This window comes from Leptonotus elevatus, chromosome 1, assembly GCF_054856555.1.
Source record: "Leptonotus elevatus isolate MCC_2025b chromosome 1, RoL_Lele_1.0, whole genome shotgun sequence".
NCBI classification, from domain to species: domain Eukaryota; kingdom Metazoa; phylum Chordata; class Actinopteri; order Syngnathiformes; family Syngnathidae; genus Leptonotus; species Leptonotus elevatus.
The window spans coordinates 46,098,803-46,242,981 of NC_141239.1; the positions used below are offsets into that span (position 1 = coordinate 46,098,803).

The 144,179-nt window shown below is 39.4% G+C and overlaps 8 protein-coding genes and 1 long non-coding RNA gene across 12 annotated transcripts in view; 5 read left to right on the plus strand and 4 right to left on the minus strand.

Moving 5' to 3' along the window:
• Positions 1 to 329: 329 nt before the first annotated feature.
• Positions 330 to 8,360, minus strand: csf2rb (colony stimulating factor 2 receptor subunit beta). Of its 2 annotated transcripts, none has more exons than XM_086081642.1 (15): positions 8,214 to 8,360; positions 6,459 to 6,632; positions 5,408 to 5,525; positions 5,159 to 5,334; positions 4,909 to 5,063; positions 3,845 to 3,989; positions 3,593 to 3,725; positions 3,358 to 3,512; positions 3,074 to 3,207; positions 2,614 to 2,797; positions 2,411 to 2,507; positions 2,130 to 2,196; positions 1,975 to 2,039; positions 1,699 to 1,861; positions 330 to 1,566 (listed from the first exon to the last, which is right to left on the minus strand). In XM_086081642.1, the coding sequence occupies exons 2-15, from the start codon at positions 6,580 to 6,582 to the stop codon at positions 1,210 to 1,212; spliced, it is 2,073 nt and encodes a 690-aa protein (XP_085937768.1). In that variant the 5' UTR covers positions 6,583 to 6,632; positions 8,214 to 8,360; the 3' UTR covers positions 330 to 1,209. The 2 variants fall into 2 exon arrangements, with proteins under 2 accessions (XP_085937768.1, XP_085937767.1); XM_086081641.1 differs by having other exon boundaries at positions 6,459 to 6,635; positions 8,214 to 8,251.
• Positions 8,361 to 16,037: 7,677 nt separating this feature from the next.
• On the plus strand, positions 16,038 to 53,566 carry pvalb6 (parvalbumin 6). The gene is made up of 5 exons (XM_086097525.1): positions 16,038 to 16,275; positions 50,368 to 50,433; positions 51,465 to 51,597; positions 51,683 to 51,792; positions 53,083 to 53,566. The coding sequence occupies exons 2-5, from the start codon at positions 50,373 to 50,375 to the stop codon at positions 53,106 to 53,108; spliced, it is 330 nt and encodes a 109-aa protein (XP_085953651.1). The 5' UTR covers positions 16,038 to 16,275; positions 50,368 to 50,372; the 3' UTR covers positions 53,109 to 53,566.
• Positions 53,567 to 54,005: 439 nt separating this feature from the next.
• baiap2l2a (BAR/IMD domain containing adaptor protein 2 like 2a) lies at positions 54,006 to 65,838 on the minus strand. 2 transcript variants are annotated; one of them, XM_086097780.1, is made up of 14 exons: positions 64,816 to 65,838; positions 64,569 to 64,644; positions 61,516 to 61,602; positions 61,253 to 61,314; positions 61,066 to 61,137; positions 60,853 to 60,933; positions 60,508 to 60,639; positions 59,545 to 59,643; positions 59,127 to 59,208; positions 58,469 to 58,673; positions 57,269 to 57,334; positions 56,452 to 56,623; positions 54,966 to 55,006; positions 54,006 to 54,752 (listed from the first exon to the last, which is right to left on the minus strand). In XM_086097780.1, exons 1-14 carry the CDS (start codon positions 64,915 to 64,917, stop codon positions 54,674 to 54,676), a joined length of 1,356 nt encoding a protein of 451 aa, XP_085953906.1. In that variant the 5' UTR covers positions 64,918 to 65,838; the 3' UTR covers positions 54,006 to 54,673. The 2 variants fall into 2 exon arrangements, with proteins under 2 accessions (XP_085953906.1, XP_085953894.1); XM_086097768.1 differs by having other exon boundaries at positions 56,452 to 56,626; positions 64,816 to 65,835.
• A 2,235-nt stretch (positions 65,839 to 68,073) lies between these two features.
• On the plus strand, positions 68,074 to 78,641 carry nptxra (neuronal pentraxin receptor a). The gene is made up of 5 exons (XM_086097651.1): positions 68,074 to 69,092; positions 73,363 to 73,639; positions 73,958 to 74,190; positions 75,352 to 75,531; positions 75,744 to 78,641. Exons 1-5 carry the CDS (start codon positions 68,391 to 68,393, stop codon positions 75,972 to 75,974), a joined length of 1,623 nt encoding a protein of 540 aa, XP_085953777.1. The 5' UTR covers positions 68,074 to 68,390; the 3' UTR covers positions 75,975 to 78,641.
• Positions 78,642 to 96,006: 17,365 nt separating this feature from the next.
• LOC147182505 (extracellular serine/threonine protein kinase FAM20C-like) lies at positions 96,007 to 105,592 on the plus strand. Its single transcript, XM_086098251.1, has 11 exons — positions 96,007 to 96,136; positions 96,843 to 97,316; positions 99,576 to 99,754; positions 101,825 to 101,903; positions 101,980 to 102,072; positions 102,872 to 102,987; positions 103,084 to 103,264; positions 103,770 to 103,879; positions 104,090 to 104,171; positions 104,771 to 104,830; positions 105,108 to 105,592. The coding sequence occupies exons 2-11, from the start codon at positions 96,844 to 96,846 to the stop codon at positions 105,361 to 105,363; spliced, it is 1,629 nt and encodes a 542-aa protein (XP_085954377.1). The 5' UTR covers positions 96,007 to 96,136; position 96,843; the 3' UTR covers positions 105,364 to 105,592.
• A 225-nt stretch (positions 105,593 to 105,817) lies between these two features.
• On the plus strand, positions 105,818 to 116,925 carry LOC147182506 (uncharacterized). The gene is made up of 15 exons (XM_086098119.1): positions 105,818 to 106,285; positions 111,244 to 111,418; positions 111,486 to 111,884; positions 112,008 to 112,124; positions 112,199 to 112,332; positions 113,557 to 113,601; positions 113,681 to 113,723; positions 113,799 to 113,939; positions 114,033 to 114,172; positions 114,442 to 114,510; positions 114,622 to 114,749; positions 115,551 to 115,668; positions 115,751 to 115,825; positions 115,914 to 116,057; positions 116,132 to 116,925. The coding sequence occupies exons 1-15, from the start codon at positions 106,151 to 106,153 to the stop codon at positions 116,204 to 116,206; spliced, it is 1,938 nt and encodes a 645-aa protein (XP_085954245.1). The 5' UTR covers positions 105,818 to 106,150; the 3' UTR covers positions 116,207 to 116,925.
• An 859-nt stretch (positions 116,926 to 117,784) lies between these two features.
• LOC147182507 (uncharacterized) lies at positions 117,785 to 121,769 on the plus strand. Of its 2 annotated transcripts, none has more exons than XM_086098383.1 (4): positions 117,785 to 118,293; positions 118,940 to 119,217; positions 119,349 to 120,139; positions 121,697 to 121,769. In XM_086098383.1, exons 1-4 carry the CDS (start codon positions 118,059 to 118,061, stop codon positions 121,713 to 121,715), a joined length of 1,323 nt encoding a protein of 440 aa, XP_085954509.1. In that variant the 5' UTR covers positions 117,785 to 118,058; the 3' UTR covers positions 121,716 to 121,769. The 2 variants fall into 2 exon arrangements, with proteins under 2 accessions (XP_085954509.1, XP_085954592.1); XM_086098466.1 differs by having other exon boundaries at positions 119,349 to 120,161; positions 121,697 to 121,754.
• On the minus strand, positions 120,858 to 125,008 carry ccdc97 (coiled-coil domain containing 97). Its single transcript, XM_086098588.1, has 7 exons — positions 124,647 to 125,008; positions 124,162 to 124,335; positions 122,467 to 122,626; positions 122,307 to 122,395; positions 121,917 to 122,106; positions 121,665 to 121,788; positions 120,858 to 121,000 (listed from the first exon to the last, which is right to left on the minus strand). Exons 1-7 carry the CDS (start codon positions 124,806 to 124,808, stop codon positions 120,886 to 120,888), a joined length of 1,014 nt encoding a protein of 337 aa, XP_085954714.1. The 5' UTR covers positions 124,809 to 125,008; the 3' UTR covers positions 120,858 to 120,885.
• A 16,432-nt stretch (positions 125,009 to 141,440) lies between these two features.
• LOC147182509 (uncharacterized) overlaps positions 141,441 to 144,179 on the minus strand; it is a 2,858-nt gene continuing 119 nt past the window's right edge. The window contains exons 1-4 of the long non-coding RNA XR_015095762.1: positions 143,287 to 144,179; positions 143,033 to 143,195; positions 142,582 to 142,642; positions 141,441 to 141,508 (exon numbers count right to left, since the gene is read on the minus strand). The exon at positions 143,287 to 144,179 is cut by the window's right edge and continues 119 nt beyond it. This is a non-coding gene — a long non-coding RNA (uncharacterized LOC147182509). The remainder of the gene's footprint in view (positions 141,509 to 142,581; positions 142,643 to 143,032; positions 143,196 to 143,286) is intronic.

Below are 144,179 nucleotides of genomic sequence, written 5' to 3' on the forward strand. Positions count from 1 at the left end.
CCTCATTAGTGGTAACTGGTCTTCCAGCTGTTTTTTTTTAAAGTGCAATTGACCTTTCCAGCCTCTTATTGCTACCTGTCCCATTTTTTAAATAGATTTGTTGACACCATGAAATTTACAATCAACATAAAATGATACATTTTCTCAGTTTAAACTTTTGACCTGTCATCTATGTTCTATTCTGAACAAAATATTGAAATTTGTCACTTCCACATAATTGCATTCAGTTTTTATGAATATGCATATATATATATATATATATATATATATATATATATATATATATATATATATATATATATATATATATGCATTTTTAGGTAATATATTCTTTAAATGATTAATTAAATAAATAATGAATAATTAAGTATTACAAACATGTCAGAGTCCAATTTTTTAAGTTGTCCAAAAAAAAAAGAGATGAAATGAAGATGAAAAAGTGCCTAAACATGTTCCAAAAGTGACCATAAAATGTCCCAAAAGAAAGAGGAAAAGCAGAAAATTACCAAAGAATGTCCATGAATTTGTCAAAAATGTCAGAGAATTAAATAAGAAAGGCAGAAAGGAAAATGTTCAAAAACTAACCTTTATGTCCAAAAACAAAAAGGCAAAAAAAAGTCTGAAAATTGTTTTTTTGTTTTGTTTTGTTTTTTTAAAGGCAGAAAATACTTTTTGGGGTGGACATTTATAGTTAAATTTTGAACATTTTAAAATGTAACTATAATTGTTCAAAAACAAAAGAAGAAATCCCGAAAATTACCATAAAATGTTGACAAAATTGCCAAAAAGGCAGAATTTTTTTCAAAAATAGCCATAAAATGTCCAAAAAGGAAGAGAGGCAGAAAATATGTCCATAAAATTGCCAAAAAGATCAGAAATTTTACAGAAAGCCATAAAAGTCTAAAAATGTATGAAAAATTGCAAAAAGGTAGATGAAAATGAATTGGATGCTGCATTTTTTGTGGTGTGGTGCAGCTCCAATTAGAGCTGTCTTGGACCCTCTAACACTAACACACTGTTTCCTTCATCACAATCTTCAAATGTTTTTCGGCTTCAGACAGATATTTTATTTATTTGACCTAAAATGGCTCTTTTGACAGTAAAGGTTGCTGACCCCTGAACTAGTTGCTGAATTGCCTGACTACTGAGAATAAACAATGTACAATATTGAATAAATGTTGAAAAGACTTGTGATGAGTCCGCTTGTTTTTAAGAGGGAGGAGGCAAAAGGCAGTACCCTGAGGCCCTTACGATGGGGCAGGGAGGCTCTGAGCTGTATGCTGGAGGCGGGTCACCGCTATCGGGCCTGATGTGGACCATCTTATCGGCCCACGCTGTGTTATCTTCACTCTGCTGGTTCTGCTCCCACTTTTGCGTGTTTGCATTGGCGCCCCAGTGCGACACCAGCTCCGATGTGGAAGCGGAGACGCTGCCGTGGGGAAGGGACACGTAACCTTCTCCGTTCAGGGAGAAGGCCCCCGACGAAGGACCGCCAGATGAAGTTATTTCGTTCTCCTTTGTTTCTTCACACATGCACGTAGAATGTAAGGGCTGACATGCAGACACCTAAAAGTCAGTATTGCATGTCAGCAAATGTTTTCAGAAAGGCTGTAAAATGCGCCCATAACATTTTTATGTTTAAAATTTTTGATTTATGTGCTTGCTTAGCTGACGGATGGTTGTGAGTGAGCAGCTGACCTGGCACAGGATATATGGGCCGCTGAAGTGCACTGGAAGGTCACAGCCATTAACCTTCTCAGCAGGGAGGGGCAGGCTAATACATTTGTAGTCCTCTCGGTCCTGCTCCAAATCTTTATTTTTTGCACCCTCAGGTGGCAACGGTGAGGAGCTTGGGGAGATGCTGGGAGTGGAAGACTATATTCAGTCATCTCACGGATGAATTCAGGCATTATGACTCGGGTTTGACTACAATGCTTTAAGTAGTAAAAGTGGTCAAAAAGTGAGAAATATTACCATGTAGGCTGCACTTTACACATGTAAGTGTCCTCGTTCTCTATCAGGGCCTGGCAGGTGGCAGACTGGATTACAGAAATATTTTTTGTCACCATGAAAGGGAAAAACTTCGCTCTTAATAAATCATTTTCCATGTAATGATCTTATATTCCCACCTTGATCTCTGACAGGATTTTGCTTTTGCCAGGAGAAGGAACAGAGTCCACCCAAAGAATCACTTTTCTATTTGATGATATTTTGGAATGACAGAAAATACATATCACAAAACAATAAAATACTAAACATCAAAACAAAGGAATTTTGGTGTGGTTGTAAAATATGAAATAGTACAATTATTCGTACAGCTAATCCGGAACAATTAGGCTGCGCTAACCACACCATAAAAAATATATTTAAGAAACAATATATTTTAATAAAGTGAATGCAAATAAAGTACCTTTGACAAGCTAAAACGGTCCGGAAGAGTATGATGAAGACTACGACCATAGTCACAGCGACGCAGAAGTAGACAATGGTGGTGATGGGCAGCGTGGCTACCCGGGATGCAAAACCGAATCATAATATTAAAATCCATGGTGATCATTTATGGAACAAAGCACATTAATGGAAAATAACATTCCTCATACTACATTTGCATACCTGCATGTGAGGTCCAGTCTTCTGGCTGGGTCCATTCTGAAGGACTTCCTTCATAGAGTGAACCCTCTCCAGGGATGACTACAGATCTGACTTGGACCTGGTGAGGCTGGGATGCGCTCAGAGATGCACTCAGGATGCGCACTGATGTGGAACCTTCCGAAATGTTCAGCAGGGTCGAGGAACCCTACGAAAGGAACGCACATCAAAACGGATTTGTTCAACTGTGAATGAAAATCTAACTACAAGTATGACATCATGTCGTCTGCAAAACAATGCAGACTCCGTTTGTAAATCAGCTTCGGTAAAAACATCTCATGTCGAAGCATGCTGTCATAAAAGCAGAACAAGAGAAGTTAATAAGAATGAAAATAGACGGAGAGCATAAAACACATTTATGAGTGTGAGCTTTCCCAGTGGTTATAACTTTAAAGGACTCATTTCAAGGTTTATTGTTTATTACCTTATCGTGCGTCCTGTAATAGCGCACTTGATAATATAGCCTGATTTTTGAAGCCGTGCTGGGTTCGATCCATTCCACAAGCCAGTTGTTGCCGTCCTCTCTCACGCTCACCTGCTGTGGTGGCCTGGGACAAACTGAACATGTTGATGTTTATTGACATTCATCACACAGATTTTTATTGAGCCCTTTAATGCCTGAAGTTATGCCATTGAACACTAGGGGGAGACACTCAATCACTTCACCACTGTGGTCTGAGCATGACCAGTTGGACCTCAATCACTCACTGTGTTCATTGGCCCGGAACGTCTTTGTGCTGCGAATGGGCTGAAGTTCCAGAAGCAGATGTGCAGGCATTGACACAATCAGCGAGCAGCTGTATCGCACCAGCGGCCTACTGGGGTCAAAGGTCACCGTGGGGTTCATACAGCAGCTCTCAGACCTTAGAAAAGGCGGGGCATCAACATATGGAGGTGAGTTCCCGCAGGGTTCTCTCTATAAGCACGCACACACTTGACTCACGGTGCAGTGTGGTTGCGTTGACAGGCCAGCTGGTAAGTAATTACGTGATCCAGTTCTCTGCTCACCTCCCAGCTACAAATCACCTTCTTCTCGCCATCAAGCACACAATACAAGCTGGGAAACTGTCCGCTGTCTAAGAACAGAGAGCGAGAGAAATTCAACTGACTTTCCGACCTTTTTTTTCATTTTAAAACTGCATATTTTGGATATTTTATCGCAATTTAATCGTAAACTAATGTTCAGATAGCCGACCTTCTCTAGTCCTCCAAGTCACCACAGGACTCCAGTGACTCCACTGGCCCACGCTGGCCCGGCCCCTCACCCTGGCCTCGTACCTGTGACCTGGAAGCAGAAGTCGTGTCTCCAGTTTGACATCTGTGTTTGTCACATTCTTAATCTGGAGACACAATCACAGAAACGAAGGGAGTCTTTTGCCCACAGTGCAAATAGCAGAACCGCCTCTGATATGGATGGATGGACTACTCTCACTACACTCTAAAAGCAGCTGGGTCAAAAATAACCCAAATTGGGTCATGAATGGACTGACGCAACTTTTTGAGTTATTTAACCCAAAAAGTTGGGTCAGATGAATAACCCACAAACATCTATTTTGTGAGTTATCCAACTTTTTGGGTTAAGCAAATAACAAAATTTAATTGGGTCAAAAATGAACCCACCCAACTTTGTGCGTTATTTAACACAATAACCACAAAGCAACCACATCTTTTTGGGTTGTTTTGTGTGGGTTATTCATTTGACCCAATTATTTGGATTAATTGCCACCCCAATGTTTTGAGTTATTAAACTAAAAAAAGTTGGGTCAAACTAAACTTAATAGCACACAAAGCAACTCACTTCTTGGGTCACTTGAATAACCCAAAAAGTTGAGTCAGACCCTTTTTGATCTAATTTGCTTGTATTTTTGAGCCAACTGTTTTTAGAGTGCACATTCTTAAAACTGCTGGGTCAAGAACAACCCAATTTGGATAATAATTTGGGTGACCTGTTAACTTGGATCAATTTGACCCAACTTTCTGAATCGTTTTGTATAGAACAACCCAGTTTAATGTTGGGTCAAATGGATCCAAGGTCATTTCTGAATTGAACTTTCTGAACTGTTTTGTATAAAACAACCCAGTTTTTGAGTTGTTTTGACAAAACAACCCGAAGTTGGGTCAAATTGACCCAAGTTAGTGGGTCAACTATTTTTAGAGTGCATGACACATCACAACAATGAATATGGATCATTATAGCTCTTGTATTGATTCTATTTGAGTGTGCAGTAGAGTGTAAAGCAGAGATTGTCTTGTGCTTACAGTCCACATGTCCTGTCTTTCTGCCTTGTAGCCAAGTTGGTAGACGATGTTTTTGTTCAGGGAAGAGGATGTGGGATAAGGACTGGACCATTTAATCCCCAGCTGTCCATTGGCAATGTCATATTTGGACAAATCCACTGGCGTGCGTGCTCTGACTGTGCAACACACAAACACAATCCAATCACAGCCATACGATCGTTTTCTCCCTAGCATGTATTTATTGTCATGAATACGTCGCATGTAAAGTCACCATGATGAGAAAGCTTCACGGGTTTTCGTGGGGCAGATGAGCAGAGTGCGTCGTCCTTGATAAAGAAGACGGTGTGTTGGATGCCGATGGAAAAAGAGCGCGTTTCATATCTACACCGGACGTTCCTGTGCCCATCTGCATTTCGGACCTCGTCACCAAAGGGCTCACATCGCTCCCTACGAGCACAAACACCATCTCTACAGTCACATTTTTCCTTCTCCTCTTTTCTGACTTTGAAGTTGTCTTTACCTGCTCCGTTCTGTTTGGAACCACAGCTGCAGTGGTGCATGTATGTCTGGACACTCGCTCCACTTGCAGTAGACGAACGATTCGTAGTCGTTATCACACTGTAATGACTTCATCAAGGCTGCGTGACACACAGACACGGGTTACTTAATTCTGTTGTTCCCAACAACTGTGCTACGAGATCATCAAGGCTGCAGCAGGAAACGAGCCAGTTTCACTATCAGATCTGTGCGTGTGTGTGCGTGCGTGTGCGTGTGTGTCACTCTTCAATTCATACAAGTCAATCAACCAGCTTTATGTTCAAATAAACAGGTCCAGAATTCACACTGGGTAAGAAAATTAGTGAGTACTTTGAGACAAGATTGTCATCATTTCCGTTTTTATTTGGTGGGGTGTGCCATGACATTTCACTTATGTAAAAAAAAACTAATTAAAAATAAATAAATAAATAAATAAAATCGCCTTGTCTTAATAAAGGTTGGGAAATTCCAACAGGTATACATTAATTAATGCTGTTTAACCTACCCTACACATATTGGAAGAGAAATTGAAATTTTCATATTAAAACATTCTGCACTATTATTAGTGCAAACATTTTTGATTACTCAGTCATTTTCTTTGCATAAACTCGTCTATTTTATTTACTGTATATGTTTTATGTTTGTAGCAAATTACCCACGTAAAGAATTTGATTCCAGAATTATCAAATTAATTAATTAAAGATCACATATCGCAAACGATGTCAATGCAATTTATTTTGTTGTTGTTAGTAAGAAAATTGTTTGCTATTGCTATATATTCGATGTTTTTTTTCTTGTCTTTTTTCTTTCCACCTGCCCCTCCCTAGCGTCTTCCTTTCTTATCTAAGATCTTGTGACACTTTTCATACTTCTTGGACGGGTTGTGCCTGTTAAGTCAATTTGGTTGCCCTCTACTCGTGCATGTGCAATGACAAAAATGTGATTTAAATACTATCATTATTGACAGTACAGCCCAATTTGAAGTCTGAATTAGTGCTTAATTTTGCCACATTTTATGAGAATACATGGCTTACCGTCATGTGAGCTGTAGGTGATGCATCCGTCTGGATGAGCGAGGAGAGCCAGACGGGGGTGTAGCAACCAAAACAGCACCCAGAAAAGAGGCACCATTCTTGGGTAAAGGCTCGTACCCCTCATGCCTTTGGGCTGCTCTCAGTAAAATTTGTGTTCTGACATCACTCTGAAGTCTGCTAATCAGAAGGAAGGCATAAAGAGTCAATTTACGCGAAATCATGAAGAAAATAGTCACAACCGCATTATCGCCCGCACTTCTCCTTTTAGGTGGTCTGCATGTTTTGTTTATTTCACCACGTCCGTTTGCCTGTTCTCTGCCACATGTGTTCAGTCATGATAAACAAAATGATTCCTTTGGGATTACAGAAACAAAAGTACCGACAGAGGCTAGAAATTAGGGCTGAATATACAATTCAAAGCTGCACACTTCCCTCATGTTACAGATTAGGCATGTCTTGAAAATAATATTCATTCTTAGAAATTCCATATAGTGTCAAGGAATTTTCTTACCCTATTTTTCTTTTTTTCAGTTCCAATGCAGTGTTGGATTGGTAATTATGTACATATTGACTGATTTGCCACATTGATTTGTTCATTTGAATTGCACTCTTATCCCCCTTTCTGTTGAGTGGTGAAAGTGGTGGCTCCAATGCAGTTCACTGTGTTTTGCACCAACCCCCCCCCCACACACACACAAATGTAATAGTAAACTTTTGATGGGATCGGGGCTGTTTCCCCTTAAGTGGCCAACTTGAACGCTCAGTCTCCTGGAACAAACTAATTCACTTTATTTCCTATATGTGAAAATTGGTTTTGGAATTACAACAACCTGAAAGTCAAAGAGCTTCTCTGAGCAGATTGTATTCTCCCCCGATGATAAATATAAAGTAAAAGTACCCAATCTGTCACATAGTGTATGTGAACTCTGACCAGCAGAGGGCAGCAACCGTGTCACGCCCGCAGACCAAATCCACATCGTGTGTCAGTGCGTTGATGAAGGAACTAACAGGAAATTGACCTTCCATATCTGTGGATGTGGAGAAAACCAGAGCAACTATAGAAAGTGCCAAAGCCAGATGTTAAGAGTGGCCAAAGCTGGAAACAAACCCGGGACTTTTTATCTGTGTGACAGAAGTGCCAATCAATCTTCCAATAAGGTTCCACTGTTTTAAATTTTAAATTGCCATGCCCAAACTTTGCTGAGGCATATAATAATAATAAAAACAAAAAAACTGCGTTTGACAAGGCCCGCAAGGCTATTCAAAAAAGGGTGGGGGAATGTCCAAAAAGTTGGCTAAAGAGTGATGAGGACTACCACAGGCTACTACTATTAATAAAGCTTTTCTTGATATGCAAACTCGCAAATAAATTGACAGTTAAAACTAAAACAGCATTTCCTAACCTTTTACAAAAAAATGTGTAATATCTTGGTTTACTGATAAGCTAAAATAATAAAAAATAATAATAAACTGATCCTTCCTTGTATTTTTCTGTACGCGGCCCTCGGATGAAAATGTTTGGACACGTATAAGTATAATCCTGACAACCAAAATATCCAATCATTTATCAGTCCTAAATTACAGGAAAACATCCCAGATGAAATTAGAAATATTTTACACAAATTAACTAAGAATAAGATTAAAATGTTCCCGATTCCAGAGTTGTTCTTTGCTGTATGTATTACTAAGACGAAGAGGATAATAATGACAATTGTGAATGTAGACAAATATGTCAAAGTTATGTGAGAGACTTACCTCACTTCACGGAGGCTTCTGGATTCGCACAGTTTTACTTTCTTGCTTTGTTTGCTGGGGGAGTTTCCTTTTGCTGTCTCTAAGATCCTCTTTTCTGCCTTGGTGTAAAGTATTCAAATGCTTAATCAGCTATTTCCAAAGGGATTGCAACTTGTTTCATGTTTCTCACTAACTTGTAAGACATATTTCCTCCAAATAGCTAAAGCCACAATGGCGCTTTTGAGATTATGACGGTTGAATCGCTTGACTGACTAATCATCACAATATACTTCAGTCCAGATACATGACAGACAATACAAGAGATAAAACATTAAAAATGGAGAACAACAAGGCAGAACAAGTGTAGAACGAGCTGAGGCATTTGTATGTATGTATGTGAGAGGCAAAATATTCAAAATATGACTCAGTATGACGCAATTTGTAAGAGCTACAGTCACTAAACATTATGGTTGTGACTGTATGAATTCATATCCTCTATCACACAAGCTCAGTTGCGTTTTTCACATTTTCATCTTGTTTTTCTCCAACTCTGACAAATAAATATCTCCAGCTTGATCACCATTTCCTTATTTCTCTTTGTCATATGTATAACATGACTTTGTAGTGAACGTCGTCCGGTTGCTAATGTTTGCAACTGCATCAAGGACAAAATAACTCCCTTTTTGTCCTGTGTCCCCCAAAGAGACTGGTTCACCTCCACGGACGACCACCCCCCATCTCTGGAATCTATAATCCTCCAGAAGACCCCAAAGATAATAAAAAAAATATATATATATATATATTTTGTTTTTACCCCCCAGAACATGCCTGTGTGCCTTCTTTTGCAACAGACCAATGAAATATGAAACTTTATGTTCTAAAATGTTAACACTATGAATTATTGTGAATATGTAACAGTTTGAGTTACTTTCTGGTAATATTAGTCGTGTTCGGGATGATTGAACTTTGACCTCAAGGGTTTAGTACAGTCAAAATATTTTATCAGAGATGGGATCAAAGTTTAATCTGAACATTCATCCATCCATTCATCCATTATCTACCGCTGGGTCGGGTCGCGGGGGCAGCAGCTTTAGCAGGGAAGCCCAGAATTCCCTCTCCCCAGCCACTTCAACCAGCTCCTCCGGCGGGATCCCAAGGCGTTCCCAGGCCAGACAAGAGACTTAGTCTCTCCAGCGTGTCCTGTATCGTCCCCGGGACCTCCCGTCCAGGAGGCATCGGAACCAGATGCCCGAGCCACTTCAAATTGCTCCTCTCAACGTGGAGGAGTAGCGGCTTGACCCTGAGTCCCTCCCGGATGACCGAGCTTCTCACCCTATCTCTAAGAGAGAGCCCGGATACTCTGCGGAGGAAACTTATTTTGGCCGCTTGTATCCGGGATCTTGTTCTTTCGGTCACGACGCACAGCTCGTGGCCATAGGTGAGGGTAGGAATGTCGATCGACCGGCAAATCGAGAGCCACCCTTTTCCGACTGAGGACCATGGTCTCGGATTTGGAGGTGCTGATCCTCATTCCAACCGCTTCACACTCGGCTGCGGACCGTTCCAGTGAGAGTTTCTCCTCTGGGCTCTACCAAGCTGGACGTAACTTGTGTACCAGTGTCTTTCCGCCATTTTTTTTCTTCCTTCCCTTTTTGGGTGTTGGGAATATTAGAAACATCACTTTTTCTCTCTTTTTCCTTGTTTTTCTTGGTTGCATGACCCAACACGCTCCCTCGCATCCTTAGCCATCGCAACGCAACAGGCGAGCGTGGACAACACTTTCTCGTCTCTGTCAGGCTGAAGGCCAACCAAGGTTTGGCCTCCCAGGTGTGCTCCGAGACCGGACAAAGCACACCTTGAAAGCCAGTAGATTAGACTCCGGGAGGATTGCAAACTGTAATCCTGAAGGGCCGCCAGGACAATTTTTGGTTTGATAAACTCTTTCCCTGATTGTTTACTGTGTGTGTTTTAACAATTCATATTAAACTCTAAGCGGGAAAAAATTAACTCATAAACCATTTAAATGTAGCATCCTTCACTTTAATGACTGACTTACTGAGCTTATCACCTGTTATCCTGATAATATTATCTAAAAAACGATGTTCTCCAAAAGGCAAGCTTGAGTTTGATTGAAATATTAAACTCGAGTCTTCTCCATTTAATTAATCAATCAATTATATAATTGAATAATTAATTGAAGTGAATTGAATGAATTTACACTATAACTCCAATTTGAAAACGCTACAAAAAATACTAACATCCTATAGCACTTCTTGTCATTAAGCTTTTTAGTGAGCTGGATGCTACATGGATGGACAGGTCGCAAGCCAGGGCATATTTAGACAAACAACCAGCCATAATCAAATTCACACCTATGGACAATTGACACATTTTCATAAAGCAGTCATGCGTGTTTTTATACCATGCTGTCACAACAACTGCACTACAGTAAGCACTACAGTAGCTTTGGCATTGGCCCAGACAGGCCGGGAAAACTAGAAAAATGTGTTTCTCTAGAGAGCTTGAGAAAAAAATAAGTTCTTTCCTCTGAGTGGTTCTCGGAAACAATGGGGAACTCTCACAAAAAAAAAAAAATTACATATATACGATAAAACCACGAGAGGCTGGTTTGTGGATTTTGGGTCTTTCACCTCAGTTTCTGTTGCTATTGTTTGCGCCTATTGCCTTATTTCAAACTTTTTTGTCTTATTTCAAACTTTTGGTGGTGATATACTGTTTTCATTCTGTGTTTTCCTGCAAATGTTTATAGTTTTGCCTTTCCTGGGGTCTATTTCACAAAGCAGGTTTAGTGAGAACCCTGAGTCAATAAACCCTGAAATGTGGGAAACTCTGCGTTTTCTGTTTCAGAAATGGAGGTAAATGAAAGCAGAGAAAAATAGGTAACTCTAGCATGTTTCATAAAAAGAGGTCATTTAAGTTACCGTAGCAACATGCTGCATGAACCAAACCTGTCGTGCTTTGGGGTTACTTCCCGCTCCAAAAATTGCATGGGAAGTCAGTGAGTAAACCGAATCTCATAAAAGTTATGCAAAGGAGAAAATGACTTCAAATATAAACATATCCCAACCCTAATTTCTTGAGAAGGGTACTCTTTTTGATACAACAGCTCCTCAACATACGCATTGACAGTATGTACATTTCTGGAGTAAACCAGATCCCCACAGTTTACAGTGAGAATGAACAAAAATGGACCTTGGACTTGTTTTTGAAATGTTCTTCTAAATGAAACACACAACATATAAAATATGTTACCAGACATTAACTTCATACAGAATGATTGTTTTTTGACTATACTTGTCTGTACTGTTATAAAAAAAACATACATTACATACACATCAAAAACAGAAATGTGCTTGAATCTACAAAATAATAATAATGCACCTACTCCATGAGGCTAGTTTTTTTCTGTGCAGACACACACACCACGCACGCACGGCACACACGTTATAGTAAGCTAGCCAATAACAGCACAACAGAGACATTAATATTAACAATTGTTTCCCTCATTAGCGCGTAGCAACATGATTGAAGAGCAAAAAAGAAGACTAGTAATGAAAATATTGTGTTGGTGTTGAGTGGTAGAAGGTAAGAACCTTTTCACATATTCTGGTAAAAGGAAGGAACACTTTCACTCAACTAGAAAGACGTACCCTGTGACTGGACTGATCCTTAACGTTGGTGGGTTGGGGGTTGGGGGGAGGTATTATACACAAGGTCTGAGAAGAAACACATTTTTAAGGGTGATTTTGGGTGGGTGTATTATACACGGGTGTGTGTTATTCAAGGGATTTGACATCAACTCCAAATGTGTCCACTTGTAGACATTTTGGCTTAACAAGATGGCAGCAGGTGATGACACAGCATTTTGAGTTTTGGCACCATATCAAAGGCAAATGCAAGTCTTCATTAAAACTACATCTAATCTTTGTAATGTTTGTATTTAAAAGTACAGTTGTGGTATCAAGAGTAAACGGCAGTTAGTTATTTCCTGGTATTACACAATGTCAACAACAGATAAATGTGTGTACAATTCAACTTGGGAATGGAATTCTATTTGTTACCGCCGGCGTAATTTCTACTAACAGGAGATGGATGCCCTAAATGTGGAATAATAACCAAAGCGCCATGCAGTCATATATATCAAACACCGCTCAGCTGTTAAAGTCAACAGTCGGAAATAGATGAACAACATTTCAATGACTGCATCAATCCGCTGTTTTTTGACTGATAGCGTTGCTTTCGCGATGCATGGCAATATTCTTTGAGGCTGATGAGAGTGTAATCTAAATGAATACAATCAATTCTCTGTGTAACAGAGAGAGAGAGAGAGAGAGAGAGAGAGAGAGAGAGAGAGAGAGAGAGAGAGAGAGAGAGAGAGAGAGAGAGAGAGAGAGAGAGAGAGAGCCTGGGGGCTTGCGCAAGAAGAGAGTCAATTATCGGACACATTATTAAGTAAGGCATACTTATTATGGCGGAGATAAAGTATGTGCAGAGAGTGCTGCAAGCTGATAAACAGCTGGAGGAGACACATCTAACTCTCTTTATCCCGTCTCATTCATTTCGACGTTCTTTCTATCACCGCACACACACACACACACACACCCCCACACACACACACACACACACACACACACACACACACACACACACACACACACACACACACACACACACACACACACACACACACACACACACACACACCCCCACACCCCCACACACACACACACACACACACACACACACACACACACCCACACCCACACACCCACACACCCCCCCCCCCCCCCCACACACACACACACACACACACACACACACCCACACTACACATTCACACTCTCGACAACATTGCCGTCACAGCACAATTGCATTCTATTACAGCCCAATTTCACTTGAGAAGAATACATGGAATGGAAATAGCGTCGTGTCAGCTGTGGAGCATGCAGCCATTTAAATGACGCGCACACTCCAATAGAACTCTAGAGCTCACCTACAAAGCATTAAGACAAGTCGAGATGTCTCGGGAATGATTTTAAATAAATTCTGTGCTTTTACTTGAGAGAATGCGATCAGAGATTTATGGATGAGGATACTTGGGCATGCACAGGTTTTAAAGCTGACACAATTGCCTATATTTCTCGTGGCCCATCTACTACAAAAGTGTTTGCGATGCATAGAATAGACTTCAATTAGCTTAAATCAGAGTACACGCACCCTTTAGGCCTCATAGTAAGACATAAAGACAAATACGCACTCTGCCAAGGCCTTTTAAAGTTGTGTATACATATATATTATATACACATTCTCCTTTGGGATTCAGTAGTTCAATAGTAAACGGACAGCAGCTTGTGGCACGAATAAAGAGACCAGTTTGGTGCTACACAGTTAGCTCTACTTGATGCTATATTTGCTTTACATTGAAAGACACCTCCACTTTCATAGCCTTGACACCAATATCTTGGGAAATAGTTGTAAAATGGTCGAAAAATCGTATTTGCATTAAGGAAGGCAGAGCTGTCAACACTGAGGCTTGAGCGTGAGACTCGCACATTTCTGTCTTCTCTCACACTGTCATGCTTCACTTTAATTTCTCACACGAAGAAAAAGTACCGATGAAGAAAATAGTTTGTCAATGTTCTGATTGGACGTTGCAACTGTCAGTTAAACAAAGGCCAATTTGTCGCTTGCCCAACCCCCGCTTCCAATCTTGTGCACGCGCTCTGCTGTTTTCTTTTTTTCTTTCTTTGTGTGTCACATTTATGGACTTCGGCTATTTTCTACAAAGCTTGTAAAGCAGGCTTCTTTCTAGTTATATTTGTCTCAAAAAGGATTCTCAAAACTTCTCTCTGAGAGTTTTAGTTTTTAATAAACCACTTTGAACTATTTCTATTAGTTTAACATTTTTTTCCACTTTTGTTAACAAGAGTATGAAAACCTAGAATTTGTTTTATTGTACTATTAGAACAGATATAAAATGTGTGATTAAGCGTGAGTTAACTATTGAAGTCATGCGATTAATTACAATAAAAAATTTAAATCGCCTGACGCGACTTTAAGATTATTAAAAATTTAGGCGATTAAATATTTAATCGTAATTAATAGCGTGACTTCACTAGTTAACTCACAATTAATCACAAATGTTATATCTGTTCTAAATGTACAAAAAAAAAAAAAGGTTTTTATACTCTTGTTAACAAAAGTAGAAAAAACGTTAAACTAAGAAATAGTTCAAATGATTTTTTGATGTCCATAGCCGTCAATGGCAGTGAATGAGTTAACTCATCGAGCTCATCCCAGCTAACTTCACACACATCCTTGACTGGTGGAAACCCATTTGCAGGGCACATATAGACATGACTGGACTGGCACCATTTTTTTTGACTTCACCTAGCCCGGCCCAACTGCTTTGACTGATGTTGGCTCAGTTTGCTTTCTATATTTGAAATGGATTAATGGACTGGTCCCTCTAGATTGTGGGCCAGTCTCTTGGGGTAAAATGGAGGAAAATACTAATTAAAAAGCACTGCATCGGCCCCAAGAAATGTCGGCCCACTGGGCATCTGCCTTGTGTGCCAGATGGCCAGTCAGGCCTGCATATAGACAAACAACCATTCACACGGCAGGACAATTTCGATTTTTGAATGAACCTAACATGCACGCTTTTGGAATGTGGGAGGAGATTCGAATACCTGCAGAAGAAATACAAATAAAAAGAAAAGAAAAAGTCAACAGTATGCTCTGCTTTTGAAATTTTTTGAAAGCGTTATGTTTTTGGAAGAAAAGAGGTGTTTGTTTTTTTACATTCGCTCAACCAATGTGACCTTGCGGGGGAGGGGGGGGGGATCTGCACCTACAGGAATTAAATCTACACCAGCGAATAAATCTACGCCAGCAGTTTTGGAGCCAAGTCAGACTTTTGAAAGCTTCCCTGCTTTAAAATGTGAAAATGCACCACGTGTGTAACATAAGAACCCCCCCCCCCCCCCCCCCCCCCCCCCCCCCCCCCCCCCCCCCCCGTTCCCGGTGTCTTAGCGTGAAGGAGACCTGACCCGTAATTTGATATCATTGACATTTGTAACCTGGAGCCGTTTTTCATGGCTGCACATTTTCTGTGCATTCGGCCTTAGAGATCCATTGCAAATGTCAAACATGGCCCAGGAGACTGGAGCAAGAAAAGAAAAAAAACACTTCCAGGTCACATGCACATCAACTTAAAGTTTGAAAAGAAAAGATGGATGAGTGGATTTTCATAATAGCATAGTTCATCGTTCAGTCTTTTCCCCCCTGTCTTATACTTTTCAGTTCAACACCCTTTCATTGTTGAGTACGTCTTTGCTTTCTTTGCTCTCCTTTGGACTCATCACTCCATCTTTTCGCTATATATTTCTTACACCGCAATGATCCATGGATTTCATTTTTGGATCCAAACTATCTTTAGCTCTCCTCACCTCTTCCTGCTTTTTTTTTTTTTTTTTTTCCCTCCCACGGTGCTATTACTCCACACTGAAACACATTATTGGATTACAGCGTGATTGAATGGACAGCTTTGTCTCCAGAGACGGGATGCATCTGATGAGTTTCATTTATATTTTTGGACAGGATGTTCCACTTGTTAAACGTTTTTAACAAACCATTTTTATGCATTTTTTTCCCTTTCTCTTCTTCTCTCCCTTATTTAGCACTTATCCCTTTCTTCCTACCTTTCACCATTTCTTCTCCTCTGCCTTCATCCACCTCTCTCCTCCTCCTGTCCAACATCACACAATCCCCTCCTATCCCAATCCAGCGCTCCCTCCCTCTACTCCTCCATCCCCCTTTATCTCTCCCTCCCTCCCTTTCTCCCCTTCATCTCACCTCCAGCCAGCCTCCTTCTCCTCCTCCTCCTCGATCGCACAGCATCCACTTTCTCTTTATACCTCTCTTCACTTGTCTTGCAGTCTCTTTCTCCTTCTCTCTGTCCTCCACTTGGCTCGCCCGTCAGCTGCTTTGCAGGCTCGCTGCTTTCCATCCAATCGCTGAGGACTCAGAGGCACTCAGGACTAAGTCTCTGTCATTGCAGGTAAGTGTGACTATTGATCTTTTTTTTTTTTTTTTTTAAATAAAAGAGAGACGTTATGTTGGTGTGTGTATACGGTATATGAATGAATAATGTCGAAAAAGACTTAAAAGACACGAGAGTGATGATGAGGCAATGAGTTAGTAAAAAGTCAAAATGAACGTATATCACCACTAAAGGGAGTCAAAAGCAGTTAAAGAAGTGATATAGTAGTAGCATAATTAGAACATGAAATTCAAACAGACAACCCTTATTGCAGAAATGTAAACTACAAATATGATAGCAGGATTCTAGCATGTTTCCATTTGAAATTACTGCATGCTTCCAACGGAGCTCAAATCCCATTCACAAACCGCAGCGGAAAACTGGCGATGGTGATTGGTTCTCTCAAAGCTGTGAGTCACTCTGTGTGTGTTTGTGTGCATGTGTGTGTAAAAGGGGGAATCCATTACATTCCTTTACGAGTGCTGGTGAGTCTTCAGAGCAGACACTTGGATGAAACATTTGTTCTCATTACAAGGCCTACATTGCACAGTCTATTCTTGATGATGACGAGTGTGTGGCACATTAAAGGACATTTTGCTATCATTGGTGCAGCTCAATATAACATCTAGTGGCTGTGACGATTTTGCACCAGATTTAAGCTCTTTTTGTCCCCTTAAATCTTTCTCACTAGTCGCGTCCGTCGGCGGAGCGCTACATTGTCGTATTCATCAGCCAGTCCTCTGACAAAATCTGTCCTTCAGGATGAACAGCTGTGTCCTGAAGGGCAATGAGACTTTAGAAATGTTCTCAGGTGGATTATAATGACTATCCAGAGAGAGGATGAGAGTGATGCACGGGCTTTAGTTTGAAGTTGCAGCACACTCTGATAAAAATAAATTAACAAATTATGGGTTTGAAGTTATTTCTACAGTTTTGCAGTGCAAACACTGGCCATATTTATGATTTCTAAAAAAAATTGTAGTACAAATGCATGATTGTAAAGCTCAATTGAATGGTGGCAAGTTTGGATATGAAGAGGACAAAGGATCGATGCTTGTGGAACACCCTATACTCTCCAGGGCAAAAATCATGAGTATGAACTCCAAGGTTCCTATTTTCGTGCTCAGAGCAAGTCTAGTGCAAAGTGCATGGTGTAAGCATAAGCCCTTTTTCCAAAAAGTCCTTGTGCAGTTTTCCTGGTTTTACATATTTTTATGAAATCAACAAATGTTTTGTTTTTGTTTTTCACACATTTTATATTAAAAATATGTTCTTACTCTTTCACATCTTCATGCATTAAGACAAATATTTTATTTATTTTTTAATATACAAATGTATTTTTTCTTCAGTTTTTTTTTACATTTACACTTCAAAAAAGATGCCCACCAACATTTACCATCTAAACAAATTTTTTTGTACTTAAATAGTTTTCCTATTATTTCATAATTTTATGAAAGCTTTTTTTCTCTTTTTTAATTTTTTAAATGCATTGAAAAAACATGTTCTTATTCTTTCATATTTTCATGCAGTTAGAAAATATGTAAAACAAATTCTCACAAATATGCTCTATATATATATATATATATATATATTTTTTTTTTATTCTTTTATTTTTCACACATGACCTATATTATAAATATTTCATAATGTTTTTCACATCTTTCTTTCACATCTTTCTGCATTTAAGCACCTTTGGACTTTTTTCACATTTCCATGCATTTCTTAATTTTTTTCTTAAAAGTACGCGCTTGAAAATGTGTGTTGAAAATTGTCATTTTTGCAGTTTTTGAATGCTGAACAAATAAATGTATTTGGATTTTTTTCCACAATTTTAAGTGTATTTTGCGTAATTTTTGTATGTGCTTAACATTTTTTGTATTAATATTATTTTTATTTATCTATTTTTGCCACATACACAATACGACCACATTGGTCTTTGTACCATGCACCAAAATGCAACCAAGTGTTATGTATTGTAGTTTAGCGACCTCTATCGGCCACATAAATAACTAAATGAACCATATGTGGCGTTAATGGGACCCGAACCCGAATCAACAGGGTCAGACGACGAACATCTATCTTACTGAGCTAACAGACCTGTAATTATTTCCGTGTTTTTTTTAGCGTAGATATGTATGGCAATTTGTCACCGGGACTAATAGTTGGGCTTAATATTAGACTTTCAGTGAGGTTTTACACGACACGTTACGTCTTCACATGGGACACTAATGGTGGAGGTTAGAAAGAGGCTCAGGTTGTAGTATGATTCACGTTACAAAACACATAGTCAACACAAAAATAATTACCAACCAGATAACCCGTGTTCAAGTCCCACTAACTACACTTGGTTCACTTGACTATTTTTTCGCTATTTACATGGTCGATAGGGGTCGCTAAACTACAATACGTGAAATTGCGTTAAATCACCTGCGCCACATTTTAGACCTGCTCTTAGTTGGTCTAAGGTCTAGTCTACTATCTGTCACCAAATTGTCAGGTGCGCCGGGGACGGGGTGTGTAAAAGAAATGCTCTCTGTCCGATGGAACACTTAGCACGGTGCGACACGGTGTGTCAAATTCTCAAACACATGAATTTCTTTATTCATTCTTGAATATTTACCGCCATATTAAAATGAACTACAACAGCTGTTGCCATACTTTCACGATAGATGAGATCCCAATCCACCACTGCCTTGCCTATAACTATCCACACACTGTTTTTGCCCCCCACCCTTCCTTGCCATTGTCATCATTGTCTTCTCAAGTCACACAGCCTAAAGCTTATCACCATTTTGCCATTCGATCGCAGTGAGGTGGAATAGATGTTAGCATGTCCACACTTGATTTCCTGGGGATTTCTGTAATTTAACAAGCTTTGTGGAGTGTGAAATGCCATGTGTGATGTAAGGCTCCTGGGGAGGAGTGCTCATTTTGCGACAGGAAGACATAAAGAGGTCCAGGAAAGTGGAGAGAGTTGAAAACAGGTGCGAATGGTGCCATGCAGGTGCGACTGCTGCTGTTCTCGTTGTCCCTGAGGTGGCAAGTGTCAGTGGTCCAGCTGTTTATATTTCCACCAAAGTTATTTTGACTATATGTGCCCGACCTGATCCAATTAAAGGCTGTGACTGACAGCAGAGAGCTGACAGGGGGAGCGTTGTTAGATTGTGATTTGATATCGGACCTGTCACATGTTTGCCCCTGACATCACTTGTATTTCATACATTGCATTGCAACATGTTGTGAATGGGCCAAGGGCAAACAATGGCAACGATGCAAATTGGAAGAATGCATTGAGACGAGGACTTGACATTGACACCTGCGATGTTCTTGTGCTAATTCGTTCATCTTTATGCGTGACATCTTAGCTACACGTTGGTACGTATGCTCATATCACCACCACCACCCCCGCACGCAATTTTTCTTTGCCCTCTGTTCAAAACTAGTAATCCATTATACAAAACTAAACAAAATGCGCAAATATAAGATGCTAATGTTTCATTTCAAATAAAAAAAAACATGAAATCATATTGCTGAATAGCATCAACCAAAAGCGAACATTATCTTCTCAATACTCTTTCTTGTTGTAGATCTCTTTGCATTGCGCAACAGTGCAAGTGGTCATAGGATTAAGCAGAAATGCAAAGGAAATGACAAAATGGAGAAGTTGAGTTCATTGGTTCAAATCCACCCACAAGATGTCTTGGTCTTGACTTATAATATCAACCATGGTCACCTGATTTGTGTTTTACTACTATTTTAATACAGTATTGAATAATACTGAATACTAAAGTGGGCAGTACGGAGACATAATAATTGTTCTACCAGCCTGCATTCTGGTTCTGTGTTCAGATCTCTGGGTCCTTCCAGTTTGGAGTTTGCATGGTATTCTTCAGATTCCTACCACATTCCAAAAACATGCATGCTAAGTAATTTAAGTCTTGAAATTGTCCATTGGTGGACTGGGAATGTGACTGACAGGCGACCAAAAATTGTACTTACTTAGCTTACTGTACATCTGTATGGTCTAACGCAACATGGTCTTACTTTTAAAATATGTTTTTTTTCCCAGTTAATGAAATATTCCTCAATACTCAATAGTATATATATATATATATATATATATATAATTTATTTTTTTTCGCTGCCATTTTGCCGGAATAATTAAAACGTTCCCAAACACGGCACAGAGGTCGCCCGGAGAGAATTTGCATTTGCACTGATTTTGTCATGAAAAGTACAATTAACCTCACGTTCGGGGCACTCGTAGGACGTTAATTAAAACGAGATGATAATAGAATAAAGTGGAAGGCAATGTATTTTTTGCTGAGCTGACAGAAACTGAATTTGGCGCATGACGCTGTCTTATAATTACATTTGGACGCTTTGCTGTCACTTTTAGGGTGAACAGCTGGTCACAAACATAAATGGACAGTCACCATAAACTGCTGATCTCTAACTGTAATATAACTGGCATGACACTGGACGATTTTGCACTCACAGCACTCCAAACATTGATATTTTGCTCTGTGTTGTCTTTGCCAAGGTCAAAGACAGCTATTGTCTGAGGCAGATAGCATGTGGAAAAGCTTTGACAGGCTTGCTGATATGCAACTTAATCAGTAATAATTGTGTGTGTCGCCTACTGATGCTGGTAGAACAAGTCATTGTCGGCCACACGGTGTGTGAACGGCACCCGTGCCGCAAGGGTGCCACCCACTAATAAGGAATTATGAGGGGGATGCAAGAGCATATATAGAAATCAGCTGGACTTTGCCATGTACGGATTGGAATGTGAGGTCGCAGGTGGTTTCACCAAATTGTACCGCCTGCGTTGCTTCATGTCCTTTTGTCATACAGGTACAATGTATATCCAGCAGATGGCACTGTTTTTTATTTTAAAATCTGTATTTTATTTCTAACAGAGTGCTGTCGGTATCTAGTTTGCTAATTAAACAGCACATGTCAATTTTGCTCATTGGTCTATAGCAGTGACTGCCAAGCTTTTTACTGACAAGCATCCTGCCAAAAGAGATCGTTGCGCCACCATTCCCTATTTCAAATCACACCAGGACATCTTATAGCTCATGCTGTGGGGAGATTGACAAGAGGTGTCGTTTTAACGGAGATAGTCCGAGTTTTAAACCTTGTTTTCATTTTTTTTTGTCCAGTCAGCAAGCCAATTGTTTGGGCCATGTGTATGTCAGTCACACAACTGTCATAGTGATTCTTCATACAATAAACCAATTAAAAAGGAATTTAAGTGTTAAATGATTTCCTATTTACGTTCACGTTGCCATCATGTCAGAACTAGAACTACTTCCTGCTTCATATTGTAAGGAAATGGAAGGGTTTGGAAGGACATTGAAGAGGGTTAAGACGAAGCAAGCCTTGTCGGTATTTAATAATTAAAAAAAAATCCTGTTTGATTAGACCTTTTGGTTTGTTTTGTTTTTGTTTTGTTTGTTTTGAGTGCTTTTTTTCTTGTGTCTTGTTTGACAGCACCGTTCTGGTTTGTGTGCTCAGTTTTAATTGGATGTTGGAGTTTGAATTAATAAAGAAAGCAAAAAAATAAAAAATAAAATTAGTTCCTGCTTCCTGGTCTACGAATCATCGGAAATGTAGTCGAAAGTGAGCTAAGAGTTTACAATGTGTAAATTTTTTGACGCACCAAAACCAGAACATGTAAATATATATATATATATATATATATAGATTTTTTTTTTTATCTAGTCACCCTAGTTGCGAGACAAAAAAAATCTATACTGTGATATATCAAAATGTTAACTCTCAGTAATCAGAATTTCATCATTTTGTTCAAACTAACCTGACTCACCAGATGTTTGGTTTCACAAACCTTTTTGTGTTTTTTTTTATCAACTAAGATGGATTTGTGAGATTACAAAGCTTGTTTTCTTTCTTCTTTGCAAGGTCACATATAAACACAAACAAAGAAACTTCCAATAGTATCCAAACACTTCACTTTATTTCCTTGAGGCAGTAGGCTACTTGTTGGGTTTATTCTGGAAGGTGTTTTCATTCAACAACAGCAGTGACAAGAGTTGATGTTAACTTTAGAGTGACACTAGGTTTAGCTTGGCACAAAGAGACTCCACACATTTCTAATTAGAAAAGCCATGACCTCCTAAATGAGATCATTAGCAAAGCCACGGTCAGATGGGAACAGAGCGAGAGTGAAAATGGATTGAGACTTTGCTTAATTTAGAGCCTGCTCTTCTTTTCTTTTCTTTTTTTTAAGGAAAGAAAAATGAAAGAAGATGAGGATGTGACCTAATTTGTTAAGGCCACTTAAAGCCTTTATCACTTGGGAAAACAGGCATTATATTTATAGAATTAAGCAATTATTTAAAGGTAAAAAACGATAAATAATAGGTTAAACGGTTAGTTGGCCAACAAATCTAAATCAGCATTGGTTGGTCCGAGTCTGCATATTCTTTCAATGGAGATGACACAACACCATAATTGGTAGCCTACTATAAAAAGTATACAACTAATAATAAAAGGGGTCTTCAAAAACAAACAGGAACTTCAGGTACTTCCAAATGGCAACATATGAATAACATCATATTATTTTGACAGTGCATTCCCTTTATAAACCAAAAAGACAAAGTCAAAGTCACGGAACTCGGACGTCACGGGAAAAGGCTTAACTAACATGAAGAAACCAACTGTCAAGCGTCAAACGGAATTGCATATTCAAGTGTGAATGACAGCTAATCTCAAGAACTGAGATTATGCTCAAACGCGGACCAGCGAAACAAGCATTTGGCGTGAACAATTTCCATCCATCCTCCCTCCGGCTTCATAACCTCGGCCACATCCTGCTCCTCATGTCCGTACAGCGTCGTCCTTTCTCTGCTTTCATCTGACCTTCATTCCTTCACTTCATTTCATTTAATCCATAATCCATATCAAATCAAGCGGCACCTCCCAGAATTGCCAGCTCATCGACTTGCTGCTGCCGATCGTAGAAAGACTGTTCATCAAAGTTGAAATTTAAACTGGAGTTTTTTACCCATTGCATAATGGGAAACTAACCATTTTGGAATTGTTCTCCATACACATCGAATGCACCTGAAATCAATCACAAACATTTTGTGACACTGATAAAACTTGATTATGACAACCAAGTTTTCCATTTTAGTGAATTATATTTGGAATATCGTAATTTGTCCCAGAATCCCAACTGTCGGCATCAAAACACTCATAATTAACTGTTATGGAGTCAGTTGGCTGCACTGAGCGAAAAGGGGGTGAATATTTCCATATGTCCTACTTTTAATTTTTTGATTTGTAAAAAATGTTTAATGAAGCATTACATTTCATTGCACTTCACGATTGTTGGTTTGATTTGTTTGATTGATGTTTGAAGCCTGAAATATGGCAAAACGTGGCTATGTAAGAAGTTAACCAGTGCACTATGAAGCCATAAAAAAACACACTTTTTAAACACGGATCTAACAAATACTGATGCACTTACTTATGCAGCTCATTTTTTAACATTGTCATACAACTTAAAATTACACCAAACACTAATATAATGACAATAATAATAAAGTGACAAGCATATGGCGGCTTGAGCGAGAAGCTAAGGTAAAGGTCTCCATCTTCACTCAATGATCCTTCATCACAAACCGATGGACTCGGATGCATGACATTGGTCTCAAAAGAAGATCCAAACCAAAGTATTTTGTTTTATCAAAAGTCCTATAGATTCATATCAAGCCAACAGCTATGGAACACAAACAGGAAGTAGCCCCCCCCCCCCCCACACCAAAAAAAAAACCCCAGTAACAACCATAAACTAAACTTTGCTGAACAGAAACTGCTCACTTATCCACTGGTAATCATCTTTGACTGTGACATGGAAAGTACTTGGAGTTGTTCTGCTGAATATGATATGTTTTCTTCTTCTTTAAAAGCCACAAAAAGCAAAAAAAGAGTTAATAATTTGGTGGTGGTTCAAATGAGGTCTCATGACGCCTGTTTAAACATTTTTACACAACAATTTTGGTTGCACTCCAAATAAACAACTTTTTGGGCATTCCAACTTCAAGGTGTCACTCTATTTGACTTCATTTTTCAACTCACCCTTCATCATCTCTGCTGGAATTCTGGTCATGACTGAACACTAAAAGTGATGTGCTGCAAAAAAAAAAAAAAATGTTTGTATGATGTGTCCAAACAGTTGAGATGAAAAGGAATGCTTTGATCCTGCGGAATTATGATCAGTGATCAAAGCCGGTTGGATCAAAGAAAGCAGAAGTTTCAGATGTCGATGGCTCTAATATGCATTTGCATTCCTTTACCTTCACTTTCTTTGCTAACCTTTAAAAAAGCAGTCAAAGTTCTGATACAAACACAATCCGTTTTTAAACTTTTTGTCGTCGTTGTTTTTGACATTTCTGCAAGTTTTAAGTTTTGCTGAATTGAGTGCAAATATGAAACCTCTACTGTAAGAAATTCAGATCAGTGGCAACATTATGTCCCCTGATGGCCTAAACACGGTCAGAAGCTTTGCCCTCAACTTAGAAGCAAATTCTCATAGTTGTATGTCAATTCGCCGCCGGACTAATGGTTGGGGTTAGGATGACGTTTCAGTGAGGTTGTACAGTACATGTTACATGGGACACAAATGGTTGATGTAAGGGAAAGGCACAGTGAGACCGCTAGAAAACATGTAGTCAACACTAACAAATTAAAAATAGTTCCATGTCCCCAGAGCTAGCTTCAGTAGCCAGGGGTCGGACCGCCAAGGCCCCCGCCTTTGGCTGCCACCCAGCTCACTGCGCACCCGACCCCTTTGGCCCCTCCCACAGGTGGTGTGACCATGGGAAGGGGGACCCACGTTGCCTTTTTGGGCTGTGCGAGGCCGGGCCCCGTAGGTATAGGCCCGGCCACCAGACGCTCGCCTTCGAGCCCCGCCTCCAGGCCTGGCTCCAAGGGGGGGCCCCAGTGGCCCGCGTCCAGGCAAGGGAAACCGCGATCCAAAATTGACATTCATCATAGGGGTCTTTTGAGCCATGCTTTGTCTGGTCCCTCACCTAGGACCTGTTTGCCATGGGTGACCCTACCAGGGGCATGAAGACCCAGACAACATAGCTCAGAGGCTCATTGGGAGTGAGGGTAGGTCGGAGCAGGAGATCGACAGGCGGATCGGTGCAGCGTCTGCAGTGATGCGGACTCTGTATCGGTCCGTTGTGGTAAAAAAGATTTACCGGTCGATCTACGTTCCTACCCTCACCTCACCGAAAGAACAAGATCCCGGACACAAGCGACCGAAATGAGCTACCTCCGCAGGGTGTCTGGGCTCTGCCTTAGAGATTGGGTGAGAAGCTCGGTCATCCGGGAGGGACTCGAAGTCGAGCCGCTGCTCCTCTACGTTGAGAGGAACCAGTTGAGGTGGCTGGGGCATCTGGTTCGGATGCCTCCTAGAAGGCCTCCCTAGAGAGGTGTTCCGGGCATGTCCCACAGGCGGGAGGCCCTGGAACCGCTGGAGAGACCATGTCTCTCGGCTGGCCTGGGAATGCCTTGGGATCCCGCTGGAGAAGCTGGTTGAAGTGGCTGGGGAGAGGGAAGTCTGGGCTTCCCTGCTAAAGCTGCTGCCCCCGCGACCCGACCCCGGATAAGCGGTAGATGATGGATGGATGGATGGATGGATGGATGGATGGATGGATGGATGGATGGATGGACACTAAAATAATTACTGGCCGAATAGCTCATTCAGATAAACACTCGTCTTTGGACCGGACATACTGGGTTCAAATTTCGCTTTTGGATTTTTGCGCTCTTTATTTAGAGGTCGCTAAACTAAAATACATAACACTTGGTCGTAATTTGGCACTTTTTCAAAACGACCTATGTGGTCGTATTTATTGGAGGATTGTCGCGTCTAAAGCGATATGCACTCATGAATACGTTTAATTACACTGGGGAACATTTTGTAGAAAAAATAATCTGTGGAGTTAGATTTATATGCTGATTAAAACTATATTGGCATGCTGATTCCAAAATCAATTCCATTTTTTTTCCAAATCTTACTCTCCAAAATTAGCTGTAGTAAGACTGTAGTAAGAAGAGCTGATAGCAATTGGACTGATCTAGAGCTATGTGGCAACTTGTTTATGCAGTCACAATTGAGACAGTGTGGTGAGAGGTGTTTGCAGCTCCCAAATAAGTCAGTACTATCAATATCTGCAAACTATTGCTGGCTTTTCTCTTAACCTTGTAAGCATGGGCATACCGTTGTAAGCTCTATTTTGTTTTATGCATTTTATTTTATTTTTAAAAGATTATAACTATACAATATTAGTGTTTTATTAACACACATTTATATCATTTGGGGGGGGGGGGTCCTATAGTTAAAAAAAGCTGTCAGACCAAACCCAACAAAAATTGTGTTCCCCAGTGTTATCAGCTATGATCTATTTTATATAAATTGTTTGTTTTGCTCCAGAAGATGTACATGGCGCAGTTTCTTGTTATTACATTGCATTGATGGTTTCTATAATTGTGATGTGGTAGTATTGGTATGGAAGTGGATGAAGTTGGATAAGGCCTTACAAAGACACAGGTACAAAATGTCCGGCCACACTGATACAGTTATCCGGCTACTTAAATGAGACTTTGTGCGTGTGTATATGGACGCCTCCATTCGGCGTTTACCCCAGAGCTAGAAGTCACTTCCACTGTCTGCGTCTTTTGTAGCTTTATGAACGGCCACGCAACTAAGTGAATGTGACTATGGCGCTCCTGACCCCCTTGCTGCCGCCCACTTTCGCTCGCTTTGTAAGAAAGCCGCTCGCCGCCAGCAGGCCCGGGGGGGGGGGCGAGTCCTGAGCGCCAGTGCGGGTCGAGTGTGTGGTGATTGCCCTTGTCGGAGTGCGTGTCTTTGTGTATGAGCATTGGAGAGTGCGCCTCCACGGCTCTAACTGTTTTCTGCTGCAAGGTCAGCGCCCTAGCACCACACACATTCACACACATTCAGGCACACTGGCAGCGCTGCGGGAGGAGATGGGTGCAGAGAGGGTGTCATCTGCTGCTGCTGACCAGGCATCACTGGTGGGGTTAGAGATACAAGGAAACACACACTTTGTACATCCAGTTGCACCGATGTGAGGGTTGGCTGTGTTCATTCATGTGGATACAGATGCACACGAGCAAACAGCATACCACTATAAATGTTAATGGAGCAAAGTGCACATTGCAGTCACGGTAAGTAAACACTTGCTGTCCTACTCCACGTCTACAGACTGTCCTAAGCAATCATTTATCAATACTTGCAGTACTTGTGTAGTGATGCATGAAATTGTACAAACTTGAATGGAACTGAACGCTGACCTCCGCCATGGTTAAACAGTTGTGAAGTACCATAATGCAAGTTAACATCCCACGCATAGGGATTATGTTCAGTAATGGGTTTGTTCAACTTTTTGATCCTATAACAATAAGATCATGTTCTGGTGTATTTCATGTTGGTTTATGGCAGGGTTGGGAAATTTAAATGCATTGTGGAGGGGGCCACATAGGTACATGCATGTCCTAACCCAGTGGTGGGTAAACTCGTCCTGCAGGTTTTGGAGGTTTCCCTGCTGCAACGCAGCTGAATCCAACCAACAGGATCGTTACCAAGCTTATGTAGAGCCCTCGAGGACCGAGTGTGCCCAACCCTGGACTAACCAGTTGTATGACAAAAATGGCACTTTAGACAGGACAGTATAAGACCTGGTTTAAGCGCAACTAAGCCATGTCTAGTGGTGAATGATGATATTACAGCTTAAAATTGCAGTAGATGTATATTCACAGTTTGGCACAAGCAAATTTGCATATTTGCAAATTTTGGTTTCCCATTTTTTAAAAACTTAAAAAAAAATGTTTTTATTTTTTTTCCCCTATTACCACCCCAAGCATATAGTCAAAATTTTTCATAGATAACATGTACTGAATGTTTTAACAGATTTTTAAAAAAATGTTATTTATTCATTTTTTGTGGGAGATTCTTTTGGGTTAGGGGTAAATAAAGGCCAAAACAGACAACAAAAATATCCCAGTTGCCAATCCCTGTGTTCGGAGGAGACAAACAGGAGTTCATTTCCATTTTGGTTTAAGGGGAATGGTTCCATTACAACTCAAATGCCAAAAAATCGATCATATCAACATTTTATCCATGTAGCAGAAAAACAGAACAGGTTCTATCTCCGAGTGCGTGACAGGTGCAGTTACTGTCTGTAAAATACCAAACAAACACACAACAATATTAAATATTAATAAATCTGACAATATTTACACAGTGCTCCTCACTGTGTCTCTTAGTTAATGCAAGCTGTGTGATTAATCTGTGAGTATGTACATTAGGCTCTGACTTCATGATGTTTTAAATACTAAAGAGAAAAAAAATAATAAATACATTGAAACTCATTTTAAATTGGCAAATACAATTGGCAATAAAATCCCAGCTCTGCCAAACGTAATCAAATTACCTTTTTTATGTGTACAAGATGACGGGTGATGTGACAAAGCCATAGAACTAAAAATCGGGGCTCTTCTTCTTCTGATAATCCTAAATGTCTTCAGTTTGACTTCCTCATTCATTGTTCAGTAATTGCTGCAGGTTTTTTTTTTTTTTTTTAATAAGAAAGCCACTGGTGAAATCAAGTTTCATCTGGATCAAGATAATGTTGTATTCATTGTATTTTTCTGAACAGCTCTGATTAGCTGATTTAAGAATGGGGCATATTCCACTGTATGAGTAGGGGAGACCGGGGCTAGTTGTATTACGGGTAAGTTGTCACATTGCAATTTTCTTCTCCACCAGAGGGTGCAACGAAAAAATTTTTTTTTTCGTATAAATGGTCAGGGGTTGTGTCCTGTCTGAGAAGAGAATAAAACATTGTGAGCTGAGATGAGTGGCAATTATCTGTTTTGCACAACCCAAAGTAAAACATTTTAAACTTCATATATTTTGAAACAGGTGTTGTACATAGACAAATTCTGTGGACTCGTTAGAGGAGAGATTTAGGCATCTTGTCATGCCTCAGTCATTGCATTTTAAGCTAACTTTAAACTAGAGCAAGCATATAGTCAACATGATACTTTGGGGCAACTTGTCACAGTCATTTTGGGGATTGTTGTCACATGTAAAGAATGGGTCAATGAAAAATGCATCTCTGGAAACTCGGTTTACATATGCCAGAATTGCCCTTCAGATGATGAGTCGGAAGAGTGAGGAAATTAGTTTACTAGGCTTTGTTTCATTGGTTAAAAATGTATTTTCCAGTTGTTGTTAGAACTACAGTATGCCCACATGTCAGGACTGGTTTAAGTTTCATGATCAACCATCCAAACATCCATTAACCGAAATGCTTTATTATTATTTTTTAATTCAATTTAATCTCAAATTTCCAGTTTAAGGGAAGCAAAACAGGCATTTGTGGCTGAGAGCTACTGAACCTACATGCCAGCAGCTCCTAAGGACTTAAATCTATTTCATAATATTTTACGTTAAAGTTTGCTCAATGACTATAGTAAATTTTCAAGATCAATGACTATTTCTCTAGCTGTAAAAAAAAGGAAAAAAAGGAGAAAAGTGATAATTTTGTCCTTGTTTTATTAGTTGCAAAATCCAGTGTGACATCTTACTCCATATAGTGTGACAACTTACCCATTGGTGAGGCAACATGTCACATGTTCACTCCCTCTATTTGATGGCTTATAACTCTGCACTGACACAAAGTATGAAAATGACATGAATGTAAAAAATATATCTAAGACTTTGGTCTTTCGTCTGGTATACATTTTGTTTATATATGATGCATTGATTCAAATAAATATATGAAAATATAAAAATTATACAATTAGCCCTGGTCTATTCTACATTTAGCTTTTTGCCATGTTTGTGGTTTATAGAATTGACCTGAATGACTCCAAGCTTTCAAAAGCCTCTCCGGCCCAGCTTTATGTCCTAAACCTCCTTCTAAACTGTGGCTTTAACAACCCCTCCCTCTTTCCTCTCCTACTCAATATCTCGCCTCTCCCGTCCCAGACGTGGCCCAGAATACAAATAGAGTTTTTCTTTCTTTATTTGGGCGAGCGGTAATGCCGGAGGCCTGATGGGCGAATGTTGTCGGTCGAGTAGAAAGGGAAGGTGTAATAAGGTGATGAAACTGCTGCATTCACAAAAAGACGAGAGGACAAATTGGCTGAAATGGAAATATGTTGGAAAATGGAGAGTGCATTGGATGGTGAATGGGACAATTGTGAAGAGGAAAGGACAAACGAATAAAAGGGACAGAAAATAACAAAATAATGTCATTTACAGTCATGTTCTTTTGAAAAGACTCACAAGGGATTTATTTAGAAAATGTGGTGCTTTCTTTGCTAAAAACAACAAAGGTGGAAAGTAGCTGATTAGGAAAAGAAAATATAATAAATTAAATAATATTCATAATGAAATAATATATATGAAAAAAATAAGCAAATCCTCAATGTCTCTTCAACATGGACTATGCGAAACACTTAAGACAATTCCGGAATGTCGACATCTCATGTATGTCACTCGATTTAAATTGACTGAGGACTTTTTTTGAGTTGCTTTTATTCCCCCTGCAGCAAATATATTATACCGCAAGCATAACCGGTCTCCATCATTGAGGAGGGAAAAAACAAAACAAAAAACAAGGCCCTGGCATCACACTGCAAGGCAGGGAGGCATGACGAAGACTGCAGCATTTTCAGATTAGGGAGGCGCACACACACTTACACGCACACACACACTGCACTGCAGTTTAAGCAACAATTACATTACAACATATTTGCCTAAGGATTAAACATAGTCCTGATATTGCATTTGAAGGTTAAAGTTACAATAATCCACCTTGTTAATTTTGCCATTACATAGTATTAGATTTTCTTTCAATGCTGATATGTCTACTTTAAAAGTTGCCTCAGTATTATTATTTTTTTTTTAAGTTGAGAATGATTGTATTTATGGTGCCAAACAGTCCAACTTTGCGTGCCGTGTTAATAGTTTGTGTTGTTAGTTGCATCATTTGCACTATAAGGGCGCATCCATGCATTGTGAAAATGTTGGCTTTTTAACCTTATTGTTGGTGAGTATTTTGTCAGAAAAATGGCCTCGCGGCTGTCTTTGTCTTGCAAAGTTAAGGACTCCAACATGAGAATCAGCTCGCCCGCCTGCCCGCCCACTGATGGCAGAGAAGAGGTCAAAGTCAAGCGCATCATTTAGATTACCTCCTTTCTGTTGATGCAGCAAAGAACACTGCAGAAGAGCGGGGACACCCTTTGCAGTCGTCACTTGCTGGGCTTGCTCAGATCAAATTCAACTGGACTTGCTAAGGGATGCTAGGTGGTAGCTAGCCTTGCACATTGATACAGCAGCGCCTGCACACAGCACATTCTAAACATAGCGTCCTTTTTGCTTGCTAGCCTGCACGTTGTGTGCTGCATACTGAGCCCAGAGTGAGTCCAGAGGTCATCCTGAAGGTCAGTGGTTGTATAGTCCATGTATTCAGATTTTGTTTCCTCACTGCCCTTTAGGCTGCGCTACGGTAATCACACCTATGGTTTGCTGAATCAGCGCATGGGTTTGGATATTTGGTCTCTTTACTGATTCACAAGACTTGTGAGTGTCGTTTCAGAAATGTCCCACTTGGACGCCGGACATCAATATGTTGCAGTCAAACATAATCAAATACATATGGCTGATTACCTATCGTATTTTACAGAAATATTTTTATGTGTGACAAACCTAGTATTTTGCAACTTTTAATTTTTATATATAAAGTATTTAGGGGAGACTAGGGCTAGTTGTTACATTTAATAGTTACTTTTTGTACATTTATATATTTCTTGGAATCAATATATCATATCTAAACAAACTGTGTAACCAGATGACCAATAAGTATATATTTTTTATTCATTCATGTCATTTTCATACTTTGAGTCATTGCAGAGTTATAAGCCATCAAATAGAGGTAGTGAACATGTGACAGATTGTCCCACCAACGGGTAAGTTGTCACACTACATGGGATATGATGTCACTCTGGATTTTGGAACTAATAAAACAAGGACATAATCCTTGTTCTCCAGTTTTTTTTTGTTTTTACAGCCATATAAATTGTTTATCATTGATCTTGAAAATTTACCATAGCAAACTTTAACATAAAATATTAGGAAAGGGATTAAAGTCCTAAGGAACGGCTAGCATCAAGGTCAAAGCTCACAGCCTCAAAAGCCTGTTTTACTTCCCCTAAACTAGAAATTTGAGATTAAATTGAATTTCAAAAATTAAAGCATTTCGGTTATTAATGGATGGATGGGTGGTTGATCATGAAACTTAAACCAGTCCTGTTATGTGGGCATACTGTAGTTCCAACAAAAACAGTAAAAATCCCTTTTAAACAATGAAACAAAACCTAGCAAACTCAAAATGATCTGTAGGGCAATTCTGGTATACTTAAACCGAGTTGCTAGAGGTGCATTTTTCATTAGACCATTCTTTTGCATATGTGACAACAAACCCCAAAATTACTGAGAGAAGTTTGTGTTTGTTGGCACTCATCTCAGCTCTATTCTCTTCTCAGACAGGACACAACACCTGACCATTTATATGAAGAAAACTAGTATTTCACTTTTTAGTTGCGCCCTCTGGTGGACAAGAAAATTGCAACGTGACAACTAGCCCTGATCTCCCAATGCTTCGATGTTGACATGACAAATGTTTTTTGGGTTATTAATTAAAAAATAATATACCTGGCTTACAGAGGCAGCACAGTGAATTTGAGGTGCAGGGCTGTTTTGACGCATGACAGATTGACAGAACATTTCAAACTGTCGATCGTGGCAATGGCGTTTTGTCCATATGCATGTATTTATAGTTCGATTCTCCTTTGTAGTTCAATAAGGTAACCACAATCTGAGCAGCAGTATGGTGCAGTGCAGCTGCAAACCCAAAAGCGTGAAAACCTCTCTGACTGTGTGTGTACATCTCATTTGGCGATGCACATAAACATGGAAACGACATCAGTGAAGTGAAACCCGCTCTCTACTATCAAACATTGTACGCCTCATAAAGTCTCGGGGCAGAATTATGACACCTTAGAAACTATTCATGTTGATGCCTGTTTAGTGCTTAATGTGAATGTAATCATTTGGAGGGAAACAGGAGACAGCGCAGCAGAGGGTGGAAGTGCAGCCAGCGGGTGAGGTGCGAATTTAAATATTTGTGAGTGTGTGTGCATTAATGTGAACATTCTCACTGCATATTTCCATGTCGGTAGCTTAGTGGACTTGATATGGATTGTCTACTTTGTGAGAACCCGCATTAGACTGAGAACACGATTATCTGACAAAGTGACCACAGATGAACCTTCGTCGACAAAACATGACAGATTGTTTCCCTGGAAAAGGAGAGAAAAAAATGGTATCCTCCTGCGGGCATCATTCAATGTACTGCACCTGGGTTATAAGAGCCTGTCTGCTACTGCCAAATGATTCTATTCAAGGGTGGAGGGAAGCCGCAATGGAGAGAGGAAAATAAAAGGGCAGAAAGAGAGAGAGAGAATAAAAAAAATATTGAATCAAGGATTTACAGGCGAGGGAATATGGGATCTAAAATGTGCCAGGGAGAGGGCAATGATGAGATCACATAAATGTGTTTTGCTAACAATAAATGAGTGTGTGAAATTAACGGATGGAGAGCTGGAGACAAAGAGTGGGCTGTTTTGGAGCCAGGGAGTAGATGGATGCGGAGGCAGCGAGATAGATGAGGGTATTCATTTGGGTTGGGGGGGGGGGGGGGCTTCAATGGGATGGAGACGAGCTCCGGGAACAAATGGGTGAAAAGAAATTACAAAGAAAAACAATTACAGGCAACGGAGACTGGGAAAGAGGATGATGACTAACTGTAATTAAAACAGGACTAAACAAGACTCTCACAAATGAAAACTTCCTCAAACAGGTCAAAAGTGATGACACACTGCGTATCACCGCAATTTGGGTTATCACACTCCATTTGTTTGTTTTTTACTGAGTGTATATATATGTAGGTGTCTCATTACTTTTTAACATTTTTTTTTTTTTACATTTGAATGGGTTACACTTTATGAGATGCATAACAATTAGGAGTGTAACAAAAACGGACTTGAATCAGAGAATTGGCCTTGATTTGAAAGATGTGAGTGCATCAAATCAAACCAGATCAAACTGTGCCACTTCAAATATATACGTACTGAATTGTCTTTCACTGACGAGATGCACACCCCTAATATATGTATATACTGTACGTGTCAAATCGTCTTTCATTGGAGAAATGTACACCACTAATGTACGTATCGATTTGGCCTTTAATGGCGAAATGCACACCCCCAATCAGAATGTTTGCAAAATCGATTTCAAGACATCGTAATTAAGGCTAATGTGCAAGAAAAGAAGAATATGCTAATGATAGCAACAGTTTGACCCTGGAACAGATTATCATTTATATTTCCGGAAAGGCAAAATATGTCAATCCATAATATCTTTAAAAGAAATGATCCAAGAAAATCTTTTTTTAGGGATTGAAAATGCTGTTTGGTTTATATGTATTCAAGCAGAAGCTGCTTGAGATGCAAAGACGCACTGGCCACACGTGGTGGGGTCCAATTTTGTCTCATCTCACCTGAATGGAGAGTGGCAAGTTGACAAAATGAAGAGAGAAAACAAGCGGGACCTTGATGAAAGAAAAAAGAAAGCCAGCTAAGAGAAATCAAGATCTGCCTTTCTCTTGGCAAGAAAAAAGGAAACACAGTTATCACCTTGACAGGGGAAGAAGAGATGGAAAGAAGAAGGAGAAGATGAGATGATGTGGAGGAAAGGAATGATGGAGGACAAAATGAGAACGTGAATAAAGCAAAGAAAAGGAAATGCTCGCTTCCATCTGTCAGAAAGAAAATGGAAAAGTCCTGCTCATAGGAAGGCAGCCTCTGGCTTGTTTGTGCTTGGCTGCAAACATGTTTTCACTCCTGTCGCATTAATACTGTACTTGTGGGAATTGAGCATTTCTGCTATCTGAAATGAGGCTCCAGAGCTGGGATTAAAAATGGCCCACAAGCTTGAATTGACTGCAAATCACATATGGATCACCATATGGACTCCGTGTGGAGCTGGCATGTTCTCCTCGGGCTGCTCTGCTTTCTTTCCACATCCACAAAGACTTGTTAGTACTGTACGTGCGCGAGGACATTTTTCCTCACCAAACTCATCCATGTTTTTATTTTAATTTTTTTAATTTTTTTAAATATCATCACATTCTCATCATCAGCAATTTATCGCTCTCATTACTATTCTTTCCAGCTCACTTCCTCCTCTCCAGCATCACTTGCCTTTCCCAATTACCCTCAATGTCCGTCTACCTCCCGCTTCTCAACTCATCTGTCACCTCTGATTCCACATCAGGACCTTTCATCTGTACGCTCCTACGAGCCTCAAAAGTGTTGCTTCAGCCACAGTGGGGTGTGAGATGTGATTTCAAAGTGATTTCCAATAAGTGCGTCCCAACTCCCATTAATGTTATCCAACTTCCGTTGAAGGGGCGGGGCATGATTACATGTTTTGAACGAGTGAGCAACCAAAACAAGAGTCACAGAGCCAACTTTTGAATGCACATGTTCAATTATTTAATGTTTCGGCAACTTTTTGCACCAAATACTGTTCTCTAAAAAGGACATAAACTGCTAAATTTACAGATTCAGACTCCGATGACTTCTGTTAAACAACAATTGTCGCGTTTCCACCGAAGGAACTTCAGGGTAAATTTTCGGGGCCAGCCCCGTATGAACGTGTCTCCACGGCAACCGGGCCTCATTTAAAGGAACTTACGGGGACGAGCAGAGGTCCTACTCGAGGGTAGGCCTGATAAACTCCCGATCGAGCTTACGTGCTGATTGGTTAAAAATTATTTAGTATAAGAAATGATCTTACCTTCATGCGCGGCAATGCTGCATTCTCGGCTTAAGTCTCTTCCACCAAAACAATTCTCTTAATAATCCATTGCCTATTTTCGTTCCACTTTACTGTTAGCCTTTTCAAATTCTTCATCTAGACGCCGTCTCCTCTCACTCAAACGCTAATTTTATTTTATTTTTTAAAGCAGAAAATAACAGCAACCGCCACGAGTTTTTCTCTTTCCTCGTTATTGTTCTGATTTTTGCGGCGATTACGTGTGGATCGAAACTCGTGACTTGCGTGTCAGCCTTTTCAAATTCTTCATCTAAACGCCGTCTCCTCTCACTCAAACCATCCATCCACGGCAAGTACATAAAATCAAAAACTGAGAAAAACAGCGACCACCTAAAGTTTTTCTCTTTCCTCGTGAGAAACCGTCGCACGCCGTTCACGTGTCGATTGAAACTCGTGAAATGGGTCGTACTCCGCAGTGGAGACACAGCCACAAGCAGGCCGGCTGAGAGGACGGTGGAAACGCGGCTAATGGCCAACAAGAGAAGACAGAACTGGAAGCCTGGCGGATCGCCTTTCAGCGCCCCAAGTTTCAACACTTACATCAATTCTACATAAATATTACATCCTTATAATATATTGCCTCACTGGTAGTTACTTAACATTGCAAATGATAAGGACCAAGTAGGGGTGTCACTCGAGTGTTTGTGTGCTAGAGAAGACCACCGAGGTCTAAGTAATGAATAGTTGTAATCTCCTGGTTACAATTACTGTCGCAGTGAATGAGCGTGGGTTGCGTGTACCGTCTATGGGTAAGTGCGCAAAGCGATGCCCGAAGCTGATCGAGCCACATTTACACGGCACAGTTCTATCCAAACTAAGCCAAGCGTGAGAGAGAGAGAGCAATGAAGTGAAATTAAAACCCAGCGGTGGTTTGATGCTTGCCTCAAAGGAGCCCTGACAAATTCTCGCCTTTCTCTTGACAATAAACCAGAAAACTAGTTGCAATGCAATGATAACATAAATGGCAACTTCTAAAAGGAATTTAAATAAGTCTTTTCTGGAAGTTTTTTGACATGTGTGGAGTGAAAACACTGTTACAATTTTTATGTGAACCTGACCAAATACTGTACATAATAAGACTAGAGAAAGCTAATTTGGTAGTTATCAGGCTAGCAATAAAGGTCTCATATTATTCAACTTTTCAACATATTAAAATGGTTCTCAAATGTGTAAAAGACATGTCTGTGACATGCATTTGTCAAAATCGTCTTTGGATCAAATATTTTTGCTGTCCCTAAAACTACCGTGTAGAAAGCTAAAGAAGTCGCGGACTGACTTTTTTCATACCTGCTTGGATTGTAGACAGGCCAGGGATGCATATTATTGAAAGAAAGTGCATTTTCATACTATGGGACCTTTAAAGTACTTTGAAAATATTTAGTGATCTGAAAAAAAATAGAGGCACTGCCCATTTCAAATGAAATGTTTTGTGTTCCAATCAGGACCTGGTGGCTAGCTTACACTGTAACGAATTGACTGTAGAATTTATAAGAAATAACTGGCAAAAAAGTTACCGGCTTGTAAAATCTCAGTACATTACTGTATTATTATTTTTTTTTACAAGTATTTACTGTATATAAATTATAGTTACTTACTGTATTTACATTTACAGCAATTCACTGTAATCTAGTTTACAACCATTTCTTGTATTCCACGTAATTTACAGGAATTTACTGGCAACTTTAGTTACACACATACAGTATGTAGTATGTAAAATCCATCCATTCATATTCTTAATCCTCAAAAGGGTCACTGGAGCCTATCCCAGCTGGCTTTGGGCAGTAGGCGGGGTACACCCTGAACTGGTTGCCAGCCAATCGCAGGGCACACAGAGACGAACAACCATCCACACCGAGGGACAATTTGGAGTGTTCAATTAACCTGCCATGAATTTCTTTGGAAATGTGGGAGGAAACCGGAATACCCTGAGAAAACCCACGCAGGTACGTGGAGAACATGCAAACTCCACCCATAAAGGCCAAAGACTTGATCTCACATTCTCAGCAGTGGGAGGCAGGCGTGCTAACCAGTCAGCCACCGTGCCGCCCTTCTTGTAAAATCAATCATCATTCTGCAGCCGAATGCATAAATTAATGTTAGCTGTAATGTTGCCTGTTTATCGGAGAAATCCGATGTGAAGACGATGGAGACTGCCCTCGCGCTAAAATATTACTCTCTGCTTCTTCTCCTATAGAGATACCCAACAATCTGTAATCCACATATATACGTGCCAAAACATAGTTGCTGTAAAATTGACAGTATTTTACCGCTAATTGAAAGCAAAATACTGTACTGAGGTTTTACCCATAATGCATTGCTCTATACAGTTAAATACTGTAAAATTAAATAAATAAATACTAGATTTTACAGAAATTTGTTACAGTGTACTTAAATAACTTATTTGGCCAAGCATTATTATAAATAAATAAATAAACAAACAAAAAAATTAATAAATAATTGGAAATGGAAATTAAAACGAGTTTTTTTTAAAATACAATACATCACGACTTTGACAAAAAAATTGACCCTCTAATTAATTATTAAAAATAATCGTTGGTTGCAGAATTAATGAGAAGTGAAGTGATGATGGTTTTAAGGACCTCTAACTAACAGGTGGCATTAAAGTGTGTTATTTTTCGTCAAACCCCGCAATGCTATTAACCACCCAAAGCACGAGCACACCGAAATGCTCTAACATAGCCTGCCGCTACAATATCATTGTTTCTTGTGTATTTTATATTTGCATGGATCAATTGTGTTTCATCAAACATTGCCGCTGCATGAACGCACTAGGCTTGTTCTCACTGTCATAAAAGATAAAACACCATTTTTTGAATGTGTCAAAATAAATTCTTCCTACAAGTAACAAACTGTTCCTCTGCGAGACTGTCGAATGTCTGCATCTTAATCTAAATCTCATAGTCATGCAGGCGAACCGCGACAGGAAACTGTTCTCCCAAAGACGCGTTTCTTCAGGAGGTCATGAATGATGCAGCGTTTGTTAAGGCACACTTTATTCAGTCCTCTTCCTGAGAACTATTCTAGCGTCGCCATCAAGTGCTCTGCTGCCACTTGTGAGTGAACACAGCAGGATTTCAAGGCAACTCTTTTCTTCCTTCCTTCCACGGGAAACAATTTTGATTGAGTTCATCTTTGCAGTCCGTGCGGATGCGCACGCGGTCCCTGAGCCTTCTGTAATGTAATAACGACCTGCCGCAAGCCACAAGCGAGCACCTAATAAGACTAACAAGTCATGTTAGCATGAGACATTAGCGGCAAGGGGATCGATGCGCACTGAATTCCAGTGTATTAAGCCCACTTAATTATAGGCTCCCTTGTGTCAAACAGCACCAACCGTCACTATTGCTATAACTGAATGTTATTACATTAGACTGATCCAAATGTATCAAAGTTGTGTTGCTTCTGAACTCAAAAGTAGCAAAATATTGCATGTTAAAGTTAAACCGATTTTAAGATGCCAGCCCACGTCTGTGATAATAAGTAGTATGCAGTGCGCAGCGTGCGGCAGTATGTGCTTCAGAAAGCTGCCACAGTGTCTTTAAAAAGAGAGCCGAGCCTAAAAAAAAAAAATCCATTTAACAATGGGGAACTGAAAAAAACAACTGGGAAAAACATTCCCTTTCAAAGCTAGTTTTCAGTTACTGCTGCAACCTTGCAAGCTAATGAAAAAAAACATCTTAAAGGCAGAATTGCTGATTTTGGCTCAATATGCTCTAAATGACAATTCAGTGTCCCACAGACAAATACGGATTTGATCCAGGATTTTAATCTACTCCCTGAGAATGCTCGTGATTGGCTTGCTGATGAAGCCAATACGCAGCAGTTTTTTTTATTTTTTATTATTGCTTTGCATCCTACAGTTCACCATCAGTGCCCCGAGTCAAAATGAGATTAGCCCACAGAGGTGCCCAAAAAAATCATTATCCGAGTGCACACAGAACATATATAAAAAACAACAACAATTTCAACACTTCTGAAAGCGATTAAATAAAAGCGAATATGATCATCTTTTCTGCGGGGCTGCTGTTAGTTGTCTATAAAACTGTTAAAGCAGAGCGCACAAGCACACGCCTTATTTCATTTTAATTAATGTAATTGATTGATGATATCTGCCGTTCCTTTCGAGAATCCTTCCCCTGGCTGAGTTGTGGAATAAAGCGTAAATTACATGAAGCTGTAATGCAGCCGGCAAACTGGTGGGCTGCTTAATATGTGTTAATGAAGCAATCAATAAACGGGAAAAATAAACTGTGCATAAAGGGCACATTTGCGAGACGAGAGTGCACAAGGTGCTCTCGCCTTTACTTTGTTATTGCGCTAATGCATTTGTAATGTGCTGCGTCTTGTTTGAGGTCACGTAACAATTTGGCCTTTGATTAATAAACGTATGACAACAAGTCACTGTGGCCTCTGACTCACTGCATGGAGGTCATCAAGCTAATGTGCAATTTTGCGCTTGCATATGCTGCCATGTCATCAAGGTCTGAACAAGGGTGAGTTAATCTTCCGGGGTTGTTTACACACACGTAAACACTCAAACTGTGCGTGCGTTGAGAGAGTGTGTATAGGTTGCAATATGCCAAGTTGTCCACCAGGGACACTAGTGGTCGTAAATACAACGTGAAGAGCGTCATTCACTGAAAGAAATATATCAGGAATGACAACAGAATATTGAATGTTTTTCAATATTTCTAAATGCTCGTGTTGTTATATAATATATTATTTATTATTAGGTGTGTTCCAGCCACATTTTAGTGCCATCATAAAATGTTTGCAAACCCGCAATCGCTCCATCGACAACTATGTGGAAAATAAAGTGATGACGTTTAATCGGGTTTGAGATTGAGTGCTGAGGACACAACAGATGACACCACTAGAAAGTTCGATAACTGACCCGAGTAACCCTGTCAGCGCATCTTCCTCTGTTCACCTGCGCAGCCTCTCAGCAAACTGTCAAGACATCATCACTCCGTGTGCACTAAGGTCACTCAGCGTATCTGTATTCACAATGTCTGAAAGACCCAGGAAAGTGAATTCAGACATTTGTTTTTAAATACATTACACATTTTTCAAGATAATTGCTCAAAATGTGTGCGAAGATTGAGAACTATGTAGTACTTAATTGTGGAAATGGATTAGGGTTTGGGTAAAAAATTATCCAAGCCAGACTTAATGGCCAGCATGTGGACGGGGGGCTTCAGGTTGGCAAGGCTACTTTAAAGTGCCTCGTTGTCACACTGTGCACTCTAAAGATGGATTGGTTAAAAAACTACTAATCTAGTAGGTTAAAGTCAGATTGGCTTGATTAACCAATAGATTGGTCAGACACTGACCATTCCAGGTGGTTACAAGCGTACCAATTTTTTGGGCTAGCCAAACAACCAACGACATTGGTTACAATAGAAAGTAAGTCTTGATAGAGCACTTGGAAATATATTTATTGTATCAATTTATTTGTATTCTAAATGTATTTTAATGATTAATGTAATTATTATTATTACAATTTAGTGTTTAAAAATGGAGATGATCAAATGATTCCTTGAGCGCGGCCCCTGCTGCTGCTCACTGCTCCCTCAAGGGATGGGTCAAATGCGGAGATTGAATTTTGCCCCACTTAGGTGGGCGTGGCAATTAGTGTTACTTATTTTTGGGAATCCTGTGACCCGTGGGATTCCTGAAAAAATGTCAGCCTCTAACACAAATTAACCGATAACTTGGTTTATAACCAAGTTTGAATCAAGAAATGGGTCTTTAAGTGTAAAACAACTCAGAAATATTGGTCAGATCCTTTACTTGGGTCAACAAATTAGTTCATTTTGTATAAAACAACCCATAACATTTGATCAAATTGACCCATAATGTCGATCGGTCCGATTTTGATCCATAATTGGGTTACTTTTGACCCAACTGTTTTTAGAGTGTACATGCCGAATTTTTTGAACAATTAATTTGTGGCAGGATTATTATTAGCGCTATTCTCTGAGGTGTGTAAAATTTAGAAGACATCTATTTTCAATTTATTGGACGTTAAGTCCGAAAATGAAAGGCATTTTTACTGTGAAATTATATACAATATGCATTATGAAAACTTCTGCACATAAATTACAGTAGTTTCCCTCTGTGATTAACTTGCATTAGTGCTCATACTGACAAGAAAAAGAAAACGCTTGATAGATCTAAACATCATATTTGCATGGCTTTGCAATCAGGAGCTGTTTGTCAAAAATGGTCCAAATCTATCTTTCCATCTGCTCATACATTCGTCTGTCCATCCAATTTTTTTTAAGTCACCACAAGTGATACCATGGTACTCGATACCTCATTCTTTGTAATGCTGTTACATGCCATTTTCCACCTCCACATCTTACTCACTGGCGTGTACCACACTTTGATCAGTATTCTCTGTAGTTTGCAAATAAAAACATGAACAAGTCAATATTGTACAAAATTAACTGAAATGAGGTCGACTGCGCATGCCTGCTTGTTGGTGCGACTAAAAATAGCCGCAGTGATAAATGGTCTGACCACTACGCAAACCCCAGCAGACAACGGGCGCACATTGTCACCGAGTGTTTGTGAATCTCACATTAGTATGCCACTCAGCCCCAGAATGAGCACCCATATTCATTTGAAACAACCTGCATGGGAGTCCCACAAGTAATCACACCAAGCATAACCTTTACAATGATGGAGACGCAGACATAATCAAACAATGTGGAGCAAGAGGACAACTGGGGCTCAAATTAGGATGTTGTTTAGCTACAAAGCGATTGTGTTGATTAAGTATGTGATGTTGCCATTGATGTGGAAATAGAAAGAGGCCATGAAAGGCGTCCTCTTGTCTTCACTTGTCAACTCTTGTCCAACGACAGTCTCCCAAGCTTTGAGCAAGAGCAAAACCTCATTGCTTATGTAGATTTGTCAACGTAGCTGCCTTATTTTCCCTCGTTTATCCTCGTCATCCTTCCTGTCCTCGTGCCCGCGCCTCATCTCGCATTCCATGGCGGAATCGAACGTTGATCTCTGTTGGCCTCATCTCTCCTTTTCTACTTTCCTCCTCTGCGTCAACTCCCCCTGCTTTTAATCTATTCTCTGTCATTTATTTTTCATATTCCGTCTTTCATTATCATCATGGCAGGATTACCTGTCAGTACTTCATCCTGCTGTCACCTTGTCAGAAGGCTGAGCAAGGCACACCTCTGGCGGCCTTTTTGCTGCTATGATGAGATGGCGCCGGCGTTTCATTTGGATGAATGTGCCAATGAAATGCTTGGACATTTGAAAGAACATCTTAACTAGAGGCAGCAGATGGTCGAGGGACAGGTGGGGTGATAGCAATATAATACGGTTGAAATGATTTCATTGTCAATTTATCCAGATGGACGTTGCACAGGAGGGGCCAATGTTTTTAATACACCATACAAGTCGGGCCGAAATCTCATAAGTCACAATTTGGTGAATTTCATATAAAAAATTTAATTTAAAAAAATCGTATCTAAAAATCTTATGTATACTATTGGTGGGTGTTATTATTATTATTATTACTCATTTTTATTATTTAATTCATTTTTTATTCATTTTTTCTTAATTATTGAACCAATCTAAAAACATGCCATTTTTGGCGTCTCCTGAAAAGGGATGATTTTGGATGTACAAGGTTTTGGCTCAACACCGGCAAGCTATAATGACCATTCTGCATCAAAAATGTATATCTAGTCTCTCTGGATGTGCTATCACCACTGCAAACACTGCTGAAACGCAATCATCCTAAATCTGTACCTCACGTGACAACCAGTTGTGAAATGCACCCGCTAACTCCCTCCCTCCGTCCTGATTGTATTTTGAGAAAGTTGAGGGTTGACAGTGGTTATGATTAACTCAAATCTCATCTCGCCTGCTATCACACAACTTGCTAATATCTATAACAATTCACAACATGCACACTACCATTTGAGTGCATACAGATTCCTTCCTGTCAATAAAATGTGTTTCCGACTTTCATGTATCTGCACACGTAGTCACCTTTAAGCCTTGTATTGGCCTTTCGAGCAAAAGGTCAAGCGAAAAATCTTATGTTAGTACTAAAAAGACCTTATATCTTTGAGTAAACTGACCTTTAAAGTACAGATTCTCACCCTCTCATGATATAAACATTCATACTCCTCCACAAATAACAATTGTTTCCAACAGATTGAATTAGTGATACTCTGATTCACTGCACTTTTCAATGGGCTAGTCAATCACAGTGCATAAAAAACTGCCATTCACATTCAACAACTTTGATTTCATTTTAAGTCTTCAATTGAATGTGGGAGGAGCATGCAAACGCTACACACACATATACATTAACTGAGTTTCAAACCTCCAGATTGTGAGACAGACAAACCAACCTATGCTGTTTTTTTTTTTAACTAATCTGTTTACCACATATACTGTAAAGCCAAGCCAGTGCAATCAACGGATGTATGGAAAGCTGCTCCTTTGTTTTCCTCAAAAATAAAAATAAATAAAAAAAGTAAAAAGTATTTTTTTCAAGGAGAGTTTTGAGTACATTTTACCAGTTTATTTATAATAATAATAATAATAATAATAATAATAATAATAATAATAATAATAATAATAATAATAATAATAATAATAATAATAATAATAATTTATTATTAGTTTGGGAGTCAGGCATTCTACTACGTGAGCCATGCCACTCCAGTCAGTAAATTGGTGGCAGGTGGAATCCCTACTTCCAAAAGACCCGTTTTTGGTCTCACCAGCAATGCAGTATAAGGTCATGAGTTTGTTCCTCAACAATTAAGCAACTTTTTTTTTAAATAAATGAATAAAATGTACTTAAAACTCTCCTTGTAAAATGTACTTAGAATTTATGAGCAAAAAAACTTTACTAGGTTTTTCAAGTAAATATTTTTTCTTTACAGTGCACAAAGTTGATCACTTATTAGCCTAGCAATATATACCCCCCTCCCACCACCACCCAAAAAAATAAATCAGGCTTAGCTAAAAATGTTAATAAAATGTGACAGGAAAAGGGATTTCTTTTTCATGAGCCGAGGTGGGAACTGAAAAGAAAAATGTGACAGCTGTGTTGGTTGCAAGAGCTGTAGAGCTTTCACAGCCCCAAACATTACTTTTGGAGTTCATTTGTGGCAATAATTTGCAAGAAGGAGTGATAAGCAGCATTTCTAATGGATGGGAACAAAAGAGAAAACACACCAACAGGGTTTAATCTGTCACTGGAGATGCTAAATGCTTTGAAGCGCCGTTAAATGAAAAAAGAAAGCTTCAATTAAAAGTGTAAAGAAATGAGACAGTCAAAGGGCTGTGAAAGAGAGATGTGTGGTGGGGTGGTGGCATGGGGGAGGGGGGGGGGGTAATCATCTCAGAGGGGGATTAGAGGACAGAGAGGTCCCTGGGGTGGGCGAAGTGAGAAAATTAGGTGAAGAAATCGAATAGCTGCAAAGAGGAAGGGCGAAACAAGGATGGGCATAACAAAACAAGACTGGCTGATGAGAGAAGTGCACACGTTTGATGATCATTAATAGCGAGGCTTAATTAGCCTGGGTGGAGACATGAACACCATACAATTAGGCTGAGCAACAAAAGTGACGCACCTTAAAACGGGCTGACATGGAAAATCCCTAAAATCCCTGAATGCTTTGTAATTCTGGTCAGTTTTAATGCCTAAATCCAATTTAGCTTTTTATATCAATCAATCAAATCAAATCGCTGACATTTTGTCAACAAATAACTCCAGGTTACAGTTCCATATTGGAGTATTGCAATTTGCAAGGGTGAGTTTTTGCATCCGTTTTTTGACTCCAAGTCATATTATATGTGCTATAAAGAGACCCCTCCCACATACATTAAACACATTAAAACACACATTGTTTAAACTAACTTTTAAATTGTTCCTTATAAGGCCTGTTCACTCTCTTGCTCACAACAATGTTAACTAGCATGCACATGTTACGGGAACTGCTGTTGGTATCGCTAGCTTGCTAACTGCTCGTCGCAGTCACGCCAAATGACCACTGACGCAAATGGAGGCTCTCCAGTTCGTTTATATATGGAATGCTGATTCACATCAGGTGTGCTAAAATGCAGTGATCGGAGAAAAAAATGAGACAAATGTAGGTAAATAGATGAGCCAAAATAAAAGAGCAATGGCGACCAGGTAATTACTTTCCGATAGCAGCGGTTTGCTTGCAAAATGAGAAGCAGTGATGTCCCAGGGCTGACTTGTGATTTATTTCAAGGTCACATTTTAATTACACCTCATGAGATTGACTGCGCTCTAACAGCTGTGCTCCGGGGTAACCAAACTTTGTCAAAACGCTGATCAAATCAAACTTGTTGATCCGCCCATGAGAATGGTTCTATGAGTTTATGAATGAATACGGGTTTAATAAATAAAAGTAGACGGAAATGAAAATGCTCCTGCACGTATTCCCACATAAATATTCACGAACAGAAGAATACTTAAATAATTAAAGTTAATGAGATGGACACTCATAACGAAATATTTATGACTTTTTACACGGCTTACAATGAGTGATTCAAATAATCTGCATCTTTAATTTGTTTGTTAATATTACATGCAAATATGTCAAGTGATCTCGGCACTCGCGTTGCTTTCATTATGTTTGTTTTGCAAATTAATCTCATGAATGTTGAACTTTATTAGACCGTAAATCATAGGAGTAGGAGAATGGGTGTCACATGGGAGGACTGCACAGTTGGTTCTAAAGTAATAAATATTTTGTTATCTATTGCGGGGTCAAAAACAAACACCTTTTTGTTTTATTACTTTTGCTTCTGCCAAATCTGGGTTCATGGGTTTTTGTTACATCGATTACATTTCACTAAATGTACTTACTGAACAATGTTTGTCATTTTTTTTCATGGTGTATTTTTGTGCACGTGCCTGTGTGTACTTTTGTGTGTTCTCCCTATCAGCGTCAGTAGGAATTACTGTTAGCCTTCACTGCGTTTGATCAAGTCATTTGAGCAACAATTATGCAGACATTATGCAATTCAGAGGAGCTTCACGGGAAAATAAATTATCTCTTGGGTTCAAGAAAATAATAGCCTGCTGTATCTATTGATCGTCTACAGATACGCATCCTGGCTCCTTATCGTTTCTTAATATAAAAAACATTTTCGACTCATCGTAACATCACTATTTCAAATGTCAGATAATGCATAAATGCAAACCTACCGTAGTTGATGCCATCATTTACATGCAAAAACACTCAACAGCTGGACCATAATGGGTCTTTATGCAGTCCTATTTCTGTAAATATATATCAATTGACTTTACCCAGTTCCGCTGAGAGCTCACTGGCTTAGGCTATCTCACTAAGTCAATCTTACCCTCTTCATTTTAGAGTGAATTGTTTCTTTTCCCCGAGACACCTTTTGCGCTACAGGTCACAAAAGGAGGTCGTGCTGGTAATAATAAAAGATTGAACGCGTGCCACACAAGTTAAGTACTGTTCACTATTGATCCATGTGTGCAGGCCTGTGTCACTGAAGTAGATAACACTACGGACCTCAAGAAGCTCATATATCACCCGCTGTGATAAAAATGGAGGAAACCCACAAAGCACATCCGACGGAGGTCACCTTCATAATACAAGTGCTTAGAAGATCTTGCGTGAGCAAATGCTACTATTAACTTTAGACAAATACATGATCTACTTTCTAAGTTTCTACACTGTCTTAATTGTGTAGGAATTAGATTCTACTCTTAACTCCTATCACTAAGTCACCATGGAAGTTGTAATAAGGGAAAAGGTCACTTATATATATGCTGTCAAAGTTAAAGCGTTAACTGATTAATTAATCACAAAAAATGTGTGCATTAATCATGAATTAACGCAGATTAATCACACTATTAATTTTGACCAAAGATTATCTTTGAGCGTGACAGCGGATGGTTTAAGGTAGCACAGGTTGTGTTTGAGCAATAAACGTAATTACATGCATTAAAGTAAAGCATTTAATAAATGTTTTTGTATCACATTTAGAATATTTGTTCATGTCAAAATATTGGGGTCATTTTTATTCCAATTTAAATTATGCAAGTAATTAACTGATTAGAAAAAAGAGGAGGATGAGCGTGTGCAGTGGGTCAAAAAATGTTGAATACGTCCTTATAACATTAAATGTCAAAATAATAATTATTAATTAACACATATCCTGGTGCTCTTCAAATTTGGCGGGATTTTTTTTGGGGAAAAAAAGCCTTTTTTGTCAAGTGATTAATCAAAATTCTAAAATGTGATTAATCTCTCTCTCTCTCTCTCTCTCTCTCTCTCTCTCCCTCTCCCTCTCTCTCTCTCCCTCTCTATATATATATACGACACAGCTTGAAAGGCAGTTAATAGGTCTAGAGATTTTCTAAATATGCAAAGATGCAAATAAATTATTTATGACTAAAATAACAGAATTTCTCTTCATGTATGTACAGTATATACTTACTGAGCAAGTTCAGTATGGCAATGTTTATTCTAGTGCCACCAGTCCACCACAGTTGCATTGATTTGTGTTTGTGTCCAGAAAAAAGAGGAAAACTGCAAGCCACTGACAGCCTAGTGAAGGCTGAAGGCATTTGTGTGTACGTCTTGTATATACAGAGTGTCTTTGTGTTCAAGCTTATTAAGAAAGAGAGGGCATCAGTCAGTCCTAAGAAGGTGACACCTTCATAAGGGGGCGATAAAGTCTTGTCAAGCGGAGTAAAAAGCCAAAGCACTGTCGCAGTGATTTTACAGGGTATACAGTGCGTATATATATATATATATATATATATATATATATATATATATATATATATATATATATATATATATATATATATATATATATATATATATATATATATATATATATATATGTATATGTATATATAAAAATTCTTTACTCAACTGCTCAAATTGCAGGTTTTTGTGATCTAAAAATGACACTAACATAGATCATTTCTGAACTTTTCCCACCATTAATGTGACCTATAAGCTGCACAATTTAATTGAAAAAAAAAAAGCGATAACGTTTAAAGAGGGCAAGTACGTAAAAAAAAAAGGAGATAATGTGGTTGCACAAGTGTGCACACCCTCATAACTGGGGACGAGGCTGCACTCAGAATTATGGTAACATTATCACATTCAAGCTTATGTTAACTGGGAGTCAGCACATGCTACCATTTAAAATGCCTCTGTTTAACCCCAAAAACAGTTCAATTATTCTAGTGTGCTTTTCCTGAATGTTTTATGCTTTCTATCAGAAGCCTGCTGGTTTAATTTTTTTTGCATAAGCCTACTTGAAATTTTCAGCAAAAATTGTTCGATGAAACCAAGCTTGTACATGTTGGCCATAATTCCAAAAGGTATGTTTGGTGTAAGCCTGAGGGTGTGCACACTTGTGAAAACACATTATCTATCTGTTTATTTTTACTTCTCCTCTTTTTTTATTGACTTAGCTGTACAGGTAAGACAGTAGTAGGTCATATTAATAGCGGGAAAAGTTTTACAATTATTTGTCATGATCTAATTTTTTTGTGTAAACATTTGATACACATTGTAGTAAAGAGGCATTTCTGTCATCCGAAGTGGGATAATGACATCTCATTTGGTATTTCAAAGACAGCTGAAGACTCAGATGGTGTGCTCAATCCCTGCTGACTTGGCCTCGGGCCATCCGTCCCGCCTTCATCTGCAGCAGCTCCACGATAATGCACAAATAAAATGTTATACTCGTATATACGGTGCGAGCTGCCATCTGTTCTTCTTCCTTCATTCGACTTGACATTTTCATGCTTTTACTCGATAGACCACAACTCAAAACCATTCCTGATTTACTTGTGTTCATCTATATTTATCACTCCAACTGTCACTAATTCATTTCATTACTCATCACCTCTTGTCTCACATTTACTGCTCTGCTCCGTTCCGACAGCGTCGCAAGTGCAATGCAGTACGCCACCCCTCGCTCTTTGGTGACCTTGATTTTAACCCTATCCTGTCCCTTTCTTTTTTCTCCAACAGCCACAATGGCGATGAACAGCATCCTCAACGCCGACAACATCAAGAAAGCACTAGATGCATTTGCAGGTAAATCACAGAGACGATAGCAATTCAATAACAACACTGTTTTGTGGAAAACACTACTTCACCTTTATATTTTTATGCAGGATCGTGAGTGGTCGGCAGCAACAATGAATACACAGAGACTTGATATGCTTTTGCTAGAATAACTGTGTCTTTTATTCCCCGCATATAGCAATCAACATTTATACTGTGCTAGGATAATCGTACGTTTTATCCCCCGCAAACAGTAATCAACACCTGCGCTGTGCTAGAATGATTATACCTTTCATTCCCCGCAAACAGCAACAATCACGACTCGATTTGCTAGAATGGTTATACCTTTCATTCCCCGCAAACAGTCGATTTGCTAGAATGATTATACCTTTCATTCCCCGCAAACAGCAACAATCACGACTCGATTTGCTAGAATTATTGTACCTTTTATGCCCCGCAAACAGCAATCAATACACTACAACGTTAAGCAGCATAATATGATCATCATCAGCGCTTACCTTGACACTAGACCGGGGAGCCCACGGTCCGGGTGAAGCGAGCTGCAACAACGGCTGGGCAATCATACGTGTTCCACAGCTGACTCCGTCCGGACCGTGTGCCGCTCTGTCTTTTATTCGTTAGCAAAAAGTTGTGAGCGTGAGAAACCGGGCTGTCCAAGCCCTCTCCCAGACACTCTCGAAAACATGTTTGCGAAGCAGGGAAGGCTGTAGTATAAACAAGGAAGAGTTCCCAGGCTGATCCCGCCCTTTATTTACAAATTGTTGGGCACCTGGATTCCTACAACAGTTCAGGACAACAACATATCCTTATATAAGAGGTTAAATGAGGACATATCAAACCATGGTTTTTTTTCCCCTTCAAATACAAATTGGTTAATAGGAGGATTTAATTGCATTTTGAAGTGAATTCAAATTAAACTCCGAGGAGAAAGTACCACTTTATGTAGCTGCTACATTGATATAAAAATGCCGAACTATTCCTATTTGGTAATGACATGAAATTTTTGTGCGGTCTGTGCATCAATGTGTTTGTGTGTGCAGTGGCCGACTCGTTTGACCATAAGAGTTTTTTTGACATGATTGGCCTGAAGAACAAGTCTTCTGATGATGTAAAGAAGGTCTTCACAGCGCTGGATGCCGACAACAGCGGCTATATAGAAGAGGAGGAGCTCAAGTAAGAGAAACATCAACAACGAAGCCTAAATAACGTCACACCACCAATATAAACACGCCCACTGTCTTATTTTGAATCTGGTCAGATTCGTCTTGAAGGGATTTGCCAAAGATGGGAGGGACCTGACAGATAAGGAAACCAAAACATTTTTACATGCGGCCGACAAGGATGGAGACGGCAAGATTGGAGTTGAAGGTAAACGAGGTCATACAAAAACATATCGTAAACACAATTGGACTCACCGCACAATCTGTTTTAGAAACACTGATTGACGCTGGAGTTCTTTGGATTTTGGAGAGAAAAAAAAAATCGAATTAGTTAATGGAAATTCAAAATAATCTTTTCCAGTGTCATCAAAACTGTCATACGTGTCTGCTAATCCTCCAATATGCTGAGGTCTCGTGCTATGTCATGCATAGATATAGTAGTAGTGGTTTGGAGAGATTTGGTGTTGAATTTCCAATTTGTAGGATCTTAGTTTAAGGCAGTAGTCCTGTACCTGGGTTCGATTGAACCCCATGTGCTCAGTGAGTCAGTCTCAGGGGTTCGGCGGAGATACCTTCATACTAACTATTAGTGTTGTTCCGATACCGTTTTTTGGCCCCAGATACCGATTCCGATGCCCAGTTTTGCAGTATCGGCCGATGCCGATACCATACCGATACCTAAGGTTTTTTTTTCTCAACATGAAAAAGCTGTCTTGCCATTGGTTCAGAGCATTCAAGGGCCAATAGGATATCTTAGCTCGGCAAGCAGTGAACATGTCACACATCAGTCAAATGTCGTGTAAGACACAAGATGCTGCATCCAAAGTCCTGAATTAATGGTATCGGCATGTTACTTGCTAGTACTCCCAAATACCGATACCGCTGATTTAATGCAGTATCGGGGCCTCTGCCGATACCAGTAACGGTATCGGAACAACACTACTAACTATGTCGAGCAAAAAAAGAAAGTGGTCGGATGAATATGTGCAATATGAATTCACATGCATAACGGAACGTATGGTGTTCCACAGGGTTCAATTCTGGGGCCTCTGCTGTTTTCAGTGTATCTGCTGGCCCTGTGTTCCATCTTAAGAAAACAGCAGTGATTGTTTTATATGTGTTCTATAAGTATAGAGTTGATTTGAATGATGTGAGTCAGCATCCTAACTGCGTGCTTTGCATTGCCACGTTGAGCAATTGCAGTCCATCACAACGATCTTTCTAGCAAAACTAAAGGGACACTTCCTTCAGTTGCATGGAGATGTTGAATACAAGAACACAACGCTGTCTGAAAGAGACAGATTTGATGGAAAGGCTACTCTACATTTTGTTCACCAATAAACCCTATTTCTGTTTTGAATTAAACAAAAAAAAATTATAAGGTTTAGAACCACTGCCTACGGGACATTTCAATTGAAAGGCTGTACTGTAGAATGCATTTTTAGAACATGTTGGTGCAATAGCACATTATCTGACTACTTTTCTCCTTCTCTTATAGAGTTTACCGCCCTTGTGAAAGAATAGGCACCTGCGGAGACTAACCCTAAAAGACCTCCTGACCATGACTGCATCCTAACCCCTTGGCCGCTCATCCTTTTGACTGCACAACACACCTCCAACACACACGCACGCCCCCCCCCTCCCACCCCCACACACGCATTCATCCTTTTTCTACAAACTCTTCTTGTTTGCGCTTATGTATAGATAATAAAAACATTTCCGCAGGACTAGACCTTGCATCATAAAGCAAAGTAGAAATGTGAAAAGATAATAAGCAAGATATTTTCCCTCTGTGCTTCATCCCCTTATTTATATTTTTGGTCATTTTTATTTTGTCAGCCCGGCTCCTTCGTCTCTCCCACATCAACATTCGATTCATGTATCCATCCAAGCACTAATGAGATGTATTATTGTCATGCCATAAGAAGAAAGCGGTTAAGCTGTGAATGAAAATAAATATGAATAAAATGAAGACGATGTGACTTCTCTGTTTGCCTTATCAATGGGTGTGATTTCACCCCGCTTTGGTCTTTGAACTTTTTCTCTCAAACAGACCAAGTGAAAAACAACTTGACAGCAACCTCATCAAGTGCAAAGCCACACACTTCAAAGAGCTCGAGAAGGGCACCACATAAAAACAAACTCGTAATGTTATCAAATGTACCAGAGGTGCTGGGCTAATTTAACACAACCATACTTTGAAGCCATTAACACAATTGGATTCACACTGAGGTTCAATTTGGGTTAAGTATCCCCAACGGGACAGCCAAATAGGCATTGTGGGATCTTCTTTTGTAGGCCAATTTACTGCCTGAGCAAATAAATGCAGAGTCCAGTCGTGAGGCGACCAGCACACAAACGCTTTGATCCGCATCACCAGAGGAAGATCAGACAAAATGATACAACATACAAATGTTCAAATGGCCCTTCAATGAACACCATTTATTGGGGAATAGTAACATTTAATTTATGCAATGACTAATTAACTGTTGTCAATACAGTCAGTTGTACAATTATAATGTCATTAACGCACTTTCAAATTTGGAGCTATTTGAGACGGTGAATGATGTCTCAGGTGTCATTAACTCTTAGCTCAGCGTTGATGTTCTAATTACGATTTGCTCGAGAACATGAGACTGGTGCAGAAAGAAAGAGCAGAGCCATCGTGCAATGATAATGAAACACAAAATAGAACACTGACAAGCTACTTGGCATCAAGCGTAGAGACTACTTAAAAGAAATACAATTTCAAGCCTTGATATTGTTTACAACGTAAAGATAATGCTAAACATAAAAAATACTCAAATTTGCAACTTAGCTCAAAATTGGAAATATTTAGTCTACATTTATTGTTGAGACGGTGATATTGCCCCCTGCTGGCAATCAGAGATGATGCAGTTTTCACGCACTGCATTGGGTCAAATAATAAAATAATTCACTCAACACAACTAGAGTGCAAACATAAACATTTGAAGAGATTGTACATGGAAGAATGTGGCAAAAAAAAAAGTATTAAAAGGTGTAAAATAAATGACATCAAGAGTGGACAACTGTCAACCATAGTTAATTATTTTGTAAACTAAATGGCATTACCGATGAAGATGAGGCGCTGACCTGTCATTGGTGGATGTAGGCTTCAACTTAACGGTTGCAAATGGGTTTGTGCCCCTTCCAAATCAAGAGCAGAAAAGAGGAGAGTTAAAGAAGCAGAACTGGAGATCTTAATATAATTCATGTTTTAACTGAAGCAATATAGTTATGTTACCTTAACTAAATACATTTTGGACTACAGATTTATGTATGATTAATTTCTCTGATGAAGATAATTCACAACCACCTTTGTTACATCCCATAACATGTGCGGCTTTTTTTTTTCCTTACCTCGGGAAGAGTTCCAGTCTTGATCCATGCTGCTGGGATCGCTGCAGGCAGAAAAACAAGAAAAGGTCTGAATGAATGAAGACATAATTATTGACCTCTTGACCCAGTTCACTCAATCCTCCTCCGCACTGACGGTTCTGTATCGAGCACGTGAACTCACAGACCAAAAAAAACCACATGCACATTCCCATATAACTCAGAATGGTTGAGTAAAATCACATTACAAAAGTATGGATACTGCAAACCATGCACCGATAACAATGCAAGTATACCAACTTTGCGTTACAAAAACACAACAGTTGGTACAGCGGTTTGGTACGCTGATACTTGTACTATCTTAGGAAGATGATAATACAGTAGACTTAACATGAATTAAACACACATTTCTGACAAATAATGAAAGATACCTTCAAAATGATGTAACAATATATATGTACACACACACCCCCACACACACACAAATTCATGTAATTATGGTTTACAAGGACATTGGCTAAAACTTTGGATTTAAGCCTTCTACAGCCCTAGAAGCACTTCTGCATTGAATGAATTATGAGGACATGGGCTGTGTCCTCATAATTCAAAATGTCCTCGCAGTGCTGCGTGTATTCAGGTAAAATGTCCTCATAATACACAAAGGCAAACGCCCCCCACCCCACACACACCCCAACATCCTCCCTCATACACTGTCAGCAGCTGGAGCTTCCACCCTGCATCCACCAGAAAGATGGATGAGGCGACATGGAGAACAGCACCTTGCCACAGTGCCCCTGCTGGACAGAACAATACATTGCAACAAAGGCTTTCCGAAGCAGTTGTTTCTAATCTTTACAACTATATGGCCACCAGGGCCAGCAAGGCCTTCTCTGCTGGGCTCAACACTATCAAATGGGCTGACCTATATTTACAACAACTTCTAATACATGCACCATTCAATTGTACTCAGTTAGTCCAAAAAGTCTATTCTCTTCATTTTGTAGCATTAACTTTGCTGCACTTCTTCCAGTATATGTATGTTAGATTTTCATTTGTATTATTTATTTATTTTGCCCGACCAGATTTTTTGCTGCCATATCAGCCTAATTGTGCCCAGGATCTTCAGAATCAGTATTACAGACCAATGTAACGTAAACGATATTAGCATTGTGACTGTTTTGTTAACCGTTCAGATTTCAAATTCACCTCACAGGGTCAGATGGCATATATTCAAGTCATTTTGTCTTTTTTAAACCTTGCTATGATTAGATAAAAAAAAAAAGCTGGGAGTAAAACGATGTGATATTCCGTTGAAAGGATTGTGTTCATTTTAAAGGATTCAAAACAGACTGCTAAGGATTGCCAGGTAGTGATTTTTAAAAAAATGTACAAGTAAAGCTACAAGCCTTCTTCTGAGAAGGAAACAAACTGCAAAAATATTGCATGTCATGTCAAGCCATCAAAGATGATTCATACAGACTGTTCAATAGAAACTGTTAAATAGTGCTACCTTTTTTTCTGGATTAGACTCTGCCCTCTTGTCAGATGAGCCCGTCGGACTCTGAGAGTATTTATCTGAAGATTGTGATAGCAGAGGTGGAGGCGGCGGAGGTGGCTTGTTTGTTCCTGACACGTCCACGTGGCCACTCACACTGCTGTTGCTTCTTCCCCAGGAAGCGGAACTACTGAAAAGACATGTTGAATAAAAACATACTTAGGAGGCTAAGCGCTCGTAATGCGGTGTTCCTCAAGGCGCTGGGTCACCCAAATATCTTAAATGGCTCATGTTATTACTCAAGCCCTGATTTTTGAAAAAGAAAAAAACACAAAAAAAACGGGACGGCCTACAGGAAAGCGGTACAATTAGTTTGTGTGAGAAGGAACTCATGAGTCAGAGAGGCGTGGCTAAAGATTTTCATAATTCATAACATTATACATTCATCAACTACTACATAACGTAGATTAACTATAGATGGAATATACTAAAAAGAGTTCCAGGGGCCGGCTCTATGGAGGAACAATAACTTCAGCACTTATTGATGCCCTTGATTATCCTCAAAGCATTATTATATCTAGTCACGTTTCACGACTTGTAATGGATTGATTTGGACAGATCAAAGTTGTGCTACATCTGAGACTCTCCAAGTCATTAAAAAAAAGATTCCCTTTTGACTGAGGCTAATGAGGCTGAAGTTCCCTGCAGATGAGGAGGATGTAACATGAATTCTAAATGGCAGCCTTGCAAGGATAGACAAAATATGTTGTTGTTTTAACTGAAGAATTATGCATTGTAGTGTATTTTCAATCTTTAGCAAAGGTTTGTTTACCTTTGGTCAGCTTTTATAGGAGGGGCATCTGCTTCTTTCACGTAAGAGGCCGGGAACCATCCCACACTGAAAATATATAGACATTGAAAACAAACTTTAGTATTGATGTTAGGCATTATAATGTTAATTAAAAGAAGAAAAAAAAGATACTGGGTACACACAGCCATAAAGTCTCTTTAAAATTAAAACAATTTATTACAAAAGCAGTTGTTGAGATATTTTAACTAGATTTATCATTCGTACATCCGATTTTATCTCAATAAACCAGGATACACATTGTGCCTATTCTTGAGGAGTAGCCATTTTGTAGGGGTTCAGTTTCCATCAACACAGTACCTGAAACATACAATTTTAATGTGAATAAAAACTTCAATATACACTGATTACAATAAAACAAATCTGGTTAAGATATCTCATCTTCCGCCTTTGTAATATATATATTTTTTTATTGTAAAGAGACTTTATGGACACCCTGTATTTTTTATTTATGCATTTACTATTATTTTTTCATGGTGAAGAACTGCATCGCTATATTTGATTCTGACATATACCGTGTGCCCCATTGTAGTGAAAATCCTTGAGTAATTGTAAACCCTCCCAAAATAAGTTTATGATTGGCTACAAATGTCACAAGATCGCAGCACAGAACTCTTTTTCATTCAACTGGGCTACTTGTGATGGGGAAATGAAGCTTCATGAAGCACTTGGGATTTTTTTTTTTTTTTACTCCTCTAGATGGTGCTCTTGTTTTTATAAAGGCTTGTGCAATAAAAATTGGCTACACACTTCACCTTTAAACCAGGAGTGCCATCGAGAGGAGTCAAAAATATCACAATTGCCACAAGATGGTGCCAAAGTAATACACAAAAGCAGCAAATAGTTGAACTTTGTAGCAAATAAAGTATAGGCTCCAAAAAAAATGCATCCATAAACAGGTGAATTCATAAGTAACAAATTGTGAATAAGCAGGGTAACACTGTATAATGCATGGGCTTGATATGGCTAAAAAAAAAGCTAAACAAAAGATTAGTAACACTTTGCAATAAAATGCAGTGCAATTCTGAAGCATTGGGACAACAATGACAAACCCGTCAGTTCAAACTGAAGTATTCTGGACTTCATTAGTTTGCATAGTTGTGCCTAATACCACAGCTGGTGACTGTACACACACATTTACACACAGAAAATAACTCAACTCACCGTGAATTGTTGCCAGCTGCACGGCCGTACAACCAGCCGTTTTTCGGCTGCTGGACCAGCACAGTAATCATCTCTCCCCTGGCAAAGTGCAGCAGGGTTGGATTGGAGCCAACTGGCCGATGGGCCACCCGGGCCTTCACGGATCTTTCTGCACCCCCCGCTGATTCAGCCGTAGAGCGATATACGCTTCCCTGGGGAGATGGGGCTGGAAAGATGAAGAATCAGGCACACTGGTGATGATAGTTGTTAGAACACAAAAGCTCAAATTGATTTCTATTCTGGCTCTCTTCCTGATGTCAACCTGTGCCATCCACATTTCTCATTGACTTCAAACAGACAGTGGAATTGCTTCTTTCCCTTAGGATGGCAATTTATTTTTTTATCTTGATGCGATCCTTAATTTTACTTGACATAATCAAAAGGAAGAATTAAGAATAGATTGTGGAGTTTGCAAAATGATTCAGGGAAAAGATAAATGATAAATTGGCATATACATTGTGGATCAAAAAGCTAGGATTTACTATACATAGAGAGGAAAAACAAACCAAAACTTTTTGGGATGGAAATACAATCTAAAACTTTCATTTTTGTTTAGTGTATTGCTCACTTGCAACTACTAAGCTAACTACAAATTCCTTCTGTCAAATCATTTTCTCACCTCTTGAAGGTATGCTGCCGAGAGGCTGCTCTTCTCTGTTCTGCTCTTCTCTGTTCTTCCCGTTCTCTTTTCTTATCTTTGCCTGCATAACCAAGAACATCAAATTCATGACAACACATTGCTCATCATCAGCCATCGTTTAAATGCTTCAAGATAAGATCAATATTGTTTGTATTTATCCCATGCAATCTGAGGATGACTCATCATCATTGCCTAAGACATTGTAAATCAGGCCACCAGAGGGCACTGTGTCAGCAAAAATAAACCAATACAGTATTGTTCCCTCTTTCGGCGCTTGGATGAGATACAGACCCAAATTGATATGAGAGGGTCTCTCTCGGCACACATGTGATGCATCGCCGACCTTGCTTGATAAACTCAGTGAATCTGACTCGTATCAGCTCTGCCTTGAACTCACAGTGCTATCCAGGCCAGGCGGCCGTATGGCATTCGATCCTCTGGTGGCGTTGACCTCTTCACTCCAAGAGACAGCCTTCTGCTGGAGAGAACCTCCAGTCTACCACACGACACATACAAACCCAGTATGAGGACAGCGGGTGCATACATTTTCATGAAAAACACAGATGTCTCAAGAGTTGACAAAGTGCAATTGCATGTGAAACATGACCTCATCAACATGTGAATGAGGGTTAATTAGTGTTCGCTTATTGCCTTTGCCCTTTGAAGCACGAGTAGTTTCCCCACAGATTATTCGACTTGGAGATACATTTATTTCAGATGGCTAAAAAAAAGCACTTTGGTGATGGACAATGTAAAATGGAATACATTTTTCTGTTCAATTGTTTGCAGCCAATGTTTAAAGATGAATAATGAGGAAAAAGAAACAATGATGTTCCAGTTATTCAATAATTGTCAGTTCAGAAGGGTAAGTGTCTAAAGTGCTCTATTTATTTCCATTCACATTCCATAAAAACTACAAATGCGAAAAGCTAATTTAAGAGACATTCACATGTACTTGTTCTGTATTAGCTACACTGGTCCGCCCGTATAAGTTTCCAATCTGAGTTGTCAGTTTGGCTGGCTGTGACGAGATAAAAGAAAGAGGAAGTTGAAAACGGTCAACCTTTCCTCCATCTTGCTGAAGATGCTGAATCTCATTCATCTTCTAATCTCCCGCTCTGTGGTTGACCCTCATTATAAAGAAGGCTCGTTTCCCCACTGTGACTAATAGTAGCTGACACAACCATTAGAAGATATTGAGAATTCCGTTTTGAGCGTGTCCTTGTTATCGTCTTCCTGACAGTCACTGTAATGAGTCACACCATGATCCTAAGCCATTCTGTACCAGTTGTCAATAACCCCAACGTACAAGCCGTGAAACAGTGTATTCATTAATGTTATTCTGAAGGAAGACGTGCACCTTATTCATGAGGCGAGAGACGGACTGGATGAGGCCGCAGTGTTTCTCAGCCAGGAAGCGATATCTTCTTTCTTCCTCCTTTAGAGCCTCACTATGACTTTCCCGAAGGAACTGCAAATGCTCAACACCTTCCTGATGATACAAGTGGTTGGCTGTAAATACTGAGATTTCCACAGGATGCTGGTCATAAGGCTAAAATATTCAATTCGACCTATGGAATAAAAATGGTTATAAATATATTGTAATGCAATGAATATTTTCTGGGTTTTCTGAAGAAAATGATTTATGCCATTAATTTAAGAAGTTGACAGTATGCAGTGTATAAAACAGTGTTGACTTACAAACCTGGTTAGCTCCACGCCATAGTTGCCTATCCATAGCCGCTGCCTGACTGTAGACACTCATCTCATATTGTTTTCTGCTGCCCTGTCAGACACAAGGTTCCGTTCAGGCACTTCACTGTCTTCACAATCTCAAAATTTGCAAGACAGTGACTTCCTTTATGGATTATTTGAACATTTTAATTTCCGAACATGCCTCTGCATGAGTCTCACTCACAGATATGTAGTCTTTGTCCAGTCTAACGTTATTGTCCATCTCCTGAAGAATGTCCTCAGTGAACCAGCGGAACTTGGATGGCACACACACATATACAGTGCATAATGAATATTAACATGCAATGAAATCCTGACAATATATTTTTGAAATTGACGCTAAAACTTTGTGAAGTGACCATGTAACTTACTACTCCCTCCAGCTCCAAGGTGAGTTTCTTTTGGCTCTCGGCAATCTGAATCAAAACATCTCCTTAAAGGTAAGTACAATACATAATGTAAATACACTGACATTCATATTTTACGAATAAATGTTTCCCCATTTATTCACATCAATACTGTTATAGTATACAATAATCAGTGTTATTATCCCACTGCTTGTACATAAATAACATTGTGGTTTTGCGATTCACTAAAGGCATCAGAACCGAAATCCCGTTGTGCTTTTACTTACCTATGGAACGTGAGGACATGGTGTGGAAGGCCTGCTCGCCCATCTGTGAAAGTGCAGTGAAGTAAGCCTCGCTTTTTACAGCCAGGCCTGGAAAACACATATGTTAGTCATTTAGTTGATGCTAATTAAAATGGTGATTTACATATACACGCACCTTGTTGAAGTCAATTTGGAAGCATAGGCTTGTTTTTGAAATCAGCTTTAGTTCTACTTGCTGGAATAGTCATCATGCTAGTTTCATTAAACCGACAGTGTGTCTCTGCATGACAACAATTGCCTTGAAACTTGAAACCAAATCCCCCTGATATTTTAAAGCATTTTGCAATATAATACAGTCAATCAATCAATCACTTTATTTCATTCATTTGTAAAAGAAAAAAACACAATATAAGGCACTATTCAAATTCCAAGTAAAATAAATGGAAGGGGACAGAAAGAAGTCAAACTTGTTTTGTCTGCCCCTGATCAACACAAAAACAAAATAAAAACAAAATAAAAAAACAACGCAAAATGAAGGACAGCAAGCGGTCAAGATGCTTTCAGTTAACAATATTACAAAATAATTCAAATTAGTTCAACTGCGTGTCCTTGTGCTATATATATTTTGTGACCGTTTGCGGTGAAGTAAAAGTATAGAACTGGGCGAATGTGGATACATATTGTAAGTGTGCACACCCTTTTAATTGAGGATGTGTTCAGACTTAACCAAGCCAAATGAACTCATTTCACTCACTTATGGTTTGTCTGACTAACCCCAATTAATATTCAGCTGTAGGCTTTTCCTAACAATTTAAGAGTCCCACGTCAGCCACAGCACAAACCACTGTCTGCAGAGAGCTTCCACCATATCAAAGAGACCGCATTGCTCACCCGTCAGGAGACCAGTACAAAATAATATACCATAAGACCAGATAAGATACCGGATAAGACAGTCATTATCAATTGTTGAAGATTTGGCACCACGGCAACATTCACAACAACTGGACGCCACTCCAAAACGAGAAAAACGGTCAGGTCAAGGAGCTGCAGGAATTTCTGGCTGTTTAGTTCATGTGACAGCGTTACAATTCATTTATTAGTTTCAAGGCTCGTCGTATGTTGCTCTTTTGCGGCATTCTTTCTCTGAAATGTCATTTGTATTGTTGTGTTGTATTACTCTTATTTCACGAGTGCTAAACACGTGAAAAGTGTTGAAAGAAATATCCAGTCTCGGCAAATCACACTGACGGACGCCATGGAGTCGAGATCTGTCGGGAGCACCGAAGTATTTTGAGTGAGAAATGGTCACAGTTATATCATGCAAGCTTAAAGTTGGGCTGTTTTCTGACGTAAATCAATCAATTAACATGTCTTTATATGTGTAGAATTATAAACTGAAGATATATCACCATACTCTTTTAATTGAAAGTGTACAATGGTTTTTTCAGAGAGATCAAGTGGAAGCCGATGATTTTGAGGAGTATTTCATTTTCATTTCATTTTATTTGAAAGGGACAATGCACACTAATGGACAACAAATGAAGTTGTAAATATGCAGGATTTTAGCAGCAGTTGCTAATTTGCATCTGTAGTAGTTATGGCAATGATTTTGGCCACGATAGCATTAGGCACTGTATATTTCATAGCATTGGTGATTTATTTTATATACACTAGTATTGATTATTTTAGCCCACAACAATCATAAAAAATGCCCGGGAAATCCTGAAGGGACTGGCTATAGGAAGGTCTGCAAATTACCTATAGATGACATATGTGCCACAAATCACCATATATACAGTATCTATTTTATTTGTATTTTTATTCTGTTTGTTGTAGTACTTAGAACATACATCAACACTCCAAATGTATTATTATTATTATTATTATTATTATATATGTCATTATGGAGTGAGGCATTTGTGTGACATAAATATTCACAAAAATAAATAAACACCCTATAGCCTGGACATAATTTGAATAATAATATAAACAAATTAGAAATCCAAATTATTTGATATAATTAGTGAAAATAGTTACTTTGCCTGGTAACAAATTACTTTTATTATGAAGTAATTCAATTACTAACGCAGTTACTTTTTTAAGCAACTAATGAGTAACTATAACTAATTACTTTTTTAAAGTAACGTAGCCAACACTGCTTTTCATGCACCAAATACCGGTCCGTGTTAGCCCAAAACCGCCAGACTTCTTAGCAAGCAAAAATAAATTTAAAAAATCAGGAAAAGCCTAATAGAACAGCTGAACTTATATGTGGAGTTAATCATACACACTTGAAATTGTGCCAGGTGCATGCTGACTCCCAATTAACGTGTTTGAATTTGATTGTTTAGGGCAGGGATAGGCAAGTTCCGTCCTCGAGAGCCGCAGTCCTGCATGTTTTTGGTGTCTCCTGCCTCCAACCCAGGTGTTTCAAATCATCAGCTCATCATTACGTTCTGCAGGAGCCTCTCAGCTCTGTTCAAAGAGGGAGACATCAAAAACATGCAGGACTGCGGCTCTCTAGGACCAAACTTACCTATCCCTGGTTTAGAGAGCGCAGACATTATCACAGTTGTTTATTTTGATTCCCCTCTTGAAAATGTTCCTTTTCCCACTTAAATGGTACAGGCTATAGGTCACATAATGGTGGACATTTTTTAATGATTTATCTTAGTCTCATGTTCTTATATCACAAAAACCTGACATTTGAAATGGGGCGTGTAGATGTTGTATATGCACTCTGAAACATCCAATATACTATAAGTGTGCTTCTTCTTCTCGGGGGCAAAAGAAAGGGAGCGGTTTGAATCTTGGTAATGTAGTAATAACAACTCCGCACGTCTCTCTTTGATACAGGCCTGCAATAGCAACAGCACTACAAAAGTCCCAACAAACACGGACTTTGGAATGAGGTGTCATGAAACTGACGGCTGACGTTACAGTTTGTTTAGTTTACAGCACTAATAAACGAAGGCGTGTGAACAGCACACACAAGAGGACACAGGAAGTGGAAAATTCACATTTGTTTCCCCCTCCTCCGCTTCACATTTTGCCGGCTTTTGCCTCTGTCTTACCTTGGAAAGCTCGAACGTAGCTGTGTCCCAGTGACACAAGTTTTTGCAGGCCGGGATTGAACTCCTCCATCAAGCTCTGTTTTAGAACAGCACGCAGGACAAACAACAGTCATTGAGATCTTCATTATTTTTGTATTAGCAGTCACATCTATACTTTAATGATTTTCTTTTCTTTTAATGAAATTCTTAAATATTGTTTCAAATTGAAAACATTCCTACAATTTTTTTTTTTTTTTTTTTTACTTACTGAGTAAATCCCCAAGGTTGATCGATGTAGCTGCTCACTGTTTAGCGCAGACATGTTGATATCCACCCTGGTGTAACTGTCAATAAAATCCTGTGAGAGCATCCAAGCCTTAACTCGACCAGGCCACGGAGTTGAATGTATTGGACTGAACAAGCGCTGCGCAGGCTGCTCACGTTGTTGTTAATAGACTCAGCTGTGACTTGAATACCGTGCAGTAAATAATTAAACACAGCCCTGCCATAAAACGCAACGACATCCTGTAAACCAACCATGACTTAGTGTTTGCCGTAATGTGTGCTGAATTAAACACTGGGATAAATGTGTGTGTTCATTTCGAATATACAAAACATGCTGTGTGTGGTAACATTTAAACGTTCTTTTTTCAAAGCAAAAAAAAATGAATTACTGTCTGTGCCTTTTGTTGGAAATACATCAATACGTCACTCACAAATAAGTACGGTATAGTTAATTTGCAGTAGATAGTATCAACTAAGAACTCTTAAATTGCTTGAAAGGCACAAAGAGAATATTTAAGTGAACAATATTTATTATAATGGAAGGACTTTAACACTGTGTAATTGTGAGCAACCCATGTTAAATACTTGTAAAAAAAAATCGGAAAACGACTTATAACTTTTGAAACCGTAACCATGGCAAATGTAAATTAAATAGATACATAATAATATATATTTTTTAATTAAATCAAAGATTTATACAGCGCTTTTTTGGACACTCAAAGACGCTTCACAGTGGGTGCATTATACGTGCGCTCACACATTCACACTGTGGTGGCGGTAAGCTACTTAAGTAGCCACAGCTGCCCTGGGGCAGGCTGACGGAAGCGTGGCTGCCAGTGTGCGCCTACGACCACCACCAAACATTCGCACCCTCCATACACCAGTGTGAGTAGCACTGGAGGCAATGTGTGTGAAGTGCCTTGCCCAAGGACACGATGACACATGACTTGGGGAGAGCGGGGATCAAACAGCCGACCTCTTGGTTACTGAACGACCCTGAGCCACTCAACAACTCAAGATTCTATGACAGGGCACACGGAGACAAGCACCCATCCATTCACACCTCTGGAAGCTACAAATTAAAATAATAATAATATAGAGGTGTTCTAGATTACCTTTAAAAAACAAATAATAAACAGAGAAGATTTTCAGTCTGAGTTGAAAAGAGTATGTTAAAAATGTAGTTTAAAAATATTGTCTTTATTCATATCATGACACTGCACAGTGGCTCATTATAATATATCTGCATTAGTGCAACATTGTGCTGATTAGTATTGATGCGTTCAACTCGAGAGAGGAAATGAGGAAGGAAAATGTGGAAGCTTTGATTACGGAATTCATTATTTATTGTTTAATAAATTACAGGCCATGGTTGTCAGACTCAGATGATGCTACTGACTTGTACACTAGGTGGCATTAAAAGCCAACTGGATACATGAGAAGAATTTTAAGCAGCATGATAATAAAAATGCTGCCTATAAATTATTTCACGTCTACATATTTGTAGTTAAAATATATTTAAAAAAACATAATCATATACAGTTACGATACATTGTTCAGCTGGTGAAATCCTAAAACAGAATACAGTTTTAAATTAAGAAAAATATATACATTAGAGGTTGTTTGTGTACGAGAAACATTATTATTATTTCCACTTAGCTAAACAAAACAAATTGAACACACGTAACATATTCTAATCAAACCACAAATATAAAAGGTGACCTGGATGAACTGAGCCGTACAGTAAATTACCGACTAAAGAGTCTCTTACTGGCTTCACTGGCTTTTTGCATCAATTATAGATGGATGCGCAGTGTATTGGGATTATTAACTTTGCACAAAAGTCTAAAGTGCTTCTCCCAGGTTAGTCTTTACAATACAAATCGTAGTGGAATTTGAATGTTTAAAAATAATCATTACAATAGGAACCACATTAGAAGTTAGCCTATAGGCTTATGTTGGCATCTTTACATGCTTATAAGCATGTAAAGATGCCAACATGAGTGCTGTTTACGTTGAGGCCAGAATTGTCCAACATCACTAGTCATTCATCATCACTCATGTCATATCAATATCCCATACAAGAAAAATACATCAGAAAAATTGCTATTGTAAATGTCAGGCTGTAGCATTCCATCTCTAATGGAGTACTTAGTCATCATCCGTGTTACTATTCTAGTGTTAGGGCAAGCTATTTTATGCTGTACTCCATCTTGTAGGACTCTGCACGCAACTTGGAGAGGTCTTTGCTTGTTTCCCTTCTGAAAATAAACATCCCTTTGTCATTTACTCAAGCAACTCATCTTCTTGATTTATTCTACTTATTCTGTCTCTTAAAACACGAGGTATTTGGACTATGATCGTGTCAGTGTGCATGTTCACACAAAGATTAACATGCTATTAGCACTTGGCTGTGTGTGTGAGTGGTTTAATGACCTCACTAATAGCACCAGGTTTGAATCGTGCAACACGCACAGACACCCACCAGCCAGCACCAGGGTCATCATTCTATCATCTCTATTGCTGTAGAGCTGCTCTACTGGGAACCTTGAGGGTGATTTATTGCCAGGCATGCACGCTTTCCCAGTATAGAGGCCTGTAACGTGAAGCTGAGCTACAAATGATTAGACATAGCGGGTGCAAGGGGATATGATTACAGATATAACCAAGAAGGCTGAATGCAGGAAAAGCATTCGCTGCAGTGATGCAAAAGAAAAATGCCCTCTAATGCAGCCTGCCTGCAGGCTCAATTCCCCCAACCAGCAAGAGGATATGCATCCCATATAATGGGATGCATGGCTGACGTGACCTATAGCTACAGCAATAAGTGTCCAATGAGTCTCTTAGTGCCTCAACCGAACTGTGTTCTGTTCTAAAAATGCTTTTTATATGTGATACAGTGCAGCTTCAATGCTAATTCTTATACTATGAAGATGTGGGGTAAAATAAATGTGTTCCATGAATTCTGCCTAGCAACAAGTGGCTGAGGCAAAGGCAGTTTGCAGTAGGAAACTTGCAGACTCACTGCTATTCTATAAACCGTATTCAAATTGTATTAGGCTATTAAAGATGATGTTGCATGTGCGATTTGGAATATAAAAAAAAAGACAAGAGCTATTTGTGCTTATAAAAATACCATCAATTTTTGCGCATGCACATCAAAGAGTGCCGTACTTCCATTGGGAATGTCGCACACAAAAATGTTGCCCTCGCTTAATTGTTATCACCAGGCTGCATCTTCTCTGAAAGCGAGGACATGCGCGTCGTGCACATGGGAGGAGGTGTAACAGGAACACACTCTGCTCAGATGCTGTCTGTCGACTCCGTGATCACTCCATTGAGGCGCTCTCATGTCCCCCTTATCTGCGTTAGTCCACAAAAGTCCACAGGGTTCTTTTTCGCTCGTTTGTTCTTGAAATCCAAACACATCAAGCCGATGGTTTTGCTGCGTTCCATCACTTTTTTCTTTTCTGGGGTGTTTTTATGATTATATTTTTTTGATTGTCGATCGTCTCCACCGCCACCCTGAAGTTCATTGTGATCATCTTGGCCGCCGGCATGGTGGCCTTCATCGGCGCCGTTATCTGCATCATCGCGGCCGTCCACACTGGAAGCACAAAGGCTGCACGGCAGCAGCCGGCAGCCGACAACCGCTCGCTGTACGTGACTGGCGCGACGCAGCCCCCCGCTACCAGAGGCTCGGCGGCCAGGGCTGGAACCCTGGGTGCTCTCCACGGTTCTGAAGTGCCCGAATCCGAAGCGCCGACGTTTCACATCGGGCTCGGCGGTGTGGACGGGGTCACTGGACTGACTGGTCACGACCCAGCTGTCAGTCGACTCATATGCACCCCGATCCCCGCCGGAGAGTGCAACCCGAAAAACTTTGAGCAACAAGCGGACGACCCGTCACTATACGCGGGAGAGGACTGGGGCTACCTCCGCACCACCGCGGACGAGCTCCGGCAGACCGTCCTGCAGCAAAAGGAGCAAATACAAACGGACCAACGGACCATCAGGGAGCTGACGGGCAAACTATCTGAGTGCGAGAAGGGGCTGAAGGGTCGGGGTGGCGTCGCCGACAGACGCGGAGGTGCTGTGGGCATATGGGGAGGCAAAAGCCCGGCAGAGGGGGCGCACCCGGAGCGGGTCATGGTGCGGGACAGCCCAGCGTCTTCACCTGACCACGTGCTGACGCTAAGGGCTGTGGATGAGCTGGAGCAGGCTATCAGTCAGCTCAAAGACCGCATAGAGAGACTGGAGGTATGTGCAGGAACAAATCACCCCCTACACACACTGCAGAGGCGTAATGAATCCCACTTCTTATCCCGGAATGCTTGCATGGCATAATTTTAAAGGCAGAGGAGGGATTATTGTAACAGAACTGTTGAGAAAGACAGTTTCTAGAGAATTTATATTTGATGATGTCTAAATGCTCATCAGGGACCACTACAAAGTTGGGATTTTCTCCTGGTGCATGCAGAGTGAATTTAAGACAAGTGGACCTTTGTGAACGTTAGCAGCATTTTTTTTTAGAAGAAGAATCAACTCATTCATTATAGGGTGAGGTTAAAAACAATCTCCAAGCACAATTATGAAATTTTAAAGAAGAAAAAAACATAATGGACAGAAAGGCTGACATTTAGTGATACGTGTAATCACAGTAATCCTTTCAAAAGTTGTATTAATTTTTTTTCAGAAACGGACTGTTTGGGAACAGTGTTGCTGTAAACTACTATTCCAAGAAACCAGATTGCAATTTAATTTAGAAAAAAAGAGGGATGGAAAGAAGGCCTGTGTGAAAAAAAGAGGGGGAAGTGAGGTGGATGCCATGGAGAGGATGGATGATGATAAAGTGGTAGAAGAGGGGAAAAAAGAGAAAAACATCATCAGGCAGAATAAAGGAGGATGGGGTAGAGTACAGGCAGCGTAACATGAAACGTAATCTCATCTGACCAGATTCTGAAGATGTATAGCCCCCTTTTTGGTCGAAAGCAATATCATGCATAATGTATGAGTTGCCTAGTTGTAGGGTACAGACCTCTCTTTCAATTCAATGCCTGCACAATCGCTTTTATTTAGCAGATTACAGCCATCTTTTCTTGCTATGTTGAGCTAACCTAAAATGATCTTTATCTGTTGATTTTATTGAAAAATCGTGCTGCAGTATCATATTGTATGCTGCATTGTTTTCTTGAGGAGCCATCAAGTGTATGTTTCTCTCAACAGCCTAGTCACGTTTCCATCAGTAGGTGCTGGGTCGAGCAGCACAGTGCTGTTTACACCAGATTGTGTGGTTGGGAATTTGTAAAAACGGACAATCTGGATACATTATTTTGCGGATATGCCAACATCAGTAATAAATGTTTGTACATATTTATGGCAGTCAGCTCTTGTTTTTCAGGACAATCGTTTCTTCTGAGTACAGATTCACGGAGCACCAAAAAAAAGGCAAATAAATGTTTGAAATTCTATTTAATATGCACAAGGTTTTTATTTGGGGTGAGAACGCTTGTCATTTATGAAACTGCAGAGCTGTAATGATGTGTGCTCCACACGAGCTCCTTAAAGCATTTAGTGTTTACACATGAATGCATTTATGTATCAGATCAGAAGATGCAACTGAAATGATTTATTTTCCCTCTAGAAAACTCTGTGCCTCCATGTATAAACAAATACCTGCCTCAAGCTCAACCCCGGGCTCAGTAATAGAAATGAAATATTTGAGAATAGATTCCTAAGCATCCAAAGATCCATAGGATGATGTGCGGTCAGAATGTGCATCACTGGAATATTTATAATGCAGGTTTTTGAGTACAAGCTTCAACCAATGTCTAGGAGCCATCCATTTTCTATACTGCTTATCATCAATAGGGTCACAGTTGAGGTGGAGCCTATCCTAGCTTATTTTGGGTGAGAAGCGGGCTACACACTGGACTGGTCAGCGCAGGGCTCATACAGACAAAAAAAAAACAATTTTCAATGAACCTGACGTGCACGTTTTTGGAATGTGCTTGGAGAAAACACACACAAGCAAGCAGAACATGCAATTTCCACACCGGGAGGCCCAGCCCTGACTCGAACCCTCAACCTCAGAACTGTAAGGCAGATGTGCAAACTACTCATTCACCCGATGTTTAAAGAGTAAAATATAACTTTAAATTAAGTCACTAGAACTAATACCAATAAATGAAAGGTTTGTTTCTTTTTTTGTATGGAGAAGGCTAGTAAGTCTGGGAATATAATATACATGAGATGAAAGAGACATTGCAGGATGGTGAGAAAAGGAGAGCGATTGGCATCCAGTGGCGGCTTATCAGGGTAATGTAAAGGAAATACAGTATTATAATAAAAATGTTACAAAATAAATGCATACAGTATCTCTTTTTAGATAATCAGGACAAAATAGTTATAGAAGGTTGGGGCACCGTTGGGTGCTGAATTCTCCCGCCCACAGCCAATAACATTTAAATGGAGTTACAGTTAAAGCCAAGGTCCTGTTCGGCCCAGAGTGCCTGTTGCGTTCGACTGGTACCAATATGGCTACCGCCCACCACATCTACTTAGTGGCTGTCATATCGATGTGGCAGCCATATTGGATGGCTCTCTTACAGTGTACGTCAGGGGTGTCTAAACTTTTTTTTGTTTGAGGGCCATATACAGAAAAATGAAAGTAGGAAAGGACCACTTTAAAATTCTAAGTAAGCAATTAAATATTGTTGACATTTCCTGGTTCATTTGATAAACTGCTACATTAACAGCTTTCTGTTGAAGGCCAAATGGCAAATAGTTAAGGATTTTTGCGGCCGTTAATTGCACTAGACTAGATCCACCCCTGCAGTGAACATTTTCCAAATCCCATCACAAAATTCAGAAACAAAACAAGAGCAAACTGTAGTAAGATGACCATTTAAAAAAAGAAGAAGACCTTAACACAGCAGAAAATGGAAGAGTAATTGTGTTTTTTTTTTAGTTGTAAATAGTTTATTTGAATCTTTGCATAGGTTATTTAGAAAAGCCTTACAGTATATAAACCAATTTCTTAGCAGTGGCACCTATTTTTTGACACCCTCTCCTGTCACTTTGCCCAACTCCTTTTTCTTTTTTTAAACTAGCCTTGCGAGCAATGTCAACTGTCATTTTAAATATATGCTATGGGCCGCTGAAAGGTGGATGGCGGGCCGCAAATGGCCCCTTGGCCGTAGTTTGGGCACCCTTGCTGTATGCAGTCTTGTATTCATATTCAATTCATTGAAGACACTTCAAACATTTCCGTGAGGAGAACGTGAAGCCAGGCTGCATGGATAATATCACATATGGCGAATTTATGGACTTAATTTTGGGTTTTTGAACAAAATTACACACAGTGCAATTAAAAGAGAGGCTTTGACTGTGTTGTGTACAGTGACGGGGTGGCAGGCTGCTTAGAGTAAAGGGCCTCATCAATGAAGGGTGATGATGATTTTCTGACATGACACCAGTCCCAGCTGGACTATGTGTTTATTTTTGTCTTATTTTTAAGGCTTTCATTGGAATGAACTCAAACTTTATTCATACAACACTGAACAAGAACCACAGCTGTAGGAAAGTGTTGTACTTAAATGGCAAGAAAATAATTACAATAATAATACAATCATAAATAACTATAACTATTATGTTCTAATTAAAATATATAATGGCTCAGGAGGTGCAGTTTTATTCTCTCGCATTGCACCTTGTGCAAAAAAACAAAAAGATAATAGAATTAATTCTCTCTCTCTGTCTCTCCAAAATAAATAAGTAATATTTAGTCAGTATCCTCAGAACAAATCACTTTGTGAATTGTGCCAAACAAGAGCATGGTGTGTTCACTGAGATCATTTCCAGAGGCACTGCTTCTTACATAATTCTGGTCCTTATGGGAACTGATTTGATTCTTCTATAGCTCGACCTTTATTTGTATCTTATGCAACACATGCAAGTGTAGTGTACACTGGTGAGGACAATTCAACTCACAACCTTTTGTTGTTAAAATTGCTAATCTATTTTTTGCACTCTTTTATATAATATTTTTGCGTTACCCCTTGCGCAATCTTTTAAATGTGTTTGTTTTAAAAGTGTGTTTAAAAACCTGAAAAAATGCAAGTATTATAAATGATATTTAAAAAAAAACATGCCTAACGAGGATATTGGGTAGGTATTTCTAAAGCATGGATTTCACTTGGGCGGTGGTCTGGAACGTAACCTCCATAATGGATGGGGGGAATTACTGTATGTCAAGAAGCAAGGCCACACAAAAAAAAACGCTTGAACTATCTCAGTTTAGTGCGCTGCGTTTTTAACATTTCAACTGTAATGCATCATCATTTTTTGCCGCCTTCCATTGGGATACCAATTGCACGATATCCCCTTCTTTATGGTGCGCCATCCCCCTGCACGTGCCAATGTTGACATGAAAAGGCAATCAGAGTTTACTGAGCGTTTCATACTTTACCGTGAAAATGTGAGCAAGATTAAGTTTTCTCATTCAAATTTTTGTCTTTCTCCTCTGCAGGCGGACATAAATCTGTTTCCTCACAACCAGACAGACATCAACACCTCAACCGTCGTGGAGGACGGCAGGAAATCTTTTAGCCCAGAAACTTTAGCTGGGCACAAAGTCGGCGCCGAAAGGCACTGGAGGATGGAGGACTTGGAAGGGGAGCTTGAAAGGAAGGTGGGACTGTTGGAGAAAGAGAGAAAAGCCTTGAGGCTTGAAACTGAAAGACACCGACAGGAAATGGACCAGGGAATCAATAAGCTGCAACACCGACTCTCGGGACTGGAGGAAGGTAAATATTAAGAGAGAGAGTAAATAGAAAGCTGTCATTACAGAATGCATTTAGTTGCACGCGTATGTCAGATGAAGTTATAGTGTTAGTTTAAGCAAACCATTAAGATTCTTTGCTGTGAAAAATTATGGCATGCTAAAAAGATCAGTAAGACTATCAAATGCAAGCTTCGAAAATCAGTACAGATGTTTGCATGGAAAAAAGCAATAAATCTTTGATCCTTTTTGCCACTTTTGCAGATTCTTTATTTGAGATCTTTATTTATTATCGTTAACCACTGCATCTCTGACTTATTTTTGCTTTTCTTGTCTATTTTAGCTAATTACTTCCCAGAGGGCTACAGACTGTCTTTCCCATCCCGTACAAACTACATGTACGCTGTAGTGAAACAGTCCATCCCCAAGTTGTGGGCCTTCACCTTCTGCCTTTGGATTCGGCCCACGGAAGGAGGCATCGGCACACCCATCTCCTATGCTGTTTCAGAGCAACCCAATGAACTGGTGCTGCTACAAGGCCTGCATACACCCACTGAGCTGCTCATCAATGACAAGGTACTGAATCAATCAAGAGGCATCATTTTGGTTTTATATACACAGTCAATTCTGTAGAGTAAATTCGACTCTATTTAGAGTGGGACCAAATAGACTCAGTTTTAGAGTAGGCTAATATTTACACTTGTAGGAGAGTACAATAAAGAATTAAAAAAAAATTATAATTAAAGGTCACTCAAGGGTTCATGAATGAACTCACGACCTTCAGCTTGGGAGACTACCACACTACCACGTGAGGTATGCCCCTCTTACTGTTTGCCTTTATCCAAGAGGAGAAGAAAAACTTTGTTTTTGGGCTCTTGGAGTTGGGAAGATTCCAGCTGACACGGGCGATACACTAACACAAAGCAAGAGCTGCGTGGCTCAGGGAGTAGATCTCAAGGTGAAGATCGTGAGTTTGTTCCTCAACCCTTGAGTGACTTTTATTTTTATGTTTTACAATTCTTTATTTTACTCTCTTCCAAGTGTAAATATTACTCTAAAACTAAGTCGATTTGGGCCCACTCTAAATAAAGTCAATTTACTCTACAGAATTTACTGTGTAAAAGTGGTCATCTGTTCAAAGGTCAGTTTTTGTGACATTAAAAAAATGAGACAAAGATAAATCCATTCAAAACTTTAACAATAACTAATGTGATCTATAATCTCTACAACTTGATTGGGGAAAAGAAGAAGAAAGAAAGTAACCTTTTCGGGAGAGTAAATACAAATAAACAATTGACGTAAAGTGGTTGCATAAGCATGTGCAGTTCACCCTCTAATACTTGGGTTGTTTATTGTGTTCAGAATTAACCAATTACAATCATATGCGCATAAAATGGGGGTCAGTGTGCAACTGCCACCATTTAAAGTGGCTCTGATTAACTTTAAGTAAATTTCCCCGTGTTCGAGTTTTCAACCAAAGACTGAAGGTTTTCTGCAAGGAATTATGAACAGTTCCAAATATAAGTCACTTTTAGCACAAAACCTTCAGGCTTCTCCTAGAGATCACACAAAAATATCAGGAAATGCCTAGTAGACCAACTGAAATTTCTTTGGTGTTAATCAGAGCCACTTCAAATGGTGGCAGGAGGTTGCTGACTCCCACTTAATATGAGTAAAACAATACAGACTAAGGACAAATATCTAAATTCAAATGTGCTTCCGCTTTCTTACTGCTAGGTGGCAAGGCTTCCCCTGAACCTTTCTAAAGGCAACTGGCAACACATATGTGTGAGCTGGAACCAGAAAGAAGGAGACTGGCAGGCCTACCAGGGGGGAAAGCTGAGGGGAGACGGCCACGGTCTGGCAGCTGGTCATGACATTAGACCTGGAGGAGTGTTAATCCTTGGTCAAGAGCAGGTAAATGCATTGAGATACAGAGCAAATGAACAGGTTGTAAGTGATGATGAAACAAGTGGGCTGCAGCCTCACGAACAACATTTTCAATAAGGCGAGTTAATAGTAGGGATCTGAGCTCATGAGTCTTTAGGTCTTATGGCAAATGTAAATGTGTTTTTGGGTCGGTTAACCCTCTGAAATGTGCATCTAAAAGTGCTTATTTTCCACTCTAGGATTCCCTGGGTGGAGGCTTTGATTCAACTCAAGCTTTAGTTGGAGAGTTGTCCCAGGTGGGTCTTTGGGACCGAGTCCTGTCTGCTGACCAGGTGGCCAGCTTGGCTCGTTGTGGAACGGTGACCCAGGGCAGCGTGGCTCCTTGGACTGAGCATGGAGTGGAGGTTTATGGTGGAGCCACCAAGTACCCGGGGGAGCCTTGTAGTAAACACAGCCAGAGCTCGAAGTGACAGATGGAGCTTTTGAGCAAAAGGAGGGTTGCAGGGAGACAGAAAGTTTCAGCCTTTTTAAAACATAAAGTTACTATTTCATCTGGTTATTATTGGTACTAGAAATGTTACCACTCTCTGCGGCAGTGACCTTGTGAATGTTTAAGAAAGCAAAGAACCTTTGCAGTTACACTATATGGACAAAAAGGATTAGGAGAGTTAGGAATTACACCCACAGGAAGTGAAAGTGAAAGAACATACTGTGTAAGGTTGTTTTCCACTTTAAACAATATAATCTGGGAAGACTTTCATTAAGGATATAGTTATAACCCTACCGAGTCACCGTAACGGAACCCTTTGCTCGAGCTTTAGCAATTCCGAGAGTTTTCCAAATCGACTCAGTAAGAGGAAGGCCGAAGAATCGAGGGAATCGAAGTGGGCTAATGCGGATATAAAAAGTCTACACACCCTTGTTCAAATCACAGTTTTTTTAGAGATACAAAAAATAGACCAATTACAAAACTATTTCCACCATTAAAAGACTTAAACCTGTGCAACCCTTTTTTTTTTCTTCTAAATGGGAAGTAGGCCTACAAATTAACAACTGAAATAATGTTTTCTTGCAGATAAATGTGAAAAGTAGTAATTCCAAAAGGTATATTTGGCACAAACACAACACTGCTAATCACAAAAGATGTTGGCGCCATCATGGTTGGGGGCCTTCAACACGGTAGAAGGAATTATGAATAGTTTGAAATACAAGTAAGATGTAGAATAAAACATTCAGGCTACTGATAGAAAGCAAAAATGTGAGGAAAAGCCTTCGGTTATAACTGCTGAAGTGCATTGGGAGTAATCCAGAGGCACTTTAAATGGTGGCGGGTGAGTGTTGACTCCCATTTAACAGGAATTTCAATGGTAATTCTAAATACAGCCGCATCTCACTTACAAGAGGGTGTGCACACTTGTGCAACTACATTATTTCAGTTGTTCTTACTCCCCCTTTGGAAGATATTTCTTTGAATTCAATTCAATTGTACAGATAAATAAGGGTTTTGAAATTGATTAGCTTAGTATATATTTTTTCTGTATATCAGATTTTTATATAATTTTAACAGAGGTGTGTAGACTTTTTATATCCACTATAGCCCAACCTCTGCTTTATTAAAAGTTATGTCGCATGGGAGTCGCGTGGTCTGCTTTTTTGTCCCCCAGCTGGGACAGGCACCAGCTTCTGCCATGATCCTGAAACAATATTTTTCTCCAAGTATTCTACTTTAGGAATAGCCGATGAAACGGTGGAGAAGTACACTGTAAAAGATCGAAGTTGTCCTTTCTAATATTTGAAAAGCTAACATTTTTTATTCCATGAAGAGTTTTATGACGCAAACCAGCAATCTAAATGCAACTTCTAATATTTGATTGGTAGCTACAAACTGAAGCGTTTACGTCGTGATAAGAGAACTAAGAGATGTTGTCAGTCAATGTGAGATGATGCAAAATGTTACGAGAATGGGGAGGAATAGCAAGAAGCTGGCAGCAAGGTGATGAAAGACAAGGAATAGCAAAGACAAGTATAAAATTACTGTGTGTTTTTGTGTGTGTTAGCATTCCATCCTGCACGTTATATTCATGCTTCTAATGTCTTGCCGGTGCAATGTGTTCATCTTAGCTTGACACATAAGGACAGTGCTCATTCAAGCTTGTGGATGTTCTGGATCTTTAGATTGTGAATGAGATGCTTAACATGATAAAATGAAAATTCTACACTGTCGCTACAGTATTTCCAGCACAATAATGTTCTTCTCTTTTTTTCCCCCTGACATTCTGTGTACAATAAAAACAAAAACAAAATAGCACATTAAAAGCAATGATTAATCTAAATGTAGACTCAAAATGAGTTTGGATTTAGGAGATTGGAACCAGAAGAAAAGGATCTTACATGGACTAGTCCATGTAGGTCAGCATGCTACTAGCATGTAGTCGCTACCCAATGAAAATTGTCTCCTGGTATATCCGAATTCTGTGTTTTTTGATTCCATTCCAATTGTGGCAACTGAGTAATGTGGTGGGATAAACTGACAACCTTCAGGTTCTTGTCATCTTCTTACATTCCATGCACAAGCTCCTGGCTAGGTTTATTTCAAGACAAAATATTGTGAAAATCACAAGATATCTCAACCTCAAGTGTTGTGAGACGTGACAAGTGACACTATAAACACTTGCTGTTTCCATATTTCCTACACTAGTGTCAAAATGTGTTTTGTATCATTCTGATGCAAAGTCCACACTGTTATTTGTAGCTTGTTCACGTTCAAGTGTTTTAAACCTAGATAATGTTTATGTGATTCAACATTTGAAAAAAGAAAGATATATGCCAAATCATCTTGTGCCTAATATTGTCTATATGAATGCTTTCCTGTGTGCAATGCTGATAAGACTCAGATCAGATTCAGTTCATGTACTGTATGTCACGGCTTTTTGGGACATTTTAATAGTGTTGTGGCATTACTCTGTCTAAGAACATTGGTACTGAAAAATAAACCTGTTGTGTCTTTTTGGGATGTTTTTTTTTTTTTTGCATTTACAATTCTATGTCAGATCTGTTACAAACAAATACTGAGCATCTGTCTTGTTGTACTGTGATGTTAATTGTCATTTATTACAATAAAAGTCTTGTTTTTCACAGCTAGAATGTGAGGCTCTTACATTTCTGATATGATACCACATTGATTTTGAAAAATGCATCCATAAATTCATACTAAATGAGTAAGAAATCATATCAGGGACATGGAAGGCGGCTCGGCTAAAGAGGATGAGTGGTCATCGATTCCTAACCACCAAGGTTGTGGATTTGACCTTCAGCCATTGTGACCGTGTCAACGTGTTCTTCAGTAAGATATCGAATTCTCCACTTGCTCCTGATGCTACGTCATTGGTATGAAGAGCAGACACGAAAGCACTTTGAGTACCTTGTACAGTAGGTAGAAAAGTCCTATACGAGTGAAAGCCCATGTACCATTTGCAAAAGTGCACTCGCTGTGCAGTGAAAATAAAACCTCTTATACTGACTTTATCTCTTGTCTAGTAAAGAAAACAACAACCTTTCCTCTTTACAGTCGATATGTTCTATAAATTATATAACAGGGTTTTCAGCAGTTAGAATAGAGGGGAAAGGCGTTATACGGAGACCCAGTGAGTAGTACAACTTGGATTTAGGTTTATACAGATGACCTGAATAATACACACTGTCTCGTTCTCTGAGTCTATTGACATTTATTTATTTTTATGGTTGTTTACATCAGCTATCTTTCTTATTTTATTGTCTGATGAACCAAGTCTTATACTGTATTATCCAAGCCATTTCACTGTTCGGACACTTAAGTCGACTTCTTCTGTCAAACAAATGCTTTATGTGTTTTATTTGTATATTAAAGTGCCCTATGTAAAGCCATCATAAACGATAAAAGCTTGATGAGGCTGATGTGTGGAGACTTACAAAATGACAGAATAGCGACTGACAGATGTGAAGATACGGGACGAGCTTTCACACCAAATGGATAACACTCATCTGTTGACAGTTTTTATGAAGTTTTTTTTTTTCATGTGACTGTGCAGTTGCTACAATTGATAACACGTAATTACTACACATTTGTTGGCTACAAATCATCATGAGCAGAGCATTATGGAATAAAACATCAGAATGTTTTACGGGAGCTGTTAAAAATGGAAATACTGAGCACTGATGGATTATTAACATATCACAGTGGAATGACTCTTGAAGAAAGCATTAGTGGACTGAGCAGGGCCGTTTCTAGCTTCATGGGGGCCCTAGGCAAGGTGGTGTTTGGGGGCCCCTCGTTTGCCAGACTACAATGAAGAGATTCCTAACCCCTTAGATGATCTCGTAAAATACCACAATCTATTACACTTTATGATAGGGCTGGGTATCGATTTAAATTTCCACAATTAATTAAATTTCAATTCACAAGAGTTCAGTTCGATTCGATTAAAAAATTGTTTCGAATCGATTCACTTCCATTCAATTCATTTCGATATTGATTAATTATCGAACATAAAGTCTTCTTAAATCATTTGCTCCCAAAAACATATAAATATGTTCTATTTTAAATATTGCCAAGCTCCCAAAGATTTATTTATACGTTTAAAAAAAAAAATTGTGCTAAAGCATACATACAGAAGGCTTTGACGCAGCCTCTGAACTGAAGAGAATGCTTGAAGCAATGGTAATTATTACAAAAACGGCCAGCAGGTGGCAGGAGAGTATTAGAGATTAACCAGGGCTATTCTGCAAAAAGCTCTTTTACCCACTGTTTTAAACAGATTTGAACAGATGATGAAACCTAGCTATATTCTAATGCTAATTTCAGCTAAATGGAAACAGATAGAAATATACTATTTTTTCCTGATGAAAGACTAAACTAATCTTTCTTTTGGTAGGTTCCATGTTTTTATAGCAATAGAACACAATATTCTGTGGGCCTTGCAAAATCAGTCAAAATCCAGTTAAACAGCCAGGAGCGAAGGGGGTTGCTTCAGTGAAAATGGCTGGGATTGAATTAGTGAACTATCAAGGGCATGAGGAAAAACTCCACAAATATTAAATTTCAAATAAAATTTTGCAGATGCAGTAACTGATTAAATGATTTAGTTTATTAATGAAAGTAACACGTTATAATCACTTTAGTGTTACACAAACATTGATATCAGCAAGGATGAGATGAAAATATTTTCATAATTCTAATTCGATAATTGTGAATATAAATAAAAATTATTCTGAATTGCAATAAATCAGGTCTTTCATAAATGTAAGAAAATACTTTTAAATTCATGTGAACAGCAAATTTCAAGAAAATCCTAAGATCCAAAAAAGGCCCTTAAAATTATTATTTTTAAATGAATTTATGGGGAAAAAGGAGATATTAAAATAATAGATTCATGGTTTATGAATCGATATCAGCCTAAAAAATAAAAATAAAATCGATATTGGTTATTCAATAAAAAAAAAAAATACCAGCCCCGTTTTATGAGCAAAACAGACTACAGTTCAAATTAAACTTCTTGAGTTGACAGTCCTCTTTACGTCAATAAATAAAACAGCTTTTGAGTGTTTAGAAAAATGGAAAAGGTTATCAAGCAAATAGACCATGAGCAAATATTCCTATATTTTAATTACAGTAAGATTGCAATAATATAGAATATTAAAATTAATAATTTTTTATATTAAAAATTGTGATGTACAGTGTCTCTTTAAAGCTTGTACCCAATTACAAATTAGTCACTTTTAAGCATTTTTTACAATAATTTACATATTATACTAGTTGAACTGGGGAAGGGAAGATGAACATTTATAAAGAAACGCCCGAGGCAAGCAAGCTGGCTAGCAAAACAAATAAAATAAAAGTGGAGTTTCGCCTCTAACTATACATCACCAACAAGTACCTTACCTTTCTCCTTTGACCGTTTTTCTTTTTCAGCTTTCCTTTTCTTCTGCTTTTTCCACATCGATGAGATAACTTCTTTTTGATGCCATTACGGTGGCTGTTTTGTTTAGTACTCTCGCTAACGGGAAAGGTATCGTCACAGTTTATTTTATTTATATCCTATGTTTGTTTTTGTTTTTTAAGGGACTGAGTCATCCTGGCTGAATTATTGTATGAGTCCAACATTGGTGTACGGGCCTTACATACAAGACACAGTTGTAGATATTAGCACAGGACTATAATAACCACAGAGAATAAATGGGGTTGCACAACATCTTAGCTGAGCACAGAGAGCAAGATTTGTTTACATGGATAACATAGCGAGGCAGTGGGACTATGCCATGTGTCCTTTGTTTAAGGGTTAACAGACCTCTTTATGGCTATTGAAGGGTTTGCCATTGTCTCTTCGAGAATATTTTTTTTAATGAATCTTCTGTAAACAGTGCATTGTGATACCTTCACTTCGGAGCAGTTGTTTCAGGATTTTTCTTTACAACACTCACAATGTTTCTGTAATCAACGAGTGCTGTTTTCATTGATCCACCCATTCATTGTTACTTTTTCCTTTTAGCAGGATGGTCTTAATGGTTCAGTTGGCCATTAGCAAGGTTTGTTTAATGGCTGTGATTGATTGATGTTTTTGGTTTATGATTCCTTTCTGATGATGATTGATAATTGGTTGATATTGATCTTCTCTCTGCTTCATCAGGTTTTCACGGTTTCGCCGGTTACACCTCTAACTAGTATAGTGTTCTTTATTCTGGGGACATTTATTGTTGGAATTCATAATGTAAAAGGACATAACTGGGCAACAAAACTCAGTCGGTCACAAATTGCCGTGTTCATATAAAATGTGTTATCTTCCAGGTTGTACATTTGATACAGATGTAAATACATAGAACTAAAAGACAAAATGATCCTTCACTCACAATCATCGTGTGAGGTCGAACCGAAGCATTTTTAGTCTACGTCAAAATTAACAGACTTATTCTCACTATTCCAATACTTTTGGAAGGTTGCAAGATTGTGAATACCTGGTTGAAAGGTAAGAAAATGTACTGTAGTTTGGTATTTTAATTCATCCCATGACTCCTTATAGCTCAAAGCCTCCAAATGGATGCAGGCTACATCTCCAATTTCATTAAAGGGCCATTTTTATATACCATTACCTCTCGTAGAAAAGTCACTTTTTATTTCTCCACCAGACTATTTCCATTTCTGTCACCCTCCACCCTCACACTCCCCTCATACATCATATTCCTCCCACCCGCTTCCTCCCCCGAGCTCTGTGTCTTCTTCAGCTTTATCCTCCTCTGCTTTTAAAATTTGAAATCCCCACGTTCACCATGCCCTCTTTTTATTCGGCCAAGAAAATGTCTTCAATATAGCGAATGCAAAACTGTTGCTGCCATCACAAATTCTAATTTACATAGCATGCAGACTGCAACAAGACAAAATAAAACACTGGACCTCCTGTATGCCAAATGCCAACGGGAAGGGAGCACTTCATTTATTATATTATTGTTGTCGTTTTTTGTGTTGTGCTTTATGCTGGTCTTATATACAGCACTTTGTTAGAGCTGCAGTTTTTTTAAGTGCTCTATAAATGAAGTCCACTAGGATGGCACACAGCAAAGAACATACCGTTATGGTTTTTTTTTTTATCGGTTGTTTAAGGTCAAGGGAACGTATTAAATAAATCCCCAATTACCATGAGACTTGACTTTACACAGGAAGATGGAAGACTGAGCACCGTTTGTTCATGCAATCGTCTGTCATACTAAGGGACTGAGAACTTAAGTCCATCAGCGGGTCAGGGGCTCGTGCCAGACTTACACTGTCAGCTGGCCAGAGTCACACAACTAAGATTTAAACAGATTCAAAGCCCTATTAACCTTTTATGTGTAATCTGCAGTGTGTGAGAACCTCCTTACACACACGCGCTGATGAAGAGGAACTTAAATGTGTCACAGCAAGAGGAATTTTTCACATGGTGTTAGAATTGTGTCTTTGAAGGAGGCAATGATTTTTGTTTTGTTTTTGTTATGTGCTGGATTTTGTAGCATGGTGTTGTGGTGGTATAATCAGTTCATTTTATGGCTTTTGGAAAAACTTCTGGTGGGCTGTACTGTGCTTTTTATTAACGAGTGATTTCTTTGTCGCGACTCCACCATAGAAGCCTGATTAACGGCTTGCTGTTCTGAAATGTTCTCCTCTTTCCACACAGGAATCCTGATGCTCCATTACAGGCCTAGATACGTCAATCCGACGTCGGGAGTCGGACAGCGTTGGGCTGACGGCATGCGCCGTCCGATCAGTGTATAAATTACTGTCGTAAAGTCGGATCGATTTGGAATACGTCGGGGGGCATTTTCAGCAAATTCGACATGTTGAATCGGCGTTGGGTCATTTAATCACTGTGATTGGCTGTTAGCTAGCGAATCAGCGCACGGGGCAAGAAAAGGAAGTGACAAATGCGGATAAACAGTACTGATGGAAAGCCTGGACCATTTTTTCCCCACTCATTTTGCGCATCGTCACCCTGCTGTACCCTCCGCATTTGAACGTACAAAGTCGGTCTGGACAGAAGATCAGGAAGACGACTTTGTCGCTTTGTTTCAAGAGAGACCATCATTGCATGATATTACCGTTAAAGGGTATGCCGACAAAGGTATGAAAGCCAAACTATGGCATGACATGGGGACGCGACTGGATATGGCAAGTAGGATTTACTTTTATACTTGAGAAGTATAGCAACTGTTAGTAATTAGTAAAGTGTTGGGAACATTGTATAATAAGTTATCACATGAATAAGCACTTTACTATTTGCTGCAATGAAGAATGCTTTGCTCTGCTCGCACACTCACACAGTTAGATTAGGGCAGCCACATCTAACATCTGATTAACAGGAGATGACTCATGATGACTACAAGAACATCTAACCCAGCAGAATGGATTGAGCCAGTCCGCTAGGACGCGCCTGTTGTCTGTAAAGAAATGATTGCAAACTTGACCACATATGTACTCAGCACTCACATGCACACACACATAGACAAACAAGTACACTGTGTTCCAACTGTGCCTTGTACCTCTACCACTAGAGTTGGAACACTAGGAGCGTGAAATCGAATAATAGGAGAGGAGGATGAGAGGTTCTTTAGAGAGTGCAGTGATGAATTGTATGAGGCAGTTCCTCTCCTCCCTCCTCGCGAGCTTTCTAACAAAAATGGAGTATCTTCTCTCCTTTTTGTGTAGTGTTTAATAAATGTCTAACAGGTAAACCAGACGTAAATATAATTACTTTTTCACATTAGCTGGCTAACGACATCCAGCCCCCGTAAAGAGGTTTCCGGTTCCCTTTAGCCGCTGATGGTATGCAGGGGAATTACTTTCGCGCATGCGCTGATGGTACGTAATAGTTGGGGGGTCGGTGCCCGTATTATTATGCATTATGTATTATTATGTATTTACGTAATTTTTCTACGCGACGTGCTGATGTCTGGGCCGACGCCACAGGGGGTAGGCGTCGGCCACAATTGGCTGACGTCGGATTGGTGTATCTAGGCTTTAAGCAAGGCTGGGGTTTCTTGTTTTTGTATTTATTTATCTTTTAATGCGGAAAAAAAACGTACATATAATTTAATAAATACAAGGGGAAAATAACTGAATACAATTTGGACTAAGCCTGTCACATACCAAATGTTGAAAAATTTAAGCACTGTGAATACTTTTTGTATGCAATCTACCTATTTTGCAAAAATAATTAAGAGCTTTTTCCAAAAGAGCTAAAAATTAATTTGGATTATTTACATACACCTGCAGATTTTAAAAACGTAATTCATTGGCTCAGACTGAGCAAAAAGATAGTAGAGCTTTCCATAATAGTGCCCCCCACCCTTGGTTTTTTTTTATGCCAGAACATCAAAGGTGTGTTAATGGACATGGAAGGAATTATGCTTCAAACATGAAAGCTTCACAATGCAAATACAGCAGAAATGCAAAGACATGCTTCACAGCTTTTGTTTTTAAATTACGTTTCTCACTATTCATGTCCCTTCAGCTTTTAATGACAAGGATAAGCAATTTTCTGCACACTGTGGAATCTACATTTCTTTATCAGCGTTTGGTCTATTCCTCAGTGGTACCAATATATTGAATGTTGGAAGTAACAAATTGAGTGGCTTGCTTTATTTCCCCAGTTTTCCCCATATTTCCCTGAAGCATTACACTTTGTGATCAGGCTCTTACTGATCTATGAAAATCGGAGCCATCACAGCGGTGTGAATCTCTATTAAAAAATCAGAAGGATACAATTCACTGCAGGGATTTAAATCTGGGACATTTCTAGTATAAAAAAAAAATCAACTAAAACGACAACAATTACAAGATGACCATCTTTAGCACTGGACATATGCACAACCTAAAGATGATATTCCCTGCTGGATTACTAGCCCAGATCTAATCCATAATGTTCCATCTAGGAATGGACAGTATGTAATCCTGTGTAATCCATGTAACGGATGGCCCAACAGTTTGCAACATTATGATTGAACTCCTACAACCACGCTGGTTCATCCCAGGTTGGGAGAAAACAAAAACGAGGACAAAAATAGTCCCTTTACATGATTAATTCAGCATTTTTAACATCTATTTTGTGAAATGTTCTTTTGCTGCGCCACATGTGGGACAAATCTGATTTCCATATTTGCACGAGAGGATTTGTTCCATGTGATTTTTTTTCCTAAATGACTCACCGGGGCATTAAATTCACAGGTATTTATTGAACCTTGAGGCAGTATTTTCTCTTCTTGTCAGACGCTGCAGCTCCGGGAAGTGTCAGAAGCTAAAGTAATGCTCAATTGGGATTTTCGGACTTCAAGCCGTCGTAAATATTGACTGGAGTCATCCATTACAAGAAATTTCTCCCGCAGGAGAAAGAGACAGTAAACCATCTTTTATATGAGTAGTTCTTGAATTTCTACGTGATGACTTAAGATCATATCTGCAATATAGAGTGAGAAAGTAAGAACAAATAACATTGCAGGAAAAAGGTTGTTTGATGTCTGAAGTCTTCATTGGAAATCTAAGAAAAAAATCAGAAGGTGCAAAGATGCAAGTATTGATAATTGGCTTCTATTCCAAATAAAAAAATAAATAAAATATTCTTACAAAGCTGTCATCATTATACCAACTTTAAAATGATTAAATTTAACTACTCATTATTTTCTTTGTAAGTAATCCACCTACTCAGCCTCCACATGGCTACCTACCAGAATAGAACACGTTTTACGCACATACACACACACATCCACAGTCCAAAATACCCACAGAGACTCCATCTGGACAGGAACACTTTATCTTCCTCCATCTTTGTCACCCACTCTGCCTCTCATCCTCCTCCCACACACACTCACCTTGCTTTAACTCAACATTCATTGATTCAAACATGGTGGACCATCATGTACCAACACAGGCAGTGCACCATTATTATAGGCCCGCAGCCGTCTGCTATTCAGGCTAAAAATATATACAGTTATGTTTATTCAGTGCGAGGTGTTGTGCATTTAACTACACAACATGAGCAAAATAGGCATAATGTTACGAAAGCCCCTACAAGAGCTGTATTAAAAAATATTCCTTTACGAAAATGATAATGATCACTTTTGAACTGTACTGGAGCGTGTTTAAGATTATTTTTGCTTATTTTATATACAGCAAAGTTAAAATCCGTGTTAAGTAAGAGTAAATTTCTTTTAAATTTGACACACCACAGAGAAAAGTCCTGTTAACAACAAAGCCAAATTTGAATAGTTAAAACAAAACAAAAACATCATGTAAGTACCAAGACTTCAAAATCGTGAAAAATCAAGCTATTCTCTCTGCTCCGCTCAATGGTCCAAATGGCAATCAAAGATCATTGCTACAACTTAAAAAAATGGATGCAACTTTTTATAGCATATATCTATTGCCACACACTTGTGTTTTGACCAATCATGGCAACGGATGAAGATGGAGTCATTGTCGTCGTAGGTTAAAGGGACACTTGACAATTAATATCTTTAAAAACAAATTTTTCTACTTGCTGTCAACTGAAGATGACATCACCTATGCAGAAGAAATAGGTAACGACCAATCACAGCTTAGCTACATGTTTTCTAGGTTTGGTCAGCAAACTGAGCCACGATTGGTCGTTACCCGTTTCTTCAGCACAAGTGATGTCATCTTCCGCCGACAGCAAGTGGCAAAATTAGTTTTTAAAGGTATTAACAATTCATGGAAAAATAATGAATTTATCACATTTATTATAGACAAAATATCTTCTTACTGCTGAAAATGGCTTAATGAGTCAAGTATCCATTAAAAAACAAACAAACACAGAAACTAAAAATGGACGAAACACCTCTCACTGTTCTTCTTTCAAAAGGAAACTGGGTAATTCTGCGAGAACAGAATTAATTGCACCATCCATGCATTCGTCCACCGCTGTCGCCATGTTTGTTTCCCCCGAACTCGGCACTTCTCGTTTTTGTCACAAGTGCATATTCCGCCCCCAAAGACACTGTCAGCAAATCAGCGGGCTCTGTACAAGATGGATTCTTGAGGTTTTGTGAACACACAAATACCACGAGAATTCAGCTTGCAGGCAAGGTTAAACTTTTATCTCTTCCCTTTGAAACTTTTGGCCCTTACTGACTTGACATGCATGATAATTTTTCAGTCTCTTAAAAGTGAAAAGTGTAATCGTGCCTTTTTATTGGGGCCTGTCAGCAACAATGCCTTTAATGCCTTCATTAAAAGGAATCCCATTTAACAATGATTAATAATTCACTCTGTGTTTCATATTTTGAAGCAGTAGCTTGACTTTAGCTCTTGACAAGTACACATTATCAACTGGATTATTTTTTTTTTTAGATATTAGCATTCTGGTGTACATTACTACACTTGATGTCTCCAGATATGAAGCTGTCAAGGGTTTGGGCTTTGTATCTGTATGACTCACATGAAAATCTAGTAATCTTTATCATCTTGATATTTTCATTCAATTATTTTGGCATTTAAGGGAACATCGTGTAAAAATGAGGTGTGAAGACAAATGAGTGTGCAAATTTGGAAGGGGGAGGGAGTGAATGAGTGGGCTGTCTGCATGCAGGATGATGAAGGCGGGCGAGAAATTCAGAGTGACCACACGACAACAGACCTGTCAAACTTCACATTTACACACAAAATTATTAGGACGCCTATTCTACAAGACAGGGAAGACAATATTGAGTTACAATAATCATCCTGGAAGAGAAACACAACTGGAGAAATATAATTATCCTAAATTGCCCTGGTTAGAATGAAGTATGAACAATTAAAAACCAATGGAAATAAAGGGGGGGGGGGGAAACATGACTGAAAATTTTAATGAATGAGAGGCATATTTGTGTGGCCTCTCTAAGAGGTAAATGCTCTTCGAAAAGAAAACTCGCACCAATATAAATGCACATTTACATGAAAGAATGAATTTAGACTATTTCATTGCATCAACTGAAATATAAATGTGTTTTGCATCATCTGGCCTTCATCGTGTATGTGTTGCTATTCAAAATGAATTAAGTTCTGCAGTTTGTCCTCCAAATAGTTCCACGGCCAGCACACATACACTCATGTCCTCAAAGTGATTTCCTTGCCATCTGTTGAAATTACAATTTCTGCCAGCTAGATAAAAACTATCATCACAAACTAAGCTTGTTGTGGAAGGTCTTACTTTATTTTTGTTGCATTAACAATACTAAGGCCCGATTGTCTTTATACTCAGTGGAGAAATGTGTAAAGCTTGTCCTTTTCCCCAAAAACAAAGATGCCCGTCGTTGTTCCGATAACGTTTGTGTGTTGATATAGAAATCGATGATAATTTTCTGTTAGCACGTCTATGATATTTCACATGGCTGCAGCAGGAGATTACCAGTCACACATTCAAAGTAAACTCTTCGCCGTTAGTCTTCAGGTGACCGTAAAATGGCGTCCCAGCGGCAATTTCAGAGTGCTCCCAAGCCAACTGCTTTGCCAACTTTCTTCTCCACAGTCCTGCCTCCTGCACACACCCCTGCCAACATGTGAGGACTTGTTTACTGCGTGTCGTTCGAAACCATTCACAAGCCTCAGAATGTGTGTGTGTTCATTAGGCAGAAATGCACTACCAGTTCACGTTCACCCACAAAATGAATGGGTTCATGAACTTTCGTTCATTGAACTCATTCAAGTGCAACACCGTCTGTAGACCGGAGCCTAGAAAACGCCTCTGACACTCAAAAAAAAACTCTGCAGTGATTTTGCATGTCAGCATGTTTAGTGTAATGTTTGAGTATACTGTGTTTTGCCACTACCATTATTCTATTTCTTGTAATGTTTCACCGTTTAGCATATTTTAGAATAAACACTGGTTTTACTTCAGTCTTTACTTGCTATTAATTTAAATACTTTGTCTATAAACCAGACATTTAACTGTTGAATAATAACACCTGAAATCTTGTGATTCCATCCTATAAAACATTTCGGCATTGGTTATTAGGTTGGCAACATACAAATACAGGTATTTAGATATTACATTTTGCACACTTTCAAAACACATGCCACTGTCAGTGCACATGACCCAAACATGTACTGCATATGTCACAGGTCTTGGTCTGCAGCAGGATGTGCAGAGCACAGCAACCCAAAACAAAGTCCTCTATTTTGGCAGTGTCATGAATGTTAATGGTAGTGAGAAAAACTCAAAGTGGTTGGCTAGAGGCCAAAACGCTTTGAAGCACCTTTTGAGCTCATTCTGATAGCCAGCAGTATGGCAATGGTTTTATGAAGACTCCTTGAAGGGAAATGTCTCATCTGTCTCAATGTAGTACGGAGCCAGCTGGTCAGAACTAGGAAGTAGGCCATGGGTATGGTATGGATGTTAGATGTCCTGCTCTCCAGAGCATCCTGCCATCAGAAATCTGCCCATTGCAGTTGAAAACCACATCCACATACAGGAACCTGTAGCCGCTGTTAACCAATGCCATCAGGACTATTAGACAATGTGTGCTTGTATTTGTTCACGTTTCCCATCCAGAGCACTGAAAGAGTTTGGAAAGTTCCATGGAACCTGGACTCTATCAGCAACATCTGAGTGCAGCAAAACAAGAAAATACAGTGTGGCACACATGAAGGCAAGTTTCAAAATCAGTCAGGAATACTTCATATCTCTGGAGAGAAATGTGGTTCATTCATACAGCCCTTCCCATGTGTACTCAAATACCAAAACAAATATCCCAACATTATTGCAACATATGACATACTGTATATCATACCTGACGTGTCATGTGTTCTGTGAAGTGCTTTGTTAGCTGCAGCTGTTGTGAAAGCACTATATAAAAGAAGCTGAGTTGAGTTGGGTTCGATATTTGTCTTTTAAAACCTGGAATATTGTTGCACAAGTTTCACGAATAAGTCATTGAATCGTTGATAACGCCCACTCGGAACTGGTAAGAATGGCTTTTGAAGCTTTCCCCTATAAACATTAACAAGCACATAACTCAGTTATCCTTTTTCACATGTCACCCGCTTGTATCTATTCTGAACATTTCATCAGTATAGCAGTAAAATCAAGTATTGTCATTGTAAGGTTGTATTGAAAAATAAAATACAGACATTAAAACAAACACTATTTTCTTTAAGCATATTTTTTGTATTATGATGTCTTTTTCAATGCCAATCAACTTATTGGCAGTGTTTTAACGTGGGGGGGGGGGGGGGGGCTTTAAGCGCGAGAACGCCTTCCAGCTTTTCAGTAGAGAAGAATGGAGAGCAAGCCCTCTGTTGGCTAAAGGCAATACTCATGGATACAAATTCACCAGGAACTCCTAAACATGTTTTTAAAATGATGCATGCACGTTATCATGTACTTTGCCCCAATGGTCTCTGCACGTCCCTGAGGTAAAGTGCTTTGAGTCTATCACTTGAGTATCCATGGTTTCACCCAAGCAGTTTCTCATTATCTTACTCCTCCACTATTTTGACTCTGTAGTAGCGAATGTGAAAAACTAAGCCTATATGCTTTGCTTACAGTTTTGATATCCGTGTGATGGTAGGACTTCTGGTTACTTTTATTTATTTATTTTTGGAATGAGCATCACTCACTACCGCCGCCTGATGGTAAGGAGGAGTAATATTTTTTACACATGCACAGTAGGTCAGTGTTTCCCAACTCTGGTCCTCGGGGAACACTATCCAGCCTATTTTCCATGTCTCGCTTCAACAACACAGGTAAGGATCGTTATCAGGCTTCTCCAGAGCTTGCTGATTAGCTGATCTTTGGAATCACCTGTGTTGGAATAGGGAGGCATGGAAAAAACAGACTGGGTAGTGTTCCCCAAGGACCAGGGTTGAGATACACTGCTGTAGGTGGATGTGGAGTGTAATTGTTGCAGTGTGTCAGCCAACATGGTTGTTGTGTCCTGGCTTTAACATATCTATTTGTCATCCATTCATACCAAAAAAAAATCATCTCGGGATTTTAAACTGTCAACAATATACACTGGTAGTAATTTAAAGTGATGCAGAATCAGATGGGATTATATTGTGAAGGGTTTCTAATATTGTAGTAACCTTCTTAAAGAGAGCCAAAAGAAAGTATTAGAAACACTAAATGTTATTATACACTGCAATTCTGTACCACTGCAAACAGAAGTGGCAGAATTTTATACTAATTATGGTTTTTATCTCTTGTATTGGAGCTGATTAAATCATGCATGTGCACCTTTGAAGTGACTATTGTGTATGAAAACACTGAAAATTTTGATAATTTGCAAAGTCTCCCTTTTGCTGATCCTGTTCATTACAAAAAAAAAGCATGTGGCCCCTCCCTTCTAATTGCCCCTGCCTTTTCAATTTTGCTTCCGACAAATGAGAAGACTTCTACCTGCTACAAAAATCTACACTCAGCTTGAGCTCACAACAGGGTTCTCATGTGGAGAGATTAGATTGTTTTGTAGGCTGTCTGTCACCTTGTAAATAATGAGTTGTAGAATGACAATGAGCTAAGGGGATGGGCGGAAGTGATGTGAAAATGAACAATAATTCACATGGGAAAACAAGAAGTGCTAGATTATAATTGGTTCAGTGTTTACAAAGGCGGTTACATATAACTGTCATGCTGAACACAATGGCCGCCGAACACTACTTAGTATTCCATGGTAGTTTCCTCGTACTCTGCGTCTGTCTTAACACCTCCTACATCTCTCTCCCTTCCTTTTCTTCCCTATTAGCATTGTGCCCACTTTACATCATTTGTTCCTGTTGCTGCAACCTGTTTAACGCTACCACTTTACTGTTCACCCTCTGTCTTTTGTCTCTCAACCTCACACCTCTCTTCTTACTCTCTCTATCCATATCAAATATTCATGGCCATCCATACAGCGAGTGTAGCAACCACAGGAGTCAATGCATTCACAAATATCAGGCATTTGAGCTTTGAGAGAAGCGAAAGAAAGAACGTGAGAGGATGCGTGGCCCTGATCTGGAAAGGAGAAGAGTTGATTAAAGGAAAGAGCTGTGGCAGTTGACAAATGCTAGATATGCATATATAATCCCAATTTGCAACCAGCAGTAAATTTCATTTCAGGTAGATTCACAATTTGCTGTTTTAAATGTCAAAGGGTGCATTTTGGTGTCAACATAATAACTGATATGTGGCATACCTATTTCGTACCCTTCAGCCCCAGCTGCTTTAAGGACATTTCAAACTTGAAAATATATCCTTTTTTTTTTTTTATAGTAGCTACTCCTTACCGGTCTGCCACGTGGCTCACAGGTGAAAGACTATACCAGCTAACTGCAGGTCACCTTAAAAATAAACATAAAATAAATGTTTCAAGAATTCCCAACACCAATAATTCCTGATCGTCTAAAGTATTCTGCTTTCCACGTGGCAATGATGTATTGTGCGTGGTGCAGAACAGACAGGCAGAATGAGTTTAAGTGCAAGTTTTTGGCTGAGAAAAGGAAATATCCTGACCCTCACTGACCCCAAATGTGTATCTTGTACACATGCAATACATATAAAGCGGAAGAATAGGACACTCTCAAATCTCATACTATACATGGCAAAATGCAGCTATAAGCCAACTGACAGAATGCAATTAAAGCATGTATTAGTTGTCTAGTTAATACTTGAGTTGATTGAAAAGGTCCTCTGTTACACATTTCCCTCCAAAATGACAGATGTGATTCTGGAATGAGTTTGTCTTATTATCTTTGGTTTGCATTTTGTTATGACTGTCTGCCTGCCTGGTGGATAACAAATGTGCACGCTACAATTAGATGTCAAATTCTGGGTTGTTTCCAAGCAACCTACATTAAATTGCACCAGCTGTGTAAGAAGGAGGCCACCAGACCTTTGACTGTATTTTATATACATTACTATGACAAGTATAAGGTTTTAGATGACAAGAACAGATGGAAATTAAATCTAACAAATTCAAAATGATGCTTAATTAATGGGATAGCTCTGATGAATAATACATTATCTAATGAGACATAGTTTGATGATGTGTAAAATGTCACAAATTAAAAAACAAAAACAAAAAAACAACAGGTATCGAGTAATGATGGAGGTTACCGTAGTTTAGAATTTTGAATAGGGAAACATGACAAATAATTTAGGAAAATGGTTCGTCCTTTTGTACAGCCCATATTGACAAAAATAACCTTTTAATGTTTCTACACTCTAACTGTATAGTACCATATAATCTGCTGCAGATTTGAGCACAGGCTTATTCTTAAGGGACCTGCTACAACACTCATTATGCATTCAGACCCAAAGCAGTTGGCTAATTAACGGAAACATATAGTAGTTAGTTAGGTGGCAACATTAAATACACTGACCCCTTTTTAATCCGTAGGAGCTAGAGATGCTCAAAGTAGAAGAATCTTAAACCATTTTTTTAAACATTACAATGGATTTTTACATGATTGAATGAATGACTGAATGCATGATGATTACTGTAGAGGGAAAAAAGGGAAAACAACATATCATTCATTATTTCTACGTGGTCTTTCTTGACAAATAATAACATTTGCTGTGTATTGTGTAAGATTTGGGTTGATTGGGTATGATTTAAATCACATGTTAATCATTACCCTCAGTACACAACATTCAATGTTGTCCTTCAAGAGATATGGAATGCCTTGCAAAAAATACAATTCAAACTGATCATCTTTAGTGCTATTGTAACTAGGGATACTAGGCCTGGGCGATTATCGGCGCCGATACTGGACATTTTGACGAATAACGGTATCGGCCTTTTTTCAAAATCTGATGGTTGATAAAAAGTCAAGCTAAAACCATTTTAAACTCAGGGAACTATTTATTTGAATTTTCAGTTAACTTTATAAGAGAAGCTGCTGATCCTGAGAACCTTCTGAACCTTTTGTGTTTGTTCAACATTAAAACAAAGAAATGTGAAAGTTTACGATTTTAGGATTATTTAAATTTTGGAAAAAACAGAGCTATGATATTTACTTCAAGTTTCCATTAGACTTTTTAATACATACTGATAACCTTGGGAGCTCCCTGAACACATTTTTTTTTTAAATAAAAAATGAAGTGTATTGTCTAAGATATAAAATAAAATAAAAATCTACATTTTGAAGTCTGAAAAATTGTTCAATAAGCATTAATGCTTTAAGACATTACAGCAAAGTCAAGATTGGCATTTGTATTTCCAATCATTTTGACGCCAAAATACCCCCCCCCCCCCTTTTTTTTTTAATGAAAATTGGTTATCGGCCTCCTTAACTACTAATAATAGGCATCCTGTTATCAGCCCTGAAAAAACATATTGGTCTATCTCTACTTCACGAACAGGGCTTGCTTTTCTGGGGTAGCAAGGTAACAGCCCGTATGTGAACAACAAATGACTAGCACCTTGTCACGCCTTCTGTCTCTCACTGGTTATTTTTCTTGGAGTTCAGTGGTGGGGCCAGCGATTAGCTTTATTTTATTTTATTTTTTTATTTTTATTTTTTACAGATATACATACATTATATTTATCATGTACTACTGTCAAGCCACAGTGACTGTTGTACAAAAAAAAACAGACCCCCCCCCCCCCACACACACACACACCTCGGCTATAATGCTGTAGTGAGGTAAGCTGAGGTGCCATGAGATTTGCCCGAGACTTCAGTGCTCTCACATGAAAACAGATAATTAGTGAGATTTAAGAGGAGGGATTTTCTTTGTTGTTGGTTTCCAAATTTCATGACCTCAAACGTACCACTTTTGCAAAGTTAATCAGTGACTAAGTAGCAACCTGTTACATTAGAAATTTGAATTAGGCCGCTTTTTGCATTATACTGCCACATCACTGACCATATGTTTTTATCGTGCTAATTTTATAGCTTCCATCTGTGCTGCTGTGTTTATCACTCCACTCACTGACAGATAGGCTTAAAGATCATTTGTGTACAGTACAGGTCACAATGACATAGGTCATTGCAACATGTCTCCGTTCTGTTTGAATTGAAGTGTGCCATTGCAAACATCTGACTGCACACTGTGGTAGAATTAGCGGAAGAATCAGATATTTGCCTCATTAGCCGAAGAAGTAGGGGAACAGAGAGTGGGAGAAGAAATAAAGGTCTTGAAGGGAAAGAGATGTAAGTAATTCCTTCTGCCTGCGGTACCCGGGGGAATTTGGGAGCAGCAAGTTCAATAATTTATTGATTTTCCTCGGTGAGCTTTTCTGTATCTCATCATGTAAATGATTATCGTATTTTTTTAACTTAATGCCTGAGTTGCTCATCAACTAAAACTAGTAGATTTACAATTAATCTCTGGGTGTAATATTGTTCTGAATGTTTACTTATGTATATCCGATCTTATTGTATTGACAGAAGTAAGTAAAAGCCATCACATTTACATTGCCAAATGGTCTATTTGAATAGGGAAACTATTTGCTCCAGGGCTTGCCCTCTCTCTCAGCTTTTACACACGAGATGTTCTCATACAAGTCTGAAAAACATTGGTGGTTTCTGAGCTGGTCCACGATTAGTCTCTAGACCACAAAATAGATGATGCAAGTTACCATGGCAACAGCAGAGATACTATTCTCACAATAAGAAGCTGTTTGAGGTCAGACTATTCTGTAGTGTGTCTTTAAGTACTGTGGTTGAAAAATAAATCTGCTGTTGTGGAAGAGACCAATTCCACACGGAGCTTCCAATTTACAGAAGAAAAAAAGTAGAAGATGGACAAGAGTTCAATCAGACACTGAGTTGAAAGAAAAAAAAAGAAAATTAGGTCTGAAGTGGTCAAGGCTCAACTTTTCAAGTGTCTCTTCTTCTGTTCTTGCCTATTTTCCAGCATGGTGAAACGGAACCTAGGTCCTGCATCCACTCGTTCTATCTATCTTTGCCTGGCCTGTCTGTCCCTTGCTCTGCACATCATTCTAGCAGTCGTTTGTCTCACTGTCCTCCAAACAGCCTGTGTCATTCCCAACTCATCTTCCTCCTCCCTAAATCCAAGAACAGATAGCCAGAAGCATCAATCACTCTCCTCCTCGTCACGTAAACTATCAATAAGTTCCCAGAATGGCAAACCTTACAAATTAAATGCCAGCGGATTGCCTGATGCCATTGGCACAGAGATGAAAATGATCGGCGCTGGAAAGGCAAATCAAGTCGACGAGGAAGCCTCGAAGCTGGAGGCACTTTTCAAGCACCCGCTGTACAACCTGCCAGAAGTAGGACTGCTGGAGGATGACTGGTTGCTGAGGGTGAAGAAAAATGAGGACGTGGATGATGACATGGAGGAAGGCATCAATAGTGACATTCAGTGGTGAGTGCTATACTGAAAATGTTCATTCGACATTGGGTGAGTTAAGGGTGTAAAAAAAGTGCTGTGGTTTTGCTGTTACGTAACCAACCTGAGTGGTTAGTGGCCTACAATTTTTTTTTAAACATCAAACACTACCTTCTTTTATCTTTCCATTAAGTGGTTTGGGAAATGGATGGATGGATGGTAGAAAATTAAAAGTCCATATAAAGTGAAAATACAAATGACCACCCCACCCCCCTTCCCCACCCCACGCCCCGCGGATCCTGGATATTCAACAATATTGTCAATGCCTACTAAATAATTGAAATATTAGCTCCTGAAGAAGATAGAAACATAATTACAAAAACATTTCAGAGCTTCCACATGTGGCGTTCACACAAACCTAAGTTTATTATTACAAACCTTCAATGTTTAAAAAAATATGGCCACCCCTATATGAGTCATGTTTTCACCCTGGCAACTTCAATGAAAAATGTCTGGCTACACCCTTGAGCACAAGGACGGGTGTTGTTGTGCTAAATTTAAATGAGAAAAAAGAAAAAAAGCCCAACTTTATAAAATGAAGTATTAAAATCATGAAAAATCAAGCCTTTCTTCCTGCTTTCAAATGCTGTGGGCATGTCCCTTAAATGCGCTGAAACCACACCCTGCTCAACTGTCAATCAAACACCACACATCTTTTTTCTGCCTACACATCATCACTACTTTTGAGCCACAAACAATATCTGCTAAAAGTCTCCAGTGGCCGAAATAGTGCATCTCCCAGAGTACATATGAACTGTCCCACCCCCAACAACAAGCGCTAGCAACCAGCTAGCTTGCAAGCTAACCGAGGCGCCTCTCTGCAAATGGACGGTCAGCTAACCAGCTAATTTGTTGTGTCACCTCCTCAGGGTGTAGGTCCACATAACAGAGAGACTACTATAGGGAAAGTCAAACAGTCAAACAGGAAGAACCTGCGTATCATTGACACCCACCCATTGAAATGCTTTGGAAAGATTTCTTTTTTCCACAATCCATAAAATATCGAGAGAGAAAAAAATTTAATATATGTTTTACATGAAAAAAACGGGGGGAAATAGTTAAAATATATATTAATAAATTAAAAAATATATTTAAAAAACATATTTACAAACATAAGTGAATACGCAACTCTGTGGGTAGTGAATCGCATGTGTGCTATTAAACACATTAACACATTCAGACTGTTGCCCACTCTACATGACAGGCATGTTAGCACATACGTTATTCCTGTAAGTTATATACTAACAACGCTTTACATTTCAACATACTGTATTATGGTAGCCTGAATGACAATCTGGCCATGCTAGCTAGCTAACTGCACACTGTAGAGGTAGAAATGGGCTACGTAGCCATAACTAATAAGTAACTCACAGCTGTGCTGGTTAGCTATTAGCTGATGATGCAAACATGATTCGCTCAAGTTCTTTTATAGTAAAGGAGTTGGCTATCAATGACAGATGTCCTAAAATTCCAACAATTCTGGAAAACTGAAATGGTTTACTGTAAAACTGTCACCACAATTAATAATATATTCTAAGCTTGTTCTAAGTATTTGCACATGTTTTCAGCAATTTTCTTCAAACATCCATCCATCCATTTTCTTAACCGCTTGTCCTCACAAGGATATCGGGGGGCGCTGGAGCCTATCCCAGCTGGTTTTGGGCAGTAGGCGGGGTACACCCTGAACTGGTTGCCAGCCAATCTTCAAACAACTGTGGACATTGATGGAGTTTTCTTTCTTTTGGTATTTTTCTATACTTTGCACTGGTGGAATTGGGCATAAAGGGGTGTTTGCGTCAATGTGTGCCATTGATGGAATGTAGCCGACTCTTGGCAAATCGAAGCGGCTCCCCTCATTCTCATTAAAATCAGGGCAGTGGAAGCGCACACATGCTTGACATTGCGGAATCAAATTGACTCGCTGGGTTCTGAAAGATGAGATTGGCATATGCAAAGTGCGTTTATACAGGACTGTCAAATGCGAGATGCGCAGGGGGTGTGGGAGCTGCTTCCGCTAGAACACCCAGAGAGGTGTAATGCATTCCCAAACATGGTAGACTAGACTTGCCCCGGCACTAAAATAAACATGCACCCGTTTTTATGCCAAACGCACAGCCTATAAAAAAAATAAAGACCATACGATGCACCTGGACATAAATCTCTGAATTAACTTTATAGGGCCTTTAAAGTCATTTACATTGGCCTATTGCTCACCACCCAGTGTCTCCTTTAAAGGCAGAGTGCAAGTCAAGAGGAAGGCTACGACAAAGTCTTTTGGACCACTGACGCAGAGTCGCACCCACCTTGGTTGCGATTCCACTTGGGCATTACGCGGCGGGAACTATACAACAGAAAGGACCTCACTGTGTCAAAGCTGACTCATTACTTGGCCATGCAACACATCCTTGAAGCAGGTGAGTAAAGAAGAGATGCTTTGATAATAGGTGAGAGGAAAGAACATGAATAATCGGTATGGTGTCGAGTGCTGATGTTATTCCGGTATTGTCTGAGTGCTCAAGACAACAAACATCATGCAGCAATAAAGTTAAACAAAATGCATCGATTTATGAAGCATTGATCGCAAGTGTAGTGTTATATTTGAAATATTGCATCATTATGTAAACACAAGTTTTAGTGCCATTTACTTCAGTCGTCTTTTGGGTTTAAATGCAGAGAGACGTGATTCTGCACTTCACTTGAGAAAGCTGCATTGCTCAACAAGGCAAGCATAAATTTAGAAGCTGACCTAGCTGTTAACCATAATGGTCCCAGTAGTGCTTAGTTCTCATCTAATTATGATAATTCAGTTTCTTCTTAGTTAAACAGAAAAACAAAGTCCCTACCATGCTTCTTGTTTCATTTTTTTTTACTCATATGCCTTTACAGAAATGAGTCTAGTCTGCGAGAGAGCTCGAGGCAAGAAAGGGAAATCACATTGGTTTTTTTTAAACTTGTGGAGACAGTAAACTGTGCCAAAGTTTACATTCAGAGCAGGGAACCCTTTGGAGATTTTTTAGAACAAAAAGGGGGGCACATGCACACGTGTCGTGCACACACCCATACTTGCACAATCAAGGCTGACCTTTATGGCAAAAGTGTACAAGATAAAAAAAAAAATGTTATTATGTCACTATAAACAATTAGCCTTCCTTATACTGCTTGGTTATTGACACAACGAAGGTGGAGTTGTTTGTCTGTTGTGTGTGTGTGTGTGTGTATATATATATATATATATATATATATATATATATATATATATATATATATATATATATATATATATATATATATATATATATATTTCCATATTGTATTCACATTATTGCCATGGACAATTTATCCACAGAGGGCAAAGCTGTTAGGAATATCACTATGTCAGAAATACACTGTGTGCAAAGAAAGATGCCTGAAGCACATATCTATGACTTAGTACATTCTGGATGAAGTCATACATAATCAAGTTTGTTTTGTTTTGATTTTAGGCACCCTGCTCACAATCTCAGCACAGTGCTGAGTACAGTAAATTATACATTGAGAAGTGTGTTATGCAGGGAAGATTGCAGATACAAGCTGCTTTTTGGTTGTACATTTCCCTATAACTGAAAGACCTATATACGGTAATCATGCTAAATATTTCAGTTCTCTAGGTTACACAAATACAGTGGTTATAAAAAATAAAAAATAAATAAATAAGAACACACGTCTTGTAATAGCAGGATTTTGTGATGTATAAAAATGAGACCAAGACATTTAAAAACTTTTTTTTTTACCATTACTGTGACCTGTAACCTGAACAAATCAGTTCAAAGAAGAAAAAAAGGGGGGGAAGTGAAAATAATAACTCAGATGATGTAAAAAAGATGTTGTTTGCAAATTTCCGAATTACAAAGCAATAAATATAGCCTACCATGGAACAGAGTGAAGACAGTCTTTACCATGCGGTGGCATGGTTCAGTGGTAGACTGGTCGTCTCCCAACCTGAATGTTGTGGGTTCGATCCTCAACACATGTTATACTGCCCAAGTGCCCTTGAGCATACTGAGCACTAATTTGCTCCCATTGTGCATGGCAGCAGCCTCCCCTTGATGCATGTATGGGTGAATGTGAGGCTCTGTGAAGTGCTTTGGACACCATATGGTGCAGTCCATTTATCAAGTTGAGAGAGAAATGGCACAACATTGACAAGAACAAGAACTGGACATCCATCCAAATTTGATGGGGGGAAAAAATGAGATGAGAACTGGTCAGGTATCATCTTCATATATCTGGATTAGCCTATGGAAAATAAAACTATTTGTCACAAAAACCTGTCACTGGCAAAAGGGCATATAGACTTTTTATCTCCAGTGTAAATGACAGAAATAATATTATTATTTTTTTAAATGTTTTAATCATTTGTCATGACAGCCTGGGTTATGACTGAATGGTGTAATTAATTTTAATTCCCCTCGTGAATACAACCTTTATTTTTCTTCATCTTTCAGTTCAAAAATCAGGAGGTACTCAGCTCAAACTGCTGATATCTTTCCCAAACTATGGACAAGCTCTGCTCAAACCTATGAAGTAAGACCGTTGTGTCATAATGCTATAATGCTATCCCACATCTATCTCAGCGTGAGTCTTTTTCTCATCTATCCAGACAATCCAGAGACACAGAGACTGATGTGAACCTCTTTTACTTCTCCGACTTTGAAAGACACAATGCGGAGATCTCAGCTTTTCACCTTGACAGGTACCAAGAATGAATTTCTCTGTGAAGCTTCAACTATATTGTGAAGAAAAAAGAAAATCTCTAGTGGGGTGTGCATCCCTCCAATAATAGACGATTTGATACGTTGGGTGCGATATGATTTAAGGACGGTACCTTTGAAAGTGGAACGATTCAATTAGATTTGATTCAGCGGGATTACGATTCAATTTGACGAGGTATTGCTCAGTTTGAGAGTGTATGATGCAAATACTGAGTCCAATTCATTTGTTCACATACTGAAGCACTCACATCTTTTAAATCAAAATAGGTTTTCCTGATTCAAATTGTTTTTTGTTACACCCCTAAAAATGAACTAATTTCCCCTAACATGTAGTAGAGGCTATGAAGACCTTGTACTTATCTATCTTTCTGAGTCACCTTTGGAACTTCCAACCGTCGGTCATGCATGGCGTCACAGCAGAGTTTTTTCAATTTTATAATGGCAACAATTGCACCCTAGAATTGATCATTTATATTTCCACTATTTCCTCAAGAAAGTAAACGTTTCGAAATCTCAACAAATCAAATGTCAATTACCATCCAGGGAAAAAATGTGTTCAGCTCAGATGTTCTGCTGTATTTGGCAATGGATGCAATTAATGAATTAGTGTAACTCAAAAACAGCTACAGTGCACCAATTTCTAAGAAGTCAAGGTCTGTGGTACTTACCATACTTAAACATAACTGCCACCTACAGGACACAAGTGTTCTGCCTCAATGGAGGTCTGTGCTTTTTCAAAGTGAATTTTGCTTCTGATCTCTGTGTTGCTCTGCGTCTCAGACTGCTGGGCTTCAACAGAATCCCCCCAGTGGTTGGTCGTCTCATCAATGTCACCAGTGAGATCAGAGAGATTACCACTGACCGCAAGCTGTCTCGCACCTTCTTTACTTCCCCTGGTATGCTCCTGATCTGGCATTTTGTTACACTCTCACATTAAAGCTACAGTACTTTAATGTCCTACCACTAAAATGTGTCTCTCTGGCTCCCCCTAGCGGGGAATGTGTGTTTCTATGGTCAGTGTGACTACTACTGCTCAACAGAGCACCCACTGTGCGGGCAACCACACTCACTGGAGGTATCCTTGGCAGCCATGTTACCCGACCTCAACCTTGCTCCTCGCAGGTCTTGGAGGTCACCATGGAGACGATCCTACAGCCGCACCAAATTAGCCCAGTGAGTACTCTGCCTGCGTTAGATGGGTAGAGTTCTTAGTCTGTGCTTGCTTTTGTTAGACTAATACTTATGAATTGAACTGTGAACATTTAAGAGTCTATTACAAAATAATTTAAGGCATGGTTTGGAAAAGTGGGCCTATTTATTTGAATGCATAGCTGTTATTTTGCTGTATTAACAGCAACAGCAACTTCTGCCATCTAGTGGAAGAGTACTTAAATTGTTCTTCCTTTCATTATATGTTGCTGGTATACATAGAGGAACACTAAAGGACTTTTTGGACCCATTGGTTATTTTTACAGCTTAGCCTGCTCAGGCTTTTTGAATCAATTAGGTGAAATTGGCTAAGATGGAATATCATATGCATGATTGATTATTGATGTTACTATTATATAGAATACGTGCACATTCTCCAGTGCTGCTCACATGTTTTCTTTCATGAAATTCCCTTTTTTTAAATTGAATAACTACTACATATCTAATGTTGATTGCTCTGTTGTGCCAGGTGGGAAAAAGACCCAACCTACTGTGACATTGTCAAACAGACGCCTCCCTACAACCACGGCAGCAGACTGGTGGACGTGATAGATATGGCTATATTGGACTTCCTCATGAGTGAGTCCCGACATTCAAAATTCATACCAATGCAACAGTGCTTAGTAATGTAAACATTACATTACAAAGTTATTTGTTCTTCACTAATATTTAACTGAGGTCACTAAAAATAGGAACAATGACAAAACTTGACATAGCATGAATCAAGTCTTATCACTCTAGATCAAAGTCTAAGGGGACATTGATTTTTTCTCCTTTTTCCTTTTTCAGGCAACATGGATAGACATCACTATGAGACATTTGAGAAATTTGGCAATGAAACTTTCCTGCTGCATCTAGATAATGGACGAGCGTGAGTACAGTATTGTCACATACATCAGCTATAATGATAAAAGTGGAAGTCAATAAGCACCAACAAATCAGCACCCTTTAAATCAGATCCCGACGCTTAGTTCAGGATTGACCTGCGCCAACGTTACCTAAATTTGTGGGGGAGAGGATGCTGCGTGGAGAAGCATTTCCCAAGCCCATGTCAGTAGCTCAACTGGCATTGCTAATGCCATATTATTGATATTTAGACTGAATTACATTGCTTGGAGATACATTTAACAAACTAACCAAATAATTAATCAATTTTGGGCTGGTCGTTGAATATTGCAAAGATTTCCCTGTATCAAAAACAGGAAGGTCTAACAATCATGGGCAAAAAGCTAAAAGTATGCATGTGTAGTATTGGCAGATTTCTCAACCCTGGTCCCCGAGGCACACTATCCAGTCTGTTTTCCGTGTCTCCCTATTCCAACGCAGGTGAGGATCATTATTAGGCTTCTCCAGAGCTGCATTGGAATAGGGAGACATGGAAAACAGGCTGGGCTGGATAGTGTGCCCCGAAGACCAGGGTTGAGAAACACTGCAGTGTGGTTACTCCTTAATTTTACTCATATTTTGTAGGTTTGGACGTCACTCTCAAGATGAGCTGTCAATCTTAGCTCCCTTGCAGCAGTGTTGCAGGTAAAACTCAATGTTCACACCTAAAAGTGCAAAACATACTGTATGTAGGCTACTTGATATACAATATGGAAAAAAATATTTAGGCTGCACCTGGCCCCTTACACTGACAATAAGTAAAGAAGAAACAATATGTTGCATTTAGAACAGCTTGCTTCCTATATTTTATTGTATTTACCGCTACTGTGAGAAATCAGTGTGAAGAGAATACAAGCTATCAAAATGGTGTGGAATGTTTTTTCTTGACTGTTTTCCACTTGCTCTCTTCCTACCTGTACAGGATCCGTCGTTCCACCCTACTTCGCTTGCGTCTCTTGTCCTATCCAGACTTCCGCCTAAGTGATGTCATGCGGCAGTCGCTGGCCCAGGATCCCCTTGCAGCTGTTGCTCCACTCCTGTCCGAGGCACACCTTGCTGCTTTGGATCGACGCCGAGCGACCGTCCTGCAGGTGGTGAAGACCTGTGAAGAGCAACACGCTGATGTCATTTTTAATGACTTGGGGAAATACGAAGGATATGAGCATCAAACAAAATGAATTTAAAAAACAAGGTTGGACTTGGACTTGTGCTTCTGACTATTTAGTTAATGAAAGATGATTTGTGAAGAGGCTAAATATAGATTTTAAAAATATATATTTTTGAAAGGGGAAGTAAAAATAAACCACTGAAATAACTGGAATACATGGTGTTCAGAACTAACCACTAACATTCAAATGTTACATGGTTATTTAAAGTGCCTCAATTGAATCCCAAATAAAGTTTAGTTGTTCTAGTAAACTTCTGGCATTATTTTTGCTTAACTCGTGGGTGGTATTTTATTTTGAAATAGCCTGGTCAGAACCATCAAGCCCAAAACCAATGCCAATACCACTAGGGGTAACGAAGCCGGAGTCACGATATAGTGAATAGTGACAATTCCAAGCATCCGGGCATTTCTAATATTTCTGCAATGTAAATGTTTCCTTTACAAAGTTTACGTGGTGAAAACAAACGGTCTTGCTTTTACTCGTGACTAGCATACCCAGCTAAATTGTTATAGTAATCAAACTTACATTCTTTTTTTATTTTTATTTTACGAGGGGAGGAACATTTGGAAAAGTCACTTTCGATTTCGAAACGTCACTGGCCTAGTGGGCAGTGGCTTCTTCATACGGACATAAACAGGGCATGCCTTTTGCCGCCATTTAAAATATGTTCAATGTACAGACCGCGAAAATCGGATAGTCCACTTCCTTCTACTCTACTTTAACAAGTGTGACTGACCGTCTGAATAATTAACTGTCTTGGTCTGTTGGCTACTTTCGCTTGGCGTTTTGCAGCTTGATGGATTTTCCGGGAGACGAAGAACTGCTACAATTCTTCCATTGCTCCAAGACTGAAATGTCGTGCATGGAAAATCCACACACATTTGTACGACAGCTCAGAGATTACGATCTGATTCCGGAACACTTCTACAAGGTGAGGCGGAAGAAGCCGTTCACTCACGCTCACGCTCGCGCTCGCGCTCTCTCTCGCGCTCTCTCTCTCTCTCTCGCGCTCTCTCTCTCTCTCTCTCTCTCTCTCTCTCTCTTTCTTTCTCTTTCTTTTTCTCTCTCTCTCTTTTTATTTTTTATTTTAATGATACGTTATTGGATAAGAATATACCGTGTGTATATATATATATATATATATATATATATATATATATATATATACACAAGTTATTGTGCTTCCTACTCCTTTTGAATATGTAAATTATGACATTGATTAATTATTTTCTTTCTTCAAATTTTTATTTTTACTTCAACTTATATTTTGTAATGTGCTAATATGTTCAATAAATCAACCAGTCAACAACAACAACTGGTCTGTAGCCTCCTCTTCGTTGAAGTATTCTCCTCTTCGTCGACGGGATCCGACGATCTCTGCCTCATCAATATTTTGAAGCAGATGTAATGCCTCTACTGTTTTTTTTTTTATGTCAGCCCATGGTGACATTTCTCTTAATACCTTGCTGAAAAGTGGTTGCTATGGAAAATTGACAGCGTTGTCAGCGGTGCAAGAATGACTCAAAAATATGTTCATGTTTTTTAATAAAATAAAATGGCAGCATATAAATAATATTCACACAGGCACATGAAAAGTCAAAACGCCAGAAAGCCAGAAACATTAGATAATTTCGTAAACAGTGACAACACATCAAAGTTTAACTCTTTGACTGCCAGACGTTTTCAGAAAAGGGATGCTGTGAGTGCCAGCCGATTTAAGCATTTTGACTGATCTTTCAAGGTCCACAGAAAATGTTCTGTTTGGACTATGGAAACACACATACTACCAAATGAAGGATTCATCAGAAAAAAAAAGTTTCTACCTTATTCCGTTCTTCAGTAATCAACAATAGAAAATGGTTAGTTTCACCCAAATGCGCTTGTTTTGGACCAAAATACGGAGAAATCAAGCTTTTAGTGAAACGATATTATTTCATGCACTCTAGTGAATTTTACACTTCTTTTTGTCCATGAATGATGCCACAAACACCTAAATAGTGTGCAACTGTGGCGCTATTTACAATTATGTGGATGTTTCAACTACAGTTTTTCTTTTTGTGTAACACTCCCCTGCGTGCAAGGAGACGCAACAGGATTTGCACAACAGATTAGTTTCACTGCGATTGCCTCTTCGCGTGCAGACGCTACACTTTCTTACCGGCCTTTTTTTCCGGGAAATAGCAAGTATATACTGCAGTGTGTGTTTGGCCATGTTACCATCAAGTCTACTATCAGGATCATGATACGGTTACGTTACGGTGGTGTTACGTCTGGCTTCCTCATGTCCTTCAGTTCCTATACCGGGTGGTAGATGTTCTGATCCATCTTATCCACTCCATTCATGGTGGTATCGTAGTCCAGAACCAGTGTCTTCTCCGTGATCAGACTGTACCCGCTCCTCCGATGAATATGCATTGGACTCGGGGTACTCTCCATCGTCCGATTGTGCAGAAGTGCTCGGTCGGTTGTGCTCCGCGTTTTCCGGCGTTAGCATCGCTAGCCGGTGAGGCTTCATGACGTGAGAATAACGGCCGCATCAACGCTTCCAACTTCGGCGTCAACCTCGGGAGTCACCATCATCATCATCATCAATGTGCATTGGTCGATGCTTTTCGACTACTCTCCATCGTCCGATCGAATGTCCGCTTGTGTAGAAGTGCTCGGTCGGTTGTGCTCCGCGTTTTCCGGCGTTAGCATCGCTAGCCGGTGAGGCTTTACTACGTGATCATAACGGTCGCGTCAACGCTTCCAACTTCGGCGTCAAGCTCGGAGTCACCATCATCATCATCGTCGACATCAATGCGCTTTTTAGTATTGATCGATGCTTTCCGTCTTTGAAAAAAATGCTCAAGCGTGAGCTGCTTGCAACCGGTCGCCATTGTTACTTCATCAGCCATTGTCCCCTCAACACTCTAGCTCCGCCTCACGTCTTCTACTGACGCCTACCCAATCTTGTCCAAAGAGAGTCATCGCTGCCATCTAGGGGCCAAAACGAGTCATTATACTAACTAGATCTGCTTGATACTTTCAGCACAGCTGGCCAAGGCTTTCCTCCACCCGTTTCCAAAAAAAACCAAAAAAAAAACATAGTGAACATCTTTTAACGTCTTTGGCGCCCCTCCGTAGGTTTTTACTAAACGTTATTTAACGTTTATGGCAGTCAAAGAGTTAAGCTTCAAAATACAGCTCTGTTGGTAACAAACAGCGCCTCTGTGGTCGACAACTACATTTATTCCTGCGAATATTAACAAGTTACAAACTTTCTCCGGTGGTCAGCATAAGAGAGAAAAAACAAGGCAGTGTATTCTCGTTTTTCCTTTTCGATGCCTTGACAAATGCACGCAACCACACTCGTAAAAAAAATGACGAAAAAATACTCCAAAACGCTGACAACTGGTCGAGGTTTTCTGAAGGAAAACAAACGGCGATGGCATTACCGGACGCCCCAACCGCGCGCTCCCGCGCAGGGCGTCTCAACTCTCTAAAACGCTTCGGACAACTGAGACAGACACACTCGAACCCGTCGACGGGAACGCGCAACCGAGGGGCACAAAGGCAGAAGCGCAAGAACTGGGGCGTGGCCCAATGTTGCAAACAGGAAACGGAAACAAAGCTGATGTGTGAAAACGAGGAAGTCGGAAGTCCCGCCTCCTATTTTTTAACAAGTGGACGGTATGTGCTGCTTTGAAGACCCCCTTTTTCTTTTATCGCTTAGTTCCTTAGACCCCAATATTAGATTTGGCAGAGGCATCTTTTGTTGAATTACAGGTATAATTCTGAAAGCTGCAATATGGAACTTTTTTTTCCCCAAACGTATCTTTACAGTAGCCTTTTTATTTGACCATTTATGACTGAAATGACTTCTACATTAGTAGATTAACACCTAAACTGCTGAATGTGACGTCATGTGTGCAGCGCTGTGTGTATGTGAAGAAGGGTATATGTGGGCTCCAGTTGGCGGAGTGGAACCGTCACTTGCCTTTGATGCAGATTGGCGTGGGTTCGCTACACCGCCTGGGAGACCATGTTTGTCCGTGTGCATGTTTGTGTGAGTGGAAAAAAAAAAAGAAGGGTATGTGCAGTTTCACTTTTCGTCAGGAGGTGGCAGTAGCCTACTCTCAGTAGCTTTCATTTAAAAAAAAATACAAGTCTCGTCCTGTAAACATCATTTAAGTATATAATTTATACATGTATTTAAAGCAAGTTGTAAAATGTCTGAAGTTCTCTTGTTTATGTTTAACACATTTAAAACATCATAAATCATGCTGTTTCTACTAAGTACAGTCTCAAATGTTCTCCAATTTTGATACTGTAAAATAAACGTTTCTTGATAGTAGTAATATGGCGGCCTCACGGTTTCAAAAGTCTTGGCCTATCGGCTATCCAGTAATATATACAGATCGGTGCTAATGCTACGCAAGCAAAATAGTGCATTCAGGGTCCTGTCACAACGTTGGAAACTTTGTAACTTTTAAGGGGAACAACAATCAGTCATTTGGATGTTAAAAAAATAATAATAATCAGCGTCAATCTGCCTTTGGTAGCCTCAGTGTCGAGACAGTCTTCCAACACAATATGACCAATATGGTCGTTTATTGTTGGAGGAGAGGACTTGTTGGCTTATCAGTTTGTGAGTTTTTTTCCCCCTTGGAAACCGGAGGAGAATGGTTTTATTCAATATATATTTATTTTTAAATGAGCATGTTGTTTTTAAAATAAAGAGAGGATCAACAAAATACACTGCCCCTTGGGATGAGTTTATTGCTTAGAGCAAATAAGACACTATATAATGACAAGTCCAATTCTCAAATGAGTACTATTGTAAGACAATTATTTCAACACATTGCAACACACAATAGCCACTTAAGGACCAGAGTATGTTTGACCTGCTGTTGTGGTTGAACCAAATGATGATAATGTACCAGATTTCACAGCCACTACTTGTGTGCTGATGAAAGTAATGCACTTTATGGAAGTTTATTTGTGCCATCTGTTTTTGAGTTTTAATTGCTAACACAGATTTTTTTTTTAAGTGTCAAAATCAAACGTTGAACTTTTAAACTGTCAAAATCGTGAGGTTTTCAGTAATAACAAAAAATTAACACCTCAAAATAATAAAATATTAAAAAGCTTTGTGTAAAACTAGGGAAGCACGCTAATATCGGTGCCCGATAATTATCAGCAATTATTGACCATTTTGACGTCATACAGATAAACCAGATAATTTAAAAAATCCACCGATAATAATACATTGATACAAATGTGAATAAATGTGCATTCTTTTGGAGGGGCTCATACATTCCTCCTCCCAGGGTGGGTTACAAATGGCAGGAATAAAATTAATATACAGAGAATATACGTATTGTGTTGCTACATTATATATTTGTACTGTATTCTTAGGTTAAGTGTTGTACATCATGAATTGGAATTTTTCACACACAAAAAAATACCCCCAAAAAGTTATTCTGCAGACAAATGCCTCTTAACTCAGTCCCAAAGTGCAAAAAAAAAAAAAAAGACTTGGAAAAAAAACTAGTACAAATTTTCCACTCAGAAACGGTTCTTACAGGAACACTTAGCCTCAAAAGAACATTTGAAGATTTTTTTTCCCTCAAAAAATGGTTCCTCAGAAGCCCATAGTTCTGTGTAGAACTGGGAAGAACCTTTTTTGGGACTCTTACTGCTGTAGTAGAGGATCTGTATAAAACAGATGAGATGAGTATAAATAAAATACAGTACATTGAAGTATTTTCATTGACAAATATGAGGTGAGGCGCATACTACAAAAACTGAGGAACTGCCATCCATGCCGGGGACTAAACTACAATGCATACTCAATCATTACCATTCATCTTTGCTAACATTTGTTTTGTGTGTGTGTGTGTGCAGAAAGTGAACCGGACAAAGAGCAAAGAGGCTTTGAAGAAAGGCCTCTATGAGATTCTGGACTGGTTTGAGCGAGAGCGATCACAGCGCATCAAGGTGTTTTGGAGGTGTGTCTTCAAGGAAACCATTGTCAACCAATACCCCACCCTGCAAGAGTTGCGCAACAGCATCAGAGATGGTATGACTCATTTATATTGTCGTCGGATTAAAATGTTTAAAGTGGACATGTCTGTTGACTCTACCAGGCTCTTTTCATTTGGATACACACACGTTTAACTACAAGCCGCAGGAGGAGACCACTGTCAGGAAAAGAAAAGAGCCTTCACAAGACGAGAATGTAGAAAGGAGGCAAGAAAGCCCATTGCCGAAGAAGAAGAAGAAAGAGAAAAAGAACCATTTGCGTCGTGATGAGGAGCAGCCCTCGCAGTCGTCTCCATCAACAAAGAAAAGTCTGTTGAACAGCAAGAGACAGGAGGAGACCAATGTCAGGAAAAGGGAGGAGCCATCAGAAGACGAGAATGTAGAGAGGAGGCAAGAAAGCCCAGTGCCGAAGAAGAAAAAAGAGAAAAAGAACCATTTGTGCAATGATGAGGAGGGGCCCTCGCAATCGTGTTCCACACCAAGGAAAAATAAAATAGTATTCTGTGAGTACTGTAAACGCTGACAAACCACCATGGGATGCTTTAGAATTAGAATCTTTATGGTCATTGCATATTAGTATCATTGTTGAATTTTACACTTTGGAACGAATGTTTTTTTTCTTCCAGCCACTCCAGTTAAGGGAGCTACGAATGACATATGGACATGGCCCATCTTTAAGTCCAGCCTTCCTGTGACCTGTGGAAACTTGAAAGGGACACTTAACCAAGATGGGCTTAAAAAAGGTTACACGGGCAACATAGATTGCATAAATAATACCGTGAAATTATTTGTTGAATCTGAATATTTTATTTTTTAGGGCAACCATGCATTTTGGTCGACAAACAGTGGCTCACTCCCCCTGAATTTGAATCACTCGGGGCTAAGAGTAGTAACAAGAACTGGAAGATAAGCATCCGATGTATGGACACGCCCCTTGCAAAGCTTTTGAAGGTTTGAGCATTTCATTTACTACCTTTAATGTCCAACTTTCACTGCACTTGAATTATCTAATGAGATCTAATACAAAAACTTGTTGAGCCATTATTCTTACATCCATTTTCGACATTTGAGGCATCGATTGGCAAACTAATCTGTAATTAGCCAAATTTGGTCATAAGAGGATTCTGTCTGACAGTGGCGATATGTTGCCAAAACGCAAGAATGAACAAATTGTTTAAAGGATCTTTGTGCAGTTTGTCACTTTTTTTTACTCACGACTGCCACCCCTGGCCCAAAGCGTAACTGCAGCATCTATCTCATACTCGCTCATAGTGTGCGTGCGAATACGTGAACGATCTTAAAGCGACAGTCACAAAGGAAGACATGACTTAAGGTAAGAAAAACTCAGCCCCTCCCCTCCCCAAAGAAACTGTGGAGTGTGCAGGGTCCGCACACTCTACTATTTCTAGTTTTGCTCAGGGCTCGGTAATGTCACATGACTAAAGTCAGAAACTAGTGAGCCGCTATTGGTCGTTACCTGAGCCTTGAGCAACTGTGATGCCATTTTCAGTCAAGTGGCAAAATGGCTGACCACTGAGATGGATAAAAACGTGTGGGTTTTGCTGCTTAACTAATACTAACGGCCAAAAAAGCTTCAAATAGGATCCTGCAAACCAGTGTTAACGTTTTTGACACTTAACAGCTGTGTATTTATTCACACAGTGATAATCTAACTTGGATGTGCACCTTCTGTGTCTTCTCAACGGCTAAAGAGTGGCGCTAATCTATTTTAATTTTTTATTTTTTTTGCTGCTTAGCTCATGTTCCACAAACACAATATTTATCAGAATGCTGTGTTTACACTAGTGGGTGCGCATATAACATATTATTGTAAAGAACATTTTTAGGTTGACTTCCTCTTTTAGAGCAGGTGTGTGTTGGGTTAACGTGGTGTAATTAAGTAGTAGTAATTAAGTGAATTTATAGGAATTACCTCATCTTTACATAAAACCCACAATTACTGAGGGGCACCATTTTAGAGAGTACTAATGACAGCATATTTTAACGAATGCTTTCAGGGCACAACATGACCTTTCTCTACTCGTTTAGCTAAATTGAGCATTATTGTCCTTGTAAAAGCCGAGTTCTTAATGAAACTTCTGCACAGGGTCTTATTAGCTTGTTTAGTTGCATAGAAAAATGTTTTTTGTTTGCTTTCTGTGGAATCAACTGCAGACAGGACTTCTGCAAACGGCGAGCTTCAGAAAGAGGGGTAAAAAGGTAAGAACCTACTGCAAAGAAGTACAATTTTGATTTTAAAAAATTATAATTTAACCATGTTACTTTTTCTTCCTGCGAGGCCAAGGAGTTGCTCTTCACCAGTGAGGTCAGCACTAATACAGGTTTGTTATTTTAGTGTGCGAAATCTGAGAAGTGTTTTAAATTGCACTCTGACAGCTCATGAGTATGTCCGTCAGATTCCAACCATGAAGTGAAGAGTGAAGTGCAGCCTCAGGAGACGCCCAGCAGCAGCCATGACACAAACACAGACATGTCGGTGTTCAATGTGACGTGTGGAGCACTGTCTGGCAAATTACACAGAAAACGATTTGCAAGAGGTCATGAATCCATGAAATCTGACCATATGCTTCCTTAAATCTCATCTAAGGTCAGAAGAGATTTACCTCGCGGACACCTTCTCTCATCAACAGGGACATGTGGTCACAGCATTCGCACCGACGTCCGCTGGATGACCCCGGCAGACTTTGCAAAGGATGCTTTGGGCAGCAAAGATGCCTGCTGGCAGAAAGACATCACGTGGGAAGGACAGTCGCTTGGTGTTGTTATTTATGTAAATATCTAAAATCAAATGCCATATTTTAGTGTATAAAATGCAAGTCTTAAGTGTTCAATTTTGGAATGAAATTGTTACTTCTGACTTATTTTCTCTAAAAATACAAAGCAGATTTTATTTATATTATATATATATATATATATATATATATATATATATTACAATGAGATTATATCCGTGATTGACGATTGGTGCCATTTTTATTGTTGCCGTGGTGATAAGGTCACACATAAGGAAAAGGCAATGCTAATTATGGTCTATTTCAGGAAAACCTCTTGAGGATCCACTCGCTGCTGTGTACTTGCAGACTGTGCACACCAAGTGTTAGCGATCTGGTAAGACTGTTGTAATTAAAACCCAATTTCCTTTTAGTCTTTTATTTCAGTTTTGTAGCAAAGATATACAGTAATTGTGTCTTATACTGTAACTCTACCATGCCTAAACAGGAGGAGCAGCAAAACGATGACGAGTGTTTTGTGTGTAAAGGTGAGGGAGACTTAGTTATCTGTGACCAGTGCCCGCGTTCTTTCCATCCAGAGTGTCACCTGCCTCCCGTTGACAACACCATTTTGAGGTGATCACGATTCTTTGTACTTGTACACCTGACAACAATTCTGCATTTGTTATTCATGTCTCCAAATGTGATTATTATTATTTTTTTAATACAGTTAATTACATTTGTTATCAACATTTTGGTATAAAAATATGGGACAAATCTTTTCCCTCGTCAAACTAGTCCTGCTGTACATTAAAAGTGACCCAAAGAAAAGTAGCCCAGTTCCAAAACGTGACGTCATTATTTTGGAGGCCAATGATTGGTTTGAGACATGTCGTCATCAATGTGCAGCTGCGCAAACCACCAACCCAGGAAAACAGCTGCCATTAACGATGAAGAGAGGACAACAATGGCTTCCAAACAGATTAATGATTGGACTTTTGAGAAGGCGCAAACCTTTTTGCTTTTTGGTGTAGAGCAGAGTCGAGTAGAGTAGATTCCGTTGGTGGAAACGAGGCTCAAGTTTAATGATGCTCCACTTAAATTGATCAATCATCATTGATCTTTTTACCACATTTTTTTGCACATCAGGTCAAATCCTTTCTTAAGAATCATAGTTGCTCAGGGCTCATGTAACGACCAATCACAGCTGGCCTTTTTTCGGAAGCTAAGCCTTGATTGGTTATTACCTAAGCCTGAGCAACTGCGATGTCATTTTCAGTCAACAGCAAGTGGCAACATGGCCGCCTCCTGAGATGGATACAAATGTGTGGATTTTGCTGCTTAACTAATACTAACAGCCCAAAAGGCTTAAAATAGGATCCTGCAAACCAATGTTAACGTTTTTGACACTTAACAGCTGTGTGTTTATTCACACAGTGATAATCGAACATGGATGTGCACCTTCTGTGTCTTCTCAACGACTAAAGAGTGGCGCTACGCTGACAATTTGGAAAGGGATGTAATCCTGTCCAAACAAATATCCAAACACATGCTGGTGAGAACAATACATCTTCCACTGCCTTGGTCAGCTGATTATTCCCCGTGTGTAGATAACCTTTTCCCTTCTTCCCTTTTAGGAGTGCCATTACCTTCTCCTCTTGCTATTTAGCGCTGACGATAAACAATTTTTCGCAACGAATCCATGTGGCGATGTAAGACTTTGGTCTCTGTTTTTTTTTTCATGCACAACTTTGTTTCACGGTAATGATCCAAAACAGATCACATGTTTGTGCTTGACAGCTGAAAGACTACACTGCTGTGGTGAAGACTCCTATGTGGCTAAGCAAAATTGCAGAAAAGATCAAGAACGACGACTACTGCTATGTTGCCGAATTTGTATCTGACGTCCAGCTCATTTTCTCCAACTGCGCTTTGTACAACAAGGTGAGAAACACAGCTTGAACCAAGACTGTTGATTAGGTTTATCTTTTCAAGCATCATTTTGCTCTCTCTTACAGAATAACCCTCATTTCCTCAGCGTGGGCTCCAGACTGAAAAAGTTGTTTGATGAAGAATTTAAGAATGCATTCTAAACTCTCCAGGACATTTTTCTGTGTACCCCACTGTGGGTATCCATGTTAAGAGGATTCTTTACATGCATACCCACTGGCCACAAATTTGAGTACACCTGCACAATCTAAAACAAGCATTTTCAAAGTCATCAAAGATGTTTGTTTTGTTCAACAATGGCTTTGTTTGTTTCTATGTATGCATTTCCTATTTCGTAGTATTTTTTATATATTATTATTAATATAATAATAATTACTATTTTATCTTTATATAAATGTATGTTTTTAGACTACAGTATATGTTGCCTTTAACCATATATGCTATGAGCTTCATGACCAAGGTAAAATAAAGCAAATGCGGTATTATGTTTAGTGTCAGCACAAAAAAAACTCATATTTGAGGTACGACATTCACAAACTCGAAATATTTCCGGCATTAAAAAAAAAAAAAATTCTGTTATTTGTTGAAAAGCTCACACATCTTTGTGCCAAGAAACTGTTGAAATGAGTTGAGTTCCATTTTGACAAAGTGCTTTGCCGCCATCTTGTGAGACCTTTTGGGGCAGCATAAATTACTCGCAGATTTTCACATTCACAGCAAGGCTTGTTTGCTATTCCTGCCACTAGTGGGATTCATTGTAAATGAACTATTTGTTATAAGTGCCCACATTTCCATATTTTAAATCTGCCTTGGCTTATGTTACTGAACTGCAGCAAAACAATAAAGCCTCTTTTGAAACTTCTGTTGTTTACTGTTTTGTTTGATATGCCTCATTAAATTTCTAATACACCAGTGGCAGGAAGTGAGTTTTTGATGGACCTTGGTTATTTAGGTAACCTAATACACCCCTTAACAAGACCATTAGGGGTGTTCGACACCACTTTTTTCCCCCAGGCCGATACCAGTATGAGTACAGTGTTCCTTTGTTTTCCGCTGGGGTTACCAGAGAGGTTTTTTTTTTAAACACTGCTTTTAAACATTCACAGTATTAGAATATGAAACATCAATTCAAACGTCGCTTGTTAGCATTCACAATATTAGAAAATCAAACAACAATTCAACATAGAAATAAAACCCAAAAGTTAAAGAATAAAAGAAAAGGAAAATAACCTATAAGGCACAATACATTTTCAATTAAGGTCAACTAAAGATAATTCACTAAGGATTTTTAATGTACAGTACATGTACTTTTCTTGTTTCTTGTCAATTTCAAGGAATTAATATACAAATCAAATTCTGCAATGAACATTTGGAAGGGATTTGGAAATTATTTTGTGCAAATAAAATTTGCCAAATTAAAGCATAAGTTTGATTCCAAAAGGATACAGATTAGTCATCATGAATAAAATTTGTAATTACACCTTTTAGATCAATTGTAATGATATGTCCATTTTATTCACATTGTACATATTTTTCAAAATTCCTCCAAAAAACATGGCAATTACAAAATAAATGTAAAACTGTTTTTGATTCACTTCCACAGAAGAAATATTTATCATCTATGTCAGAAGGGGGGGGGGGGCGTGCCTGTTGGGGACGTCACACTAGCAGCGAGGCCAAACTGACTGAGCAGCTGCTCTGCGCATCGGTCAGGTTGTGGGCAGCCGCAGCGCAGCCATTTCTGGGCTCCCCTGAACGCACATTCTCTCCCTTACTCTCTCTCTCACACACACATACACACACCGAGGTGGTGTGTGTACTGTCCACCACACACGCGTGTAAGGTAGAGGAAAATCGCTGCTAAAACGTATCTGAATTCTGCTGAAATCCGCCATCCCTAAACTTTCTCCGAATTGAACGCCTGCGCAGCCACCTCCCTCTCTCGGTTTGTATGATTCTTTGTGCACGTACGTCTAGCGTGCACGTGTGTCCGCAATGGAGACCACAGTTCTACAAAGAGGTAGCTGCGACGCAGGAAAAGTGCACGTGAAAAAGGAGGAGGGCGATGAAAAGCAATCTGCGCTGGTTTTGGGCAGCCAGGGCTCGCCTGCGCCTTGCAGCGATCCTGCATGCGGAGGAGGAAGAGGAGGGCTGGATCACGCTACAGAAGAGCTGAGGGGGCCGTCGGCGCTTCACGTAGCAACCACCACTACTACTGATGTACAATTGTGTGAGTGCTAACATCTGCTCTTACATTTTGTTGTATTTTTTATTTATTTATTTATTTGGCGGTGTATTTACATCATACATTCACCAAGTGAAAATCAGGAACAGGTAAGCAGTGCTCCACTAGATGGCGCTGTTTTGCTTTATAATATCACTGTCCATTGTAAAGCAAGTAGCCTACTTGCTATCTCTAGATGTTGTAGGTGTTCCCATATATCAGAAATACATTTAGAACACGTCTTCTTCTTTTTTATATATAAGGAAAAACGTACATAATTTGGAGCTATATACATGGACTTGCCCCTAGTTTACATTTTGAACAGCCCCGTTTGGCACTTGCAATGGAAGGTGTGTTGAATACATTTTCTTCACGAGCCATCATAGTTGGGATTTCCCTCAGAGGGATGTTATAACTGAAAATGATATTACTAAATTACTGAATCATACCACACATTTACCCCTGCATTTCATTGTTATTATTTTTCACAACAAATTAAGTTTAAAATAACAAGTCATGTAAAACCACGACAACCAAATACTATCTATTGCTCAATTCACATTACTTCTTTTAGCAATTCAGTTTGGACTATAAGTTTGTGTTTAGAGCAAACATGCGTAATCACTACTTTTTTGCTGCTCCCCCTCCCCAGCTTCAGTGATGCCACCTGCTCCTCCCCCCGGTTCCGATTTCTCTTCCAAGGCAGTTTTGTGTCTGATTGACGCGGTCGGCCGCCGCTGGGGTTTGTATGAGACCCGGGAGCGCTCGCAGCTCTTCCAGAGCGTCCAGGAGGAGTTGGCCGCCAAGGGGCACTTCCTCCCTGTTGAAAGGATCCGCCGCAAGTGGAACAACCTGATCGTCACGTACAAAAGGGTTAAGGATCGCAGTCGAGAGACGGGACACGCCAAGACATCCTGGGAGTTTTTTGATGTGAGTGTTATGGTTCCAAAAATTGCTTTTCTGGTTAAAGAACATAAACTTTCAGAGGAACACTCACGTTTGAATGAAATCCAAATAAATGCAATTGCAGTTACCTGAGATCAAATGTGTGTGTGTTGCAGCTGATGGATGCTACGCTGTGTGACACTGTTGGTTCTTACATCAGCAGCAACAAACGCGGCAAAGGAAGTGGAGCCGTTGTCCCACAAGCCTCAGCGAAGGCCACACCAAGACTAAACGTCCCGCCGTCGGCCACTATCTTCCGCCCTAATGGGAACTTCCCCGCCTCTGTTCTAGTGGAATCAGGGGTCAAGAGTCAGGCTGCAAGCACTGGTGCTATAGCATCAATGCCGGCTGTTCGCCAAACAGAAAGTCCGGACCTCAAACCCCTGATAGTCCTTAACAGTGAGATTGTAACTGCCAACCTTCCCCTGGCGTCCACTGAGCCACCGCAATCATTTATCTCCTCGCCTTGTTTTACCCAAACCGCCTCCCCTTCTCTTGGAGCCACCGTCAACACAGACCCAAACGCATCCCGCAAAGCACCGTCCTTCCCAACAGATGTCATATGCTTCCGCCGTAGCAACAACCACAACCTTGCTTCCAAATTCCCCTCTACGTGCTCCTCTCTTTCATCCTCTGTTTCCACCTCGGCAATATCTGGACCCGAAGGCCACAAGGGAAATGAGGCGCAAAGCGGCTCCTCCTTCTACCAGGAGATATTAAAGCGAAGGGAGGAACACCCTGAGCTGGATGGCGTGGCTCGCGTCCGGAGGGAAGCCAGAGAAAGGCGGCGTGAGAAGAGGGAGGTGCGGATGGGGAAGTCCCTGAGCAGGATTGCTACGGCCCTGGAGCTGCTCTCCTCTAAACAGGACACCGTCATCGCCCTAATGCAGAGGCTGGCTGACAGAAAGTGAGGAAAGAGGATGAAACAGGTGTTAGCCACACATCAATCCATATGTTGCGTTCCAAAGAAACATGGCTGTGGCAGCATTATGCTTTGAGGCTGTCGCTGAATGATGAACAGTTTGTAATGGCGATGTTTGCACAAAACCTTCAGGCTTCTGCTAGAAGGCGAAACAAAAAAAGTTAGGGAAAAAAGCTATTGGAACATCTGAAATTAATTTGCCGTTAATCAGAGCTACTTTCGGTTGGGCGATGTGTGCTGACTTGCATTTGACGTGTTTGAATGGGTAATTCTGAACCCAGTTAAATGAGGGTGTGCACACTTGTGCAATCACATTTCAGTTGTTACTTCCCCTCTAGAAAATATATATTTTTTTAGTTGTGTAGCTTATTGGTCACATCAATGGCGGAAAACATTTTGTTATTTGTGTCACGAAAATGACGCTGACACTATCGCCTAAGAGTGAAACCTATGCAGGATCCCATTCTAATTAAATAAATTTATCCGAACCATGTTTACTAGTCATTACTACAATATCTGGCTCCTCATTATGTCTGGTAATAAATATTGTTTTCAAGACAAACAAGCACACTCTAATGAGATCCAAGGTATGTGTTTCCCATGGAAGCTCACAATTATCAATCTATTCCAAAAACAATATTTATTACAAATTACAAGTATAAGCATTTGTGTGCAACATAACACAAATACAGTAGACCACAACTTTAAGAATAGATTTATTGTCCTTGTGGTTACTGTTCTATCATCATTTCTTCGTCTTCATCCTCATCTTCATCAAAGTACTTTTCCTCAGCATCTCTGCCGACGATGTCAAGGTTGTCATAGTCAGGATTCTCATCCACTTCACTATCGTGGAGACACAAGCACACAATTGATTAAATTTTTTTAAGAGAATGGGAGAATTTCCAATATTCTTAATTCCTTTTTCAATGTCTTATTCCCACTGAGCCGATTCAATCTACTCGAAGGAAATGCTATTAAAACAAATAACACATTTTGATGAATTCCTATATGCCAATCCCTCATTAAAGCATAAGTTTTAAACACAATGTTGAAAATGATAATGGCCTTTAGGTGTTTTTTATTGTACTGTAATCCAATAAACAAGGATTTTAGTTTGGAGCAATAAAGATAGAGGCAAATGGGAATGTCGACTACAATTTCTACAAAACAACGTGCAAAAAATTCTTTCGATTTTTTCCCACCACCCAAAGATAAAATTTAAAAATATTTTGAAAATGATTTCACGCCCAAACACAATTCAGGACATGAAATGGAATGGTAAATCTTTAACGATTGACCTACATAATTAAAGTATTAAACCTAATTTCACAAATTAGAAGCTTAGTATATTTTTTGCAAAAACTGCAATGTAAAGTACTAATCCCACTTTATCAAAACTATACACTGCACCCATATATAAAAGTAGTTATCAAGTATGCTGTCAAACTAAAGTTCCAATAAATGTTTTAAAAACTCTCTAATGCCTATAGCTTGAGAATAACTGAACCTGTAGTTGAAGTCTGTGTCTTTGCCATCAAGGAAGCGTTGGTGCATCTGACTGATGAACTCCTCCCGAAGAAGCGCTTTCTCCTCAGAGGTAGGCTCCCAAGTCTTCTCCTGGACTGTGTCTTCTTCAGTGAGAATGTCAAAACACACACAGAGAAAGACAAAAACGTCACTTCAGTAATAGCAAACTAACAGATGTCCTGACTCTGCATTTCTTATCTTCTTTTCTAACTAAAGCTCAAGCAACCCTTGCCTTCATCCTCCTCCTCTTCCTCTTCCAGCGCACACTCCTCTCTATCCTGCTCCTCCTGCAGACGACTCTGGATGAGACTCTCCTGGTAGGAGTTGAGGAGGAGGTGTGTCAGGCCTCCTGTGATTCCCTCTGATGCCGCCGATCCTTGCTGTGCACCACCTAACATGGCCTCTTGGGAGCGCTCTATCACCTAAATAGTCAAGTAAAATGTATTAGTATTGTGAGGAAATATTGTGATTTTGGTGAAGGGCTAACAATATTCAGAGGTTTGATTCTATTCCTGGAGGGGATTACACATCATGAAACCAACACTTTTGTTGGGTTTGTCTCAATTAGTTAGGACAAACTATCAAAAAATAAAAATGATGATTAAGTAAAGTATATTATTACCTCTTCATCAGTTAGGTACTGTCCAATATATTGTTCATACAGCAGCGGCTCCCTTGTTCGCATTTGTTCTTCACTGAAATATAGACCCTCTAAGAAAGTGGCAAAAAAAATGAACATCACTGTTTATATAGTTTTTGGGAAAAAAACAAAAAGCCTCTACCTTTCTGCAGGGACCTGAGTGCAGCGTAGCGCTTGTTTCGAACTTGCGTCTTGTGTGTATTTCCTGCTGCCTGCTTCTGGATCACTTCGCTGTAGTGCTGAGCCCGCGGGTCATTGCTGACTTGGGAAAAAGCTGGCAGATGTTCGGGCTTCAACCACCTCTGGTAATGTGGGAAATGAACGAGGTGAGGTGTAAACGGAGTGTTGCAAAAAGTTATTTACTCTGCAAATGTGCACATTGTGGTTTAACCTATTCAATGAAATTTAACATACTGTTCCACTTGCATATTTTCTCTCAGATTTTTCTGTTCCCTGAAATTTTATTAACTCACCTATTTTCTGTCATTTTGTGCTCAGGCCAAATCCATATAAAATTATTGTTTTGGCGCTATGTTGGTGCCAAAAAGCTGTGATGAAGTGCGTTCCAACGCTTCATGTACAGCAGTGCTCGCTTTGCCACCATCTTGTGGCACCTATCTTCAGTTATACAAGTTTTGGGGTCATCAATTACTCATGGATGTTTGCTACATGCCGCATGGCTCGGATGTCATCCCCCGCAAATAACTGTAGTTCCAAAACAAATCGTCTATTCCCCACATCCAATTAAGTCATATCTTATTGAAGGTGCTCAAAAATTCCATCTAACCAGAAAGAGAGAGAAAACGCATACAGCCGAGGCTTATTTTGTTTTTAAAAATCATATTTTATCATCACCTAATTCAGCCTTTTTGATACTCAGTATACAACATTAGGAAAGTAATGGAAACATTTAATAGCATAAAAGTCAATGCAATCCATCCCTAAACATGTGGCATGAAATATAACTTATTTTCTTTTTTTTCTAGAACACCGTATAAGTTAATGATAGCGGGAAACTATTTTGTGTGCAGTCTGTGCACACATATTGTTACCAAGTTAACAAATTGGGCATTGTAGAAAACTGAAGAAAAAAAGAAAGAATCTTTTTAATGTCTGTACATCAGTACATTTTTTCAATCTGTATTTTCCCCCCCTCATACATAAGTGTAACAGTTTAATAAATTCTTATACTTTTACCAGTCTTTTTTTTGTGGCAGAAGTTTCTGTAGCCCACTACTACATAAGTACAGACAAGTGTGAGGACTTTTGCCACCTATGCTGATATGTTAGTACAGGCCAAAAGTTTGGACACACACATACATCTCATTCAATGTGTTTGCTTTATTCTCATTACTATTTACAGTGTAGATTCTCACTGAAGGCATCAAAACTAAGAACGAACACATGTGGAGTAAAGTACTTGAAAAAAAAAAAGGTGAAATAACTGAAAAAGTTGTTTTAGAGTCTAGTTTCTTCAACATAGCGACCCTTTGCTCTGAAGACTGCTTTGCACACTCTTGGTATTTTCACCTCTGGGAACTCCTTCAAAACTGTTGGAGAACCATTTCAGGTGAGTACTCTTGAAGCTCATTGAGGGAATGCCAAGAGCAAAGAGTGACTATTTTGAAGAAACTGGAATATAAAACATGTTTTCAATTATTTAATCTTTTTTTTAAGTACATAACTCCACTTGTGTTCATTCATAGTTTTGATGCCTTCAGTAATAATCTAAAAATAGTCATGAAAAATAAAGAAAATGCATTGCATGAGAAGGTGTGTCCAAACTTTTGGCCTGTACTGTATGTAGTCAGAAGGGCAGCCAAAACAGTGTACATACGTGGTAGCGCTCCAGGAAGACCAGTGGTTTGGTCCTGTACTGAAGCAGTAGCTCCTTTCTCCGCTCCTCTGCCGTCAGTTCAGCATCTCCTATCTGTTGACTTTTCACTTGGCTTCCACTTGCAACAACAGACTCCAACAAGGCGTGGACTTCAGCGGGGACATCTTGGGACACCTTGAAGTCACATCAAAAGTCAGAAAGACCACAGTTGAATACGGTAGGGTGCTCATTTTACAAGTAAGGGAAGTAAGGTTAGATTTTAATTAAATTGTTAAAGATTTCTATTTCATTAATTACAACTTTATTTTCATTGTGCCAAGTCACCAAGCCTACACTTGTTTTTTAACTTTTACTTTGGAATTAGTACTTCTACGTTAACCAGAGTCTTGTGTTATTGTAACAATTTTATACAAGTCTGTACTCCTTGTAATATGTGAACGAAAACGTTTACCATCTCTATATACAACTAATGCTTTTTGACTCACCTGGGTATCTTGCAGTGGTTTTGAATGGTCAATGCGGGGAGCACGAGGCACTGGAAGTAGTATCTCCAGTTTCTCCGGTACTGTGCGCTGGTCGTCCTGAATACATTTATCAGACGGCGTAGGTTGTTTTCTAACGGGAGGTTCAGTAATTTCACCCCACATTGCTGCTCAAGTGTTCCTTGGAACGGCCCAAAGTTAATGTAAGCACGTTGCTGTACTAATGTATAATCATTGGCGCAGATAACAGTGGTTAGTAGCTACCAGCCACGTTTAACATGATAAGACGTGAGTAGTTTTATCGAGTAATGTAGAAAAATCGTTGTTATAGTACGCCGCCATATTGGTCCGTCACTATTTTTGTTCCCCGGAAGTTACAACAGACATCCGCTCTCTACTGGTCTTTTGTGTAAATACCCATTTCGGCGCTGGCTTGATTTTTACATATATATATATATTTTTAATTCTTATTATTTTACAAATCCTATGGCTAGCAAGCTAACTTGAAACACAAATTCCTGGCTAGAAACCACACCAATCCTGTTTTGGAAACCTTTTTTCTGTTTTGTTTTGAATTAAACTGGGTTTAATAAACATGATTGTAATAAATAGGTGTTAAAAAAAAGTTGAGACAGATATTTGACAGATTTAAATCATGTATAAAAGTCTTCAACATACTGAGAGACCCTAGTAGAAAGTCTTCACTTTTATTTTTGTATGTTTTGTTTTTGTTTTTTAGATCCACATCCCTGTTCAAATGTGCCATTCAGTAGAAGAGTACAAAGCATTAAATACAACATGAAACACAGCGAAGGCAGCCATCCTCAAGTGGTGTGCAACAGCCAGGTGCTATTTTGCTAACTTAAGCAATGATTTTTGTTTGTTTGTTTGGTTGGTTGGTTGTTTTTTCACCCCAGCAGTGCCTTCCTCCACGGAGTCCTCCCATGAACGCCATTCTTAGTTAAATGTGGGTAGATTAAATAAAATAGCAACAGTTCAAGATAATCCCCAGAGAAACAGGAATTTAAGTATTACAATCTACTTCATGATCACCAACAAATGAAAACCACTCATTAGCAAGTATATTGCCTTATTACAGGTTTGAAACTGGTCATCCTGTCCTAGGTTATCCAGTCCACCCTTATTGCTAAAAACAAAAAAATGTAAACACGGCCCGTTGTTGATTATTGCTTTGTAGGTGTGAGAACCATGCATCTCTTTAGAATTTATAAGGAATACAACAAATACTGTCTTTCAACACAGTAAATTATATAGAGTAAATTTGACTCGAAACAGAGTTTATTTGGTCCCACTCTAAATAGAGTAAAATTGACACCTGGAAGGGCATGAAAAAAAAGTCACTCAAGGGTTGAGGAAAAAACCCACAACATTAGGTTGGGAGCCAATCTACTCCCTGAGCGATGCAGCTCCTGCTGTGTGTTACCCCGGGATTACACCGCATGCGTGTGCATTGCGTCTCCGCTCCGCTTTGCTCCGTCGGCGCAGCCGATTCATTTCCATTCTATCAGTTTGTTCAAATTACACCGGCTGCGTGTGCGCTGCGGATCGACTGCGGACCAGCTGCATCGTGCCGGAGGCTGCCGCACGGATAGACCTATTTTCTATTTTTGCCAGACAACGCATCCGTCGGCATCCGTCAAATGGCAAACTAGCACAGAACACATCGAGCGAGACAGGAAGACCGACGCAGTTTAAAAATAAATAAATTCCGGTTACTTTTCAGAATAAAATACTCACCAGATCCTATTTGGCAATCATGTCAGCAAAACGTCATAATGCTTAACGCTTAATTCACTGCAGCAAACATGGACGAGGAGAGATTTATAATGGAGGTGGATTACTTGGACAACCTAAAAATGGATGCTGCAAGGTACGTCATAGTAGAAGCTGGGGAGTGGACGGTGAGTTCAATCGAAAAAAGTCCACCTCTCTTTCTGCTTCTCTGTTGAGCAGTAAAGACTTTGTGTGCTTGTCGTTGTTTTTAATGCCACATTATCGCGCGTGATCACGGAAGGCACTGCGGGAAGTTGTCAGCGACGGACTGCCGGACCGCAGCTGTGCGCAGCCGGTGAGTTTTGTCCATAAAATTGACGTGTCCAGAGCACGCAGTCAAGACGCAGCGGAGCGGATATGCCACGCACACGCATGCAGTGTAATCCCGGGGTTAGTATATCACCCGTGTCAGCTGGAATCTTTGTAACTCTGAGACCAAACATTATTGGTCTCATCTTGGAAATAAGCAAACAGTAGGAGTGGCATAGCTCAGGTGGTAGAGTGTCTCCCAGGCTGAAGGTCGTGAGTTTGTTCCTCATCCCTTGTGTAACTTAAAAATAAATAAATAAATTAATTAATTAAGTAGAACATTTTGTCAAAATCTCGCCTTGCAAAATTTACCAAGAAAAGTGAAAAATCTTTAATTGATTTTTTTTAATGTAATAGGCAAATTCTCTCGTACACACTGAAAATACTTTGAGTAAAATTTGCTCTGATTGTTTTACTCTCTTCCAAGTGTAAATGTTACTCTATTTAGAGTGGGACCAAAAAGACTCAGTTTCGAGTCAAATTTACGAGGACTTTACGGTTGATTTTTACTTGTACCTTTTTTTAAATTTGATGTCTTGTTTGTCCATGCTAACGACTCAGGAAGGCTCATTGGTGGTGTGATTTTGAGACGTTCACTGATTTACATACACACACAACATTTTCAAATGCATCACAGTTATATTTACATAAACTAACATATCAGTATGCACATACTTGAAACTACAGTCACACATGCAACAACATACCTGCAATCAATACACACACAAGCGTCACGCGCACAACAGAAAAAGTGAGATAATCCATGCCAGCTCTGTGGTTGTGGCCTTATTGCAAGTAATGATGTATTAAGGTCCTGATTCGTTCCCCCTTCTCTTGTTCAGTGTTGGGAGTAACTGCGTTTAAACTAACTGCGTTAGGTAACTGTTTTTTTTAAATAAACGGACTAATCTAACTAGGTATTCTCCCCATATCTGAAACGCCGTTATCGTTATTGTATGAGAAATGCGTTGCGTTATAATTGATTTATTAGATTCAAGGCTCAAAATAAGTTGACAAGACATTGTGCGGTGACTAGCTCTGAAAATGTCATTTGCGCACAGTTCGAGGTACTGTTGTTGTCGGACCTCGTCACAATAAAAGTGTCTTGACAGCTGCTATGTAGAGTGACTTTTATTTTGGAGGTGCCGCAGGAAGCGTGTTACGACGTGACGGACGTGTCGTCCTTCTTCTTTCTGGACCTTAAGGCTTAATTCAATTACCAGTTACTTTTTTAAGCAAGTGATGAGTAACTATAACTAATTACTTTTTTAAAGTAACGTTCCCAACACTGCTCTTGTTAGACTTTTAAGTTCTTCGCCTGGGGACACCGCCACCATCTTCTTGCATATAAACACCATCAGAGGAGAAACATCATCCCAACGTGCACATCGTATCGTCTGTCCATCCCGTCGCTGATAACCAAATGGGCCAGTTTTTTTTTTTTTTTTTTTTAAGAGCTCAGTATTGTTCATTCGGAAATGTCATCATCATTGCTCTTTTTTTTTTTTTTTTTTTTTTTAAATATATATATATATATATATATACACATATATACATACATATATACATATATACATACATACATACATACATTTTTTTTTTTTTTGTGTGTGTGGGTGAGTATGTGTGGGTGCGTGCGTGCGTGCGTGCGTGCGTGCGTGCGTGCGTGCATGTGTTTGTTAGCTCACCAGAAAACCTATTAGAAAAAAAAAAATCTCATACCGTTCACCTAAATCGAACACCAGGAGACCCGAGGGGACCGAAGAAAACCAAGGAAGGTGAAATCCAGCACCGACCAGACACCCCCCACCAGAACTCCTCCCCAGCCCAAGAAACATCCAGACCCCAACAAATCCAAAAAACATAAAATCAGGGAGGCCTCAAGAGACCAACGGAGAGACCGAGAAAAGGAAGGAAGGACAGACGAAGCCGCGTGAGATCCGAGACACCAGCCTCCACCGATTCAATAACCTGAGGAGGAAACAGATTGTGTCTGAGTTTCGGTAGATGCTGGTGTGGTGGATCTGGCATGCATGAAAATCTCCACCAAAGAGGGGAGCCGTCGACCCCCGCCGGAACAGAGCAAGCGCAACACCTCAGGGCCCCCCAGGCCGCGGCAGCGCCAAAGGACGACCCCCGGGCCCCACCAGGGCCACCGGCCGGAGAGCAAACCCAGGAGCAGGAGCGCCCCCCGCCCCAACACGGCCCGCGCCCCCGGCCCAACGCAGCAGGACGGGGCACTGCAGGCCCACCAGGCACCCCACCGGCCCCCAACCCCCGCCCCCCCCCACAACCCCCCGCCCCCCATCCACCCCCGCCACCCACCCCAACCCAGCCCCAGCCGCCCCCATGCCCCCAATCCCCCAGACACCCCCCACCTCCAGCACCCCCCACCCCGCAACCCCCACCACCGCCCCCCCCCCAACAAAGCCGCCCCCCCCCCCCGACCCCACCCCGACCAACCGGCAGCCCCCCAACCCCCGACCCCCAGCCCCTGGGGACCACCCGCACCCAGGCACCGGCGCCGAAGAGGGGCCGGACAGCGGAGCGGAGAGGGCAGCCGCGCCCACCCCACCCCCCGCCGTGTGGAAGGACGGAACACCGGGGGCAGAAGGGGGAGATGGGGGCACCGGAGGGCGGCCGACACCCCCGAACCCCAGGCCCAGCGGGGGAAGGCCCCGGTCGTCACCCCAGCGTTCTTTGTGAAAATTAACCCCTGTTACTGAGTCCGCCAGCTCGCGGACTGGCGAACTCTACCCCTAAACCGTGAATGTGACCCCACCCAGTGTATATACAAGTGTGTGTGTGTGGTGCATTAAAATTAGGAGCAGGTGAACCGGAGCCGATGGAAATGATATTCCCACGCTCCGATCGACCCGCCACCCAAGCATGTTGCTGAGTGTATGTGGTGCATTAAAAAAAATAGATAGGGCGGGGGGGGGGGGGGGTGGCGACACGGACAGGGGACCGCAGCACTGCTCTATACTGCGGCCCCCAACCGATGGCACCCCCACAAGCCCCCCCCCCCCCACCCACAAGTTGTGTGGTGTATTAAAATTGGAGGGGAGTTGTAGGGTGAAGACGGTGTTTCCACCCTACCCCACCCCCCAAAGTGTGTTATGTGCCCTATATGTCTATAAAAGTGTATTGTGCAAACCTAGTGTAGTGAGTTAAGAGGTGTGACCAGCGGGGCCCCCCCCAACCGGGCGGGGGCAGGAGGCGCACCGGCCCACCAAGCCCCCACCCACCCCACCAGGACCCCGGCGGGCATATGGGACCCGTCCGGCGGGGCGATAGGGCTCGCCCCCCGGATACTGGGTCCCGCCCGAGGTGTCAGGACGCCCACCGGAGCGGGGCGGGCACGACACCAAACCCCAGCCACCCCCGCCGGCCCCCATAGCACCGAGACCCGGGCCATGGATGGAGCCCCCGGCCCAGGGGAGGGGAAGGAAGGCGTACCGGGGAAGGGGAAGGGAGGAGGGAAGGGGACGACAAGAAGGGCAGGGGGCAGCGGCAGGGACGCAAGGAGAGGGGGAGAGGAGGAGGAAGGGCGACGAGGGAGAGGGGACAGGGAGGCGGAGGACGGGCGGGGAGAGGCGAGGAGGGAGAGGCAGCAAGGGGGAGGAAGGGGGAGGGGAGAGGGAACCACCGGGCACCCCGGCGGCCCACAGGCCCCGAACCGCGTCGCCGGGCCCAGAGCGACGGACCGCGCCGGAACGGCGCCGCCCCCGACACCAGGGAAAGCCCCGCAACGCAGCACCCCCCAAGAGACCCAGGGAACGGCCAAGACGCAGCCGCCACCCAGCAGCCAACAGAGGGGCAGACCCGCCCACTCCCCGCCAGGGGGGACAGCACCCACAGAATTAACCCACTGGCATGCCGTGAATCCGAATATCAACCCCTGGTGCCCATCGGAGGTGAATCCGCTCGATCCCGCTGGCAGCAGCCGGGTTCCTGACTATGGAAACACAACCATTAGTTACAAATTGCCTAATACAGAAACATCAATGCCAGTTATAACGCTGCTGTGGCTCTCGCTAACAGGCAGAATTAAAATCCAAGTTTAGGTTAAAAAATTCTATATACGTAGACCATGTTTCTTTAAATTTTGACATTTGGTTTTTATTTGAGGCAGATATTTTTTCCATTAAAATATGATTTATGAGGAGGTTAGACCATTGGTCGATATTCAAAGTTTGTTTATTTTTCCAGTTAACAAGAATTGTTTTTTTTGCGATAGTAAGGGCTACAAGTATAGATTGAAATTGTTTATGTGGTAAGTCAATTGTTGTTAAGTCACCTAGCAAACACAAGTTTGGAGAGAACGGTATCCTACAGTCCAAGACAGCGGAAAGTTTTTCTAAGACTTTAGTCCAGAAACACATAACCGGAGTACATAACCATAAAGCATGAAAATAAGTGTCTGTAGTGTTTTGTAAACACTGGAGACAAATGTCGGAGTCTGAGAGTCCCATTTTCTTCATCATATATTGAGTAATGTATGTTCTGTGAATAATTTTATATTGGATAAGTTGTAAATTTGTGTGTTTTGTCATTTTAAAAACATTTTCACAAACTTGAATCCAAAAGACAGATTCCGGAGCTATAGACAAGTCTGTTTCCCAAATGGGCCAGTTTTATTGTCCACCATAGCACTATAAGTTGGTTGTAATGCACACTGACAGGTTTGAAAAATGACCTTGTATTTTCAGCCCTCTCTCACCTCTCAGTATCACATCATATTATCTGGTGTCACAACGGACGGAGGCTTGTGATGGAGATGAATGGAACTGTCAATGAGGGCAACAGATTTCTGATCATGCGTGGGGTATACAGGCAGTATTCACCTCGAACAAAGGAAAGGATTTTTAGAATCAGCAAGAAACATCTAATGGCAAAATTGGACACGGAACCTAAATGCATATCTGATTAATGTACTAATACAGCTATCCTGAGAGCATGTACAACTAGTGTGTGGTATGCTATGGTCAACATTTTGCGCTTTCCATTGTTACAAAACAGGAGAAAAGATTCATGAAGCTTTGATAATATCATATTGCTAATGAGAGCATGCATCATTGTGTTATTGAGGGGAGAATACAAATATAAGATGCATGGGAAAAGACAATTTTAACTAGTGGTATATTTTCCCATTTTCTCCTGAGAATGATTAGGGGCTAGAAATGAATGCAAGCTTAGAGCGAATACGAGAAAATAAGTCACAGTGTGGGACAACGCGAGTGAGCTAAAATAGGCTACATCAGAGGACAGAAAACGTAGAAGCAGGGTTCAGGAACAGTTTATGATGGGGCAAAAGAGAGGCAAATGTGCACTTGCTGCATTCATGGCATGAACAATTTAATGGGATTTCAACTTTCTGGCACTCGGGGCAAACAGCTTGCCTTCTTCATAAACTTAGAGAAGACATTGGCAACGTTTGCATTTCTCCACACAAAATGTTTAAAGGGGAAGTCAACCTGCAAAATGTACTTACTATAATATGTTCTATGCAGCCCCACTAGTCTAAACATGGTATTCTGATTAATATTATGTTTGTGGAAATATGAAATAAGCAGTAAAACCCACCCATTTTTATCCGCCATAGTGGGTGGCCATTTTGCCACTTGCTGTCCACTGAAAATGACATCACAGTGGCTCAGGGCTCAGGTAACAACCAATCACAGCTCATTTGTTTTCTGAAGCTCAGTTGTGGCCGCCTCCTGAGATGGATTAAAATGAGTGGATTTGGCTAATTAATTCATATTCCTCCCACACAATATTAATTAGAATGCAATACTAGTGGGACTGCATAACAACATAGTGTAGAGATTTATATTTTATTTTTATTACTTCCACTTTAGCTTCATGACTTGTCACATGCTGGTTATTGGATGTGATGCATTTCACAGAAATTTGGTCATTACACATTAAATATTGTACAGTTTAATTTAACTGGTCATCGTAATCAGGGCTGTTTTTAATGTTGTGGGTTTGTTTATAATTCATGTAAAGCACTTGGTGTTAAAAAAATAAAGTTTGATTGATTGATACCACCACACAGACTTCAGTCCACCACGACAGTAACTATTGGATACACCTGACATCTGTTATGCCACCATCTATGAAATATTTCCTTAGAAAATGTTTAGGATGTAAATAAAGTACCTGCTACTAGTACATAATTAATATGTATCAGGTAGAGTATATACAATCTTGAGGCGACTAGTTTTCTCATACCTTAGCAACACCAGCAAGGTTTGAGCTAAATTTGGAGATAGCATGGCTCAATGCATAATGCTGCTGCGCAGTATATGATGACCCACATACAAGTCCTGATGCACACAAGTTCATGCCCAATTTCATAATTGGATTTTGGAGACCACTTGTTGAATTAAAAAGTTCCAGTATTTATTTATTGGTAATAATTTGGTCAGCAAAGGAAATCAACAAAATGTGGCTTACACCTCACGGTAAAGTCATCTTTTATCAGAAGCAGACTTTATAATCATGCACATAAATGTTCCCTTTCATCTCTTTGGTTTGTTGCTCCATTTTTCTTCCAGCTGCCACTCCACATTCATCTACACCTCTAATCTTCCCCTTCCTTTTCACTCTTCATCTTCCACCTATTGATTTCCATCCTTATCACTTTCTCGCCACCTTCACTTCACTTCACTCATCCATCTATATCTATCTACCGACTTCCTATGTATGTTGATGTACTAAACCCCCATAGGGCCACATGACCCTCTTCTGTAGGGTAGGTAACAGGTTTAAGAGGGTTGGCATCCCCTGTGGGAGTGTATACCAGCAGTCCGGCAGTGCTCAGTGACGTGAATTGAGGCTTTAGCAGGTACCATCAGTCTTGCTCCAGGGCTGCTAATCCACTCACACAAGTGACGTGGGTGTCTACTATGTAGTCACATTGCATTAGGACGGTGGCACATTTTTGACTGCACGACACATCGTACTCGGACATTTAAAACACACGCGCACACACACACACAAGTTTGTTTTACTCTCGTTGTGGGGCCATCTCATTGACATAATGCATTTCCTAGCCCCCTCCCCTATTTCTTACCCTAACCTCAACCAAAACCAATTCAAACCTAAATTCTAAAACCAAGCCTTGACCCTCAAAAAGAGGTTTAAACTTGTGGGGCCCAGCAAAATGGCCCCACATGGACAGGTGGGCCCCACAATTGGTCCCACTATGTAACAAAAACAAGACACACACACACACACACACACACACACACACACACACACACACACACACCCCCACACACACACACACACATACTTGCCTCTGTGTATTATGAGGACATTTTTTCCAAACCGGTTTAATTGTGTATTACAGGGACACCCCTTTCTGCTAATGCCAGAGAGATGGGACTTGCACCCAAAAAATTTTTTTGGGGTTGTCCAGGAGAATTTCACTTCAAAACTTGAAAAAACTCAACACACGAAAAAAAGAAAAACCTGAAAAAATCCGTAATTGTGAGGACATAGATAATGACCTAAATAAGCCACGCCCATTGCAAAAATGGTAATTATGAGGACCAACTCACATTACAAGGACAAAGTTTACACAACACACAGCAACCATGTCACTGAAGTGATTTGAAAGTTCTGGCATTCTGACTTTACACAAACTAAAATGGCATTGATGTGTAATGACTTACCTGATATAAGGACACATTGTTGTACATAACAATACTGTGAAATGCAAAGTCATACCTGATCTGTCCTAAAATTGTAAGTTTTAACATGGTGCTCATGTTACAACTTACAATTTTAGGACAGACTGAAACTGGTATGTTAATAAAACTGCTTCTTATGTGAACAGGTTATCTAGGTCAAACACAGCTTTGTAATGGATAAGCTCGACATGAAACCAGATGCAAAAGAGTCAGTGAACATTGAACATTTTATTCTTTAAAACATGACTACCTCTCATCTTAAAGGATGAGCAGTTTTCTCATAGCTCATTCCTGAAATACCTTCGGATTTCTGAATTTCTGAAACAGGTTCAATGTAGGAAGTGTCCGAAGTACTGTGAGAATCTGGAACATATTCCTCTGCTAACGAATCCTCACTTGAACTGGATACATCAGCAACCTAATTTTTTAAACGAAAACAATTATTACATACATACATACATACACATATTGTCGCTGTTCTGTGAAAAACACTTCCACCATAGGAGCTACCGGAGAGCAGCCCGCGACCTAAAAATGGAAACGTGTTTTTCACAGGACAGCAATGATATCCATATATACAGTAGATGCACACATACTTATGCATATATACAGTGGCTCTAAAATTAACCTGCCATATGCGGGTTAAAATTCATTTTGGCGGGTGGTCATAAATATTTACTAGCTTTACTTCGCTGTTACTTAGTGATGTTACACTCGAAGTAGAAGCTTGAGAAAAGTGTCGAGCGCTCGCGGCAGAAGTAGCTCCCGCCATTGATGGGCTAATGTGCTAAAGTTAATTTACCAAAGGTCTTCATCATCAAGCAGTTTTGCATTTTTTTTAAACGGGATATGTGCCAGATGCTGGAGCAAACTAGAAAAGCATTTAGAACCTAAAGTTTGTGCACATACTAAAGATTATTATAAATCTAGTCACATTTATTCGAAAGATGAGATGAAGCATTTAACAAGAGGGATAGTTAATATGCTTAATCTATGGCATTGCCCCTAAAACAGATATTGTGTGATACAGTCCTTCAGTTACAGTAGACTTTTCTATTTTACCGAGTCAGACAGTCGTTAAGATTGAGACAATTGCTCAACATTTAGCTGCTTGCAACTAAAGATAAAGGTATAAACATGGGTCATAATTTATCCTCTTGACTAAATTATATTCATTCAATGAAAATGCCTGCACTATTAATTCTGGTTGCGTGAAACAAAGATCCATTGCGGATACAAATAACACAGAAGATAAAATACCCATCATGCCAGTCCATTCTAGTGCAGCGAAAGGTCCAAAACATAAAGCACATTTATCCAAGCTTGATACAAGTAAATTAACTACCTGATGTTTACACTTCTGTTTAAAAAAATAAAATAAAATTGATAGCGAGTTCATCTCTAAAATCCACCATAAATAAATTAATGGGAACAAAAGATCACTACAGTGCATAATCCAAATCACCAAACTGCCAACAAATCTTCAATTTGAGATATTTTTAATGTTGACTTGTAGGAATTTTAGTCCCATACAAGCTTATTGTTGGATACAATATTTTGAACGTCTTGGCAATACACATTGCATAAAAAATTGTTGTGATTATATTTGTTAGTTATATAGTTCAGCCCTAGCATCTACTCTACACTCTTCACTCCTAACGTCTTGCTTCTGAAAACTGATTTCAACATCAATATTCAAAAAGAAATCTCGTCACCTGGTCAACTTGGTCTGTGACAGCTACGTCTTCAGCTATGTCTTCAGGTTGTGCTTCAGTTGAAACCTGGTACACATGAAGAGAAAAATACATATAAAATTCAATTCTTAGTAACACGACTGTACCTGTGCATTTACACAGTTACAGTACATACAGAACAATTAATAGGTTAAAGTATTGTAATTGCAAACTCATTTTATTTGCCATTACAAAAATAAATAAATAAATCCTTCTGCACTACAGGTTTGTGTAAATTGGTGACGTCTATTTTTCACAATGAAACAAAAACAAGAAAATACACAGTCCTCAGAGAATCCATACCTGACCAGAGTATGAATTGTATAATAACTCCAAGCCCTCAAAACTTATTTTACAGTCACGGTGTATGAATACACTGTCCTCAGTGTCAGTTATTCACAACTATAACATTGTGAGGACTAAGTATCTGTGAGGGCTGCACAGTATTGACAAAACATGCGACATGGGTGTTTTATACAGTAATGGAGATTATTTCGACATTGAACATGGACCTAAAAAAAAAGGATCTATCTATAGCTATATATTTTTATAATCCAATGAAAAAAAATACACGATAATCCGGAAAAATAAACATGCTCATTGTGATCTAATCTTATCCAATTAAGTTATTTTTTGTTAGTAATGCCCCTCGATACGTTTCTCGTATGGCGATGCGCAATTAAGGTAGTCTCTGATTGGTCAAAGTCAGACTAAAGTATACAATCCAATGTTCATTTGTTGCTTGTCTTTGCAATACACATATTGCATGAGCCATTCGTGCGACAAGATATTTTTTTATATATTGTGCAACGTCTTGCTTCTGAAAAATGTATTTCAACGTCAACATTCAAAAAGAAATCTCGTCACCTGGTCAACTTGGTCTGTGACAGCTACGTCTTCAGTTATGTCTTCAGGTTGTGCTTCAGTTGAAACCTGGTACACATGAAGAGAAAAATACATATAAAATTCAATTCTTAGTAACACACAAGTCTGTACCTGTGCATTTACACAGTTACAGTACATACAGAACAATGAATAGGTTAAAGTATTGTGAATGCAAACACATTTTATTTGCCATTTCAAAAATAAATAATCCGTCAGCACTAATGGTTAGTGTAAATTGGTGATGTCTATTTTTCACAATGAAACAATTAATAGAAAATACACAGTCCTCAGAGTGTCCATACCTGACCAGAGTATGAATTATGAGGACTGTATGTGTAACTCCAAGCCCTGAAAACTTATTTTACATTCGCAGTGTGTAAATACACTGTCCTCAGAGTGTCAGTTATTCACAACTACGACATTGTGAGGACTATGCACCTGCGAGGGCTGCACAGTATTGACAAAACATGCGACATGGGTGTTTTATACAGTGATGGAGATTATTTCGACATGGACTTAAAAAAAAGATCTATCTATATCTATATATTTTTATAATCCAATGAAAAAAAATACACGTTAATGCGGAAAAATAAGCATGCTCATTGTGATCTAATCTTATCCAATTAAGTTATTTTTTGTTAGTAATGCCCCTCGATACGGTTCTCGTATGGTGATGTGCAATTAAGGTAGTCTCTGATTGGTCAAAATCAGACTAAAGTATACAATCCAATATTCATTTGTTGCATGTCTTTGCAATTCACCTATTGCATGAGCCATTCGTGTGACAAGATCTTTTTTTTTTTATAAATTGTGCAACGTCTTGCTTCTGAAAAATGTATTTCAACATCAACATTCAAAAAGAAATCTTGTCACCTGGTCAACTTGGTCTGTGACAGCTATGTCTTTAGCTATGTCTTCAGGTTGTGCTTCAGTTGAAACCTGGTACACATGAAGAGAAAAATACATATAAAATTAAATTCTTAGTAACACGACTGTACCTGTGCATTTACAGTTACAGTACATAAAGAACAATGAATAGGTTAAAGTATTGTGAATGCAAACACATTTTATTTGCCATTTCAAAAATAAATAATCCGTCAGCACTAGTGGTTTGTGTAAATTGGTGACGTCTATTTTTCACAATGAAACAATCAATAGAAAATACAGTCCTCAGAGTGTCCATACCAGAGTATGAATTATGAGGACTGTATGTGTAACTCCAAACCCCTGAAAACTTATTTTACATTCGCAGTGTGTAAATACACTGTCCTCAGAGTGTCAGTTATTCACAACTACGACATTGTGAGGACTATGCACCTGTGATGGCTGCACAGTATTGACAAAACATGCGACATGGGTGTTTTATACAGTGATGGAGATTAAACATTTAACACGGACCTAAAAAAAAGATCTATACATATACTGTATATATACACATACATACATATACATATATACATACATACATACTCTATATATACAGTATATATATATATCTATATCTCTATCTCTATCTCTATATATATATATATATATATATATATATATATATATATATATATATACACATACATACATACACACACACATGCATACAGATATAGATGTATAGATATATATACTGTATATAGAGAGAGAGAGACATAGAGAGACAGATATATAGATATAGATAGATAGATATAGAGATAAAGATAGAGATAGAGAGATCTTTATAATCCAAAGAAAGAAATGCACGTTAATGCGGAAAAATAAGCATGCTCATTGTGATCTAGTCTTATCCAAATGTTATATTTTGTTAGTAATGCTCCTCAATACAATTCTCTTGTATGGCGATGCGCAATTAAGGTAGTCTCTGATTGGTCAAAATCAGACTAAAGTATACAATCCAATATTCATTTGTTGCATGTCTTTGCAATACACATATAACATGAGCCATTCGTGCGACAAGATATTTTTTTTTATAAATTGTGCAACATCTTGCTTCTGAAAAATGGATTTCAACATCAACATTCAAAAAGAAATCTCGTCACCTGGTCAACTTGGTCTGTGACAGCTACGTCTTCAGCTATGTCTTCAGGTTGTGCTTCAGTTGAAACCTGGTACACATGAAGAGAAAAATACATATAAAATTCAATTCTTAGTAACACGACCACCTGTGCATTTACACAGTTACAGTACATAAAGAACAATGAATAGGTTAAAGTATTGTGAATGCAAACACATTTTATTTGCTATTTGAAAAATAAATAATCCGTCAGCACTAGTGGTTTGTGTAAATTGGTGACGTCTATTTTTCACAATGAAACAATCAATAGAAAATACACAGTCCTCAGAGTGTCCATACCAGAGTATGAATTATGAGGACTGTATGTGTAACTCCAAACCCCTGAAAACTTATTTTACATTCGCAGTGTGTAAATACACTGTCCTCAGAGTGTCAGTTATTCACAACTACGACATTGTGAGGACTATGCACCTGTGATGGCTGCACAGTATTGACAAAACATGCGACATGGGTGTTTTATACAGTGATGGAGATTAAACATTTAACACGGACCTAAAAAAAAGATCTATACATATACTGTATATATACACATACATACATATATACATACATACATACTCTATATATACAGTATATATATATATCTATATATATATATATATATATATATATATATACACATACATACATACACACACACATGCATACAGATATAGATGTATAGATATATATACTGTATATAGAGAGAGAGAGACATAGAGAGACAGATATATAGATATAGATAGATAGATATAGAGATAAAGATAGAGATAGAGAGATCTTTATAATCCAAAGAAAGAAATGCACGTTAATGCGGAAAAATAAGCATGCTCATTGTGATCTAGTCTTATCCAAATGTTATATTTTGTTAGTAATGCTCCTCAATACAATTCTCTTGTATGGCGATGCGCAATTAAGGTAGTCTCTGATTGGTCAAAATCAGACTAAAGTATACAATCCAATATTCATTTGTTGCATGTCTTTGCAATACACATATTGCATGAGCCATTCGTGCGACAAGATATTTTTTTTTATAAATTGTGCAACATCTTGCTTCTGAAAAATGGATTTCAACATCAACATTCAAAAAGAAATCTCGTCACCTGGTCAACTTGGTCTGTGACAGCTACGTCTTCAGCTATGTCTTCAGGTTGTGCTTCAGTTGAAACCTGGTACACATGAAGAGAAAAATACATATAAAATTAAATTCTTAGTAACACGACCACCTGTGCATTTACACAGTTACAGTACATAAAGAACAATGAATAGGTTAAAGTATTGTGAATGCAAACACATTTTATTTGCTATTTGAAAAATAAATAATCCGTCAGCACTAGTGGTTTGTGTAAATTGGTGACGTCTATTTTTCACAATGAAACAATTAATAGAAAACACACAGTCCTCAGAGTGTCCATACCAGAGTATGAATTATGAGGACTGTATGTGTAACTCCAAACCCCTGAAAACTTATTTTACATTCGCAGTGTGTAAATACACTGTCCTCAGAGTGTCAGTTATTCACAACTACGACATTGTGAGGACTATGTATCTGCAAGGGTTACACAGTATTGACAAAACATGCGACATGGGTGTTTTATACAGTGATGGAGATTAAACATTTAACACGGACCTAAAAAAAAGATCTATACATATACTGTATACATACACACTCTATATATACAGTATATATCTATATATATATATATATGTATGTATATATACATACATATCTATATATGTATGTATATATATATATACATATATATATATATATATATATACATATATATATATATATATATATATGTATGTATATATATACATATATATATACACATATATATATATATACACACACACACATGCATACAGATATAGATGTATAGATATATATATACTGTATATAGAGAGAGAGAGACATAGAGAGACAGATATATAGATATAGATAGATAGATATAGAGATAAAGATAGAGAAATAGAGAAATCTTTATAATCCAAAGAAAGAAATACACGTTAATGCGGAAAAATAAGCATGCTTATTGTGATCTAGTCTTATACAAATAAGTTATTTTTTGTTAGTAATGCCCCTCAATACGGTTCTCTTGTATGGCGATGCGCAATTAAGGTAGTCTCTGATTGGTCAAAGTCAGACTAAAGTATACAATCCAATATTCATTTGTTGCATGTCTTTGCAATACACATATACTGTATACATACATACAGTATATGCATGAGCCATTCGTGCGACAAAATATTTTTTTATATATTGTGCTACGTCTTGCTTCTGAAAAATGTATTTCAACATCAACATTCAAAAACAAATCTAGTCACCTGGTCAACTTGGTCTGTGACAGCTACATCTTTAGCTATGTCTTCAGGTTGTGCTTCATTTGAAACCTGGTACACATGAAGAGAAAAATACATATAAAATTAAATTCTTAGTAACACACAAGTCTGTACCTGTGCATTTACACAGTTACAGTACATAAAGAACAATGAATAGGTTAAAGTATTGTGAATGCAAATACATTTTATTTGCTATTTGAAAAATAAATAATCCGTCAGCACTAGTGGTTTGTGTAAATTGGTGACGTCTATTTTTCACAATGAAACAATTAATAGAAAATACACAGTCCTCAGAGTGTCCATACCAGAGTATGAATTATGAGGACTGTATGTGTAACTCCAAACCCCTGAAAACTTATTTTACATTCGCAGTGTGTAAATACACTGTCCTCAGAGTGTCAGTTATTCACAACTACGACATTGTGAAGACTATGCACCTGTGAGGTCTGCACAGTATTGACAAAACATGCGACATGGGTGTTTTATACAGTGATGGAGATTATTTTGACATTGAACATGGACCTAATATATATATCTATATAATCTAATTAAAGAAATACACGTACGTGCAGAAAAATAATCATGCTCATTGTGATCTAGTCTTATCCAAATAAGTTATTTTTTGTTAGTAATGCTCCTCGATACAATTCTCTTGTATAGCGATGCGCAATTAATGTTGTCTCTGATTGGTCAAATTCAGACTCAAGTAGGGCCTGGCAATAAATCAAATTAATTGAATAAATTAAATTTAAATTGAATCGTTGAAAATTTGCTAAATCGTGAAATGTATTTTGTCTTCTGGATTATTAAAAGCTGTTGTTATGTTCTGTTACATCCAGATGTTATTGTGAGTTGTAATTTTGCACAAGTGGTGGCAGAATGCTGGATGGTTGGTTTAAAATACTTTTTATTTTATTTTTTGGCCATATCGCTTAGCCTCAGACTAAAGTATACAATTAATCCAATATTCATTTGTTGCACGTCTTTGCAATACACATATTGCATGAGTCATTCGTGCGGCAAGATATTTTCCACATATTGTGCAGCCCTAGTATCTCCACCCTCCACTAATGTCTTGCTTCGGAAAACTGATTTCAACAACATTCAAAAAGAAATCTAGTCACCTGGTCAACTTTGGCGCAGTCTGATAGCTGTGTCTTCATCAGGTTGTGCTTCAGTGGAAACCTGGGGCAGATGAATAGAAAAATACCAATACAATTAAATTCTTACTAAGACTAGACTGCTATAATATAATTTCATGTAATCATGAATGTGCGACCAGTAATTCTAGTATGTCACATGTATGACACAATATCCAAATGTCATAAGAAATCACGATATGATAATTAACATGATATTGTGAGGTTAGCGATACTCACGATAACTGTAAAAGTAAAATAAAAAAACAAGTCACAATATTGTAAAAAATGAAATAAAAAAATAAAAAAATTATATTGAGAAAATAATGTACTTTTGCTTTTGAGTTTTAATTAATCTTTTATGTTTTGTCAAACCTTGCACGATATCCCCCCAAAAAAACAAAATTAAGTGTGACAACACACCATATAAACATACCATAGTGTTTTTCCATTGTAGCGAAATTCAAACATGAAAACCTTCCGGGCATCATGATACACTCTCAGCCTGTTTTCACGTTCCTGTTTGCTTAGAACTTCTCCTCGATATTCAGTAGGAAAGTCTCTCTTCTGAAAGGAGCAGGAACTGAACACTCCTCGACCTTACAAAGAAAAAAGGATACAACAGAAATATTTCATTATAACAATAATGAAAACTAGACCCATACTAAAGAATATTTTACCAATACTCACCTTTGAATTAATTAATATATTTTATGGTGAAGCCATTCTTGTCTTTACCTAAGGATGAAAAGTATGCTACCTCTTCTTTGGGTTTAACTTTTGCCCTCTGTGGCCTCATGACTGACATGTCTCACTGAAGATAATGATCTAAAGCTATAGAAAAAAATGAGTTTCAATCAGTTTGATAGGTAACTTGGTGCAAATGTCTTGAAGTTGACTTTCAGTGTACCATAATAGCCTGTGCAGTGTGCAGTAAATGTGCCAACGAAAATAAAATACAGTGGATAGCACAGCTCTGCTAAATATTTGCATAAATTAAATGTAATGAACACTAACAGACTTTACTGAAATATTTCTATTGAAAGAACAAATTTAAGTAAACACAAATGCAGCAATTTACCAATACTTCATTTATACTGTACTGGTAATACTAAGCCATTGTATATTTTCACATCAAAAACCAGCCTGTTATTGATTTCCTCTTAAAAATTGCAATTAGCATTCATCTTACTCAACAGACGGTTAGCTCTGCTATGCTAACCGTCGCTAACAGAAGCGTAGCAATTCTAAATAATTAGCTGCATCCATCATAATCAACAGATGGTTAGGTATGCTAACGTAAGCTTAGCTGCACTTACACTGGACTTGCATTATAAATCATTTTCGCGAAAGAGGGAGCAATGTACACAAGCGACCAACAACAACAGGAAAAATTCGAGCTTCAAACCTACCTCATTAGCACAGCTACACGCCATCACATCTCGTGAAGTAAATAGAGCCGGGGGCGGTTCTCTATCGGGGCTGCTAGATGACGTCACTTCCGTACTCAGGGCAATATAATAAATCCCGTTCAAATCAACAAATTGGTTCAGTCGTTGGATTATGAACTTTGTTGATAAGAG

What these genes read in the sequence shown, in the direction of transcription:
- csf2rb (XM_086081642.1), bottom strand. Translation starts at nt 6,582, where the DNA reads ATGAGGGGTACGAGCCTTTACCCAAGAATGGTGCCTCTTTTCTGGGTG. An exon ending in AGACTGGACCTCACATGCAG is followed by an intron (nt 2,508 to 2,613) that starts GTATGCAAATGT and finishes CATCCCGGGTAG; the next exon opens with CCACGCTGCCCATCACCACC. An exon ending in AAATCCTGTCAGAGATCAAG is followed by an intron (nt 2,040 to 2,129) that starts GTGGGAATATAA and finishes TCTGTAATCCAG; the next exon opens with TCTGCCACCTGCCAGGCCCT.
- pvalb6 (XM_086097525.1), top strand. Translation starts at nt 50,373, where the DNA reads ATGGCGATGAACAGCATCCTCAACGCCGACAACATCAAGAAAGCACTA. An exon ending in AGCACTAGATGCATTTGCAG is followed by an intron (nt 50,434 to 51,464) that starts GTAAATCACAGA and finishes TTGTGTGTGCAG; the next exon opens with TGGCCGACTCGTTTGACCAT. An exon ending in CGGCAAGATTGGAGTTGAAG is followed by an intron (nt 51,793 to 53,082) that starts GTAAACGAGGTC and finishes CTTCTCTTATAG; the next exon opens with AGTTTACCGCCCTTGTGAAA.
- baiap2l2a (XM_086097768.1), bottom strand. Translation starts at nt 64,917, where the DNA reads ATGCTCTCACAGGATTTTATTGACAGTTACACCAGGGTGGATATCAAC. An exon ending in CAACCTTGGGGATTTACTCA is followed by an intron (nt 64,645 to 64,815) that starts GTAAGTAAAAAA and finishes GTTCTAAAACAG; the next exon opens with AGCTTGATGGAGGAGTTCAA. An exon ending in CTACGTTCGAGCTTTCCAAG is followed by an intron (nt 61,603 to 64,568) that starts GTAAGACAGAGG and finishes TGTGTTTTCCAG; the next exon opens with GCCTGGCTGTAAAAAGCGAG.
- nptxra (XM_086097651.1), top strand. Translation starts at nt 68,391, where the DNA reads ATGGTGGCCTTCATCGGCGCCGTTATCTGCATCATCGCGGCCGTCCAC. An exon ending in ACCGCATAGAGAGACTGGAG is followed by an intron (nt 69,093 to 73,362) that starts GTATGTGCAGGA and finishes TCTCCTCTGCAG; the next exon opens with GCGGACATAAATCTGTTTCC. An exon ending in ACTCTCGGGACTGGAGGAAG is followed by an intron (nt 73,640 to 73,957) that starts GTAAATATTAAG and finishes TGTCTATTTTAG; the next exon opens with CTAATTACTTCCCAGAGGGC.
- LOC147182505 (XM_086098251.1), top strand. Translation starts at nt 96,844, where the DNA reads ATGGTGAAACGGAACCTAGGTCCTGCATCCACTCGTTCTATCTATCTT. An exon ending in ATCAATAGTGACATTCAGTG is followed by an intron (nt 97,317 to 99,575) that starts GTGAGTGCTATA and finishes TCTCCTTTAAAG; the next exon opens with GCAGAGTGCAAGTCAAGAGG. An exon ending in CCCTTGCAGCAGTGTTGCAG is followed by an intron (nt 104,831 to 105,107) that starts GTAAAACTCAAT and finishes CTACCTGTACAG; the next exon opens with GATCCGTCGTTCCACCCTAC.
- LOC147182506 (XM_086098119.1), top strand. Translation starts at nt 106,151, where the DNA reads ATGGATTTTCCGGGAGACGAAGAACTGCTACAATTCTTCCATTGCTCC. An exon ending in GCGCAACAGCATCAGAGATG is followed by an intron (nt 111,419 to 111,485) that starts GTATGACTCATT and finishes TGACTCTACCAG; the next exon opens with GCTCTTTTCATTTGGATACA. An exon ending in CGCTTGGTGTTGTTATTTAT is followed by an intron (nt 114,173 to 114,441) that starts GTAAATATCTAA and finishes GGTCTATTTCAG; the next exon opens with GAAAACCTCTTGAGGATCCA.
- LOC147182507 (XM_086098383.1), top strand. Translation starts at nt 118,059, where the DNA reads ATGGAGACCACAGTTCTACAAAGAGGTAGCTGCGACGCAGGAAAAGTG. An exon ending in TACTACTGATGTACAATTGT is followed by an intron (nt 118,294 to 118,939) that starts GTGAGTGCTAAC and finishes CCCCCTCCCCAG; the next exon opens with CTTCAGTGATGCCACCTGCT. An exon ending in CATCCTGGGAGTTTTTTGAT is followed by an intron (nt 119,218 to 119,348) that starts GTGAGTGTTATG and finishes TGTGTGTTGCAG; the next exon opens with CTGATGGATGCTACGCTGTG.
- ccdc97 (XM_086098588.1), bottom strand. Translation starts at nt 124,808, where the DNA reads ATGTGGGGTGAAATTACTGAACCTCCCGTTAGAAAACAACCTACGCCG. An exon ending in TCTTCCTGGAGCGCTACCAC is followed by an intron (nt 122,627 to 124,161) that starts GTATGTACACTG and finishes CCACATTACCAG; the next exon opens with AGGTGGTTGAAGCCCGAACA. An exon ending in AGTACCTAACTGATGAAGAG is followed by an intron (nt 122,107 to 122,306) that starts GTAATAATATAC and finishes TTGACTATTTAG; the next exon opens with GTGATAGAGCGCTCCCAAGA.